At 42.0% G+C, this 144,179-nt stretch overlaps 2 protein-coding genes across 2 annotated transcripts; both read left to right on the plus strand.

The window, feature by feature from the left end:
- The first annotated feature begins 27,258 nt into the window (after positions 1-27,258).
- On the plus strand, positions 27,259-108,509 carry LOC138364756 (ribonuclease Y-like). The gene is made up of 3 exons (XM_069324725.1): positions 27,259-27,305; positions 38,318-38,591; positions 108,126-108,509. The coding sequence occupies exons 1-3, from the start codon at positions 27,259-27,261 to the stop codon at positions 108,507-108,509; spliced, it is 705 nt and encodes a 234-aa protein (XP_069180826.1).
- Positions 108,510-108,552: 43 nt separating this feature from the next.
- Positions 108,553-109,995, plus strand: LOC138364757 (putative golgin subfamily A member 6-like protein 19). The gene is made up of 2 exons (XM_069324726.1): positions 108,553-108,701; positions 109,497-109,995. The coding sequence occupies exons 1-2, from the start codon at positions 108,553-108,555 to the stop codon at positions 109,993-109,995; spliced, it is 648 nt and encodes a 215-aa protein (XP_069180827.1).
- Positions 109,996-144,179: the final 34,184 nt, after the last annotated feature.

A 144,179-nucleotide genomic window follows, 5' to 3' on the forward strand; every position in this document is an offset into this window, starting at 1 on the left:
ATGACAACCATGGGGAGTAGACCTTCAAAACCAGTCCAAATTCCCGGTGGAGGAGATTTCAGCAAATTCAACTTCAATAATAAACAGATAAACTGGGAGCAAATAAAACAGGACTTCACAGAAATAAACTGGGAAGAACAGCTAGAAAATGCAAACCTGAACCAGTGCCTGGAAAAAATAAGCTCAGTAGCACTAGAAATATGTTCAAACCGCATACCTCTAAGAAAAAAGAGGAAGAGATGCAGATTGGAACGGGAACGTCGTTCCCTATATAGGCGAAGAAAACGAATCGTGGAACAACTTGAGAGTCGCACCCTATCTCAAGAACGGCGAAGAAGGTTAGGTAGAGAAATAGAAACAATTGAACGGAAGCTACAAGAATCATACAAAACCCAGGAGAGGCAAAGAGAGCAAAAGGCCATCAGTGAAATAGAAAGAAATCCGAAATATTTTTTCTCCTATGCAAAATCAAGATCAAAAACCACATCTAGTATCGGGCCCCTGCGAAAGGGAGATGGAACTTTCACCGATGACAACAAAGAAATGAGCGAGCTACTGAGGACGCAGTACGACTCTGTTTTCAGCGAGCCATTAAACACACTAAAGATTGATAACCCAAATGAATTTTTCATGGAAACGATACCAACATCAAATCATATATCAGACGTCACCCTATCCCCACTGGATTTTGAAGAAGCCATAAACAGTATGCCTATGCACACTGCACCAGGCCCGGATTCTTCGAACTCCATATTCATAAAGAACTGTAAAAAACCATTATCGCAGGCCCTCCACATTCTGTTACCTTGAGGTTACCTTGAGGTGCTTCCGGGGCTTAGCGTCCCCGCGGCCCGGTCGTCGACCAGGCCTCCTGGTTGCCGGATTGATCAACCAGGCTGTTGGACGCGGCTGCTCGCAGCCTGACGTACGAGTCACAGCCTGGTTGATCAGGAATCCTTTGGAGGTATCTGTGGAGACAAAGCCTAGATACTGGCGTTATTCCTGATATACTAAAAACAGCAGAGATAGCACCACTTCATAAAGGAGGAAATAAGGCTGAGGCAAAAAATTACAGACCGATAGCGCTAACATCGCACATCATAAAAATTTTTGAGAGAGTGCTAAGAAGTAAAATCACAAAATACATGGAATCACAGCATCTCCATAACCCCGGACAACATGGTTTCAGAACAGGGCGCTCTTGCCTGTCGCAGTTGCTGGACCACTATGATATGGCATTAGATGCTATGGAGGACAAACATAACGCGGATGTAATTTACACAGATTTCGCAAAAGCTTTTGATAAATGTGACCATGGTGTTATTGCACATAAAATGCGTTCAAAAGGAATTACCGAAAAAATAGGCAGATGTATCTACAATTTCCTGACCAACAGAATCCAATGTGTAATAGTCAACAAAATAAAATCCAGCCCATCAACTGTGAAGAGCTCAGTCCCCCAGGGTACTGTGCTTGCTCCAGTACTTTTTCTCATCCTCATTTCGGACATAGACAAGAACACAACCTATAGCACTGTATCATCCTTTGCAGATGACACTAGGATCTTCATGAAAGTAGGCAACATAGAGGACACGGCGAACCTCCAGTCTGATGTAGATCAGGTCTTTCTATGGGCTACAGAAAATAATATGGTGTTTAACGAGGATAAGTTCCAGCTCATGCGCTATGGAAAAAATGAAAATATAAAAACGGAAACCACGTACAAAACTCAGGCAAATCATAACATAGAACGAAAAGGCAATGTAAAGGATCTGGGTATACTCATGTCGGAAGACCTTACCTTTAAAGAACACAATAAAGTAGCCGTCACAACTGCAAGAAAAATGACAGGTTGGATAACAAGAACTTTTCACACTAGAGATGCTATACCGATGATGATACTTTTCAAAACGCTTGTGCTCTCTAGAGTAGAGTACTGCTGCACAATGACAGCACCTTTCAAAGCTGGAGAAATTGCTGACCTGGAGAGCGTGCAGAGATCCTTTACTGCTAGAATCCACTCAGTAAAACATCTAAACTATTGGGACCGACTAAAGAGCCTAAAACTGTACTCCCTTGAGCACAGGCGGGAGAGGTACATAATAATTTACACGTGGAAAATATTAGAGGGGCTGGTCCCAAACCTGCACACAGAAATAACATCATATGAGACTAGAAGACATGGCAGGATGTGCAGAATACCCGCGTTGAAAAACATAGGTGCAACTGGTACTCTGAGAGAGAACTCTATCAACATCAGAGGTCCAAGACTGTTCAACACGCTTCCACTACACATAAGGGGCATAACTGGCCGACCCCTCACAGTGTTCAAGAGAGAACTGGATAAGCACCTCCAAAGGATACCTGATCAACCAGGCTGTGACTCATACGTCAGGCTGCGAGCAGCCGCGTCCAACAGCCTGGTTGATCAGTCCGGCAACCAGGAGGCCTGGTCGACGACCGGGCCGTGGGGACGCAAAGCCCCGGAAACACCTCAAGGTAACTTCAAGGTAACCAAGGTACCTACGTAATTCTAAGAGATACTGTGTAGCTGTCCTTGTTGCTCGGAAGATGCGCTGACAGTTATTGTATATATTTACTGAATTTACCCCAGGGTAACTAAATATATAGTGGCCTCGAAGAGGACAGAAAGCCGGCGGCTTGTTAAAGGGCCCGCCAATTGTCTTAATGATATTTTTTAGCTGGAATTTGGCATTTACGGCTTCAGCGGGTAGGCGGTTCCATGGGTTTATAGCTCTCTTGGTGGAAAAAAACATCTGTTTTCAGTCCTACTTGAGAGAACATACTCTCCAACACTATATCTGTGATTGCCTTGTTATCAGTGACTTCATACCAAATGGTATGAGGTATTTTGAGCTCTGTAATTACTTCATACACTCAGGAATATTGGAAGATATTCTTGTGCTGCACCCAGATTTTGCCAGTGGAGGCTAATAGATCAGCATTAAGTATTTTGTTCTCTCCTAATTCCATGTATGACTGGCCATCCTGTGAGGTAAGGATGTTGGATAAGCGTGTGGCTGGTTTTTGATCTACACTGTGTGGTCCTTTATACAGAATAGGGAAGCAGCACATTGCTGTGTATACCGAAACATGTTTAAAAATTCATTGTTTGAGAGGAGTCTTGTAGAAACTGGTAAGAGTAATTATAATATAATGTTTCCATGATTCAGTGCTTACCTCTTGTGAAAATCGCGAAGAGTTGTTTAGTCAGAGTTGATTTGTTTTTTGTATTGAGGCTGGTATTTTCTAAATTGATTCCATGTACAGTATGTCTAACCATCCTGTGAGATGGGAGTATTAGATAAACTTATAGCTAGTTTTTTATCTACACTGTGTAATATTCCATATAGAATAGGGCAGCAGCACATTGCTTTGTATACCTAATCTTCTTAATAAAAAAAATCAGTAATAAAGATTTTAAATTATAGTTTGTATTATTACAAATACAGTACTGTATTATCCTTATTAAATCATGTTGACCATGGATCATTAAGATCTCATGTTGATATGTAATAGTCATATTTCTTTTGAACTGCTAATCCATGCTAATCATTCATTAAATTGTGCATTATGTCTCAATTTTTCACTTCCTTGGATATACTGTACAGTACAAAAAGATACGATAAAAATAAACCAGTAATATTTCTTTCATTATATTTTTCATTTAAATAACTGCATCAATATTTTTACAGCTGACAGGATTTGTTTTACCATACAGGTACATTATTTGTTAAAAAAGAAAATTGGTTTATTGTTACACACAATGGTGCCTTCTTTTAATACTTGCTGATTAAAAAATAAATAATAAATACATTTTATTTAGGAAAAGTACATACAGTTGATTTACAAACATAATGTTGGATTTATAGACAGAGCTAGTACATACAATACCTAAAGCCACAAATACTCATAGCATTTCGGGCAAGGTGTTGGGGAAAAAACACAGACTAAAACTTAATAGTAATCGGGATTAGGTATAAATTGTGTTGAAAGAAGGAATAAAAAATACAAAAAGGGGGGTTAACATAGCATAAATCAGCAATTGCACATGTTGGTGAACAGCGTTGGTTAAAAAATAGCAAGACATGGGTTGACATTTAGGAGGTAAGTTAGGTTACATGGAGTTAATTAGGCAGTACTTGGTTTAACTCTTAAACTGGTTGAGAGAGGTACAGCCTTTGACATGATTCGGGAGGTCATTCCACATTCTGGGTCCCTTGATTTGTAGAGCACTTCTAGTTTGGTTACACACAGCCAAATTGTGTAACAGGAAGAGGTCTTGGACACAAATTTGTTCCATGCTAAATGTAGAGGAATCAGCTGAGTATTCCTCAAATAAAATAAGTTGCCTCAGCTTATAAGGTAAATAAAATAAGCATTTCTCAAATAAGTAGCTGCCTCACCTCACTGCTACATAGCCTTCCCGACATGGTGCCTTCTTTTGATAATTACTTGTTCCACACCCAAATTGTATAACAGGAAGAGGTCTTAGACCCCTACTTCCCTCTCTCTTTTTTAATAGTCTATATAGTCATAATTATAGCTTTAAGTATTCAATGAATTAAGTTTTTGATATTTTTACCCTTCTCCTTACCTAACATCATTTGTGCAGCATATTTTTATTTTATGTCTCACCCAGATTTAATTTCAAAATAAAACCAAACTAAATAAATTAGAAATGGGTATGTATAGCTAAGGTACACCCTTACTACTAGGTGAACAGGGGCATTTGGTGATAGTAAATGATCCCATCAGGCAAGGCTCATCACCTTCTCTCATATTTCATGTTCACCAGTGTTTATTTACTTAATAACTACGGGTATAATATCTTGCTATTATAAAACTAATTCTACTATCATAAAAGACATATTTACTTTAAGTTTCAAGCAGAGAATGCATATATAACTAACACGAAAGACTCCTCTTCACTAGATTCAATTTTTATAATCTTTTGTTTTTGTTCCAAAATCTTAAAATCGATCCCAGTGTTATGTAGTAGACAAAAATTGAGTTATATCCAGTTTACGTAAAGCTACGAGTGGTCGAAACCACACTTAGATCCCGGAATGAACTTACGAAGGTTTTTTCCACTTAGTGTAGCTACTTGAATACCGCCGTAGCCGCCACGAAGGCGCTAAGAAGGAAAACATTCGTAGCTAAGAAGAAAGACCTTCGTAAGTACCTTCCTGAATCTGGCCCCAGGTATCGACATCTACCCATGGAAGAAGCAAGATTGACACCGTCATCATCGTCGTCGACTACATTCAGCGTCCATCAGCATCGATTTTTTTTAAATACTCAATATGAACAATTGGTGAAAAAGATAAAGTTGGCTCTGAACACCTTTATAAAGCAAATCTGGACACTTTTGTTTAAATGTTGAAAAACAGCTTTGGAATCAAAACACTTGTTTGAATGTTAAAGAACAGATTTAGAATCAAAATACTTTTGTTTAAATGTTGAAAAACAGATTTAAAAAAATATTATTCTGGTATAGTGATATATGAAAATTTTATCTATAAATTGATCAGTAATTACAATCAAAGCCTCCTGTGTGATTGTCTAAGCCCAGAACAAATGGTTATGGAAAATTATGTTGTGATATTTTTTTCAGTATTTTTGAACACAGGAGAGGCGGACCAATAAAAACATTGACACTTTTAAAGTGAGTGCGGACACTTGGCTGTGCAGTCAGCTGTAACCGGTGATATAGTAATAGTAGAAATTTTTGGGGGGATTTTTTTTTAGATATATGTAATAAAAACCAGGTTTGTTTTTATTGGCAGTATGTCAAGGATGACATATTGGTTGGGGAGTGGATAGTACACGGATATGAACTTCGTAGAGTTCAGTGGTATGCTCCCGGATGACTGAAAGTTCAGTCTGTAGATAGATTTTTATTATTTTCTCTTGATGTTTAGCATTGTGTGTGTCCGGCTCTAGGGAACACAAGAGGTTGGCTAATGAAGAGCCAATGAATTTTAATAGCTAGTCTTTGCTGTTAGATTATGGATGTTTTATTTAGCTATGTCAGTTAAGTGTAGGATGTATGCTTCCAGATGTTGGATGAGTGCTGTCAGTTGACAGCCGAAAGATTGTTGAATTTGATCATGTTTATTCTGTGATGTTTTGCTGGACAATCTAATGATTGTCAATTTTCTTAGATAGGTTAGCTTTTGTTTGAGGCATGAGTTTATATTGAGGATTTGGATATTAAACCTCTTTTTATTTCGGTAATAAAAACAAGGTTTACCAAGTTACTGGTGCGGGTTTGTAACAACTGAAGCTGTTTTAAAATAAGTAATTATATGGGAGGCAGTGGGATACGCCCTTGTACAAAAGTTAGAGTCAAGCGGTAGTTGACCTGACTCGACGTCACAGGGTATCTCTCCAGGGATTAGCGGTTGAGATTACAAAATGGCAGGCGCCTTTGTCTTAAGCAATGTATAATGAATTATTTTACAGAATTCAGTAATTTAGAGAAATTCAAGTCTTCATTCAAATTGTATTCAATAGTATTCCTGTTGAAAGTATCAAGAGTATCCTCAATTGTCGGAATACTGAGCAAGTCACCATCAGTGACGTCACTAGCTAAGGACTAACCTCGGACGCTGAGCGAATTTGGCGACCCGGGGTCACAGGTCACCAAAGCCTTCCACATCTAGCAATTCTCAAAGGTCAAATAACCATTTTGTAATTGGAAATAGCCTTTCCCTAAGATGCCTGTGCAATTACCTTCAGTTTAAAAGAGTTCAACCATCTGAGTTGTTCAGTGCAACAGAAATTAGTTGTTCACCTTAAATCCTGCTAGTAAACTTAGAGAACCTGGGGTAGGAATACCCTCGAGCCTCGTGGGGAGGAGGGCTAGTCAGTCAGTGTCGACCGGTCAACAATTTGGGGAGGTCATCCATCTCCACCTCTCCCCAAGATCAGCACTACATCTAGCTGGTTGAATTAAAAGGTATAGTTTGCTACAGTTTTGTATAGCGAAATAGTCCATCTCATGCCTCGTAGGGAGAGTTAAGTACAGGGAGTGACTTTATTTAGTTTTGTTTAGATTTTTGCAGAAATAAATATTTAGTTTGTAATTGCATTTTATTATCTCTATGTTCTCATGTTTCTCATGTCCTTGTCACGTGGTCTCCACGAGTCTGAGTCTCAGTTGGGCCGCAAGCCTAACAAAGCGTAAGTGTTCAGTTATCCTTTTGTTTGCTATAATTTCCCACACTTAACGTAGATTCTTCCCTCCTTTTCCAAGTAATTGGGAATCAAGCCCAAGGTGTTAATGAGTGATTAATCGGTCCAGACCCCGGTTATTGACGCTTCATGTTAATGGTCTGGTGGTGGCAGCAGAAGGAGATCCGTGAGTTTGCTAGGAGTCTAGTATCACGTCACGAGGCTGTAGAATCTTAGCCGTTCGAATAGCAAAGACCACGTGGCGTGGGACTCAACTAGAAGTAACTCTAGGGTCCCTTGGTATATAAGCGAAGTAAATAGAATACGGGAAGTGGTAAGGTTGATTTAGGAAAAGATCAGAACCGATACCCCCTCCCCCTGTGTTACACTACTACAACACGCTACTACACCACGAAACTACACCAGGCTACTACACCACACAATACCATGCCACTACACCACACCACTATACCAGGCTACTACACCACACTACTACACCACACCACAACACCAGGCTACTACACCACACTACTACACCACGCCACTACACCACAACACTACCCCACACCACTACACCGCATCATTACACCACACTACAACATCACGCCACTACTCTACGCCATTACACCAGGCTACTACACCACACCACTACACTAGGTTACTACACCAGGTTACTACACAACACCACTACATGCCACTACCCCAGACTACTACACCACGCCACTACACAAGGCTACTACACAACACCACTACACCAGGCTATTACACTACACCAAGGTACTACACCAGGCTACTACTCCACGCCACTACAACAGACTACTACACAACGCCACTACACCAGGCTACTACACCACACCACTACACCAGGCGATTATACCACCCCATTACACCAGGCTACTACACCACGCTACTCCACCACGTTACTACACCATGCTACTACACCAGGCTACTACACATGGCTACTTATCCACGCCACTACACCAGACTTCTACACCACGCCACTACACCAGGCTACTACACCACGCTACTACACCATACCACTACACACCACAACACTACACCTTACTACTACACCACGCTACTACACCACGCTATTACACCCCACCATTACACCACACCACTACACCAGGCTACTACACCAAGCAACTACACCAGGCTACTACACAACACCACTACACCAGGCTACTACACCAGGCTACTACACCATGCCACTACACCAGGCTTCTACACCACTCCACTACACCAAGCAATTACACTACACCAATACACCACGCCACTACACTACACCATTACACTACACCACAGTACTACACAATGCTACTAAACCACGCCACTACACCAGGCTACTACACCATGCCACTACACATCGCTACTACACCAGGCTACTACACCACACCACTACACCACGCGACTACACCACGCCAATAAATCAGGCTACTACACCACGCCACTACACCAGGCAACTACACCGCACCACTTCACCAGGCTACTACACTACGTTACTACACCATGATACTACACCACGCGACTACACCACACCACTACACCACACCACTACACCAGGCTTCTACACCACACCACTACACCAGGCTACTACACACACCACTACAACAGGCTACAATACCATGCCACTACACCAGGCGACTACACCAGGTTACTACACCACGCCACTACACCAGGCTACTACACCACGCTACTACACCAGGCTACTACACCACTCCACTACACCAGGGTACTACACAAGGTTACTACACCAGGCTACTACACTATGCCACTACACCAGGCTACTACACTACATTACTACCCCAGGCTACTACACCACACAACTACACCACACCACTACACCACACCACTACTCCAGACTACTACACCACACAACTACACTGGGCTACTACACCACACCACTACACCAGGCTACAATACCATGCCACTATACCAGGCTACTAAACCACGCTACTACACCACACCACTACACCAGGCAACTTCACCAGGCTACTTCACTTCACTACACAACGCCACTACACAATGCTACTACACTACTTCAATACACCACACTACTACACCAGTCTATTACACCAGGCTATTACAACATGCCAATTCACCACGCCACTACACCAGGCTACTACACCACGCCACTACACAAAGCTACTACACCACGCCACTACACCACGCTAGTACATCATGCCACTACACCAGGCTACTACACCAGGCTACTACACCGTGCCACTACATCAGGCTACTATACGATGCCACTACACCACGCTACTACACCACGATCTACACCAGGTTACTACACCATGCCACTACACCAGGCTACTACACCAGGCTACTACACCGTGCCACTACATCAGGCTACTACACCATGCCACTACACCAGGCTACTACACCAGACTACTACACCAGGTTACTACATCAGACTACTACACCACACTGTTACACCAGGCTACCACACCACCATACCATTCCACTAAACCATTCCACTACACTACGCCACAATACCACGCTACTAAACCACGCCACTACACACCATTACAACCCGCTACTACACCACGTCATTAAACAACGCCACAACACCAGGCTACTACACCACGCCACTACACCAGGCTACTACACCATGCCACTACACTACGCTCTACACCACACCACTACACCACGCTACTACATAATGAAACTACACAAGGCTACTACACCACACTACCATACCACGCCACTACACCATGCTACTACACAACGCCATTACACCAGGCTACTATACCACACTACTACACCACACCACTACACCAGGCTACTACACCACGCCACAACACCAGGCTAATGCACCAGGATACTTTACCACACTACGTCACCACGCCACTACACCACTCTACTTCACCATGTTACTACACAACGCCATTACACCACACCACTACACCACGCCACTACACCAGGTTACTACATCACGCCACTACACCAGATTACTACAGAAGGGTACTACACTACACAACCACACCAGGCTACAACACACCACAACGCCAGGATACTATACCACCCCATTACACTACCACGCTACTACACCACCATTACACCACACCACTACACCAGGCTATTACACCATGCAACTACACCAGGCAACTACACCTCACCACTACATCAGGCTACTATACCGCGCCACTTTCCAAGGCTACTACACCACGCTTTTACACCCCGCTACTACACCAGGCTACTACACCACACCACTACACCATGCTACTACACCACTCCACTACACCATCCCACCACACCACGCCACTACACCACACCACTACACCACGCCACTACACCAGGCTACTACCCCATGTAACTACATCACGCTACTACACCACACTACTATACCACGCTATTACACCACGCTACTACACAATGCCACTACACCAAACCAATACACCAAGCTACTACACCACGCCACTACACCAGGCTACTACACCAGGCTACTACACCATGCCACTACACCAGGCTTCTACACCATGCCACTACACCAAGCAATTACAAAACATCACTACAGCACGCCACTACACTACACCATGCCACTACACCACACCACGACACCAGGCTACTACACCATGCCACAACACCACGCTACTACACCAGGCTACTACACCAGGCAACTACACTATGCCACTACACTACATTACTACACCAGGTCACTGCGCCAGGCTACTACACCACACCACTACACCACACCACTACACCAGGCTACTACATCACGCAACTACACCAGGCTACTACACCACACCACTACACCAGGCTTCAATACCATGCCTTATACTAGGCTACTACACCATGCCACTACACCACGCCACTACACTAGGCCACTACACCAGGCTACTGCACTAGACTACTACACCAGGCTTCTATACCACACCACTAAACCAGGGTACTACACTAGGCTACTTCACCAGTATACTAAACTATGCCACTACACCCAGGCTACTACACTACGTTACTACACCACACCACTACACAACACCCTTACACCAGGCTACTACACCATGCCACTTCACCAGGCTACTACACCACACCACTACACCAGGCTACAATACCATGTAACTATATCAGGCTACTACAACATGCTACTACACCACACCACTACACCAGGCTACTACACCAGGCTACTACATCAAGCAACTACACCACGCTTCTTCACCATGTCACTACACCACACCAGTACACTACGGCACAACACCACGCCACTACACCACGCCACTACACTAAGCTACTACACCACGCCACTACACCACGCTAGTACACCACGTCACTACACCAGGCCACTACACCAGGCTACTACACCACGTCACTACACCAGGCTACTACACCAAAGTACTACATCATTCAACTGAAACTCGCCACTCCACCAGGCTACTACATTATGCCACTACACCACGCCACTACACCAGGCTACTACACCACGCCACAACACTAGGCTACTTCTCCAGGCTTCTATACCAGGCTACAACACAACACCACTACACCAGACAACTACACCATGCCACTACACCAGGCTACTACACCAGACTGCTACACCAGGCTACTACACCAGGCTACTACACCACACCACTACTTAAGGCTACCACACCACAGTACCATTCCATTACACTAGGCCACTATACAACGCTACTAAACACCACCACTACACCACGCTACTACACCACACCACTACACAACGCCACTACACCACACAACTAGACCACGTCACTACATGACACTACTACACCAGGCTATTACACCAGGATACTACACTATGCCACAACACCACACCAATACACCACGTTACTGCATCACTACACTAGGCTACTACATCAAGCAACTACACAACGCCTCTACACCACGTCACTACATCACACCACTACACTACGCCACCACACCACGCCACTACACCACGTTACTACACCACACCACTACACCAAGCTACTACACCATGCCACTACACCACATTACTACACCACACCACTACACCAAGCTACTACACCATGCCACTACACCACGCTAGTACACCACGCCACTACACCAGACTACTACTCCACGCAACTACACCAATGTACTACACCATTCTACTAAAACACCCCACTCCACCAGGCTACTACATTATGCCACTACACCAGGCTACTACACGATGCCACAACACCACACCACTACACCATGCTACTGCACAACGCAACTTCACCACGCCACTACATTAGGCTACTTCTCCAGGCTAATAAAAAACGCCACTACATTAGGCTATTACACCATGCCACTACACCAGGCTACTTCACCAGGCTACTACACCAGGCTATTACACCACGCTACTAAACCCCACCACTACATCACGGTACTACACCACGCCACTTCACAACGCCACTACATAAGGCTACTACATCAGGCTACTACACCACGCCACTACACCAGGCTACTACACCAGGCTAATACTCCACGCTACTACACCACAACACTACACCACACCAATACACCAGGCTACTACACCACGCAATTACACCACGCCACTACACCAGGCTACTACACCACGCCACGACACCAGGCTACTACACCACACCACTACACCAGGCTACTACACCACACTACTACACTACTCCACTACACCATAACAGTACACCACACCACTACACCGGGCTACTACACCATGAAACTACACCATGCTGTTACACCACACCAGTATACCAGGCTACTATGCCACGCTACTACACCACACCACAACACTAGGCTAATACACCAGGTTACTGCACCACGCTACTACACCAGGCTACTACACCACGCAACTACACCAGGCTACAACACACCACTACACCAGGCTACTACACCATGCAATTACACCAGGCTACTACACCATGGTGTTGTAGCCTGGCATGGTACCAGGCTACAATACCATGCCACAATAGCATGCTACTACACCACGCCACGACACCAGGCTACTACACCAGGCTAATACTCCACGCTACTACACCACAACACTACACCACACCAATACACCAGGCTACTACACCACGCAATTACACCACGCCACTACACCAGGCTACTACACCACGCCACGACACCAGGCTACTACACCACACCACTACACCAGGCTACTACACCACACTACTACACTACTCCACTACACCATAACAGTACACCACACCACTACACCGGGCTACTACACCATGAAACTACACCATGCTGTTACACCACACCAGTATACCAGGCTACTATGCCACGCTACTACACCACACCACAACACTAGGCTAATACACCAGGTTACTGCACCACGCTACTACACCAGGCTACTACACCACGCAACTACACCAGGCTACAACACACCACTACACCAGGCTACTACACCATGCAATTACACCAGGCTACTACACCATGGTGTTGTAGCCTGGCATGGTACCAGGCTACAATACCATGCCACAATAGCATGCTACTACACCACGCCACTACACCAAGCTGCTACACTACGTTTCTACACCAGGCTACTACACCACATCACGACACCAGGCTACTACACCACGCCACTACACCAGGGTACTACACCATGCCACTACACTATGCCACTACACCACACCACTACACCAGGCTACGGCACCACGCTACTACACCACACCACTATACCAGGCTACTACACCACTCCACAACATAAGGCTAATACACCAGGCTACTGCACCACGCTACTACACCATGCCACTACACCACACCACTTCAGAACGCCACTAAACCACACCACTACACCACGCTACTACACCACGCTACTACATCACGCCACTACATCAGGCTACTACACCACGCAACTACACCAGGTTACAACACACCAGTAAACCAGGCTACTAAACCATGCCATTACTCCAGGCTACTACACAGTAGTGTAAAATGAGACAAATGATGAATTGATTTTCAGAAACGTTTGTTCACTTCCATGCCGACTCGACCCCGGCGGGCCAAATCGTGCAAAAAACTTTTCAAGCGGTCGGGTCAGGACGCTCTCGTTGGCAGGGTGGGGTGGTGGTCCCTTCCCCCTAGGGGTCCCCGGGACCCACCTCCCAGGGTGCGCCTGAGCAACTCGTGCCCTATCCTAACCTTTTTTTTTTACTTTTTGTCGCGTATGTTTATGATGAGTATTAGGCATCAAGAAGGGGGTCCCTACTTATGAAAGGTACAGAGGATGAATGTTCAATAGATTAAAACAAAAAAATACACTGGTGAAAGGCATATAAACGTTTTTCGGAGTATTTAATAGCATGAGCAAAAATTCACGATTTGTCCCGGGGTGTTACCAGAGTACTACGGTATCAGTTTGGAGGCCCCTAGTTATGAATGGATCAGAGGGTGAATGTTCAATAGATTAAAAAAAAAAAACACAGTTGAAAGCGAATATAGAAGTTTTTGGAGTACTTTAATGATGCTATGACTGAATAGTATAGGAAGCACTTGGTACAGCGCCATTTTCTGTAATGGTCAGAGGTGACTGGAGAGAACGGGGTGCAATTTTTTTACCAATCAGGAGCCGAGTAGAAAAATTCTCTTTCCGTCCCGGGTCATGGGACAATCAGGTGAAATTTTCCTTATTTGTTGTGGGGGTGTCACGTGACATGACGTCTGCAATAGGGACCCCTACCTATGATTACCCCAGTGGGGTCAAGCATACAAAGGGGGGGGGGTCAAGATTCCTTACAAAGACCAAGTTGGATATTTAGGTGTAGTAAGCCTTATCTTGAATTTGCATGATACTGTGGGGTATATTGACATGAAGGGCGAACCATAGAACAGGATCTGCATGTGAGAGGGGTCATATTAGGGTTTTAAAGAAGTTAAGATTGCTTTAAAGAGTCCTGTGTGCTTGATGGTGGGTAAATGTTCAGTCAATAATTCTCTTGTTTTTAATCTGAATGAGGGGTCCTAGTTTGCGTTCTAGTCGTAAAATGAGTGCCTTAGTATATTTGCTATGGAAAATGAGCTTTCAGTACTCTATATAATTTGAAATGAGGTCAAGAAAGACATGTTTATATGCGAGAAGAGTCAGGTTGGAAACTGTTTATTCCAGTCATCCCCCCCCCCCCTCGGTTTTGCTCCGTTTTCTGTAGCCAAAGTAAAGATTAAATTTTCTGTGAAATTCAGTTGAGTACTGGTGATTAAGGCATGCTTGCATTTGTATGGTTCTAACCTGTTTATAGATTTTATAGATATATTTGTCGGGCCTCAAATTAGATTTTAATATGAAAAATAGCATCAAATATATGTCTATCTTTTGTAATATACATTAAAACATTGACATTAGCTGCGATATTGTATAGAATACAAAAAAAATACTAAATAGTGGGGCCTTTGCCATATTGTGTTGCGTTTGACACCCCATACTGCATTTTTAACACTTATAAATATACTATGAAGGAAAATAGTTCAGTGTTTTAAGTAATTTAATATAAATTAAAAATCTGTTCATGTTCTGTATTAAATTGCATTTTTTTAACACCATAATAGCTCACAGCTATTGTAGTGGGGGGCTCCAATAACTCATGTAACGCGACTACTGTCGCTATCTGTTGCTATGCAATACTTTTTGCTATCATGCCTAAAAATTTAAAAGTCGAATCCATCAGTTTCCTTTTTTTATGTCAGTGGTGGTATATCAAGTGCAAAGGGTTTTTGTAAATGTTAGACCTCCACCTTTCAAAAAGTGAGAAGATGAATTCATTTTGGCATTACTGTCATTACTTTGGAAGTTTTAATGATAGCACATGCTTAAACAAACTCGCTCGCAAAAACAAAAATATTTTTTGGTTCAACTTACACAAATAAACCTAGGGCTTTCACATTCGCGCAAAATACTTAGTCCCCCCCTAAACTTAAAACAGTTGTACAATCTTACTTAAACACATCAGGGCAAAAATAGAGAGAAAGACCTCTGACAAGCTACTGGCCTCCTGTCCTCACCAAGGCTACTAATTCGCACATACTTAAACACACTTGCTAAACTCTTATACACAAACAAAAACTCAATTTTTAACTTACACAAATAAACATGGGCTTTGCACATTCACACAAAAAATGCTTAGTCCTCCAATTGACTTGAACACTCACAATCTTACGGTGCTTCAATTGCCAAAGCCATAAAAACCTGCACTGGGTCGTTAGTCATACATAGAATCAGAGAGAAAAATATCTGCTTCAATATATATTGTGACGATAACCTCTTTCAAGAAAGATTGAGCCTGCTCTTCCCTCCAAAGTACGTTACATCAACAGATAATATAGAAGATATATCCAACAAATATCTCCAAAACGTTTTGCCCAGAGAGCAAAACGTATCCAGCACACCGGCACACCGGCACATCTGCTCGCCCCCGCCACCGTTAACCGGCAAACTGCTTGTCCATCGCCTGCCTGTCGCTGATTGGCTGGTGCCCAGTCACACCTGCCCCACCACCCTCCGCCACGAGTTGATGTCTGGGCTGCAGTGACCCAGAGAAGGCAGAATATTCCAGTGCTCCTTGCAGGTGACATCTCTCATTGGTAGACTAAGCCTTGGCTAATGTGTACTAAGGGAGGTGGCAGCTCGAAGCCAATATTCCGGTGTCATCATTCTTATTTACTTTGCTATTACTCACTTGTCTTAACGTAACTTTTCATTTGCCAGTGTTTATTCTTATTATTTTGTTTGTTGACTTGTCTGTTATATTTTATGCTCAATTTTATTCATGTCTTGTTTTCCTAACGTAATTAAAATTTCATTGTTAAATTTACTTGTGTTTTGTGTGTCTTCCCATTACCTTACCACAGACGAAAGTTCCAGCTTTTTCTCTTTTTTTTTCTTTATGTGACGAGGCCCTGCCCCTAGCTTTTGAAACAGCCGAACACCAACGCTTTACCGTCACATAAAGTGGGGGCCTGCCCTAGGAGCTTCACTCAGGTACTGGTGCCAAGTAGTAATTTATGGTAAGCGTATTTGGCTTTGGTAACGTAGCTTTTACTATTTTTCATATTCACTTTTATTTTTATATGGTGCTGTGTGTATTGTGCATTCCGAGAGTAGCATATGGTGAAGGTGAGACAACTTTGGATTACGTGGTGACTGTAGGCCTCAGTCATTCTCTTAATTGATCATCTCTCCCTCTGTGTTATTACTCGTGTTTACCATCTTTTGTCCCTTGGATATTTCTCATATTTTCGACAGATCATCATATTGGTACCCTGGTACTGTGGTCTGCCCCCGGGTCAAGTGCACCTAATCTTCTGCAATCTGACAGTAGGAGGATAAAGAGGGCCATAGTTCCTCTAGCACGAACTTTAGTTGCTGAATTGGGACCTCAGCAGCAGTTCTCGTCACCAGTTGACACCTCACACCCCTACACGTCAGTCAGAGATGATGATACATACATTGGTAGGGAATTAGCTTTCTTTTTCAGAGCACAAAAGTTCGCTAATTCTGTAAGTATCATATTAATTTCAGTAGGAAAACTTGCTTATGTCCTATAGAGACTCGGCAAGGTATGCCTACATTCTTGGACTACCAATTTTACTTTTGAGGCAATTAACTGTTTCATTTGTTTTAGAAACTAAGTTTCACTTGTTTAGTAGGATTTTCTTGCCCTTATCCTCTTACATGAGTACCGGGTACAAGATTTCCTGCGACCTTGATTTAATTAATCATTTAACATCTTGTAATTAACTTTAATTGTTAAAGATTCCACAGGATAGGTACCAGTTGCCACGTTGTCCTGTTTCTGACATTCACTATATCACAACGGTATATTCGTTGTGCATTTATTTGCTAATTTCACCATGTTTCGTCTCCAAGCTTTCCGTGCAGATCCAGCAGGTGAAATAGGGACTTTAAGTCGTGCCAAGAGGACTGAATTACACACTTGCACATGAGTATCAACTGGAAGTTCCCTACCAAGCCAACAAAAATGAAATACACAACCTGTTACTGGATCACTTCTTAGAGCAAGGTAAGATAGACTCTGAAACTCACGAAACTTACTTTATTGCAGATAAAACTGATTTGGCAACGATGAAACTCAAACTAGAGCTGGCCAAGATTGAACGTGAGCAGCAAAGGGAAGCAGTTGCTATACGAAAGGAAGAACAAGAACGTGAGATTGCATTACTCCGTGAACGTGAACGAATACAGCTCGAAACAAAACGACGCCAGTTGGAGATGCAACACGAACATGACAAGCAACAAGCAACTCTGGCTATGGAATGTCGTCAACGAGAATTCGCGTTGGAAACTTCACACCTCGCTCAACGCCAACAAGCAACTGCCAATCTTCCCGTCAGTTTTAATATATCACATGCAAGTAAGTTAATGCCATCATTTGTAGAAACAGAAGTTGACGTGTTTTTCACCACCTTTGAAACCCTTGCTAATCAACTTAGTTGGCCTGCCGACCAATGGGCCACACTTCTCAGAGTACATCTTACAGGTAGAGCTGCAGTCACACTCAGTACTTTGGCGTCTGAGAATGACTACCAGACTCTGAAACAAGCAGTGTTGGACGCCTACCTTCTCTCCACCGAAAGTTATCGAAGGAAATTCCGTGACCACCTGAAGGCAAGTACCACTACCTTTTTCGAGTTTGCTAACACCAAAAGGAGATATTTTATGAAATGGCTGGAATCAGCACATGTCTCTACCTTTGCAGAACTCGTCAACCTGATGCTAGTTAAAGAATTCTTGAGGCGTGTGCCGCCTCCTGTCCGTCTATATTTAGCAGATAAAGAAGAAACCGACTACCTGAAGTGTGCTAAGTCGGCTGACACTTACAGCCTCATCCACCGGCTGACACCAGAACCATCTTCCAGTAAGAAGTCGTGGTACAGTTACGAGAAAGTGAGTACCGATCAAGCTGGCTCGCAATTGTACTGTAAGTATTGTAGACTCTATGGACATACCATAGATAAATGTGGTAAGTCTCAATACAAAGGAACCACCGAAAAGCAAAAACCCAAACCAACTCCTCCTAAGTCCGGTAAGCCTGTGATGAATGTTGGTGTTCATGTTAATGATCTTTCTCTTTTCAGTAACCACCTGTATACTGGAACTGTCTCTGCCAACGGTTCAAATCCGGAGGGACGTTTCAAATTGAAGATCTTGAGGGACACAGCGGCTCTTCAATCGATCATCTTGAAGTCGGCTGTGCCCAACATCGCCTACACCGGAGAAACTGTCTTCATCACTGACCTCACTGCTACCACTCCTTATCCTCTCGCCAGAGTCCACCTGGATTGTCCCTTCGTGAACGGAGAAGTCCAAGTCGCCGTCAGGGAAAAGCCTTTTCCCATGTCTGGAGTGCAACTTCTCCTGGGCAACGACTTGGCAGAAGACCTGCAACCGACCAACCTGATCGTCATGGACAAACCCCAGGTGTGTACCTCTGTGACAGATAATCCTATATTTGAGTATGTTCCATCAAAGGTTCAAGAGAGTGATGAAGTTTCTCCTCCGGTTCTAGTGACCACCCGTGCACAAGCCGCACGACCACAGCCAGCTGACTCTACTGCTACCGCTGTCCCTCAAGACCCTCAGAAACTACCCCCGAATCTGACCAAGTTGGAGTTCGGTAAGTTACTGAGGGAAGATCTTACTTTGACACCATTATTTTTCCAGGCTGAGACTCAACCCGACAGTTCAACTCAACCCTGGGTTCTTCCTAGAGAACGACTTGCTCTACCGCAGATATAGACCCCGTAAACTGAAGGAGGAGGACGATTGGGCCAACGTCGAACAACTTGTGATTCCTGCCAGCCTGCGGCCCACTATTCTACACCTGGCCCACGGAGCACTCTCCCACTACGGATTCAACAAGACTTACCATGGAATCCGTCAAGACTACTACTGGCCAGGTATGGTAAATAGCGTCAAACAGTACGTCAAACAGTGTCATACATGTCAGATGGCAGGTAAACCGAACATCTCTATTCCCAGAGCGCCACTGATTCCCATACAGGTGCCTGCGGAACCTTTCCACAGACTTATTATAGACTTTGTTGGTCCTTTACCTCGGACCAGTTCAGGTAACGCCTATATCTTAACCATCCTGTGTCCTACCACCAGATTCCTCATAGCAGTTCCAGTGAAGAACATTACGGCTGCTACGGTTGTGAAGCACTTATTGAAGATCTTCACCCAGTATGGATTTCCAAGGGAGGTTCAGAGCGACTGTGGCACCAACTTCACCAGTGATCTCTTCAAAAGGACACTGGAGGAGTTCAACATCAAACAGGTATTGTCCAGCCCCTATCATCCTGCTTCACAGGGTTCTCTTGAACGTAGTCATCAGACTATTAAAGCACTCCTGAAAAAGTTTTGTAGTGAAACCTCTAAGGATTAGGATAAGCAAATAGATCTGATAATGCATATATATAGAAGTCTTCCCAATGAGTCCCTAGGAGTATCTCCTTATGAGATGCTCTACGGACGTAAGTGCCGTACTCCCCTCAAGGCTTTCAAAGACTCTCTACGTGATGCCACCTTCAGTGAGCATCAGAATGTGCCCCAGTTTCTTCAAAACCTTCAACACATTCTAGATAGAGTCCACAGTTTTGCCCAAGATAATCTATTGAAAGCACAGGAGAGGATGAAGACTCATTACGACCAGACCAGCAAAGTAAGAAAATTTAAGCCGGGAGACTTCGTGCTTGCTTACTTCCCTATCCCAGGTTCTCCTTTACAAAACAGGTTTTCAGGACCCTACCGCATCAAGGAGTGCAGAAACAACCATAACTACGTTCTAGAGACTCCAGATAGGCGGCGGAAGACCCAGTTGTGCCACGTCAACCTCCTGAAGCTATATAATGGTACTCCTCCCACTGTCATGCTTAACTACTCTGCTTTTACAGAACCATACATCCACAGTGAGACCTTCCCTGCTTCTCCTCCCGAAAGCACTGACAAGGAGTCAGCGCTTTCTAATTCAGAAATCCTTAATGATCTTCCCAACTATTTTCAGGACAATCATAGTGCACCTCTCGTCAAGATCTTCGGAGAACATCAGGAGTTGTTCCGAGATGACCCCCAAGAGTGTAATGTTACCCAGCACGACATCCAACTGCTCCCCGACACCCGGCCGATTCGTCAACCCTTCTACCGAATCAGCCCTAGCAAGAAGGAAGTCATGCGTGCTGAGGTGCAGTACCTCTTGGATCATGGACTGGCTACACCTTGTGAGTCCCCCTGGGCCTCACCCTGTATCTTGGTGCCAAAACCCCAAGGTAAGGTGAGATTATGCACTGACTATCGTAAGTTAAATAATGTGACTGTCAAGGATGCATACCCCTTGCCAAGGATAGATGACATTCTTGACGCCATTGGTAATGCCCAGTACTTGTCCCAAGTGGACTTGCTTAAGGGGTATTACCAAGTGTGCTTAACGGAGCGAGCCAAAGAAATATCTGCCTTTATCACTCCTTTTGGACTTTTCAGATATGAACGCCTTCCTTTCGGACTATGTAATGCCCCGGCCACCTTTCAGAGAGCTGTCAACCGTGTCATCCAGGGCTTGGATAACACATACGCCTATTTGGATGATATCGTCGTAGCATCCAACACCTGGAGTGAACATCTGCTCCAGCTGCGACGACTGTTCGCCAAGCTCCTGACAGCCGGCCTCACCATCAACCTGGGCAAGTCCACCTTCGCGAAAGGTAAAGTGCGTTATCTGGGTCATGTAATTGGGAGTGGCAGCCTAGCTCCGTTAAACTCACACACTCAAGCCATCCAACATTATCCACAGCCTACCACCAGGAAGCAGCTCCTGCGCTTCCTTGGTCTTGCCTCCTACTACCGTAGGTTTGTGAGAAATTTCAGTACAGTCGCCACACCTTTAATCCTATTAACCAGTCCCAAGCAACGGTATAAGTGGACCATGCAGCAAACCGTTGCTTTCGAACTATTGAAAAGGAGCTACTATCCATCGTCCTGAATCTCCAACACTTTGCTCCATACCTACAAGGTGCCAGGTCAACCACCATCTTCTCAGACCACAACCCTCTCCGCTTCTTACATCAAGCCCAATTCACTAACCAGCGTCTTCTACGATGGGCTTTATACCTACAAGATTTCAACCTGGAGATCCGCTATATCAAGGGTTCTGACAACATCATAGCCGATGCCCTCTCCAGAGTTTATGAAGTAGAAGCAACTCCACCTATTACTCCACCACATAACGACGTACTTCTTCCAGAACCGCAGGCTTCGGGGGAGAGTTGTGATGATAATCTCTTTCAAGAGAGATTGAGCCTGCTCTTCCCTCCAAAGTACGTTACATCAACAGATAATATAGAAGATATATCCAACAAGTATCTCCAAAACGTTTTGTCCAGAGAGCAAAACGTATCCAGCACACCGGCACACCTGCTCGCCCCCGCCACCGTTAACCGGCAAACTGCTTGTCCATCGCCTGCCTGTCGCTGATTGGCTGGTGCCCAGTCACACCTGCCCCACCACCCTCTGCCACGAGTTGATGTCTGGGCTGCAGAGACCCAGAGAAGGCAGAATATTCCAGTGCTCCTTGCAGGTGACATCTCTCATTGGTAGACTAAGCCTTGGCTTGTGTGTACTAAGGGAGGTGGCAGCTCGAAGCCAATATTCCGGCATCATCATTCTTATTTACTTTGCTATTACTCACTTGTCTTAACGTAACTTTTCATTTGCCAGTGATTATTCTTATTATTTTGTTTGTTGCCTTGTCTGTTATATTTTATGCTCAATTTTATTCATGTCTTGTTTTCCTAATGTAATTAAAATTTCATTGTTAAATTTACTTGTGTTTTGTGTGTCTTCCCATTACCTTACCACAGACGAAAGTTCCAGCTTTTTCTCTTTTTTTTTTCTTTATGTGACGAGGCCATGCCCCTAGCTTTTGAAACAGCCGAACACCAACGCTTTACCGTCACAATATATATATAAAAAAAGCTCTTGAATAAATAGTCCAACCACTTGGGCTGGACGGTAGAGCGACGGCCTCACTTCATGCAGGTCAGCGTTCAATCCCCCAACCATCCAAGTGGTTGGTCCACCATTTATTTCTTCCTCCCATCCTATTCCCAAATCCTTATCCTGACTCCTTCCCAGTGCTACATGATCGTAATGGCTTGGCGCTTTCTCCTGATAGTTCCATTCCATTCCATTCTTGACTAAATAACTAGCATTAAGTTTTAAGTCAATCTAATATTCCCATCTCACCCCCACCCCCCCCCCCCCATTACTCTGCACATTCCTGCCCTCCAACAAATCCCAAAGCCTTGCAGGAGCCCACCCAATCATGCGGCAATAGACATGTTTTCGCCCAACTGTATTTATTTAAAAATAACACATCAGATAGAAAGAGTTTCGCATTGCTATTATATTTACCTTATAAAGCCTCTTTATAAAAATCATATGTCATTGCGTATTATGATTGTTTTTTAATAAATATTGCATAAATACTTACGCGATTTCATAAACAAAAAAATTATTTTAATGAGCCATGTTTGGCAGACATCGTCATTAAAATTATTACTAACTTTTAAACTAACTTTAAATATATAGCATAGAGAAAGATTTATTCTTCAGGTTATATATTATTGTTTAAGAGTTTCATTCTGAATAAAAAAAGTTGCCAATATTTACAAAACTCTGACCACAATTTTTTTAAACGTTTTCCAAGGGAGTAAATCTTTCTTCGTCTCTTTCTCCCACGTTTCCTTACTCGCACAGGAGCAGAGCATCCTTCGTGCAGGCCCTGGTTCAGTTCCCCAACATCCGAGCTAATGGACATTACAAATTTCACTAAATGATGCAGTATCTTAGCTGTCTCTCTAATTATAAAGGTGTTAATCTTTTTTTACCTTTGAGTGCTAGGTCTCAAAAGGTTCTTTACCTCAGAAAGAGAGAGAGAGAGAGATTCTATTTTTGTCCATATTCGAGCGGAATGTTGAACAACATTCGTGCGGGTCCTGGTTCAGTTCCCCAACGTCCGAGATATTGGACATAGCAAATTTCAGTAAATGAGGCAGTATCTTGCCCCCCACCCCCCTGACCAACTATTTTAGGGCAGTAACTAAGCAATTGCAATCCATCCAGCCAATGCCTGTGGAAAGAATGTGTGTTCTTAGGACCATTATGACCTCTTCGTGTATTTTCATCCCCTCACACATTTGAGTATTTGTTCACCCCCCAAAAAATACTGTTCAAGAAAATACTAGCTTATTTATACCAATATTTGGATATAAAAAGAAAAAATAAATCGACATTTGTTTAATTTTTATTTACATAAATAAATAAGTCTATGCATTTTTGTCATCTTGGGAAATAATCGGTTGAAGGACATGCGAAATGGTTCATTTGCAAATGGGGCAGTTTCTCATAGATACGAGACAACTACCGCACGTTACCATATGTCTGCAGGCAGCAGTATGACACTCAATGTATTATTAAAGCACACCTTACACAAAATATCATCGACCCAAGACGTTGGCGTAGATGTGTTTATCACGGTTTCGACATGGGATGCCGCATCAAGGTCTGTGGCCTCTTCGTCAGTTTCGATAGCAGGCCCAGAAACGTCCACATCCATTTTATAAGTGACAATAGTCGTCCAGTATACTTCTTAGAGTACAAAAATAGTCAAAGGGAATCTTTCAGCACTGTTCTTAACTAAAATTTTGTGTCGTTAAGTAAGAAAAAATAGTCAAGGACACTCTTCGAGACATCAAAGACACACTTCGGAACACCAAAGTTACTCTTCGATGGATCAAAAGACAAAATCAAAGACATTAATAATGCACTCAAAGAAACTAATGACACACTCAAACACATCAATAACACAATCAAGGACATCAATAAGACACACTCAAAGACGTCAAAATATAACTCTTGACATCAAAAGTTATTCTCAGTTATCAAAGTTAATCTCAGAGTCATCAAAGTTATTCTCAGAGCCATCAAGATTATTCTCAGTAACCAAAGGTAATCTCTAAGTCACCTTCGTTTATCAAAGTTGTTTTCTAAGATATCTTCGTTCATCAAAGTTATTTGCCAACTCCCTTTTGTTCTCAAAAGTTATTCTCAGAGTCATCAAACGTTATTCTCAAGAGTCATCAAAAGTTATTCTCAAGAGTCATCAAAAGTTATTCTCAAGAGTCATCAAAAGTTATTCTCAAAGTCATCAAAAGTTATTCTCAGAGCTATCAGAAAGTTAATCTCAGTCATCAAAGTTGTTCTCTATGACATCAAAGTTATTCTCTGAGTCATCAAAAGTTATTCGCAGAGCCATCAAAAGTCATTCTCAGGGCCATCAAAAGTTAGTCTCTCACTCATCAAAGTTGTTCTCTAAGACATTAAAGTTAGTCTCTCACTCATCAAAGTTGTTCTCTAAGACATTAAAGTTAATTTTAGAGTCATCAAAAAGTTATTCTCAGCCATCTTCGTTCATCAATGTTGTTCTTTAATACATCTTCCTTCATCAAAGCTGTTCTCTAAGACTTAAATGTTGTTCTCTAAGACATCTTCAAGCATTAAATAACACTCTCAAATGTAACTAGTTCAGCTTTTCAAATCAAACTTACACTTCTGTTAAATATATTTTCTTAGTCACTTTATCTTAAACCTGTTCTTTGAACTTCACTGCATAACCCCTACTTAATTAACATAGCTTACTCAAACCTAACCTATGCTAGCTTAACTAACCTAAGCTAACTTAACTAACCTAACCAGCTTACCCAAACCTAACCTACTTAATTTTAACCTAACCTAACCTAACATAACTTACTAACCTAACTTACCCAAACCTAACCTAACTTAATTAACCAAACCTAATCTAACTTAACTAAACGTAGCCTATCTTAACTTAACTTACCCAAACCTAACCGAACCTAACATAACTTACTTAACCAAACCTCCCTAACCTAACTTGCCCAGAAGTGACTCGAACCCATACTGCCAGTAGCAACACAACTGGTATGTGCAGGACGCCTTAATCCACTTGACCATTTCACACTTCAGGCTGAACTACTAACAGAAGCCGGGAAAAAACGAGGAACATATTCATCTACAATCTTAACCCCACGACTCAAAGAAGCAGCAAAACAACTAAAAAATCTGAAAGACGTAACAATAAGAAAAGCCGACAAGACAGCAGCATATGCATTGATTCCTACCCAAGAATACATGAACAAAATTAGCGACATCCTTAGTGATGACACCAAATTTCAACGAATCACGAGGGACCCCGTAGAAGACCTTAAACGAAAAGTAAACAAAACAATTACTGCAATCAACGCAAAGAGAGGTAGTGTGCATTTCACTAAACTCCAAGGCGACTATGGCTTAGGATATGCCTATGGCAATGTTAAGACACACAAACCAGGTAACCCACTACGCCCAATAATCAGCCAAATACCAACTCCAACCTATCACCTGGCAAAAAGACTTAACGAACTCCTAACTCCATACACTCCAAGGAAGTATAGTCAACAATCATCAGCAGATTTCCTACAATTAATCAAATCTACTCAGCCAGATGGAATCATTGCTTCCCTGGACGTTAAATCCCTATTTACCAAAGTCCCAGTCGACACAACCATAGGAATGTTACTGGACAGAGTATACAGAGACGAGAGCACCCCCAAATTAGACATACCTGAGCCACACTTGAAGTCTTCTCGAAGCATGTACAAAGGAAGCCCCTTCCATCAGTCCACAAGGAGACATGTATCTGCAAATAGACGGAGTAGCAATGGGCTCCCCCTTAGTAGTTTTATTTGCTAATTTTTATATGAGAACCATCGAAGACAGAGTCTTCAGTAGCAGACAAAAACCAACTGTATATTGCCGGTATGTAGATGACATATTCGTCATAGTAAAAGACTCAGATGAACTAATTTATCTAAAAAGCCATCTAGAGAGAGAGTCAGTACTCCGATTTACACATGAAAATAGTGAAAATAACAGTCTGCTATTCTTGGATGTACTAATAACAAAAACAGGAACCTCTTTAAGCACCAACGAATATACTAAGCCCACCAACATAGGATTATGCCTGAACGGTAGAAGTGAGTGCCCCCAAAGATACAAATCCAGCGTTCGCAATGCTTATATTCGTCGAGCGCTTACCCACTGCTCCGAATGGAGCAACGTGAGTAGAGAGTTTGAAAGAGAGTTTGAGTGGACATATATATATATATGTATGTATATATATATATATATATGTATGTATATATATATATATATATGTATGTATATATATATATATATGTTTGTATATATACATATATATATATATATATATATATATATATATATATATATATATATATATATATATATATATATATATATATATATATATATATATATATGTATATATATATATATATATATATATATATATATATATATATATATATATATATATATATATATATATATATGTCGTACCTAATAGCCAGAACGCACTTCTCAGCCTACTATTCAAGGCCCGATTTGCCTAATAAGCCAAGTTTTCATGAATTAATGTTTTTTCGTCTACCTAACCTACCTAACCTAACCTAACCTAGCTTTTTTTGGCTACCTAACCTAACCTTACCTATAAATATAGGTTAGGTTAGGTTAGGTAGGGTTGGTTAGGTTCGGTCATATATCTACGTTAATTTTAACTCCAATAAAAAAAAATTGACCTCATACATAGAGAAAAGGGTTGCTTTATCATTTCATAAGAAAAAAATTATGGTAAATATATTAATTCAGGAAAACTTGGCTTATTAGGCAAATCGGGCCTTGAATAATAGGCTGAGAAGTGAGTTCTGGCTACTAGGTACGACATATATATATATATATATATGTCGTACCTAGTAGCCAGAACTCACTTCTCAGCCTACTATTCAAGGCCCGATTTGCCTAATAAGCCAAGTTTTCCTGAATTAATTTATTTACTATAATTTTTTTCTTATGAAATGATAAAGCAACCCTTTTCTCTATGTATGAGGTCAATTTTTTTTTATTGGAGTTAAAATTAACGTAGATATATGACCGAACCTAACCAACCCTACCTAACCTAACCTAACCTATATTTATAGGTAAGGTTAGGTTAGGTAGCCAAAAAAAGCTAGGTTAGGTTAGGTTAGGTAGGTTAGGTAGACGAAAAAACATTAATTCATGAAAACTTGGCTTATTAGGCAAATCGGGCCTTGAATAGTAGGCTGAGAAGTGCGTTCTGGCTATTAGGTACGACATATATATATATATATATATATATATATATATATATATATATATATATATATATATGTCGTACCTAGTAGCCAGAACTCACTTCTGAGCCTACTATGCAAGGCCCGATTTGCCTAATAAGCCAAGTTTTCATGAATTAATTGCTTTTCGACTACCTAACCTACCTAACCTAACCTAACCTAACTTTTTCGGCTACCTAACCTATAGAGATAGGTTAGGTTAGGTTAGGTAGGGTTGGTTAGGTTCTGTCGTATATCTACGTTAATTTTAACTCCAATAAAAAAAAATTGACCTCTTACATAATGAAATGGGTTGCTTTATCATTTCATAAGAAAAAAATTAGAGAAAATATATTAATTCATGAAAACTTGGCTTATTAGGCAAATCGGGCCTTGCATTGTAGGCTGAAAAGTGAGTTCTGGCTACTAGGTACGACATATATATATATATATATATATATATATATATATATATATATATATATATATATATATATATATATATATATATATATATATATATATATATATGTCGTACCTAGTAGCCAGAACGCACTTCTTGGCCTGCTATTCAAGGCTCGATTTGCCTAATAAGCCAAGTTTTTATGAATTAATTGTTTTTCGACTACCTAACCTACCTGACCTAACCTAACCTAACTTTTTCGGCTACCTAACCTAACCTAACCTAAAAAGATAGGTTAGGTTAGGTTAGGTAGGGTTGGGTAGGTTCGGTCCTATATCTACGTTAATTTTAACTCCAATAAAATAAAATTGACCTCATACATAATGAAATGGGTAGCTTTATCATTTCACAAGAAAAAAATTAGAGAAAATATATTAATTCAGGAAAACTTGGCTTATTAGGCAAATCGGGCCTTGCATAGTAGGCTCAGAAGTGCGTTCTGGCTACTAGGTACGACATATATATATATATATGTATATATATATATATATATATATATATATATATATATATATATATATATATATATATATATATATATATATATATATATATATATATATATATATATATATTGCGATGGTAATCTCTTTCAAGAGAGATTGAGCCTGCTCTTCCCTACATAAAGTTACTTATATATATACAACACTAAGATGCTACCTTCAAGATATGTCTACCAGGAGCACAAAATGTTTTGACCAGAGGGTAAACGTATCCTAAACTCGCCCCCACTCCACACTCCCTCCATGCTGGCTTGTGTTACGAATCTCACTAGGATTCTGCATTACTCTTGATTCTCATATTACTTTATTGTCTTGTTCTTTAATATAGCATCTAGTTGTATGATATAAGATTTGTATGTTATATATATATATTATAGCATGCAGTAGTGTGCATGAGTTACATTATATTGTGTGAGGCTTTTGGTGTTAATTTCTCATGTAGTTTCTCCGTGTGGGCGGTTGACCATATTTGGATATGGCCAGTGTGGGAACATTGTTGTCAATTGAGTGTTTATAGTTTCACCTTAAATTATGCCCATATTTGGTTTCTGTATTATTGTATGGAATGTTGTACCAGTGTTTACTACTCTCTAGTTTACCAATGTTTTGAATATTAGTGCTGCGTTTTATTATTAGATTTTCCACAATGTTTTGTGTGGACGGTTAGTTGATTTTTTGGTAGACGCTTGGCCTGCGGTCCAAGGCGTGGGCAGAAGCGTGGCGGCTGAAGTCGAGTGGAGATGTGTTTTAAGTTAAGTCCTTGGTCACTGTTATTTTAGCCCATATAAATGTTAATTATCTGGTTAGATCATATTGTATATATCTCTCTAATTAATCCATGTCTTAGTGATAGTGCTCATGTCTCAATAAGGAGGTTATTCTATGATTTGCATGCTGAAGAATATTTCTGGTTATTATTGATACATTTAAGTGTTGACATATTGTGCCCCTTAGCATAAATATATTGTTCTCCATTTTTATGAAGTGATTTATATTTACCCCTAGACAGTTGTTGGCAAGGCCGATTTATTATCTTTTATTGCACTGCGGGGAGAAGAACCTTATTTAGTCTCAAGGGTGGTAACAAATGAGGGCCTGTGTCCGGGAGAATAAGCCTTAATTCCCTGTAATGTTGTACAATTAACAGTGCTAATTATTAATAGCAATTGCCTTCCTAGGTACTCTGATTATCTAGTGACACCTAATCAATCCTGTGAAATTATCTGTTCAATCTGAGCTGCTGTGAAAACTCAACGCTTCACGATTTCAGGTAAGTGTTTAGCTTGTGCCAGGGGCCAAGCATAATTTTCAGTGTTGTTTCAAGTGTAAGTTGTGATTATTGAGCCAACCATGGAGGATCAGGTTGCTGCGCTGGTAGATCTGCCAAATTTTGGGAAAATTAAAGACTTAAAGAAGTCTGGTTTGCTATTGCTGGCTGATAGATTGAACATAGCAGTTTCCAGTAAAATGTTGAAAGCGCAAGTGTTAAGAGTGATTGTCACACACTTGGTGGAGGAGGAGAGACTTGAAGAAGAGTGTTTGGGAGAGTTAGAAGAAGAGTCAAGTGACAAGGTGGCAATCTTAAAGTTGGAGTTGGAGACTCAATTAGAATTGGCTAGGCTGGAAGCAGACAAGCAGAGGTTGGAAGCAGACAAGCAGAGGTTAGAGTTGCAGAACCAGACAAAACATCTTGAGTTGGAGGCTCAGTTAAGACTAGCAGAGCAACAAACTAAGCAAACCGAGCAGCAGACTAGACAATTAGAAATTCAGCAGAGTATTGCTGAAAATAATAACAGGTTAGAACAGCAGAGAATTGCAGCAGGGCAAGGTAACACTAGTAATAATCCAGAGAGTACAAATAGTTCTAAGTACAGTAAACATGTAGAATTACCTAAGTTTAATGAAGAAGATCCAGAAATATTTTTCTTGCATTTTAAGAAACTAGCAGTCAGCATGAACTGGCCTGTCGATCAATGGGTTAGCATATTACAAGGACAATTTAAGGGTAAAGCTCAAGAGGTATTTGCATCTTTGCCGGCTGAGAATTCTTTCGATTTTAAATTTGTTCAGCAGAGTATTTTGAATGCTTACCAGCAGATCCCAGAGGCACATAGAATAAAATTTAGAAGTTTAAAAAGAGCACATGACCAGACTATTTCTGATTTTGTAAGAGTAAAATTAAATCACTTTGACAGATGGATTAAAGCACTTAATATTACAGAGTTTGAGACTTTAAGAGACCTCATAGTAACTGAGGAAGTAGTGGGATGTCTACCAGAGAAATTAGCTTTATTTATGGCTGAAAATAAACAAACCACTGATCTTATCAAATTAGCCAAGCTAGCTGATGAACATGAACTACTTACTAAAGTACCTTTCAGAGCACCAATTAACCATTTTAATGCTAGAACTAATCATTATGCTCATAAAAATCATGTTTTCCAGACTCGACCAGCCACTTCACCTTCTCCCCTTAACCCTTCTCCTGTAAAGCCTAAATCTGAGAAACCGACAGGGTTGTCACCCTTAAGTAATGTAGTGATTAAGCCTGCAGTGGGTTCGGCTGTTCCGACCACTAGCAGGTATTGCACGCATTGCAGGAGAAGAGGTCATGTGGTAAATTCATGTTATGCTTTGCACCCTGAGTTGAGACCAACTGGTCTAATTTTGAGTAGGGGTTTGCAAACCATTAATGCCAATGTTGCTCCAGTCATGCCCAAGTGGATGACTAATTTTGATCCATACCTACATTCGGGAACCCTACTATGTACTAGTGGAACCTGGAAACCAGTCCAGTTGTTAAGGGACACTGGTGCTTCCCAGTCTTTAATTTCTCGCCGTGTTCTTACTGATGTTAGCACAGAAGACACTGGAGAGGTAGTGTTATTGCAGGGACTTGGAGGGCATATCCAGCGTGTACCATTAATTAAGGTTAACCTGAATTCTTCTATTACACCAGGTTGGTGCACTGTAGCAGTCAGTGAGCAGTTGCCCATTCCTGGGATTGATATCATTGTAGGTAATGATTTTGACAAGTGTCAATTTAGTGGGACCGATTGTCCTGTTATGTATACTAAACCTAATGCAGTACTGGCTCAATCAGAGGCGGATGATGGTGTCATTTATCCAGCCTGTGTTGTGACCAGATCCATGGGTAAGCAGAATGTGGTAAGTCCTGTTACTACCAAGGTGGATGTTCTCGAGGCCAGGACCCCTTCAGACAGGGAGGTGGAGGTGGATCTTGAAGATACATTTTTAGCTCACATGGATGTCGAGAGTGAGGCCGGTGCCAAAGCCCTAATTTATTCTGACCCAGATGGTCTGGAAGATGTGGCCCAGGTACCAATTCCTTGCCCGCTCGCTCCAGTTGTAGAGTTCCAGACCTTGCGTAAGTTACAGAGTACTGATCCCAGTCTTGCTGAGTGTTATGCAGAAGCAGCCGACTCCATTGATACTTTGGAGGAGAGTACGGGTTATTATTTCAAGGATCAATGTCTGATGAGAAGATGGAGACCATCAGGAACTCCCTCATCAGATGATTGTGAGTCTAAAACCCAGCTCGTTGTGCCAACAGAGTATAGGGAGCAGGTATTGCAAGCTGCTCATGATGACCTGATGGGAGGCCATCAAGGCATTACCAGTATGTATCATAAGATCTGTAAACTTTTTTATTGGCCAAAACTTAAAAAAGATGTTGTCAGATATTGCCACAATTGTGTTGTGTGTCAAACTGTTGGTAAGCCTAATCAGACTGTGCCACGAGCACCATTATACCCTATTGTAGTGCCAGAGGAGCCTTTTACTCATGTGATACTGGATTGTGTCGGACCTTTACCCCGTACCAAATCTGGAAATATGTATATGTTTACCATACTCTGTATGACCACCAGGTTCCCTGAAGCGTATGCTTTACGTAACATTAGAGCATCTACCATTATAAGGCAGTTGGAACGATTTTTCTCACTATTTGGTATGCCCCGTATAATTCAAACTGACAATGGGAGTAATTTTTGTTCCACCACTTTTCAACAATTTTGTAAAACTTATAATATAGCGCACAATTTTTCCAGTCCTTACCATCCTCAGAGTCAGGGGGGAATCGAGCGGTTCCACCAAACTCTCAAGAAAATGTTAAAGGCAACTGGGGAAGATTCACCCAGGCATTGGGATGATAATCTGCCATTTGTTTTATTTGCGGCTAGAGATGGATTGCACAGTGCACTAGGCTGTTCACCATTTGAGCTGGTTTTCGGACATCAGGTGAGAGGACCTTTAAAGATGTTATATGAAAAATTGTTAGGAGATGTTACAGCCAGGCAGAGTGAGCGTTATCTGACGGATGTCCAGAGCAAGCTGTCCAGAACGAGGGAGTTGGCCTTACGACATCTAAGTGAACAACAACAGGTAATGAAGCAGAAACATGACCAGAGGTTCAAGGCCAAACTCAGAGTTTTTGAGCCAGGAGATTTGGTATTGGTCTTGAAGCCTCGTATGGGTACGTCTATGTCTAATAAATTTGCAGGACCGTACCAAGTATTGAAACGTCTTGGGGAAGTTACTTACAAGGTTTGCCATCCCAAGCAGAAACGACAGACCATGAGTGTGCATGTAAACCGGTTGAAGGCTTATTGTGGGCCTAGTGTTGTGGCTTGTTGTGTTGCTGAGGAGGTAATTCCTGAAGAGTCGAGTGTTGCTGAGGAAGATAGTAATATTTGTTTGTTTAATTCCAGTAGTTCCGGGGAAGAATTGTTAAGTCATTTGCAGGATGAGGAGAGAGCAGAGTTCCAGGACCTTTTGGAGGTGTCTTCTAGCTTGTTTGGGGAGGTCCCCACTCAGACTTCTCTCATTACTCACGATATCACCCTGACAAATGTGACTCCAATTCGGCTGCACCCTTATCGAGTGACACCCGAGAAACGTCGTATCATCCAGGAGGAGGTTGATTATCTTCTTCGACATGGGTTCATTAGACCCAGTCAGAGTTCCTGGAGTTCGCCATGTCTATTAGTACCAAAACCAGAAGATAAGTGGAGATTAGTAGTGGACTATAGAAAACTCTACCAGGTAACTGTAGTTGATGTTTATCCTTTACCATTATTGGAAGAATGTGTTGATACTATAGATCATGCTAAATTTGTGTCTAAATTAGACTTATCTAAGGGATATCATCAGATACCTCTTACAGATTTTGCAAGGGAAGTGACAGCATTTATCACTCCTGATGGAGCTTACGAGTTTAATGTCATGCCTTTTGGATTAAGGAATGCTCCAGCCACTTTTCAGAAATTAATGAATTCTTTGTTGAAGGATGTACCAGACTGTAGGGCATATTTGGATGACATTGTGATTTTCAGTAAGAATTGGGTAGATCATATGTCCAGTTTAAAGAAATTGTTTAATGTGTTACAACATGCTAATTTGACTGTCAATATGAAGAAATGTAGTTGGGCTAAAGGAACTATAGTGTATTTAGGACATGAGGTCGGACAAGGAAGGATAGTCCCATTGCACGACAAGATTCAGGCAATTGTGGAGTACCCAGTCCTAACAAATAAGAAGTCTGTGCAAAGATTTATTGGAATGTGTGCGTATTATAGGAGGTATTGTAAAAACTTTTCCATTGTTGCTGCACCCATAACAAATCTTTTAAAGAAACAGGTAAAATTTAAGTGGACGCAGGAGTGTCAGAACTCTTTTCAGAAGTTGAAAGGAATTCTCTCTACTTCACCTGTGCTAGCTAGTCCACAGTATGATAAACCTTTTATTCTTCACATAGACGCTTCAGATTTAGGAGCAGGTGCTGTTTTGTTCCAAGTAGGACCAGATGAGTTAGAACATCCTGTTTATTATTTCTCACGTAAGTTTGACAGGACCAAAATTAATTACTCTGTAGTTGAGAAAGAAGCACTTTGTTTAATACTGGCAGTGAAGAAATTTGAGACATATTTGTCAGGTAATCAAGTGGTAGTATATACAGACCATAATCCATTGACATTTATCAACTCTATGAAGTGTAAAAACCAGAGAATACTTAGATGGTCATGGATTCTGCAAGAATTCAATATTGTAATTCGTCATATTCCTGGGAGGCAAAATGTTATTGCTGATGCCTTATCCAGGGGATTTCCTGTTGCAGTGCCATAATATGTAGTGTTCTATTCATAAGATGTATGAAATTTTTGTATTTTTTTTACTGTGTGAGATTTCATTGCTTTGCACTTGAATTTTAGTCGAAGCATTTTCCTGTTTATTTTCATGTTATATTACATGTTATATTTCATGCAGTCAAAAAAAAAAAAAAAATGAAATCAACCTTCAGTTAATTTCATTTTTTTCTTTGGGGACGGGAGGGATGTTACGAATCTCACTAGGATTCTGCATTACTCTTGATTCTCATATTACTTTATTGTCTTGTTCTTTAATATAGCATCTAGTTGTATGATATAAGATTTGTATGTTATATATATATATATATTATAGCATGCAGTAGTGTGCATGAGTTACATTATATTGTGTGAGGCTTTTGGTGTTAATTTCTCATGTAGTTTCTCCGTGTGGGCGGTTGACCATATTTGGATATGGCCAGTGTGGGAACATTGTTGTCAATTGAGTGTTTATAGTTTCACCTTAAATTATGCCCATATTTGGTTTCTGTATTATTGTATGGAATGTTGTACCAGTGTTTACTACTCTTTAGTTTAACAATGTTTTGAATATTAGTGCTGCGTTTTATTATTAGCTTTTCCACAATGTTTTGTGTGGATGGTTAGTTGATTTTTTGGTAGACGCTTGGCCTGCGGTCCAAGGCGTGGGCAGAAGCGTGGCGGCTGAAGTCGAGTGGAGATGTGTTTTAAGTTAAGTCCTTGGTCACTGTTATTTTAGCCCATATAAATGTTAATTATCTGGTTAGATCATATTGTATATATCTCTCTAATTAATCCATGTCTTAGTGATAGTGCTCATGTCTCAATAAGGAGGTTATTCTATGATTTGCATGCTGAAGAATATTTCTGGTTATTATTGATACATTTAAGTGTTGACATATTGTCCCCCTTAGCATAAATATATTGTTCTCCATTTTTATGAAGTGATTTATATTTACCCCTAGACAGTTGTTGGCAAGGCCGATTTATTATCTTTTATTGCACTGCGGGGAGAAGAACCTTATTTAGTCTCAAGGGTGGTAACAGCTTGCCACCGTCGTCAACCAGCAAACTACCATTCCAGCCTGCCTGCTTCTGATTGGTGACCCGCCGACTGCACACCTGCACCTCTGCACCTCAGCGCCCTCTACCTAGTCGATGTCTGGGCTTGAACCAGCCATTGAAGTTAGAATATCTTGTGCTCTCAAGCAGAAAACAACTAACTGATATACGCTCTGTCTATCAGGTGGATGTTTCTCAGCTAGCACTTTATTCTCAGCACCTGTTTATTTCATTTTGTCTTTATTTTATTCCTAGAGTAACGTCATCCCTGTTCCTAATTTTTATGTTATATTTTTACTTGTTTGTTTGCACTGTACATAGCCAAGGGATCCTCTTTGTTCATAATTTGTCTTCAATTTAATTAAAGTTTCATTGTTCATACTATGTGTTTTGCATGTCTTCCCTTACTTTACCACAGACAACAGCCAAGCAGTCTTTTTTTTTTGTAAATGTGATAGGCATTGACACCAGCCATTAGGATGACTGCCGAATATCTACACTCCCTCATTTTCCCATAACATTTAATGGGGGCCTGTCCGGGAGCTTCACTCAGGTACTAGTACCAGAACATCAATTTGTGGTAAGTGTACTTGGCTTTGATACAGTTGCTTTTCAATATTTCCATTACTTTTAATATTTATATGGTGCTGGGCATTTTGTGCTTTCCGAGGGTAGCATATTGTGAGTGTCGGATAACTTTGGATTACGTGGTGACTGTAGGTCGCAGTCATTCTGTTAATTGGTCATCCCTCCCTCAGTGTTATTACTCGTGTTTTCCACCTTTTGTCCCTAGGATATTTATCAATCTTAGACAGATCCTCATTTTGGTACCCTGGTACTTTGATTTGTCTTTGGGTCAAAGCACCCTATCTTCTGCAATCCAGCCAAAGGAGGATACAGAGGGCCATAGTTCGTCTAGCACGGACTACATTGCTGAGTTGGGACCTCAACAGCAGTTCTCGTCACCAGTTGACACTCGCACCCCTACACGTTGGTCAGAGATGATGATATTTACTTAGGTAGGGAATTAGCTATCTTTTTTCAGAGCACAAAGTTCGCTAATTCTGTAAGTATCATATTTCATTTAGTGGGAAAACCCTTGCTTCTGTCCTATAGAGACTCGGCAAGGCATGCCTACATTCTTGGACTACCTTATTCACTTTTGAAACAATTGAATGTTTCATTTGTTTTAGAAACTATCAGTTTCATTTATTTAGTAGGATTTTCTTGCCCTTATTCTCTTACATTGAGTACCGGGTACAAGATTTCCTGCGCTTTTGATTGACTAATCATTTACCATACTAAAATTAACGTTAATTGTTAACGATTAAATTTCCACAGGATAGTTACCAGTTGCCACGTCATCCTGTTACTGACACTTTCAATATCACAAGTATATTCATTGTACATTTATTTGCTATTTTCACAATGTTTCGTCTCCCAGCTTTTCGTAATGATCCAGTAGGTGAAATAGGGAACTTAAGTCGTGCCAAGAGGACCGAATTACAAACTCTTGCACACGAGTATCAACTAGATGTTCCCCATGGAGCCAACAAACATGACTTGCACAATTTAATATTGGATCACCTCTTAGATGAAGGAAAGATAGACTCTGAAACTTACGAAAATTATTCTATTGCAGATAGACATGCTCTGGCAACTATGAAGCTAAAGCTCGAACTTGCGAAAATCGAGCGGGAACAACAAAGAGAAACTCTACAATAACAAAAAGAAGCTCTACAAATAAGGGAAAGAGAGGCTGCCATAAAGAAAGAAGAACAGGGACGTGAAGCCACCCTCAAGGAACGAGAGGCTGCCCTCAGGAAAGAAGAAAGGGAACAAGAGGCTGCCTTACTCCGTGAGAGGGAGAGGGAGCAGCTTGAAGCAAGAAAACGTGACCTGGAGATACAACGGGAGTACAGTAAACAGCAAGCTGATCGTGCTCTCGAATACCGTCGACAAGAACTCGCGTTGGAAACTACACACCACACTCAGCGCCAACAAGCTACAGCTAGTCTTCCCGTAAGTTTCAATGCCTCCCATGCAAGTAAGTTAATGCCACCATTCGTTGAGACAGAGATCGATGTATTTTTCACCACTTTTGAGACCCTAGCTAAAAAACTTAGCTGGCCTGCAGAGCAATGGTCTACCCTTCTCAGAGTGCATCTCACAGGTAGAGCTGCGGTTACTTACAGTACCTTAGCGTCTGAGAATGAATACCAAACCCTGAAGCAAGCAGTTTTGGACGCCTACCTTCTCTCCACCGAAAGCTACAGACGAAAATTCCGTGATTATCTAAAGGCAAGTACCACCACCTTTTTAGAATTTGCCAATACAAAGAAAAGATATTTCATGAAATGGCTGGAAGCCGCCCATGTCTCTACATTTTCAGAACTTGTCAACCTCCTTCTAGCTGAGGAATTCTTGAGACGTGTTCCCCCTTCCATCCGTTTATATTTAACAGATAAAGAAGAAACCTACTACATCAGATGTGCGAAGTCGGCTGACACCTACAGCCTCATACACCGGCTAACACCAGGTCCACCTTCCAGTAAGAAGTCTTGGTATAGTTATGATAAAGTGAGTACCAATCATGCGAGCTCTCAATTGTATTGTAAGTATTGCAAACTCTATGGACATACCATGGATAAATGTGGTAAAGCTCAATACAAAGGCAACAATGAAACTACTAAACCCAAACCGACTCCTCCTAAGTCCGGTAAGCCTGTGATGAATGTTGGTGTTCCTGTTAATGATCTTTCTCTCTTCAGCAAACACATGTATCCTGGAACCGTCTCTACCAACGGTACAGATTCGGAGGGACGTTTCAAATTGAAGATCTTGAAGGACAGCCGCTCTTCAGTCAATAATATTGAAATCGGCTGTGCCTAACATCACCTCCACCGGGGAAACCGTCCTTATCACTGACCTCACTGCTACCACTCCGTATCCACTCGCCAAAGTCCACCTGGATTGTCCTTTCGTGACCGGTGAAGTCCAAGTTGCCATCAGGGAAAAGCCTTTTCCCTGATGGCGACTAAACTAAAGTCTTTGAAAATGTAATAAGTTATTACGAAACGCGTTCAAGTGTCGCGTCAGACTAGAAATAAAAATGAATTTTGGAGAATTGATTTTTCAATTACCATCAACAGTGAAAAGAACCATAAGAAATATTGAGAAAATTCGTGTTAGAATTATTAATTTTACTTTTTTGGTCATATTTAATAATATATGTCTACAGGAAAGACTGCTACCAAAATATACTAATATAAATATATATATATATATATATATATATATATATATATATATATATATATATATATATATATATATGTATATATATATGTCGTACCTAGTAGCCAGAACTCACTTTTCAGCCTACAATGCAAGGCCCGATTTGCCTAATAAGCCAAGTTTTCATGAATTAATATATTTTCTCTAAATTTTTTCTTATGAAATGATAAAGCAACCCATTTCATTATGTAAGAGGTCAATTTTTTTTTATTGGAGGTAAAATTAACGTAGATATATGACCGAACCTAACCAACCCTACCTAACCTAACCTAACCTATCTTTATAGGTTAGGTTAGGTTAGGTAGCCGAAAAAGTTAGGTTAGGTTAGGTTAGGTAGGTTAGGTAGTCGAAAAGCAATTAATTCATGAAAACTTGGCTTATTAGGCAAATCGGGCCTTGCATAGTAGGCTGAGAAGTGCGTTCTGGCTACTAGGTACGACATATATATATATATATATATATATATATATATATGTATATATATATATATATATATATATATATATATATATATATATATATATATATATATATATACATATATATATATATATATATATATATGTATATATATATATATATATATATATATATATATATATATATATATATATATATATATATATATATACATATATATATATATATATATATATATATATATATATATATATATGTCGTACCTAGTAGCCAGAACGCACTTCTCAGCCTACTATGCAAGGCTCGATTTGCCTAATAAGCCAAGTTTTCATGAATTAATGTTTTTTCGACTACCTAACCTACCTAACCTAACCTAACCTAACTTTTTCGGCTACCTAACCGAACCTAACCTATAGAGATAGGTTAGGTTAGGTTAGGTAGGGTTGGTTAGGTTCGGTCATATATCTACGTTAATTGTAACTCCAATAAAAAAAAAATTACCTCATACATAATGAAATGGGTAGCTTTATCATTTCATAAGAACAAAATTAGAGAAAATATATTAATTCAGGAAAACTTGGCTTATTAGGCAAATCGGGCCGTGCATAGTAGGCTCAAAAGTGCGTTCTGGCTACTAGGTACGACATATATATATATATATATATATATATATATATATATATATATATATCAACAAGCTGGTGTTGACTTCTTAATGTGTAGTGCCTCGCAGATATCAAGCCGCCTGCTATCGCTGTATCTATCAATGATTTCCGTGTTTTTTGTTAAGACTTCTCTGGTGATGGAAGAGAAGTCTTCTTCTTCCTTAATGGAGCCCTGTTGCTTATGCATCGTTAATCGCCTGGAAAGAGATGTTGTTGTCTTGCCTATATACTGAGTTCTTTGAGGCTTACAGTCCCCAAGTGGGCATTTGAAGGCATAGACGACATTGGTGTCTTTCAAAGCGTTCTGCTTTGTGTCTGGAGAGTTTCTCATGAGTAGGTTGGCAGTTTTCTTGGTTTTATAGTAAATTGTCAATTGTATCTTCTGATTTTTGTCTGTAGGGATAGATACAGCGATAGCAGGCGGCTTGATATCTGCGAGGCATTACACATTAAGAGGTCAACACCAGCAATCAACAGCCAATTAATGCAGAACTATATTCTACCCATTTCAAGACTCCGCACCAATATAGAAGCATCAAGAAATATGGGCCAATGGGCCCTTTGCATTTACTTCCATTCTTTTCCTTTAACTTTACCCAATATTACCCAATATTTTGTGTTCTATCTTGTGTTGAATGTTTGTTTTCGCCTCATCCAAAACTGTTGTAACATATCACCTCACCCAAATGCAGGTATATAAAATGAAAAGCCGTTTGAATTATAGCATAGTAAGAAATCTGTATAGTGTTTGCAGGTTATAGTTGTGTGTGTGTAAACTAAAGTCTTTGAAAATGTAATAAGTTATTACGAAACGCATTCAAGTGTCGCGTCAGACTAGAAATAAAAATGAATGTTGGAGAACTGATTTTTCAATTACCATCGACAGTAAAAAGTAACATAAGAAATATTGAGAAAATTCGTGTTAGAATTATTAATCTTACTTTTTCGGTCATATTTAATAATATATGTCTACAGGAAAGACTGCTACCAAAATATACTAATATTAAAACGCATGACCCAGCAGCAAGGAATCAAGCCTTCACGATAAAATATCGCCAAGATCTGATTCGAAATCAGATACACAAGCAGAAAATGAAATCAAAGACAACAAAACACAACTACTTCATGCTACAAACCAATGGAGAAACAGCAACATCGACGAAAGTCTCCGTACTAGCATCGAGCAATACCTCGACATCCTCACAGATCGACATCACCTCAGCACCGAAACCAGGATAATCAAGAAACTAACATTATATGGAGGACCTTTGGCAATTCCACGACCGAACGACGGCTTCCTGAACCTTGCAGGAATCAACCTCACTGAGGACCAAGTCACTCTCCTAAATCTGGGTATAAACTGTCATGTTATGTCCAGACCAAGTGAGATAGCTCGGAAAGTGGAGTTGGAAATACTGTTGGACGACATATTCGACCTCGAGACACAAAAGAAGGTCACCACCAAGGACACCTTACAAGCAGAACTTATCGCAGAAGGAGGAAAGAATCGAGGCAACTACAGAAGCACCATGCTGTTCCCCGAGCTCAAAGCGGCAGCTAAGAGCCTTCATGAGAACAAGGAGATAGTCGTCAGGAGAGGTGACAAGTCGCCAATATACGTCATTCTTAAAAAAGACGAATATCCGGCGAAAATGAACCTCATACTCTCTGACCAAACTAAATTCCAAAGGGTAACGAAGGACACTACAGCCGAATTGAAAGCAAAGGTCAACAAATTGATCGAAACTGTGAACGCCAAGAAATCCGGACTCCACCTGCCAAAGATTATTGGGAAATACAAACCTGGATAAGTGTATGGAAATGTCAGGACACACAAGCGTGGAAACCCACTTCTGCCAATCATCAGCCAGATACCCACACCTACGTACAGACTGGCAAAGCGACTCAACGGCTTGCTGACTCCTTATGTCCCTTGCGCCTTCAGCCTGAAGTCTCCAAAGGAATTTGTTGACTTACTGCGGGGAACACGGGCCACAGGGATAAGAGCCTCGTTGGACATTGAATCACTGTTTACCAATGTACCTGTGGATGAAACAATCGGGATGATAGCGGACAGAGTGTATCGTGATCCGGCCTGTACTCCTCTTGACATACCAGAAAACATTCTAAGGAAACTACTCCAAGCTTGTACTAAAGAGGCACTCTTCTTGAGCCCGGATGGGCACATGTATAAGCAAGTAGATGGGGTCGCTATGGGTTCTCCCCTAGGTGTCCTGTTTGCGAACTTCTACATGGGCACCATCGAACAAAAGGTCTTAGTCGACATGAACTTGAAACACGCCATATACTGCAGGTATGTTGACGACATTTTTACACAGGTACCTGATGTCAGACATCTGCAGGAGCTGAAGGAGGCACTTGAGCGGAATTCTGTGTTGCGTTTCACTTACGAGATGGAGAAGGATGGGAAGCTGCCCTTTCTAGATGTAACAGTCATGGAAAGGAGCGGAGGTTTCCACACTGCAGTCTACAATAAGGAAACAAACATAGGAATGTGCTTCAATGCCAACAGTGACTGCCCAGACAGGTAAAAGAGGAGTGTTGTTAACGCTTATGTCGACTGTGCTCTCAGCCACAGCTCAGGATGGAAGCAAGTCGATGAAGAACTCTGTAGGGTAGGGCAGGTCCTAGTCAACAACGGCTTCTCCAATGGTTTCGTTGAAGACATCATAAGAAGGAAGGTGAAACGCCATGCAACCTCTGAAGAGACAACTAACACAATACCTGTACCCTCTATTAGACTATTTTACAGGAACTTCTTTTCCACAGCTCATAAAACGGAGGAAAGGGTTCTGATAGATATTGTTAATAGAAACGTTATCCCTACAGACAAAAATCAGAAGATACAATGGACGATTTACTATAAAACCAAGTAAACTGCCAACCTACTCATGAGGAACTCTCCAGACACAAAGCAGAACGCTTTGAAAGAGACCAATGTCGTCTATGCTTTCAAATGCCCACTTGGGGACTGTAAGCCTCAAAGAACTCAGTATATAGGCAAGACGACAACATCTCTTTTCAGGCGATTAACGATGCATAAGCAACAGGGCTCCATTAAGAACATATAATCTCTTCCCGCAACCAGACCATCACCAGAGAAGTCTTAACAAAAAACACGGAAATCATCGATAGATACAGCGATAGCAGGCGGCTTGATATCTGCGAGGCACTACACATTAAGAAGTCAACACCAGCAATCAACAGCCAATTAATGCAGAACTATATTCTACCCACTACAAGACTCCGCACCAATATAGAAGCATCAAGAAATATGGGCCCGATTTGCCTAATAGGCCGAGTGATTTGCTTTATTTTCAATAAATTGTTTCCAATTAGTATATTTGAATTATTATTATATTATATTAAGAACATAAATTATTTACTTAATTTTGATAGTTTAGGTTAGGTAAGATAGGTTCGGTCATATATCTACGTTAGTTTTAACTTAAATTAAAAAAAAACTTAACTCATACATAATGAAATGATTGCCTTTATGATTTCATAAGAAAACAATATGAAAAATATATAAATTCAGGAAAACTTGGCTTATTAGGTAAATCGGGCCTTGCATAGTAGGCCAAGTACTGCGGTCTGGCTACTAAGTACAACATATATATATATATATATATATATATATATATATATATATATATATAAATATATATATATATATATATATATATATATATATATATATATATAAATATATATATATATATATATATATGTGTGTGTATATCACAAAAATAAACAAATATATATATATATATATATATATATATATATATATATATATATATATATATATATATATATATGTCGTACCTAGTAGCCAGAACTCACTTCTGAGCCTACTATGCAAGGCCCGATTTGCCTAATAAGCCAAGTTTTCATGAATTAATTGCTTTTCGACTACCTAACCTACCTAACCTAACCTAACCTAACTTTTTCGGCTACCTAACCTAACCTAACCTATAGAGATAGGTTAGGTTAGGTTAGGTAGGGTTGGTTAGGTTCTGTCATATATCTACGTTAATTTTAACTCCAATAAAAAAAAATTGACCTTTTACATAATGAAATGGGTTGCTTTATCATTTCATAAGAAAAAAATTAGAGAAAAAATATTAATTCATGAAAACTTGGCTTATTAGGCAAATCGGGCCTTGCATTGTAGGCTGAAAAGTGAGTTCTGGCTACTAGGTACGACATATATATATATATATATATATATATATATATATATATATATATATATATATATATATATATATATATATATATATATATATATATATATATATATATGTCGTACCTAGTAGCCAGAACGCACTTCTCAGCCTACTATGCAAGGCCCGATTTGCCTAATAAGCCAAGTTTTCATGAATTAATTGTTTTTCGACCACCTAACCTACCTAACCTAACCTAACCTAACTTTTTCTGCTACCTAACCCAACCTAAACTATAAAGATAGGTTAGGTTAGGTTAGGTAGGGTTGGTTAGGTTCGGTCATATATGTACGTTAATTTTAACTATAATAAAAAAAAATTGACCTCATACATAATGAAATGGTTAGCTTTATCACTTCATAAGAAAAAAATTAGAGAAAATATATTAATTCAGGAAAACTTGGCTTATTAGGCAAAACGGGCCTTGCATAGTAGGCCGAGAAGTGCGTTCTGGCTACTAGGTACGACATATATATATATATATATATATATATATATATATATATATATATATATATATATATATATATATATATATATATGTCGTACCTAATAGCCAGAACACACTTCTCAGCCTACTATGCAAGGCCCGATTTGCCTAATAAGCCAAGTTTTCATGAATTAATGCTTTTTCGACTACCTAACCTACCTAACCCAACCTAACCTAACTTTTCCGGCTACCTAACCTAACCTAACCTATAAAGATAGGTTAGGTTAGGTTAGGTAGGGTTGGTTAGGTTCGGTCGTATATCTGCGTTAATTTTAACTCCAATAAAAAAAAATTGACCTCATACATAATGAAATGGGTAGCTTTATCATTTCATAAGAAAAAAATTAGAAAAAATATATTAATTCAGGAAAACTTGGCTTATTAGGCAAATCGGGCCTTGAATAGTAGGCCAAAAAGTGAGTTCTGGCTACTAGGTACGACATATATATATATATATATATATATATATATATATATATATATATATATATATATATATATATATATATATATATATATATATATATATATATATAAAAGCCAAGTTTTCCTGAATTAATATATTTTTTCTAATTTTTTTCTTATGAAATGATAAAGCTACCCATTTCATTATGTATGAGGTCAATTTTTTTTTATTGGAGTTAAAATTAACGCAGATATACGACCGAACCTATAGGTACCTAATAGCCAGAACGACCTTCTCAGCTTACTATGCAAGGCTCGATTTGCCTAATAAGCCAAGTTTTCATGAATTAATTGTTTTTCGACTACCTAACCTAACCTAACTTAACTTTTTCGGCTACCTAACCTAACCTAACCTAAAAAGATTGGTTGGGTTAGGTTAGGTAGGGTTGGTTAGGTTCGGTCATATATCTACGCTAATTTTAACTCCAATAAAAAAAAATTGACCTCATACATAATGAAATGGGTAGCTTTATCATTTCATATGGAAAAAATTAGAGAAAATATATTAATTCAGGAAAACTTGGCTTATTAGGCAAATCGGGCCTTGCAAAGTAGGCAGAGAAGTACGTTCTGGCTATTAGGTACGACATATATATATATATATATATATATATATATATATATATATATATATATATATATATATATATATATATATATATATATATATATATTTATATATATATATATATATTGTCGGGATTACTCTAAATCTCGGACTTAAATCTTGGCAATATCGCCAATGTCGAGGTGTCTCTTCCTCTCACCAGTCACCACCAAGTACTAGTAATGGTAACTTTTACTTACTGTAGCCCTGCGGGTCTTCACTCCATCCTCGAGGTGCCACTGTTCACCTGTAGAGTTTCCCAGTCTAACTCCGGCCGGCCTTATAGCCTGAAGACGAGTTGGAACACGATCACTTCTCTCTAGAACGTGTGCCCGCCCCGACAAAGGGCTCTACTGCTAACTGAAAGGTCGCCAACTGGTGTTCTCCGTGTCCAGTAACACGTCAGTGGTATTGTGGAATTGTGGTAGTAGTGGCAGAGAGCACACTAAATAAAACTGGTAAAGGCAGGTATATATCTCAATCACTCTCTCTCTTTCAATGGACTCAATAGCAACAAGTAATGGAGGGATAACACAAACACGAAGGTGGTTTTGAATTTTACTTAAAATATTAAAGTATTATCGCTCTGGATCAACAACAAGGCAACAAAGTACATGACAGCAAATCGCTCCCTCTTCATAATCTGAAACACTACGCGACGGCAACACTCCCCCACCACCGAACATTCCCAGCTGCCACGTCCCCTCACTGTATATTCTCTCTGTACTTGTTGTCCTGGCGTTAAGCGCTTATTTCTTCAAATTCACATTATCCAAAATATTGGCAATCAACACAGTAATCACGACAATGGTAGTAAACACCATAAATTACTATACTGCCAATAAACACAGTAAATCACTGTACTGCCAATAAACACAGTAACTCGCTGTACTGACATTAAACACAGTAGATCATTTCAATGGCAATAAACATAGTAACTCACTGTAATGGCATTAAACACAGTAGATCACAATATGGGCCCCAAACACAGTAAATTCTTTCAATGGCAATAAACACAGTAAATCACTGTACACATGAATATACTATTCAATACTCCAGCACATATATATATATATATATATATATATATATATATATATATATATATATATATATATATATATATATATATATATATATATATATATATATATAGATCATTTCATCAATATTAGTAATAATGAGTCAATACAGGCACACAGCCTTACACCAATAACTGGTACATTTATATATATATATATATATATATATATATATATATATATATATATATATATATATATATATATATATATATATATATATATATATATATATATATATTCTCTGACACAAACTTATAATATTAATGTCACATGAATGTAAATGTCCTCGACACAGCAAACTCTTCGATAAATCACAGGTGCACTCACACACCACATATATATTTCGCGAGAGCTCTCTACAGCATCTCTCTGCACAACTGTGCCTTACTATGACATAGACATTGGTGAGCCTTGCTCACGACATAGAAGATACTCTGGCTAAATAGCTGACTAAAGGGGAATGAGGAGGGAAAACTGAATTACCTACTTCCACCTCAATGATGTGGACTTGTCCTCTGTTGAGAGTTGAATTGTAGCTCCTGGTCCCAGCTCTCGACTCCTTGTAGGGCCCCCCCCCCCACACACACACTGATGCTCTCTCCAGGAACCCAATCAACACTCGAAAACGTGTCTTCACCGTGCTCTATCCTCTGCAGGTTTGTGCTCCTCCACAACCTCTTGAAGGGCTGGAGTCGGTCTCCTGGCCGTCGACTTCTCCTCACAACTACGTCTGCAGTCCTTTCTCTCGGCTGCCGTCGTTCTGATTCCCAGTAAGGATCGTTCTTCTCCTGCCTCTCGGTGGATTGGCCCAGCCGCTACGTCGTCACCTAAACTGGTGAAAGTGCACAGTCGTCCCGGACGTCACTGCTCAGACTTCACTTCTTGCAACACACCTGTCATTGGAGCACTTGCTCATTTCTCGTCAATTCCTTCTTCGGTCCAACACATGGAATAAAGGAAGACCTCACAGGGTGCTTACAGACTACAGGATGATGCATAAAATCCACCAGAGCGGGGCAAAACTGTCAGACTGACAGGACCCCAGATCGCACGTCCAACCTCCTTGACGTGTCATGTCAAACTCCTGGGCGCCACGGCCCGCGCCGTCCGGACCCCCCCGGCACTCGTGACGTCATACTTGCCAGGGGCCTTTCTCATTGGCTCCCCGTGCCACGTCACTGTTCTTGACCAGTCTGGTGCCACTGACGTCATAACGTTTTGGCGGTAAAATGTAGGGGCTGGCGCCATCTTGCGTCCTACAGGGCCTAAACCACTGGCCAAAACACTCTTCTTTTGCCAATTTCTCGCCAACACGAGAACACTCCATGCTCCCACATATGTAAAATTGTCCCCTGGAACGTAGAGAACGTTCGGGTAAAGTGGATATGACTCTTATAGCTGGCATGGGGGAAATATAAGGGGGGGGGGGACACCGTCACAATATATATATATATATATATATATATATATATATATATATATATATATATATATATATATATATATATATATATATATATATATATACATATATGTCGTACCTAGTAGCCAGAACGCACTTCTCAGCCTACTATGCAAGGAGTCACTTATGTCCCCTTATGTCCCTTGCGCCTTCAGCCTGAAGTCTCTAAAGGAATTTGTTGACTTACTGCGGGGAACACGGGCCACATGGATAAGAGCCTCGTTGGACGTAGCATCTCTGTTTACCAACGTACCTGTGGATGAAACAATCGGGATGATAGCCGACAGAGTGTACCGTGATCCGGCCTGTACTCCTCTTGACATACCAGAAAACAGTCTAAGGAAATTACTCCAAGCTTGTACTAAAGAGGCACCCTTCTTGAGCCTGGATGGACATATGTATAAGCAAGTAGATGGGGTCGCCATGGGTTCTCCCCTTGGTGTCCTGTTTGCAAACTTCTACATGGGTACCATCGAGCAAAAAGTCTTAGTCGACATGAACTTGAAACCGACCATATACTGCAGGTATGTTGACCACATTTTTACACAGGTACCTGATGTCAGACATCTGCAGGAGCTGAAGGAGGCATTTGAGCAGAATTCTGTGTGCGTTTCACTTACGAGATGGAGAAGGATGGGAAGCTGCCCTTTCTAGATGTAACAGTCATGGAGAGGAGCGGAGTTTTCCACACTGCAGTCTACACTAAGGAAACAAACATAGGAATGTGCCTGAATGCCAACAGTGACTGCCCGGACAGGTACAAGAGGAGTGTTGTGAACGCTTATGTCGACCGTGCCCTCAGCCACAGCTTAGAATGGAAGCAAGTCGACGAAGAACTCTGTAGGGTAAGGCAGGTCCTAGTCAACAACGGCTTCTCCAATGGTTTCGTGGAAGACATCATAAGAAGGAAAGTGAAATGCCATGCAACCTCTGAAGAGACAACTAACACAACACCTATACCCCCTATTAAACTATTTTACAGGAACCTCTTTTCCACAGCCCATAAAACGGAGGAAAGGGTCCTGAAAGATATTGTCAGTAGAAACGTTATCCCTACAGACAAAAATCAGAAGATACAACTGACGATTTACTATAAAACCAGAAAAACGGCCAGCCTACTCATGAGAAACTCTCCAGACACAAAGCAGAACGCTTTAAAAGAGACCAACGTCGTCTATGCCTTTAAATGCCCTCTTGGGGATTGTAAGCCTCAAAAAAACCAGTATATAGGCAAGACAACAACATCTCTTTCCAGGCGTTTAACGATGCATAAGCAACAGGGCTCCATTTAGGAACATATAATCTCTTCCCACAAACAAACCATCACCAGAGAAATCTTAGCAAACAACACAGAAATCATCGATAGATACAGCGATAGCAGGCGGCTTGACATCTGCGAGGCACTACACATCAAGAAGTCAACACCAGCAATCAATAGCCAATTAATGCACAACTATATTCTACCCACTTCAAGACTCCGCTCCAATATAGAAGCATCAAGAAATATGGACCAATAGGCTTTCTACAATTACTTCTATTCAATACCCATTGTTTCGTGTTCTGTCTTGTGTTTGAATTTAATACCCATTCAATACCCATTGTTGAAAGTTTGTTTTCACCTCATCCACCTCACCCAAATGTAGATATAAAATCGAAGATGTGTAAGCTCTATTCAGTTTCAGTTGTGTGTTTGTAAACTAAAGTCTTTGAAAATGTAATAAGTTTTACGAAACGCGCTCAAGTGTCGCGTCAGACTAGAAATAAAAATGAATTTTGGAGAAATGATCTTTGAATTACCATCAACAGTGAAAAGAAACGTAAGAAAGATCGAGGAAATTCGTGTTAGAATTATTAATCTTACTTTTTCGGTCATATTTAATAATATATGTCTACAGGAAAGACGCCTCCCCAGAATGCAAACCACAACAATTGCCTAACTCCCGAGGTACCTGTTTTCGTTCTAGGGAAACGTGCCTAATCGTTTCTGTTTTGGGCAGGGATTGAGCCCGGATCTCGCGTCTTTTATTTTATATTTCCCTTCATATCAGGCATACCAAACTTGAGTGGACGGGTGAACCAACACTGCTTACCGTAAGATATATATTCTGCTTCTCGATATATGTATATGTATACACTGAGTTTACTCTAGTTCAAGACTAGCTTCAGGACTAAAGTATACATTCTGGTTGGTCAATAAGTGGTTGTGGTGGCCTTAGTATTTGTCTCGTGGTTAAAATAGGCTGTTTTAACCCTTCAGCGATAGTACGGCCTTAGTAACCCTCCTGCTGTTGATAGTCCTTAAAGCTCTACACTAAACAGAAATTTTGTTCGTAAACTCAAAACACATTTAGTCGTCGTTTAACGTACGCATTTACGCACAAATATTACATGCGGTCTCTACTTATGTTGCTTATGACTTTCATTGAAACCTTTCTCGATATGTCCAACACCACAACAATTTCTCACATAATGTGTTGGAGAATTGCAGTTAAACTTGGCATTTAGGCTCACCGCGACTTTATCAGCACCAAGCGGTACTGAAAAATGTTGGAAAGAGATTGAAAACCAAATTCACGAAATATGGCGCCCGTCACCAGGACAGATTAATCCTAAAAATGTAGTCTATATGAATAGACCATTTTTTTGGCCCTTGCTATAGTAGTTAAGGCTTTGCGATTATTAACGGCCATCCCCGACGAGGACACTAAACAATGAATACAAATAGGGTTAAGTACAGTTTCTGTAGAGAAATTGGTATGTGTTGAATGGTTCGCTGAATTCTGGCTGTCGTTGAACGAGGCGATCACTCTCGTTAAGCAAAATACTCGGGGTTACGGTGTTTCCCCTGCTGGAGCTAGAACAAGAAGAGAACCCCAGACCTAAGGTCAACCTTAGCTATGACACCTTGATGTCATAACTGAGGTTGACATGCCAGATTCAGTCAGAGAGTCAGTCTTGCTATAACAACAAGATTCTGTTTGATTTGGTCGTCAGTTGCGTCTCATTTCAACCAAGATAGAGATTTTCGTTAACGATGGATTTGAATATCAAATATGTATTCAAATGAAGGCATGTATTAGTATATATGTTTCTAATAACTGACTTCAGTTATTAGATAAAATAACTGCATTTCTAATATATGCATATCATAAGTACATACAGAATAACGGTAGCAGTAAGGCGCTGAATAAGATTTTTGTGGGACGGGTAAAGTCAGGTGTAGGTTGATAGGACATGTTTTGTCAACATTTCAGATTATATATGTAAGCATAATAAATGAAAAGAGGTTTTCTTTATGCAGGAAAAAATCACAAAATATACTGAATTAAATATAGCTCTTTTTAAAAATTAAACTAAAACCTCAAAAGCAATATTTATTTTCAGATTTAACCTGAGAAGATGATCTAGCATTATTCTGTTAAAAGATATATATACACGAACAATAAGAAATGAGCAAATTTGTTATTTTTTGTGGAATTAGCTGTAATGAAATATATTATCATGCAAACAAGGGGGGGGGGGTATTCGTTATATAAAAGACCCCAAGAGCAAACATAAAGCCAAAACGCTCTTTTCCTTTCATCACATCAAGCCGTGTCCAGGATATCAGCAGCAGCTACAGCTAATGAAATTTTTGTGTGGGCTAATGGCAATGAAAATACCGTAATATTAAATCCTTGAACACTAACCCAAGACACCACCTTGTCTGTCACCAGGGTAAGTGCCTCGGTGATGAGAATGACGGTGAACACAAAAATAACCCAACTGCAATGTAAACATAGGAGATTGGTCGCATAGTGAAGTGCTTCACCTTCACCTCGTATTTGGCTATATATATCTGGCAGAACAAGCACTTGTTCTGCCAGATATATTGGAGATTGGAACTCATGCCTTTGGTAATGTTGACAAGGGTCAACGAAACGCACTTCTTTGCGTCATTCCTCGATAAAATTGTAAAATGAAGTTTGAGGGTTAATTTTTCAACTTCCATCTCAATTGAAGAAAAATTTGAAAAGATTCGTGCTAGAATCATTGATTTCACCCATGCTGTTATATTCAATAATATACTGAACAAACACACACACACACACACACACACACACACACACACACACACACACACACACACACACACACACACACACACACACACACACACACACACACACACCGAATGATAAAGGTGGTTTTCATGAGCGAAATCGCGAAAGAGGAACTGCTAGCAAGGAAGTGTTGTCTAAAAGGTGTAGAGAAGTTCAAGAAAATATTCCTGCAGAGGGATATGACAAGGGAAGAGAGAATACGGACAGCAGACGCGAGGAAGGAGCGCAGGGAGAGAGAAGGAAATCAGAGTACCACAACCCAGAACCCTACAATCCCAGAGGGAAGTGGAGAACCCTCCTCAAACAGTGCAACAGCCACAGGGATTGGGGCACCACCCCCAAATTCTACCCAACAGACACCCAACCTGCCCCATCCCCTGTCAGCCCCCCACTAAGTACCCACCTAGGGCACCCTCCCCCCACCCACCCCCCTCCCCCCACTCACCCCCCTTCTCCCCCTCACCCCTCTCCCCAGGACCTCCCTTCTCCCCCATCCCCCATGCCCTCCCTTCTCCCACATGCCTTCCCGTCTCTCCCACCCCCATGCCCTCCCTTCTCCCCCTCCCCCCTAAGCCCCCCACTCTCCCCCACCCCACCTAAGTCTTCCCCTCTCCCCCACTCCCCTAAACCCTCCCCTCTTCCTCACCCACCTCAGCCCTCCCTTTTCCCCCACGCCCCCCAAGCCCTCCACCCTTTTCTCTCCCCCCAAGCCCCCCCATCTCCCCTATCCCCCACAGCCTCTCCTCCCCCCATGCTTCCCCAACCCTCCCTCTCTTACCCACCCCCTGTACCCTCCCCCTCTTATCCACCCCCTGTACCCTCCCCCTCTTATCCACCCCCTGTACCCTCCCCCTCTTATCCACCCCCTGTACCCTCCCCCTCTCCCCCACCACCCCAAGCCCTCCCTCCTCCACCAATCCCCCCGTGCCAGGTCCCCCCAGCTCCCACTCACCCCAGATCCCAAAGGTCCCCCCCAGAAAAGAAGCAGAAGAGAGTCAGTTTCAGGGTGATGTACTCGAACATAGATGGGATCACAAGCAAGACAAGTGAACTAAGGGAAAGAGCACAAGAAGTTAACCCAGATGTAATCGGACTCACTGAAACAAAACTCTCTGGAATCATAACGAATGCCGTGTTTCCCCAGGAGTATACAGTAATAAGGAAAGAGAGGGAAGGTAGAGGAGGAGGCGGAGTGGCCCTACTCATGAGAAGGGAATGGAGTTTTAAGGAGATGGCCATCCCGGGCTGTGAGGAGTTCAGAGACTACATAGCAGGCACCATAACAATGGGAGGACCAAGAATAGTAGTAGCAGTAATATACAACCCTCCACCAAATGACAGGAGACCCAGTCAAGAGTATGAAAACAACAACAAGGCAGTTAACACTATAATTGAGAGGGCAGCCTCTGCTGCCTGTAGAAATAGATCCCACCTGCTCATCATGGGCGACTTCAATCACGGAAAGATTGACTGGGAGAACAAGGAACCGCATGGAGGCGAGGATACGTGGAGAGCCAAACTATTGGAGGTGGTGACAAGCAACTTTTTAACGCAGCATGTCGGAGAACCCACAAGGATGAGAGGCAATGACGAACCAGCGAGACTCGACCTAGTCTTCACTCTGAACGACTCCGACATAAGAGAAATCGGTTTTGAGGACCCAGTAGGAATGAGCGACCACAGTGTACTGGTGTTTGAGTACTTGATTGAAGAAGGGTTATTGAACTCGAGGAGGGATACCGAAACCAAAAGGTTAGCATACCGAAAGGGAAACTATGAGGGGATAAGAAAATTCCTAACAGATATAGCATGGGAAACAGAGCTCAGGGGAAAGACGGCCCAAGATATGATGGATTACATCACGCAGAAGTGCAAGGACGCAGCAAACAAGTTTGTCCCAGTCCAAAAGGAAAACAGAGAAATGAAGATGAGAAACCCATGGTTTAATCAAAGATGTAGGCTAGCTAAGCAGCAAAGTAAAAGGGCATGGAGAAACTATAGGAATAACAGGACACTGGAGAGCAGAGAAAGATACCAGAATGCCAGGAATGAATATGTCAGGATGAGAAGAGAGGCAGAAAGACAATACGAAAATGACATCGCAAGCAAGGCAAAGACTCAGCCTAAATTGTTGCATAGCCACATTAGGAGAAAAACAACAGTAAAGGAACAGGTTATGAGATTAAGGATAGGGGCGGAAGGATTCACTACAAATGACAATGGAAGTGTGTGAGGAATTGAATAAGAAATTCCAGGAGGTCTTCACCTTAGAACAAGGAGAAATTCCAGAGGTAAGTGAGGGAATAGCTAACCAGGAACCACTGGAAGAGTTTGAGATTACCAGTGGGGAAGTAAGGAAGTGTTTACTAGAGTTGGACGTGACGAAGGCTATAGGCCCAGATGGAATCTCCCCTTGGGTTCTAAAGGAAGGAGCAAGAGAACTGAGCCTACCACTCTCCATAGTGTATAACAAATCACTGGCAACAGGGGAACTGCCAGATACTTGGAAAGCAGCTAACGTAGTCCCGATATACAAGAAAGGGGATAGACAGGAGGCACTGAACTACAGGCCAGTGTCCCTAACCTGCATACCATGCAAGCTGATGGAGAAGATTGTGCGAAAAAAACTAGTGGAGCATCTGGAGCGAAGGAACTTTGTAACACAGCATCAACATGGGTTCAGGGATGGCAGGTCCTGCCTCACAGGGTTACTTGAATTCTACGACCAGGCAACAAAAATAAGGCAAGAAAGAGAAGGGTGGGCAGACTGCATATTTTTGGATTGTCAGAAAGCCTTTGATACAGTGCCACACAAGAGGCTAGTGCGAAAGTTGGAGATGCAGGCTGGAGTGAGAGGGAAGGTACTCCGGTGGATAGAGGAATACCTAAGCAACAGGAGACAACGAGTCTGTGTGAGGGGTGAAGTCTCAGATTGGCGAGACGTCACAAGTGGAGTCCCGCAGGGGTCAGTCCTCGGACCTATACTGTTTCTGGTATATGTAAATGATCTCCCAGAGGGTATAGATTCGTTCCTCTCAATGTTTGCCGACGATGCAAAAATTATGAGGAGGATTGAAACAGAGGATGATAGTAGGAGGCTACAAGATGACCTGGATAGACTGAGTGAATGGTCCAACAAATGGCTGTTGAAGTTCAACCCGAGTAAATGCAAAGTAATGAAACTAGGCAGTGGAAACAGGAGGCCAGGCACAGGATACAGAATAGGAGATGAAGTACTTAATGAAACAGACAGAGAGAAAGATCTAGGAGTTGATATCACACCAAACCTGTCTCCTGAAGCCCACATAAAGAGAATAACGTCTGCGGCATATGCGAGGCTGGCTAACATCAGAACGGCGTTCAGGAACCTGTGTAAGGAATCATTCAGAATCTTGTACACCACATATGTAAGACCAATCCTGGAGTATGCGGCCCCAGCATGGAGCCCGTACCTTGTCAAGCACAAGACGAAGCTGGAAAAAGTCCAAAGGTATGCTACTAGACTAGTCCCAGAACTAAGAGGCATGAGTTATGAGGAAAGGCTGCGGGAAATGCACCTCACGACACTGGAAGACAGAAGAGTAAGGGGGGACATGATCACAACCTACAAAATCCTCAGGGGAATCGACCGGGTAAACAAGGACGAACTTTTCAACACTGGTGGGACGCGAACAAGGGGACACAGGTGGAAGCTGAGTACCCAAATGAGCCACAGAGACGTTAGAAAGAACTTTTTCAGTGTCAGAGTAGTTAGCAAATGGAATGCATTAGGAAGTGATGTGGTGGAGGCTGACTCCATTCACAGTTTCAAATGTAGATATGATAGAGCCCAATAGGCTCAGGAATCTGTACACCAGTTGATTGACGGTTGAGAGGCGGGACCAAAGAGCCAGAGCTCAACCCCCGCAAGCACAATTAGGTGAGTACAATTAGGTGAGTACACACACACGAGAAGCCGGTGGCCGAGCGGACAGCACGCTAGACACGTGATCCTGTGGTTCCGGGTTCGATCCCGGGCGCCGGCGAGAAACGATGGGCAGAGTTTCTCTCACCCTATGCCCCTGTTACCTAGCAGTAAATAGGTACCTGGGAGTTAGTCAGCTGTCACAGGCTGCTTTCTGGTGTGTGTGTGTGTGTGCGTGTGGTGTGGAAAAAAGTAGTAGTAGTAGAAACAGTTGATTGACAGTTGAGAGGCGGGCCGAAAGAGCAGAGCTCAACCCCCTCAAGCACAACTAGGTGAATACACACAAACACACAAACAGACTAAATGAGGTCTCCATTTCCCTTCTCTCTCTGCCTCCCACCCCACTTTTCCCTTCCACCCCTTCTTCCTTTTTCTTCCACCCATCCCTCTCCCTATCTCTCTCAAGCTCGAAGTCAAGACAAAGCCAAGTTTGAAGGGAATATCAATAATTAACTATACTCTGGAGGAATAACAAACCAAACAACTAAAACTACCCATGACAAAAAAAAAGTATACTAATGTTTTACTTCTGTTTTCGACAAAATGCCAATTATTTTCGATTATTTAATTAATCAGTACATGCAGGAAGTGAACCCGATGTGATCTGAAACTTAAGAGTCAACATGCAGAGGAGAGATTAGAAAGAGACGGTAGCACTAAAACGTTGACTTTGTGCTGAGGGGGGGGGGGGAGGGAAAGCGTATACAGCTCTCTATGTTCTTTGGAACATAGAGAGGAACAAGAACAGGAATGTTCTTTGTGTGACGGAATGTCCAATGTGAGACGGAATGTTCCTGTGTGACGGAATGTACCCTGTGTGACGGAATGTTCCCTGAGTGACGGAATGTTCCCTGAGTGACGGAATGTTCCCTGAGTGACGGAATGTTCCCTGTGTGACGGAATGTTCTCTGGGTGACGGAATGTTCCCTGTGTGACGGAATGTTCCCTGTGTGACGGAAAGTTCCCTGTGTGACGGAATGTTCCCTGTGTGACGGAATGTTCTCTGGGTGACGGAATGTTCCCTGTGTGACGGAATGTTCCCTGTGTGACGGAAAGTTCCCTGTGTGACGGAATGTTCCCTGTGTGACGGAATGTTCCCTGCATGACGGAATGTTCCCTGTGTGACGGAAAGTTCCCTGTGTGACGGAATGTTCCCTGTGTGACGGAATGTTCCTGTGTGACGGAATGTACCCTGTGTGACGGAATGTTCCCTGAGTGACGAAATGTTCCCTGTGTGACGGAATGTTCCCTGTGTGACGGAATGTTCCCGGTGTGACGGAATGTTCCCAGTGTGACGGGATGTTCCCTGTGAGACGGAATGTTCCCTGCGAGACGTAATGTTCTCTATGTGACGTAATATTTCAAGTGTGACGGAATATTCTCTGTGTGACGGAATATTTCCTGTGTGACGGGATGTTCTCTGTGACATGGAATGTTCTCTGTGAGACGGAATGTTCCCTGTGTGACGGAATGTTCCCTGTGTGACGGAATGTTCACTGTGAGACGGAATGTTCACTGTGTGACGAAATGTTCTCAGGGAGACTGAATGTTCTTTGTGTGACGGAATATTCTCTGTGAGACGGAATGTTCTCTGTGTGACGGAATGTTTCCTGTGTGGCGGAATGTTTCCTGTGTGGCGGAATGTTTCCTGTGTGGCTGAATGTTCTCTGTGTGACGGAATGTTCCCTGTGTGACGGAATGTTCCCTGTGAGAAGGAATGTTCCCTGTGTGACAGAATGTTCCCTGGGTGACGGAATGTTCCCTGTGAGACGGAATGCTCTCTGTGTGACGGAATGTTCCCTGTGACACGGAATGTTCTCTGTGAGACGGAATGTTCCCTGTAAGACGGAATGTTCCCAGTGCGACGGAATGTTCCCTGTGAGACGGAATGTTCGCTGTGTGACGAAATGATCACTGTGTGGCGGAATGTTCTCTGAGAGACGGAATGTTCCCTGTGTTACGGAATGATCCCTGTGTGACGGAATGTTCCCTGTGAGACGGAATGTTCTCTGTATGACGGAATGTTTCCTGGGTGACGGAATGTTTTCTGTGTGACGGAATGTTCCCTGTGAGACGGAATGTTCCCTGCGTGACGGCACGTGTCCTGTTTGGCAGAATGTTCCCTGTGGGACGGAATGTTGTCTGTGAAATGGAATGTTCACTGTGACACGGAATGTTCCCTGTGAGACGGAATGTTCTCTGTAAGGCAGAATGTTCCATGTGAGACGGAATGTTCTCTGTGAGACGGAATGTTCTCTGTGAGACGGAATGCTGCCTGTGTATCGGAATGTTCCCTGTGAGACGGAATGTTGTCTGTGAAATGGAATGTTCCCTGTGAGACAGAATGTTCCCTGTGAGACGGAATGTTCCCTGTGACACGGAATGTTCCCTGTGAGACGGAATGTTCCCTGTGAGACGGAATGTTCTCTGTGAGACGGAATGCTGCCTGTGTATCGGAATGTTCCCTGTGAGACGGAATGTTGTCTGTGAAATGGAATGTTCCCTGTGAGACGGAATGTTCCCTGTGACACGGAATGTTCCCTGTGACACGGAATGTTCCCTGTGACACGGAATGTTCTCTGTGTGACGGAATGTTCTCTGTGTGATGGAATGTTTTCTGTGACACGTAATGTACCTTGTGTGACGGAATGTTCCCTGTGTGACGGAATGTTCCCTGTATGACGGAATGTTCTTTGTGAGACGGAATGTTCTCTGTGAGACGGAATGTTCTCTGTGTGACGGAATGTTTCCTGTGTGGCGGAATGTTTCCTGTGTGACGGAAATTTCTATGTGAGATGAAATGTTCTATGTGCGACGGAATGTTTCCTGTGTGGCAGAATGTTCTCTTTGAGACGGAATGTTCCCTGTGTGACGGAATGTTCCCTGTGTGACGGAATGTTCCTTGTAAGACGGAATGTTCTCTGTGTGACGGAATGTTCCCTGTTTGACGGAATGTTCTCTGTGTGACGGAATGTTTCCTGTGAGACGGAATGATCCGTGTGAGACGGAATATTCTCGGTGAGACGGAATGTTCTCTGTGAGGCGGAATGTTCTATGTGAACCAGAATTTTCTTTTTAAGCCAGAATGTTCCCTGTGAACGGAATGTTCTCTGTGACACGGAATGTTCCCTGTGGGACAAAATGTTCCCTGTGAGACGGAATGTTCCCTATGAGACGGAATGTTCTCTGTGACACGGAATGTTCCCTGTGAGACGGAATGTTCTCTGTGAGACGGAATGCTCCCTGTGAATCGGAATGTTCCCTGTTTAACGGAATGTTCTCTGTGAGACGGAATGTTCCCTGAGTGACGGAATGTTCCCTGTGTGACGGAATGTTTCCTGTGTGGCAGAATGTTCTTTGTGTGCCGGAATGTTTCCTGTGTAGCGGAATGTTTCCTGTGTGACGGAATGTTCTCTGTGTGACGGAACGAGTCCTGTGTGTCGGAATGTTCTCTGTGACACGGAATGTTCTCTGTGAGACGGAATGTTTTATGTGAGCCAGAATGTTCTCTGTAAGCCAGAATGTTCCCTGTGAAACGGATTGTTCTCTGTGACACAGAATGTTCCCTGTGAGACGGAATGTTCCCTGTGAGAGGGAATGTTCTCTGTGACACGGAATGTTCTATGTGAGCCAGAATGTTCCCTGAGAAACGGAATGTTCTCTGTGACACGGAATGTTCCCTGTGAGACAGAATGTTCCCTGCGAGACGGAATGTTCCCTGTGTGACGGAATGTTCCCTGTGACACGGAATGTTCCCTGTGTAACGGAATTTTCTCTGTGAGACAGAATGTTCTCTGTGTGACGGAATTTTTTCTGTGTGACGGAATGTTTCCTGTGTGGCGGAATGTTCTCTGTGAGATGGAATTTTCCCTGTGTGACGTAATCTTTCCTGTGTGACAGAATGTTCCCTCTGTGACGGAATATGTCCTGTGGGGCGGAATGTTTCGTGTGTGACGGAGTGTTCTCTGAGAAACGGAATGTTCCCTGTGAGACGGAATGTTCTCTGTGAGACGGAATGTTCTATGTGAGCCAGAATGTTCTCAGTAAGCCAGAATGTTCTCTGTGAGATGGAATGTTCTCTGTGAGACGGAATGTTCTATGTGAGCCAGAATGTTGTCTGTAAGCCAGAATGTTCTCTGTGAAACGGAATGTTCTCTGTGTCACTGAATGTTTCCTGTGAGCCAGAATGTTCTCTGTAAGTCAGAATGTTCCCTGTGAAACGGAATGTTCTCTGACACGGAATGCTCCCTGTGAGACATAATGTTCCCTGTAAGACGGAATGTTCCCTGTGTGTTGCAATGTTCTCTGTGACACGGAATGTTCTCTTTGTGAAGGAATGTTCTTTGTGAGACGGAACGTTCTCAATATGAAGAAATGCTCGCTGTGTGACGGAATGTTTCCTGTGTGACGGAATGTTCCCTGTGTGACGGAATGTTCCATGTGAGACTGAATGTTCTCTCTGTAACGGAATGTTCCCTGTGAGACGGAATGTTCTCTGAGTAATGGAATGTTCTCTGTGAAACGGAATGTTCCCTGTGTGACGGAATGTTCCTTGTGTAACTAAATGTTCTCTGTGAAACGGAATGTTCCCTGTGAGACGGAATGTTCTCTGAGTAATGGAATGTTCTCTATGAAACGGAATGTTCCCTGTGTGACGGAATGTTCTCTGTGACACGAAATGTTCCCTGTAAGACGGAATGTTCCCTGTGTGTTGGAATGTTCTCTTTGACACGGAATGTTCTCTGTGACACGGAATGTTCTCTGTGTGACGGAATGTTTTCTGTGAGACGGAACGTTCTCTATGTGAAGGAATGTTCTCTGTGTGACGGAATGTTCTCTGTGACACGGAATGTTTCCTGTGATACGGAATGTTCCCTGTGTGACGGAATGTTCCCTGTGTGACGGAATATTCCCTGTAAGACTGAATGTTCTCTGTGAAACGGAATGTTCCCTGTGAGACGGAATGATCCCTGTGTGTGTCGGAATGTTTCCTGTGTGTCGGAATGTTCTCTGTGACACGGAATGTTCTCTGTGAGACGGAATGTTTTATGTGAGCCAGAATGTTCTCTGTAAGCCAGAATGTTCCCTGTGAAACGGATTGTTGTCTGTGACACAGAATGTTCCCTGTGAGACGGAATGTTCCCTGTGAGAGGGAATGTTCTCTGTGACACGGAATGTTCCCTGTGAGAAGGAATGTTCTCTGTGAGACAGAATGCTCCCTGTGAATCGGAATGATGTTTGTGACACGGAATGTTCTCTGTGTGACGGAATGTTCTCTGTGTGACGGAATGTTTCCTGTGTGACGGAATGTTTTCTGTGTGGCGGAATGTTCCCTGTGTGGCGGAATGTTCCCTGTGAGACTAAATGTTCTCTGTGAAACAGAATGTTCCCTGTGAGATGGAATGTTCCCTGTGAGACGGAATGTTCTCTGTGAGACGGAATGTTCTATGTGAGCCAGAATGTTCTCTGTAAGCCAAAATGTTCTCTGTGAGACGGAATGTTCCCTGTGAGACGGAATGTTCTCTGTGTGTTGGAATGTTCTTTGTGACACGGAATGTTCTCTGTGTGACGGAATGTTCTCTGTGTGACGGAATGTTCTCTGTGAGACGGAACGTTCTCTGTGTGACGGAATGTTCCCTGTGTGACGGAACTTTCTCTGTGACACGGAATGTTATCTGTGAGACGGAATGTTCTCTGTGAGACGGAATATTCTCTGGGTGACGGAATGTTCCTTGTGTGATGGAATGTTCTGTGAGAGACGAAATGTTCTCTGTGAGACGGAATGTTCCCTGTGTGACGGAAGGTTCTCTGTTAGACGGAATGTTCTCTGTGAGACGGAATGTTCCCTATCTGACGGAATGTTCTCTGTGATACGGAATGTTCTCTTTATGACGGAATATTCTCTGTGTGTTGGAATGTTCTCTGTGATACGGAATGTTCTCTGTGAGACGGAACGTTCTCTATGTGAAGGAATGTTCGCTGTGTGACGGAATGTTCTCTGTGACACGGAATGTTTCCTGTGTGACGGAATGTTCTCTGTGTGACGGAATGTTCCCTGTGTGACGGAATGTTCTCAATGAGACGGAATGTTCTCTGTGTAACGGAATGTTTCCTTTGTGGCGGAATGTTTCCTGTGTGACGGAATGTTCTCTGTGAGACGGAATGTTCCCTGTGTGACTGAATGTTCCATGTGTGATGGAATGTTCTCTGTGTGGCGGAATGTTTCCTGTGTGGCGGAATGTTCTCTGTGAGACGGAATGTTCCCTGTGTGACGGAATGTTCCCTGTGTGACGGAATGTTCTCAATGAGACGGAATGTTCTCTGTGTAACGGAATGTTTCCTTTGTGGCGGAATGTTTCCTGTGTGACGGAATGTTCTCTGTGAGACGGAATGTTCCCTGTGTGACTGAATGTTCCCTGTGTGATGGAATGTTCTCTGTGTGGCGGAATGTTTCCTGTGTGGCGGAATGTTCTCTGTGAGACGGAATGTTCTCTGTGTGACGGACTGTGTTCTGTGTGGCGGAATGTTCCCTGTGAGACTAAATGTTCTCTGTGAAACAGAATGTTCCCTGTGAGATGGAATGTTCCCTGTGTGGCGGAATGTTCCCTGTGAGACTAAATGTTCTCTGTGAAACAGAATGTTCCCTGTGAGATGGAATGTTCCCTGTGAGACGGAATGTTCTCTGTGAGACGGAATGTTCTATGTGAGCCAGAATGTTCTCTGTAAGCCAGAATGTTGTCTGTGAGACGGAATGTTCCCTGTGAGACGGAATGTTCTCTGTGTGTTGGAATGTTCTTTGTGACACGGAATGTTCTCTGTGTGACGGAATGTTCTCTGTGTGACGGAATGTTCTCTGTGAGACGGAACGTTCTCTGTGTGACGGAATGTTCCCTGTGTGACGGAACTTTCTCTGTGACACGGAATGTTATCTGTGAGACGGAATGTTCTCTGTGAGACGGAATATTCTCTGGGTGACGGAATGTTCCTTGTGTGATGGAATGTTCTGTGAGAGACGAAATGTTCTCTGTGAGACGGAATGTTCCCTGTGTGACGGAAGGTTCTCTGTTAGACGGAATGTTCTCTGTGAGACGGAATGTTCCCTATCTGACGGAATGTTCTCTGTGATACGGAATGTTCTCTTTATGACGGAATATTCTCTGTGTGTTGGAATGTTCTCTGTGATACGGAATGTTCTCTGTGAGACGGAACGTTCTCTATGTGAAGGAATGTTCGCTGTGTGACGGAATGTTCTCTGTGACACGGAATGTTTCCTGTGTGACGGAATGTTCTCTGTGTGACGGAATGTTCCCTGTGTGACGGAATGTTCCCTGTGTGATGGAATGTTCTCAATGAGACGGAATGTTCTCTGTGTAACGGAATGTTTCCTTTGTGGCGGAATGTTCCCTGTGTGACGGAATGTTCTCAATGAGACGGAATGTTCTCTGTGACACGGAATGTTTCCTGTGTGATGGAATGTTCCCTGTGAGACGGAATGTTCCCTGTGTGACGGAATATTCCCTGTAAGACTGAATGTTCTCTGTGAAACGGAATGTTCCCTGTGAGACGGAATGATCCCTGTGTGTGGCGGAATGTTCTCTGTGACACGGAATTTTCTCTGTGAGACGGAATGTTTTATGTGAGCCAGAATGTTCTCTGTAAGCCAAAATGTTTCCTGTGAAACGGATTGATCTCTGTGACACAGAATGTTCCCTGTAAGACGGAATGTTCCCTGTGAGAGGGAATGTTCTCTGTGACACGGAATGTTCCCTGTGAGACGGAATGTTCTCTGTGAGACGGAATGCTCCTTGTGGATCGGAATGATATTTGTGACACGGAATGTTCTCTGTGTGACGGAATGTTCTCTGTGTGATGGAAAGTTCTTTGTGAAACGGAATGTTCCCTTTGTGACGGAATGTTCCCTTTGAGACGGAATGTTTCCTGTGTTGCGGAATGTTCTCTGTGAGCCGGAATGTTGAATGTGTGACGGAATGTTGAATGTATGACGGAATGTTCCCTGTGATACGGTATGTTCTCTGTGTGTCGGAACGTTCCTTGTGAGATGAAATGTTCTCTGTGTGATGGAATGTTTCCTGTGTCACGGAATGTTCTCTGTATGACGGAATGTTTCCTGTGTGACGGAATGTTCTCTGTGTGACGGAATGTTTCCTGTGTGACGGAATGTTCCCTGTGTGACGGAATGTGTTCTGTGTGGCGGAATGTTCCCTGTGAGACTGAATGTTCTCTGTAAGCCAAAATGTTTCCTGTGAAACGGATTGTTCTCTGTGACACAGAATGTTCCCTGTAAGACGGAATGTTCCCTGTGAGAGGGAATGTTCTCTGTGACACGGATTGTTCCCTGTGAGAAGGAATGTTCTCTGTGAGACGGAATGCTCCCTGTGAATCGGAATGATGTTTGTGACACGGAATGTTCTCTGTGTGACGGAATGTTCTCTGTGTGACGGAATGTTTCCTGTGTGACGGAATGTTTTCTGTGTGGCGGAATGTTCCCTGTGTAGCGGAATGTTCCCTGTGAGACTAAATGTTCTCTGTGAACCAGAATGTTCCCTATGAGATGGAATGTTCCCTGTGAGACGGAATGTTCTCTGTGTGACGGAATGTTCCTTGTGTAACTAAATGTTCTCTGTGAAACGGAATGTTCCCTGTGAGACGGAATGTTCTCTGAGTAATGGAATGTTCTCTATGAAACGGAATGTTCCCTGTGTGACGGAATGTTCTCTGTGACACGAAATGTTCCCTGTAAGACGGAATGTTCCCTGTGTGTTGGAATGTTCTCTTTGACACGGAATGTTCTCCGTGACACGGAATGTTCTCTGTGTGACGGAATGTTTTCTGTGAGACGGAACGTTCTCTATGTGAAGGAATGTTCTCTGTGTGACGGAATGTTCTCTGTGACATGGAATGTTTCCTGTGATACGGAATGTTCCCTGTGTGACGGAATGTTCCCTGTGTGACGGAATATTCCCTGTAAGACTGAATGTTCTCTGTGAAACGGAATGTTCCCTGTGAGACGGAATGATCCCTGTGTGTGTCGGAATGTTTCCTGTGTGTCGGAATGTTCTATGTGACACGGAATGTTCTCTGTGAGACGGAATGTTTTATGTGAGCCAGAATGTTCTCTGTAAGCCAGAATGTTCCCTGTGAAACGGATTGTTCTCTGTGACACAGAATGTTCCCTGTGAGACGGAATGTTCCCTGTGAGAGGGAATGTTCTCTGTGACACGGAATGTTCCCTGTGAGAAGGAATGTTCTCTGTGAGACGGAATGCTCCCTGTGAATCGGAATGATGTTTGTGACACGGAATGTTCTCTGTGTGACGGAATGTTCTCTGTGTGACGGAATGTTTCCTGTGTGACGGAATGTTTTCTGTGTGGCGGAATGTTCCCTGTGTGGCGGAATGTTCCCTGTGAGACTAAATGTTCTCTGTGAAACAGAATGTTCCCTGTGAGATGGAATGTTCCCTGTGAGACGGAATGTTCTCTGTGAGACGGAATGTTCTATGTGAGCCAGAATGTTCTCTGTAAGCCAAAATGTTCTCTGTGAGACGGAATGTTCCCTGTGAGACGGAATGTTCTCTGTGTGTTGGAATGTTCTTTGTGACACAGAATGTTCTCTGTGTGACGGAATGTTCTCTGTGTGACGGAATGTTCTCTGTGAGACGGAACGTTCTCTGTGTGACGGAATGTTCCCTGTGTGACGGAACTTTCTCTGTGACACGGAATGTTATCTGTGAGACGGAATGTTCTCTGTGAGACGGAATATTCTCTGGGTGACGGAATGTTCCTTGTGTGATGGAATGTTCTGTGAGAGACGTAATGTTCTCTGTGAGACGGAATGTTCCCTGTGTGACGGAAGGTTCTCTGTTAGACGGAATGTTCTCTGTGAGACGGAATGTTCCCTATCTGACGGAATGTTCTCTGTGATACGGAATGTTCTCTTTATGACGGAATATTCTCTGTGTGTTGGAATGTTCTCTGTGATACGGAATGTTCTCTGTGAGACGGAACGTTCTCTATGTGAAGGAATGTTCGCTGTGTGACGGAATGTTCTCTGTGACACGGAATGTTTCCTGTGTGACGGAATGTTCTCTGTGTGACGGAATGTTCTCAATGAGACGGAATGTTCTCTGTGTAACGGAATGTTTCCTTTGTGGCGGAATGTTTCCAGTGTGACGGAATGTTCTCTGTGAGACGGAATGTTCCCTGTGTGACTGAATGTTCCCTGTGTGATGGAATGTTCTCTGTGTGGCGGAATGTTTCCTGTGTGGCGGAATGTTCTCTGTGAGACGGAATGTTCCCTGTGTGACGGAATGTTGAATGCGTGACGGAATGTTCCCTGTGAGACGGAATGTTCTCTGTGTGACGGACTGTGTTCTGTGTGGCGGAATGTTCCCTGTGAGACTAAATGTTCTCTGTGAAACAGAATGTTCCCTGTGAGATGGAATGTTCCCTGTGTGGCGGAATGTTCCCTGTGAGACTAAATGTTCTCTGTGAAACAGAATGTTCCCTGTGAGATGGAATGTTCCCTGTGTGGCGGAATGTTCCCTGTGAGACTAAATGTTCTCTGTGAAACAGAATGTTCCCTGTGAGATGGAATGTTCCCTGTGAGACGGAATGTTCTCTGTGAGACGGAATGTTCTATGTGAGCCAGAATGTTCTCCGTAAGCCAGAATGTTCTCTGTGTGACGGAATGTTTCCTGTGTGACGGAATGTTTTCTGTGTGGCGGAATGTTCCCTGTGTGGCGGAATGTTCCCTGTGAGACTAAATGTTCTCTGTGAAACAGAATGTTCCCTGTGAGATGGAATGTTCCCTGTGAGACGGAATGTTCTCTGTGAGACGGAATGTTCTATGTGAGCCAGAATGTTCTCTGTAAGCCAAAATGTTCTCTGTGAGACGGAATGTTCCCTGTGAGACGGAATGTTCTCTGTGTGTTGGAATGTTCTTTGTGACACGGAATGTTCTCTGTGTGACGGAATGTTCTCTGTGTGACGGAATGTTCTCTGTGAGACGGAACGTTCTCTGTGTGACGGAATGTTCCCTGTGTGACGGAACTTTCTCTGTGACACGGAATGTTATCTGTGAGACGGAATGTTCTCTGTGAGACGGAATATTCTCTGGGTGACGGAATGTTCCTTGTGTGATGGAATGTTCTGTGAGAGACGAAATGTTCTCTGTGAGACGGAATGTTCCCTGTGTGACGGAAGGTTCTCTGTTAGACGGAATGTTCTCTGTGAGACGGAATGTTCCCTATCTGACGGAATGTTCTCTGTGATACGGAATGTTCTCTTTATGACGGAATATTCTTTGTGTGTTGGAATGTTCTCTGTGATACGGAATGTTCTCTGTGAGACGGAACGTTCTCTATGTGAAGGAATGTTCGCTGTGTGACGGAATGTTCTCTGTGACACGGAATGTTTCCTGTGTGACGGAATGTTCTCTGTGTGACGGAATGTTCTCAATGAGACGGAATGTTCTCTGTGTAACGGAATGTTTCCTTTGTGGCGGAATGTTTCCTGTGTGACGGAATGTTCTCTGTGAGACGGAATGTTCCCTGTGTGACTGAATGTTCCCTGTGTGATGGAATGTTCACTGTGTGGCGGAATGTTTCCTGTGTGGCGGAATGTTCTCTGTGAGACGGAATGTTCCCTGTGTGACGGAATGTTGAATGCGTGACGGAATGTTCCCTGTGAGACGGAATGTTCTCTGTGTGACGGACTGTGTTCTGTGTGACGGAATGTTCTCTGTGACATGGAATGTTTCCTGTGATACGGAATGTTCCCTGTGTGACGGAATGTTCCCTGTGTGACGGAATATTCCCTGTAAGACTGAATGTTCTCTGTGAAACGGAATGTTCCCTGTGAGACGGAATGATCCCTGTGTGTGTCGGAATGTTTCCTGTGTGTCGGAATGTTCTCTGTGACACGGAGTGTTCTCTGTGAGACGGAATGTTTTATGTGAGCCAGAATGTTCTCTGTAAGCCAGAATGTTCCCTGTGAAACGGATTGTTCTCTGTGACACAGAATGTTCCCTGTGAGACGGAATGTTCCCTGTGAGAGGGAATGTTCTCTGTGACACGGAATGTTCCCTGTGAGAAGGAATGTTCTCTGTGAGACGGAATGCTCCCTGTGAATCGGAATGATGTTTGTGACACGGAATGTTCTCTGTGTGACGGAATGTTCTCTGTGTGACGGAATGTTTCCTGTGTGACGGAATGTTTTCTGTGTGGCGGAATGTTCCCTGTGTGGCGGAATGTTCCCTGTGAGACTAAATGTTCTCTGTGAAACAGAATGTTCCCTGTGAGATGGAATGTTCCCTGTGAGACGGAATGTTCTCTGTGAGACGGAATGTTCTATGTGAGCCAGAATGTTCTCTGTAAGCCAAAATGTTCTCTGTGAGACGGAATGTTCCCTGTGAGACGGAATGTTCTCTGTGTGTTGGAATGTTCTTTGTGACACGGAATGTTCTCTGTGTGACGGAATGTTCTCTGTGTGACGGAATGTTCTCTGTGAGACGGAACGTTCTCTGTGTGACGGAATGTTCCCTGTGTGACGGAACTTTCTCTGTGACACGGAATGTTATCTGTGAGACGGAATGTTCTCTGTGAGACGGAATATTCTCTGGGTGACGGAATGTTCCTTGTGTGATGGAATGTTCTGTGAGAGACGTAATGTTCTCTGTGAGACGGAATGTTCCCTGTGTGACGGAAGGTTCTCTGTTAGACGGAATGTTCTCTGTGAGACGGAATGTTCCCTATCTGACGGAATGTTCTCTGTGATACGGAATGTTCTCTTTATGACGGAATATTCTCTGTGTGTTGGAATGTTCTCTGTGATACGGAATGTTCTCTGTGAGACGGAACGTTCTCTATGTGAAGGAATGTTCGCTGTGTGACGGAATGTTCTCTGTGACACAGAATGTTTCCTGTGTGACGGAATGTTCTCTGTGTGACGGAATGTTCTCAATGAGACGGAATGTTCTCTGTGTAACGGAATGTTTCCTTTGTGGCGGAATGTTTCCAGTGAGACGGAATGTTCTCTGTGAGACGGAATGTTCCCTGTGTGACTGAATGTTCCCTGTGTGATGGAATGTTCTCTGTGTGGCGGAATGTTTCCTGTGTGGCGGAATGTTCTCTGTGAGACGGAATGTTCCCTGTGTGACGGAATGTTGAATGCGTGACGGAATGTTCCCTGTGAGACGGAATGTTCTCTGTGTGACGGACTGTGTTCTGTGTGGCGGAATGTTCCCTGTGAGACTAAATGTTCTCTGTGAAACAGAATGTTCCCTGTGAGATGGAATGTTCCCTGTGTGGCGGAATGTTCCCTGTGAGACTAAATGTTCTCTGTGAAACAGAATGTTCCCTGTGAGATGGAATGTTCCCTGTGAGACGGAATGTTCTCTGTGAGACGGAATGTTCTATGTGAGCCAGAATGTTCTCTGTAAGCCAGAATGTTCTCTGTGTGACGGAATGTTTCCTGTGTGACGGAATGTTTTCTGTGTGGCGGAATGTTCCCTGTGTGGCGGAATGTTCCCTGTGAGACTAAATGTTCTCTGTGAAACAGAATGTTCCCTGTGAGATGGAATGTTCCCTGTGAGACGGAATGTTCTCTGTGAGACGGAATGTTCTATGTGAGCCAGAATGTTCTCTGTAAGCCAAAATGTTCTCTGTGAGACGGAATGTTCCCTGTGAGACGGAATGTTCTCTGTGTGTTGGAATGTTCTTTGTGACACGGAATGTTCTCTGTGTGACGGAATGTTCTCTGTGTGACGGAATGTTCTCTGTGAGACGGAACGTTCTCTGTGTGACGGAATGTTCCCTGTGTGACGGAACTTTCTCTGTGACACGGAATGTTATCTGTGAGACGGAATGTTCTCTGTGAGACGGAATATTCTCTGGGTGACGGAATGTTCCTTGTGTGATGGAATGTTCTGTGAGAGACGAAATGTTCTCTGTGAGACGGAATGTTCCCTGTGTGACGGAAGGTTCTCTGTTAGACGGAATGTTCTCTGTGAGACGGAATGTTCCCTATCTGACGGAATGTTCTCTGTGATACGGAATGTTCTCTTTATGACGGAATATTCTCTGTGTGTTGGAATGTTCTCTGTGATACGGAATGTTCTCTGTGAGACGGAACGTTCTCTATGTGAAGGAATGTTCGCTGTGTGACGGAATGTTCTCTGTGACACGGAATGTTTCCTGTGTGACGGAATGTTCTCTGTGTGACGGAATGTTCTCAATGAGACGGAATGTTCTCTGTGTAACGGAATGTTTCCTTTGTGGCGGAATGTTTCCTGTGTGACGGAATGTTCTCTGTGAGACGGAATGTTCCCTGTGTGACTGAATGTTCCCTGTGTGATGGAATGTTCTCTGTGTGGCGGAATGTTTCCTGTGTGGCGGAATGTTCTCTGTGAGACGGAATGTTCCCTGTGTGACGGAATGTTGAATGCGTGACGGAATGTTCCCTGTGAGACGGAATGTTCTCTGTGTGACGGACTGTGTTCTGTGTGGCGGAATGTTCCCTGTGAGACTAAATGTTCTCTGTGAAACAGAATGTTCCCTGTGAGATGGAATGTTCCCTGTGTGGCGGAATGTTCCCTGTGAGACTAAATGTTCTCTGTGAAACAGAATGTTCCCTGTGAGATGGAATGTTCCCTGTGAGACGGAATGTTCTCTGTGAGACTGAATGTTCTATGTGAGCCAGAATGTTCTCTGTAAGCCAGAATGTTCTCTGTGAGACGGAATGTTCCCTGTGAGACGGAATGTTCTCTGTGTGTTGGAATGTTCTTTGTGACACGGAATGTTCTCTGTGTGACGGAATGTTCTCTGTGTGACGGAATGTTCTCTGTGAGACGGAACGTTCTCTGTGTGACGGAATGTTCCCTGTGTGACGGAACTTTCTCTGTGACACGGAATGTTATCTGTGAGACGGAATGTTCTCTGTGAGACGGAATATTCTCTGGGTGACGGAATGTTCCTTGTGTGATGGAATGTTCTGTGAGAGACGAAGTGTTCTCTGTGAGACGGAATGTTCCCTGTGTGACGGAAGGTTCTCTGTTAGACGGAATGTTCTCTGTGAGACGGAATGTTCCCTGTCTGACGGAATGTTCTCTGTGATACGGAATGTTCTCTTTATGACGGAATATTCTCTGTGTGTTGGAATGTTCTCTGTAATACGGAATGTTCTCTGTGAGACGGAACGTTCTCTATGTGAAGGAATGTTCGCTGTGTGACGGAATGTTCTCTGTGACACGGAATGTTTCCTGTGTGACGGAATGTTCTCTGTGTGACGGAATGTTTCCTTTGTGGCGGAATGTTCCCTGTGTGACGGAATGTTCTCAATGAGACGGAATGTTCTCTGTGACACGGAATGTTTCCTGTGTGACGGAATGTTCCCTGTGAGACGGAATGTTCCCTGTGTGACGGAATATTCCCTGTAAGACTGAATGTTCTCTGTGAAACGGAATGTTCCCTGTGAGACGGAATGATCCCTGTGTGTGGCGGAATGTTCTCTGTGACACGGAATGTTCTCTGTGAGACGGAATGTTTTATGTGAGCCAGAATGTTCTCTGTAAGCCAAAATGTTTCCTGTGAAACGGATTGTTCTCTGTGACACAGAATGTTCCCTGTAAGACGGAATGTTCCCTGTGAGAGGGAATGTTCTCTGTGACACGGAATGTTCCCTGTGAGACGGAATGTTCTCTGTGAGACGGAATGCTCCTTGTGGATCGGAATGATATTTGTGACACGGAATGTTCTCTGTGTGACGGAATGTTCTCTGTGTGATGGAAAGTTCTTTGTGAAACGGAATGTTCCCTTTGTGACGGAATGTTCCCTTTGAGACGGAATGTTTCCTGTGTTGCGGAATGTTCTCTGTGAGCCGGAATGTTGAATGTGTGACGGAATGTTGAATGTATGACGGAATGTTCCCTGTGATACGGTATGTTCTCTGTGTGTCGGAACGTTCCCTGTGAGATGAAATGTTCTCTGTGTGATGGAATGTTTCCTGTGTCACGGAATGTTCTCTGTATGACGGAATGTTTCCTGTGTGACGGAATGTTCTCTGTGTGACGGAATGTTTCCTGTGTGACGGAATGTTTTCTGTGTGGCGGAATGTTCCCTGTGTAGCGGAATGTTCCCTGTGAGACTAAATGTTCTCTGTGAACCAGAATGTTCCCTGTGAGATGGAATGTTCCCTGTGAGACGGAATGTTCTCTGTGAGACGGAATGTTCTATGTGAGCCAGAATGTTCTCTGTAAGCCAGAATGTTCTCTGTGAGACGGAATGTTCCCTGTGAGACGGAATGTTCTCTGTGTGTTGGAATGTTCTTTGTGACACGGAATGTTCTCTGTGTGACGGAATGTTCTCTGTGTGACGGAATGTTCTCTGTGAGACGGAACGTTCTCTGTGTGACGGAATGTTCCCTGTGTGACGGAACTTTCTCTGTGACACGGAATGTTATCTGTGAGACGGAATGTTCTCTGTGAGACGGAATATTCTCTTGGTGACGGAATGTTCCTTGTGTGATGGAATGTTCTGTGAGAGACGAAATGTTCTCTGTGAGACGGAATGTTCCCTGTGTGACGGAAGTTCTCTGTTAGACGGAATGCTCTCTGTGAGACGGAATGTTCCCTGTCTGACGGAATGTTCTCTGTGATACGGAATGTTCTCTTTATGACGGAATATTCTCTGTGTGTTGGAATGTTCTCTGTGATACGGAATGTTCTCTGTGAGACGGAACGTTCTCTATGTGAAGGAATGTTCGCTGCGTGACGGAATGTTCTCTGTGACACGGAATGTTTCCTGTGTGACGGAATGTTCTCTGTGTGACGGAATGTTCCCTGTGTGACGGAATGTTCCCTGTGTGACTGAATGTTCCCTGTGTGATGGAATGTTCTCTGTGTGACTGAATGTTCCCTGTGTGATGGAATGTTCTCTGTGAGACGGAATGTTCCCTGTGTGACGGAATGTTCCCTGTGTGACTGAATGTTCCCTGTGTGATGGAATGTTCTCTGTGTGACTGAATGTTCCCTGTGTGATGGAATGTTCTCTGTGAGACGGAATGTTCCCTGTGTGGCGGAATGTTTCCTGTGTGGCGGAATGTTCTCTGTGAGACGGAATGTTCCCTGTGTGACGGAATGTTTAATGCGTGACGGAATGTTCCCTGTGAGACGGAATGTTCTCTGTGTAACGGACTGTGTTCTGTGTGGCGGAATGTTCCCTGTGTGGCGGAATGTTCTCTGTGAGCCTGAATGTTCCATGTGAAGCGGAATGTTCTCTGTGACACAGAATGTTCCGTGTGAGATGGAATGTTCCCTGTGAGAGGGGATGTTCTCTGTGACACGGAATGTTCTCTGTGTGCCGGAATGTTCTCTGTGTGATGGAATGTTCTCTGTGAAACGGAATGTTCCGTTTGTGACGGAATGTTACTTGTGTGACGGAATGTTCCCTGTGTGACGGAATGTTCCCTGTGAGACGGAATGTTCCCTGTGTCACGGAATGTTCTCTGTGGGACGGAATGTTCTCTATGTGACGGAATGTTTCCTGTGTGGCGGAATGTTCTCTGTGAGACGGAATGTTCTCTGTGTGACGGAATGTTCTATGTGAGCCAGAATGTTCACTGTAAGCCATAATGTTCCCTGCGAAACAGAATGTTTCGTGTGAGACGGAATGTTCTCAGTGAGACGGAATGTTCTATGTGAGCTAGAATGTTCTCTGTAAGCCAGAATGTTCTCTGAGAGACGGAATGTTCTCTCTGAGACGGAATGTTCTATGTGAGACAGAATGTTCTCTGTAAGCCAAAATGTTCCCTGCGAAACGGAATGTTCTCTGTGACACGGAATGTTCCCTGTGAGACAGAATGTTCCCTGTGAGACGGAATGTTCCCTGTGAGACGGAATGTTCTCTGTGAGACGGAATGCTCCCTGTGAATCGGAATGTTCTCTGTGACACGGAATGTTCTCTGTGTGACGGAATGTTCCCTGTGGGACGGAATGTTCTCTGTGAATCGGAATGTTCTCTGTGACACGGAATGTTCTCTGTGTGACGGAATGTTCTCTGAGTAATGGAATGTTCCCTGTGAGACGGAATGTTCCCTGTGTGTTGGAATGTTCTCTGTGACACGGAATGTTCTCTGTGTGACTTAATGTTCTCTGTGTGACGGAATGTTCCCTGTGTGTCAGAATGTTCCCTGTGAGACGGAATGTTCTCTGTGTGACGGAATGTTCCTGTGTGTCAGAATGTTCCCTGTGAGACGGAATGTTGTCTGTGTGATGGAATGTTTCCTGTGTGATGGAATGTTCTTTGTGTGAGGGAATGTTTCCTGTGTGATGGAATGTTTCCTGTGTGACGGAATGTTCTCTGTGAGACGGAGTGTTCCTTGTGTGACGTAATGTTCCCTGTGTGATGGAATGTTTCTTGTGTGGCGGAATGTTTCCTGTGTGTATCGGAATGTTCTCTGTGAGACGGAATGTTCCCTTTGTGACGGAAGGTTGAATGTGTGCTCTCAGCCACAGCTCAGAATGGAAGCAAGTCGACGAAGAACTCTGTAGGGTAAGGCAGGTCCTAGTCAACAACGGCTTCTCCAATGGTTTCGTCGAAGACATCAAAGAAGGAAAGTGAAACGCCAGGCAACCTCTGAAGAGACAACTAACACAACACCTATACCCCCTATTAGACTATTTTACAGGAACTTCTTTTCCACAGCTCATAAAACGGAGGAAAGGGTCCTGAAAGATATTGTTAATAGAAACGCTATCCCTACAGACAAAAATCAGAGGATACAACTGACGATTTACTATAAAACCAGAAAAACGGCCAGCCTACTCATGAGAAACTCTCCAGACACAAAACAGTACGCTTTAAAAGAGACTAACGTCGTGTATGCCTTCAAATGCCCTCTTGGGGACTGTAAGCTCCAAAAAACCCAGTATATAGGCAAGACAACAACATCTCTTTCTAGGCGTTTAACGATGCATAAGCAACAGGCCTCCATTAAGGAACATATAATCTCTTCCCACAACCAAACCATCGCCAGAGAAATCCTAGTAAACAACACAGAAATCATCGATAGATACAGCGATAGCAGGCGGCTTGACGTTTGCGAGGCATTACACATCAAGAAGTCAACACCAGCAATCAACAGCCAATTAATGCACAACTATATTCTGCCCACCTCAAGACTCCGCTCCAATATAGAAGCATCAAGAAATATGGACCAATAGGCTTTCTACAATCACTTCTATTCAATACCCATTGTTTCATGTTCTGGCTTGTGTTGATGAAATTAATACCTTATTAAATACCACCTCACCCCATCCACCTCACTCAAATGTAGATATAAACAAAATCGGAGATGTGTAAGTTCTATTCAGTTGTGTATGTGTTAACTAAAGTCTTTGAAAATGTAATAAGTTTTACGAAACGCGCTCAAGTGTCGCGTCAGACTAGAAATAAAAATGAATTTTGGAGAATTGATTTTTGAATTACCTCCAACAGTGAAAAGAAATGTACGAAAGATTGAGAAAATTCGTGTTAGAATTATTAATCTTACTTTTTCGGTCATATTTAATAATATATGTCTACAGGAAAGACTGCTACCAAAATATACATATATATATATATATATATATATATATATATATATATATATATATATATATATATTTATATATATATATATATATATATATATATATATATATATATATATATATATATATATATATATATATATATATATTAATATATATATATTAATATGTGTGTGTGTGTGTTCTCCTTCATTTGGTTCAACGTTAAATACGGGGAAAAAGTGGTTTTGTTATGAGGATTTATTCGAGTGGAATGGGGCGGTACTCAACCTGTGAGCAGTAGTTTCTTGTGCACATTATGCTCATCCTGTACGCGATACTCTATTGGGCTTCTCTATACTCATCCTGTAAGAGGTAGTATATTGTGCACTTCATACTCATCCTGTGAGAGGTAGTATATTGTGCACTTCATACTCATCCTGTGAGAGGTAGTATATTGTGCACTTCATACTCATCCTGTGAGCAGTAGCGCATAAACATATTAGAGACTATACGAGCTCTTAATCAGACCTCCTTGGAGATTTTAACACGAACAATTATATCTAGCCTGTAACACTATAATTATAATGATAACTTATTACAAACTCTATCACTGTAACATCTATGTATTTACAATAAATTAGTATTCATTGCTGGTTATCTTTTGTAAAGAAGGATCTGGTGACCTGACACCTTGTGACATGTGATGTCCACTTTATTATTTACGTTGATCTGTGAGGTCCGCTGGATTTGTCACTTACATGTGAAGTCCGATTTAGTGTTGCGTTGATATATTAGGTCCGGTTTATTGTTACGTGTATATATGAAGTCCAGTATATCCATTGAGTAGCAACGTAACATCACTTTAGTGTCACGTTGATATATATGAGGTTCAGTTTAGTGTTACGTTGATATATGTGAGGTCCGATTTAGTGTTACGTTGATATATATGAGGTCCAGTTTAGTGTTATGGTGATATATATGAGGCCCAGTCTAGTGTTACGTTGATGTATATGAGGGCCAGTTAAGTGTTATGGTGATGTATTTGAGGTCCAGTTTAGTGCTATGGTGATGTATATGAGGTCCAGTTTAGTGTTACGTTGATATATATGAAGTCATGTTTAGTGTTACGTTGATATATTTGAAGTCCAGTTCAGTGTTACGTTGATATATAAGGTCCAGTTTATTGTTTTGTTAAGGTCCGGTTTATTGTTGAAACAAATAATGATGATAATTTATAGAAAACTTCAAGTAGAAAATGTCATTATACAGAGGTTAAAAGCAGAGCCAAAAACAATCAAATACCGAAATAAAAAACGAATCTAAAAGAAAGCTAAAAAGCACAAATAACAAAAACAATAAAAAACAGGCCTATTACAGTACATAAGAAGCAGGCTTATTTTTTTAAACGTGAAAAAGATTCTCTTTTTCACACGAAGATTAGGCCTACCACTAAACATGACAAAAAATAAACTTACCGTTTTACATGAATAGGAGGCCTACTTATAAACTGGAAGCGTAGGCCTATGTTTAAAGATATTCCTGGTTTGCTTTAGGCCAGTATTGAGGACTAAAAATGAAAATCGAGAAAGAAATGCGACAAGGAGAGCAATGTACCAAGATAATCTCCTTTCGACGCGCGTCTGGAATCTTTGGCATCTGTGATTAAAGGAAGGGGGAGAGGGAGAGAGAGGGAGAGGTCAGTAATATACTCTCCCACAGACAGAATACCAGGGAGGCTAATGCTGTGTGAGGGTTCCAGCACTCACTCCTACCAGAGTGCTTTGACAAACAATATATATATATATATATATATATATATATATATATATATATATATATATATATATATATATATATATATATATATATATATATATATATATATATATATATATATACCAGTTGCGTTGCTCCTGGCGGTATGGGTTCGAGTCACTTCTGGGGTGTGAGTTTTCAGTTGTATATAGTCCTGGGGACCATTCAGGCTTGTTTGCATTTGTGTTCCTCACGTGTGCCCCAAAGAATGAGGTGATTTGATAAAATGCTATGTCCAAGATTACCATCCGAGCGCCGGCGGGGAAGTGGTTCAAATAGCTTCGGCTATCACTTCCTTATTGTCTGGTCGTGATGGTCAAGCGGATTAAGGCGTCCCTGTACATACCAGTTGCGTTGCTCCTGGAAGTATGGGTTCGAGTCACTTCTGGGGTGTGAGTTTTCAGTTGTATATAATCCTGGGGACCATTCAGGCTTGTTTGCATATATATATATATATATATATATGTCGTACCTAGTAGCCAGAACGCACTTCTCAGCCTACTATGCAAGGCCCAATTTGCCTAATAAGCCAAGTTTTCATGAATTAATTGTTTTTCGACAACCTAACCTACCTAACCTAACCTAACCTAACTTTTTCGGCTACCTAACCTAATCTAACCTATAAAGATAGGTTAGGTTAGGTTAGGTAGGGTTGGTTAGGTTCGGTCATATATCTATGTTAATTTTATCTCCAATAAAAAACAATTGACCTCATACATAATGAAATGGGTAGCTTTATCATTTCATAAGATAAAAATTAGAGAAAATATATTAATTCGGGAAAACTTCGCTTATTAGGCAAATCGGGCCTTGCATAGTAGGCTGATAAGTGAGTTCTGGCTACTAGGTACGACATATATATATATATATATATATATATATATATATATATATATATATATATATATATATATATATATATATATATATATATATATGTCGTACCTAATAGCCAGAACGCACTTCTCAGCCTACTATTCAAGGCCCGATTTGCCTAATAAGCCAAGTTTTCATGAATTAATGTTTTTTCGTCTACCTAACCTACCTAACCTAACCTAACCTAGCTTTTTTTGGCTACCTAACCTAACCTTACCTATAAATATAGGTTAGGTAGGGTTGGTTAGGTTCGGTCATATATCTACGTTAATTTTAACTCCAATAAAAAAAAATTGACCTCATACATAGAGAAAAGGGTTGCTTTATCATTTCATAACAAAAAAATTATAGTAAATATATTAATTCAGGAAAACTTGGCTTATTAGGCAAATCGGGCCTTGAATAGTAGGCTGAGAAGTGAGTTCTGGCTACTAGGTACGACATATATATATATATATATATATATATATATATATATATATATATATATATATGTCGTACCTAATAGCCAGAACGCACTTCTCAGCCTACTATGCAAGGCCCGGTTTGCCTAATAAGCCAAGTTTTCTTGAATTAATATATTTTCTATAATTTTTCTCTTATGAAATGATAAAGCTACCCATTTCATTATGTATGAGGTCAATTTTTTGTTATTGAAGTTAAAATTAACGTAGATATATGACCGAACCTAACTAACCCTACCTAACCTAACCTAACCTATCTTTATAGGTTAGGTTAGGTTAGGTAGCTGAAAAAGTTAGGTTAGGTTAGGTTAGGTAGGTTAGGTAGTCGAAAAACAATTAATTCATGAAAACTTGGCTTATTAGGCAAATCGGGCCTTGGATAGTAGGCTGAGAAGTGCGTTCTGGCTACTAGGTACGACATATATATATATATATATATATATATATATATATATATATATATATATATATGTCGTACCTAGTAGCCAGAACGCACTTTTTGGCCTACTATGCAAGGCCCGATTTGCCTAATAAGCGAAGTTTATTAGGCAAATAATATATATGTGTGTGTGTGTGGGTGTGTGTGTGTGGGTGTGTGTGTGTGTGTGTGTGTGTGTGTGTGTGTGTGTGTGTGTGTGTGTGTGTGTCAGTGTTTGTGTGAATGTATATGAATGAATGTATGTATTAGTTTGTGTATGTGAGCGAGTGTGTGTTACTGAATTTGACAGCAAGGTTTAGGTTGAAAAATTAATTCTCCACCATCAGGATCACAACCTGCTTGATGCTAAGAGATGCATTTCGATGAGATTGTTACAATTCTCGAAGGAGCCGGGAAATGGCCACAAGTTTACTAAATGAACTGAAAATTAACCAGAAAAAATGAGGTTTAAGTTCGGTGTTGCCCAGTCAATGGTGGGTGGGGCAGTGTGAGCTGGTCATTCTGCCTTGGTGTTGCTCAATGGTAGAATATGTACCTGTTACCTAGATGTTGATTGGGTGGGGTGATTGTTTAATAGGTGATATGAGGTAATTTGCCAGTATTATATGACACTTTGTTGACTCAGAAGAAGGAGTTTCTTCATGTTTAGTTTTTTTGTTTTAAGTAACATGATTAATTCTGCTACATTCTGCTCATTGTTGTTTCCGATTAACAAGTGTTTAATTCTAGGCATCATTTTTATGGAAGTAGTCCAAAATTTTTGTTTCCTGGTTTTTGTAATCTATTTCATAGTGACATTTGTACATTTTTTATTATTTATACACACTCCTAAATATCTTCTATGCTTCGCCCGTCATATGTTTTTCAGTAATATAAATCAAAATTTTTATATGAATTTGTTTTCGTATTTTAGTAAAATTAGCATTTTTGAATTCTTAATTTATCACAATTGTTATTTGTATTATTAATATTTGTTTTATTAAATGTAAGCTAATTGTGATCGCTTGAATTAAACTTTTAAACCACTGATTCCTTATTAAAATATTATTATTAGTTTAACAAAATCAAGGTCGTTTGTCTCCTGCAAAGCCATATCATATATTTCGAAAATCTCAATTTTCTCAAAGTTATTATATAAACCATGTCCAGAATTTGTTACCTGTCACTCCATTTTCGTTTTTGCAAATTAAAACCGTCATATACCATACATTTTAAATTTATTGCAAATTCCTGCTTATGTTTTGCGTGTGTTTTTGTTAACGAATAATTAAACAGTTGATCATTACTTATGATGGTGATTACTTTGTTGTGTTGATTGTGTTTGACTTTTGTTTATTCTTTGATAAACTGTAGGTTTTAGTCATGATTTAATTAACAACATTACCAACTCCAGCTATTTTTCCTTTCACAGGTGAAAAATATGTGTCATGGAATTACATATTTTCCCTGATAGGTATTATTGTCCCTATCTAACTAGGCATTTTTTAGTGCTATTATACATAATTGATTAGTGGAGATTTGAGGACAGAGAATTTGCGTGTTGGTATTGAAACCTTTCCTTGACGTATCAATAAATTCATTTACAAATTTACGTTTTACAAAACCGTTTTCAGGTTTAAGTTTTTTTTACTATTTATTAAAACCCCTTTGCAATTTCAATTTCAATTTCCTTTGCAAAACTCGAAATTTAGAGATTAATTATGAAGATAGTATAAGAACCAACTTTGCAGAGGTAACCTGGTTAAAGAGTCAACAAGGAGAAATATGGGACTGGGATCGAGCGCCTCCAAGGACAGCAACGAGCTCCTACTACGTCAATATGGAGTGTGTTTAGGGGTAGTCAGGATCTGGGAATATGTAGAGGGAATGTGGTAGATGTTTGTGTGTGGGAATTTCCGAGTCCCAGGTAAAACCAAGTCACGTGACCTTGGTTAATTTACGTAATCCTAACATAAACAAAAACATTCCTTGAGAGTTGTTCACTCAGGCTGTTGGTGGCTGTGGCTCACCGCGAGGTTGAGTATAGTGCTATAATGGGCGGTGATAACTTGACAGAACGTCCTCAACTTGATTATTTAAGTTGAGGAAGTTTCATGTGCTTTGTTCAAACATATGCTTTGATAAATGGCTCTGTAGCACAGTGGTTTGCGACCTCGGCTCACAAGTGAGAAACTTGGGTTTAACAACTAAGCAAGATAGAAGCAGTTGGGCAGGTTTCCTTTCACCTGATTTGTCTATTCATCTAGCTTTTAGACAGCATTCTGTGAATTAGATAATTATTGACAGATGCATCTAGGAAAAGGTCAATAGATGGCTTAGGGGGACAGGGGGTGGGGGAGGGGGTGACCTCAATGATTCAAAGCGCAGTCTTCCTGTCCCCAATAAAAATCTCAATTTCCTCACCAGCTCGATACCTTTTTACTGCATTTCAGCGCTCCGTTGCTTGACTAATAAATGCACTCCATGTACCGCGATCCGAAACGAGACTGTTAACAGCTCCGCGCATGAAAGCCACTTTGCCAGATGTTAAATTATGCAAATCACCACCAGCCAGCGACGGAAATGATCGTTAAGATTCTCCTTGTACCAGGCGGCCTCCTTGTTATTGTGGCCAAGATCTATAACTACAGAAATATATTTATTTTATCCTCTGCTCGTGGTTGTTGTGAGTCGTAAACGGTGTGTAGTGTTATTCTTTTTAGTTGTCGTAGACGATTTGTAGTGAGGTGGTTAGAGTCGTAGACGACGTTGTGGGAACCGACCTGTTTGATTTATATTTATTTAATTTATATGAATTTATAAAGAAGTTATATTTACGTTAATTTATACATTTCGATAGCAATTTGTATGATGGTTAGTGGACTGTATTTCTGAAATATTCTCACAAATCGATCCTTACACATTAGGGGGGTTTATATTAAATTTATATATATGCAGTCAATCAAACTACAGTATAAAACTACATATATTAGTAAATAAATTTTGGAGGTACCTTATCTTATTGTATGGTAGGCTTAGTCCACCAAATATAACTAAGATGTAGACACCAAATTATCCTCGTGAGAGGCTAGCTTCCATCACCCAAGTAACTGATGTACCAAGATTAATTCTTGCTTCCTCCTCTTGTTCCTGTCAAAGGGCACTAGCTGTAAGCCGGAATCCTAATATATGACAGCTATATCAGATGAAACATTTATATATTATTAGATAAGATCCAAGGCTTAATTACCTGGGTTGAGTCGTTCATTCGTGTCCTAACCGGAATTAATTATAACTAGCTAACATTACTGGCCAATAATGAGCGTGTTGATGATGGTAGAACACTAATTTGATCTCCATAACACTTCGTCCAAGAGAATTATAGGAGCGGAATTTGCTCCAACGACTCGGTCTTTTTTAACAATGGCTGGCCTCCCTCACCACTGACGCCTGGCTCTCCTTGTCCAGATGTCAATAAGTGATAGAAGGGTCACATTTACTCTATTTTGATACTGATAATTAAGTTAATTCAAATGAGATGTTTTTATGATATTAAAAGTCCAAAGACTACGGTATTTAAGAATAATTCCCAACATAATAGCTGGTGAATTTATAACACTATGTGGCAATGATATTCCGTTTTCTATTGATGGAAAATTCCACTACAAGCTACATTTTCTATGGGTTAACTTGTATATACAACAACAACAATATTATCTGCATATTGTATTTAATATTAGTAAATAGTGTCGGGTTTTCCGACAGACGTGCAGGGAGCTGGGTCTTGTCATGGGCGACGTGTAGTGAACTGGTTCGAATGCTAGATGACGTGTATTGAGCTAGTTAGTCATAGACAAGTAGTGAGCTAGGTAAGAGTCTGAGGCCACGCATGATAAGTTGTTTAGTTCTAATTAACTCAACAACACATCACAACACTCATCGCATTGAATAGATTCAAGAAACAAATCAGTCTTTCTCAAACTATCTTTATAATCAACAATTATTAGACTGGGAATATAAATTTACTTGTGGTTTGAGGATTTACTTCATAGAAAATAATCAGTTATGTTAAAATATAAATACTAGATGGTACCGGTAACTAGTAAAGTTGAAGCGTGTTAAGATCATGTCTTAAGGCTGACCTCGTGAGCTTCTCAGTCTTGATGATATTTTCTCCTCCTGTGGACGTAAATGATGAATAACTTAAGCAGTGTTAAGCGTTGCTAAACACAACGATGAGACGCTGCAGTAATAATCAGTTCCCTTTATTAGGATCTTTTATTCATTCAGTAATAACTATGCTAACAACCCATTTGTATTTACGTATTTTATAATTAAAATAAACTCTATTTTTTATAATATTTAGCCCCGTATATTTACCTATTCATTTCATTGGGGTCTAGCATGTGAAACAATATGGTATTTCATTAAAATTTCACTTATATACTTAATTAAATTGTTACCAAATTAGTGTACTATCTCTTTCAGTAGACCAATATTCTCGAATTATTAAGACTGTTAAATCATAAAATAAACACATTATGGTGAATTAGTTAAAGGAAAGTTATCGTGAAGCGGTAAAACAAAAGAAAACCACAAATACATTTCATAGTAACTGACAACTACTCAAAAAATAATCAGAGGAACAACTGAAGAAAGTAAACACAGTAACTGCTGAGAAAAGTAATCAAAGCAACTATTGAAAATAATAATCACATGAACTACTGAGTACAGTAATGACAGGAACTATTGACAAAAGTATTCACAGGAACTATCAAAAAAATAATCAGAGGAACTATCAATAAAAGTAATCACAGGAACTACTGAAAAAATAATCACAGGAACTAATAAAAAAATAATCACACGAACTAATAAAAAAAATAATCTATGGAACTACTGAAAAAATAGTCTATAGATCTACTGAAAAATAAGTAATCACCGCACAAAAAATGAAATTGAAATAACACAATGATTATCAACAAGACACTTTAAAATAACTATGTGCAATACACACTTATAACATTTAAAAATAGCTACTAACTTCACGACCAAAATTATCGTAATTACATTGCCAGATAACTCATTAGGCTAAATATATACCCAACAAATGTCAAATAAACTCATAGTTACACACACACACGAGCACCATAACCTCATTCTACATGAGCTGCCAGTTATGTGACAAAGTTATCATTACTACACACGATAACAATTGCAAAGTTCAAAACAAAATAACCACAACTTGTTAAAACAACTGTCAACTACCCTACAACACCATTCCAAATTAACAGTCAATTAAAATACAATATTACTTTAAAACAACTCAACTATTCTACACCAACAGTTGAAAATAACTGTTAACTATTCTACAACCACATAAGAAAACACCTGTCAAACATGTAGTCTAATACACACAGAAATCACAATAGCGTATGCATCCGATGAACAAATCCACAAGGGTTCGAACCCTCAAAACGGCCCTTGTGAATTTGTTCATGTAGTCTAACCCCGCTGCAAGTACCACATTCATGAAATAAGATCTAATTGGTTCTCACCGCATATTACATAAGTTCTACTTATAAGTTCGTAAACTAAAAAAAAAATTCTTTCGAGATAATGAAATTGCGTTCCGGAAGACAGACGGCCGAGAGCGTCAGCAGGAAGAGGAAGATAGAGACTATCGTTGAAGATTAGATGCTTCAGGCTCCCAACCCACCCAACAAGAGACGCAGAGCATTAAACTAGACCTGTGACCGCCTCATCGGAAAGAGAATGTTAGAGGCAAGTAACATTGACGGTAAGATTCCTCCACCTTCCAGCGCACCAAGCAAGAAACGTAAAGTCTAAACGAATGACGGTAACGAGCCTCGTCCATCGGACAAGCCAGTCACTCGTCAACAGCTCCGTCAGAAGAAGCAGCGTATATTAAACGGGGAGAATAGTTTGTACCTCGGCCGTTGGAGGAACTTTGATCCGCATATTACTAATAGGGAGGTGTCTCTGTACCTTTGCCCGGCGGCTGTACCGTGCAAAAAGCCCCAGGTGTGTCGGTATCCGTCTGTGCGTACCGACAGACAACAGCCTAATTACCTTCCAGGCCAAGCTCAACGGCGAGAGCTGTTCAATCGGAGTTGACTCCCGGGTCTTAAAATTTCTTATAACTTAATCAGAAGCCGATCACTCAGATCTGAGTGATCACGCAGATCACTCAGCAGGCCTGGGCCTGCTGAGTGAGCCTCTTTAAAAACTAATTAAAGAAACAGTGATAACACTTGAAAATGGGTATCAGTTTGTCGTAGCATTCTTGGTTGTTAGGCAGCAAAAGTTGTAGCACAGCAAATTGGTTTGTAATATTATTTTGGGCTTGTAGACTCTCCCGAATAACAACGTCATGTAGCGATTCTTGATGACGTGATCCACGCTTCACTTCAGACCAGCGAAGGGTGGGAAAACACCCACAAACTTACCCTAGAAATAATCAGTAGTGGGTATCGACCTGATGCTGAGACTCAAGCTAGAGCTGGACGTACCACATCTCAAAGCTGGTCTCAAAACCACCTTAAACGAAATCTTTTTCTCTGAATAGCTTTACAAACGCCTGAAGACCAAATTGGGGTATTTTTAATGGGTCAATAAAGTTAATCTACACATCAATGTGGGCCACAGCCTTATTATTCCTGGAGTTTCCTTCATGCGACCTAATGGTTTTAACGTGTATTTCGGCCATTCATTTCTCTAGAGAATAAGTGCTCAAGTAAATAACAGATAACAATGCCTGTTTTTTAAAGTGAATAACCTTTTCTATCGTTACGACTTCTAATTCGCCTCAAGAATGAGAGATAGAAACTAAAATAGAGGAAAAAGCTGAAAGATCGCCATCATTGAGAGAATAAATGACTGGAGAGATTCCTTTGACCATCTAGACTCGTTTGGTACAGGTCTAGGGCCTATATACCTTACCATGTCCACACACCCAAGGGGGAATATTGACTCCGCCCCTCCCCCTACAATTAAAAATAAAATTACAATGGTAATAGTAATGGTAATCACACAATTACCATTGCCCTGCACCTTTTCTCACCAGAGGTGCAGCGAAACCTATTCTGACTCGCGGTGCTAAATTTCAGGGTTGAAGTGGGTGATTCTTGGTTACAGAAAATGAGGACTAGAGCTGAAGTATACATGAGCTGGAGGATACATGAGCTGAAGTATATATGAACTGGAGGATACATGAGCTGAAGTATACACGAGCCTCCATTTATCGTTGTACCCATCTACACTATACAATATCTTCGTGGCTGTAACTATCTGTACATGGTGGTAGAGCGCGGAACTTGATCCTTGCAAGGTCGGCGTTCGATCCCCGATAGTCCAATTGGTTGGATACTGTTCCTTTACTGCTGGTGCTTCTACTGTTACTGCGTTCAAAGGGAACAACAACTCACTGTCTGGATGAACATCCCAGTGTTCAGAATCATAAATTCGTCCGCGTAATAGTGTTGGCTGCAGATAACGAAAACTAAATGACAAAATCACTCAGTGTCCGCCGGCTTGGAATATTGGGTGGGGGGAGGGGACCGCTGTTTCCAGACTGGTATGTATCACTATACTCGAGCTCTCAGTATCAATGTGGAAATTTAAAATCAAAACAAAAATCGGTTATCTTAAGGGAGTGAATTTGTGAAGGTGGGTGAGTACAGTTTCTGGTGAGGTGTGGGTATGGTTGAGTGTGTGTGTGGGAATATGAATGTGTAGATGTGTGTGTACTTACCTATTTGTACTCACCTATTTGTGCTTGCGGGGGTTAAGATTTGGCTCTTTGGTCCCTCCTCTCAACTGTCAATCAACTGGTGTACAGATTCCTGAGCCTACTGGGCTCTATCATATCTACATTTAAAACTGTGTATGGAGTCTGCCTTCACCACATCACTTCCTAATGCATTCCATCCGTTAACTACGCTGACACTGAAAAAGTTCCTTCTAACGTCTTTGTGGCTCATGTGGGTACTCAGTTTCCACCTGTGTCCCCTTGTTCGCGCCCCACCAGTGTTGAATAGTTTATCCTTACCTGGTTGATACCTGGTTGATGGGGTTCTGGGAGTTCTTCTACTCCCCAAGCCCGGCCCGAGGCCAGGCTCGACTTGTGAGAGTTTGGTCCACCAGGCTGTTGCTTGGAGCGGCCCGCAGGCCCACATACCCACCACAGCCCGGTTGGTCCGGCACTCCTTGGAGGAATAAATCTAGTTTCCTCTTGAAAATGTCCACGGTTGTTCCGGCAATATTTCTTATGCTTGCTGGGAGGACGTTGAACAACCGCGGACCTCTGATGTTTATACAGTGTTCTCTGATTGTGCCTATGGCACCTCTGCTCTTCATTGGTTCTATTCTACATTTTCTTCCATGTCGTTCACTCCAGTACGTTGTTATTTTACTGTGTAGATTTGGTACTTGGCCCTCCAGTATCTTCCAGGTGTATATTATTTGATATCTCTCTCGTCTTCTTTCTAGTGAGTACATTTGGAGGGCTTTGAGACGATCCCAATAATTTAGGTGCTTTATTGCGTCTATGCGTGCCGTATATGTTCTCTGTATTCCCTCTATTTCAGCAATCTCTCCTGCTTTGAAGGGGAAGTGAGTACTGAGCAGTACTCAAGACGGGACAACACAAGTGCCTTGAAGAGTACAACCATTGTGATGGGATCCCTGGATTTGAAAGTTCTCGTAATCCATCCTATCATTTTTCTGGCTGTCGCAATATTTGCTTGGTTATGCTCCTTAAACGTTAGGTCGTCAGACATTATTATTCCCAAATCCTTTACATGCTGTTTTCCTACTATGGGTACATTTGATTGTGGTTTGTACTCTGTATTATGTTTAAGGTCCTCATTTTTACCGTACCTGAGTACCTGGAATTTATCACTGTTAAACATCATGTTATTTTCTGATGCCCAGTCGAAAACTTTATTAATATCAGCTTGAAGTTTTTCAATGTCCTCAGCCGAGGTAATTTTCATACTGATTTTTGTGTCATCTGCAAAGGATGATACGAAGCTGTGACTTGTATTTTTGTCTATATCTGATATGAGAATAAGGAAAAGCAGCGGTGCAAGGACTGTACCCTGAGGTACAGAGCTTTACACTGCACTTGGACTAGATTTTATATGGTTGACAGTTACTCGCTGAGTCCTGTTTGACAGAAAACTGAGTATCCAGCGTCCTACTTTACCGGTTATTCCCATTGACTTCATTTTGTGTGCTATCACGCCATGGTCACATTTATCGAAGGCCTTTGCGAAGTCCGTGTATATCACATCAGCATTCTGTTTCTCTTCTAATGCCTCAGTGACTTTGTCGTAGTGCTCAAGTAGCTGTGAGAGGCACGATCTTCCCGCTCGAAATCCATGTTGGCCTGGGTTATGAAGGTCATTGGTCTCCATGAAATTGGTGACCTGACTCCTAATCACTCTCTCAAATACTTTTATGATGTGCGATGTTAGTGCAACTGGTCTATAATTTTTTGCCAATGCTTTGCTCCCTCCCTTGTGTAGAGGGGCTATGTCTGCTACTTTAAGTGCATCTGGTATCTCCCCCGTGTCCAAGCTCTTCCTCCACACTATACTGAGTGCCTGTGCTACTGGCACTTTGCATTTCTTTATAAATATTGAATTCCATGAGTCTGGACCTGGGGCCGAGTGCATGGGCATGTTTTCAATTTCTTTTTCAAAATTTAGTGCGCTCGTGTTTATATCAGTTATATTTACCGGGGTTTGAATATCCCGCATAAAGAAATTGTCTGGATCTTCCACCTTCATGTTGTTTATTGGAGTGCTAAACATGTCCTCATACTGCTTTTTTAGGATTTCACTAATTTCTTTGTCATCCTCCGTGTATGAACCTTCACTTGTACGAATAGGTCCAATACTGGCAGTGGTTTTTGCTTTTGATTTCGCATATGAGAAGAAATATTTTGGATTTTTCTTTATTTCCTGAATTGCTTTTTGTTCTAACTGCCTTTCTTCAGTTTCATATGAGTGTTTCAATTTCCGCTCGATTTCTTCAATCTCCCTATTTAAATTATTCCTTCTTTGACGACTTTCCTTGTTTACCCGGTCGATTCCTCTGAGGATTTTGTAGGTTGTGATCATGTCTCCCCTTACTCTTCTGTCTTCCAGTGTCATAAGGTGCATTTCCCGCAGCCTTTCCTCGTAACTCATGCCTCTTAGTTCTGGGACTAGTCTAGTGGCATACCTTTGGACTTTTTCCAGCTTCATCTTGTGGTTGACAAGGTACGGGCTCCATGCTGGGGCCGCATACTCCAGGATTGGTCTTACATATGTGGTGTACAAGATTCTGAATGATTCCTTACACAGGTCCCTGAACGCTGTTCTGATATTAGCCAGCCTCGCATATGCCGCAGACGTTATTCTTTTTATGTGGGCTTCAGGAGACAGGTTTGGTGTTATCAACTCCTAGATCTTTCTCTCTGTCCGTTTCATTAAGTACTTCATCTCCTATTCTGTATCCTGTGTCTGGCCTCCTGTTTCCACTGCCTAGTTTCATTACTTTGCATTTACTCGGATTGAACTTCAACAGCCATTTGTTGGACCATTCACTCAGTTTGTCTAGGTACAGAGTACTGGAGTACTGGAGTACCATGAGTACTGGAACACTTGATGATATATTGGACTTGTATCCAAGATTGACCATGTAATATATCAATCATACAATGTATATATATGATGTAACTATATAACCTGAGCTTGTAAAAGCACCTTCATCACCTTCAGTGATTAAGTGCTTAATTGCACACTAGTTTCTTTATCAGCTACCTCACCTTGTCAGAGTAAATGAGACAAATGTATGTGAATGCATGTGTGTGTGTATATATGTATGTATATGTGTGTGTGTGTTTGTATATGTATGGATATAAAGTATATATGAAAGCTGATCAGAATTACATTTCACCTTTGTGAATGTACATTAATGACACTATGTAAAAGACACATCTAACACTTTATGTAGGGCATACTTAAATCTGTATATCTATGTATTTACGTATGTAGGTTAGCTTAGCATTTTAAAAGCACCGAATCACCTTCTGTGGTTGAGTGTTCAATAAACCCTTGAACTATATGTTTAACACTTCTCTAACCCGGACCATGGAGGACAGAAGAAAATGTATATATGCTGGTTAGCATTGTAAATGTGTGGCCACGTCTGTAGTAGAAAAAAAAAAAAAAAAAAAAAAAAAAAAAAAAAAAATGTCTAGGTCATCTTGAAGCCTCCTACTATCGTCCTCAGTTTCAATCCTCCTCATAATTTTTGCATCATCGGCAAACATTGAGAGAAACGATTCTATACCCTCTGGGAGATCATTTACATATATCAGAAACAGTATAGGTCCAAGGACTGACCCCTGCGGGACTCCACTCGTAACGTCTTGCCAATCTGAGACCTCACCCCTCACACAGACTCGTTGTCTCCAGTTGCTTAGGAACTCCTTTATCCAACGGAGTACCTTCCCATTCACTCCAGCCTGCATCTCCAGCTTTTTCACTAGCCTCTTGTGTGGCACTTCACTAGCCCCTTGTGTGTGTGTGTGTGTGTGTTTGTGTGTGTGTGTGTGTGAGTGTGTGTGTGTGTACTCAACTAATTGTGCTTGCGGGGGTTGAGCTTTGGCTCTTTGGTCCCGCCTCTCAACTGTCAATCAACTGGTGTACAGATTCCTGAGACTACTGAGCTCTATCATATCTACATTTGAAACTGTGTATGGAGTCAGCCTCCACCACATCACTTCCTAGTGCATTCCATTTATTAACTACTCTGACACTGAAAAAATTCTTTCTAACGTCTCTGTGGCTCATCTGGGTACTAAGTTTCCACCTGTGTCCCCTTGTTCGTGTTCCACCCGTGCTGAAGAGTTTGTCTTTGTCCACCCTGTCAATTCCCCTGAGAATTTTGTAGGTGGTTATCATGTCTCCCCTTACTCTTCTGTTTTCCAGGGATGTGAGGTTCAGCTCCTTTAGCCTTTCCTCGTAGCTCAATCCTCTCAGTTCCGGGACGAGCCTGGTGGCATACCGCTAAATCTTCTCTAACTTTGTCTTGTGTTTAACTAGGTATGGACTCCAGAATGGAGCTGCATACTCCAGGATTGGTCTTACATAAGTGGTATACAGGGTTCTGAAAGATTCCTTACACAAGTTTCTGAAGGCAGTTCTTATGTTGGCCAGTCTAGCATATGCCGCTGATGATATTCTTTTGATGTGGGCCTCTGGGGACAGGTTCGGTGTGATATCAACCCCCAGATCCTTCTCTCTATTTGACTCTTGCAGGATTTCCCCTCCCAGATGATACCTTGTGTTTAGCCTCCTGCTCCCTTCGCCTAATTTCATCACCTTACACTTTCCCGAGTTGAACTTTAGCAGCCATTTTCTAGACCATTCCTCCAGTTTATCCAGGTCATCCTGTAGTCTCTGTCTATCTTCATCCGTCTTGATTCTTCTCATAATTTTTGCATCATCAGCAAACATCGAGAGGAATGAGTCTATACCCTCTGGAAGATCATTCACATATATTAGAAACAGGACGGGTACCAAGTACTGAGCCCTGTGGGACTCCGCTGGTGACATCTCGCCACTCTGATGTCTCCCCTGAAGTTTGTACTCACCTAATTGTACTCACCTAATTGTGCTTGTGGGGGTTGAGCTCTGGCTCTTTGGTCCCGCCTGTGTGTGTGTGTGTGTGTGTGTGTGTGTGTGTGTGTGTGTGTGTGTGTGTACTCACCTATATGTACTCACCTATATGTGCTTGCAGGATCGAGCATTGACTCTTGGATCCCGCCTTTCTAGCTATCGGTTGTTTACAGCAATGACTCCTGTCCCATTTCCCTATCATACCTAGTTTTAAAAGTATGAATAGTATTTGCTTCCACAACCTGTTCCCCAAGTGCATTCCATTTTTCTACTACTCTCACGCTAAAAGAAAACTTCCTAACATCTCTGTGACTCATCTGAGTTTCCAGTTTCCACCCATGTCCCCTCGTTCTGTTATTATTACGTGTGAACATTTCATCTATTTCCACTTTGTCAATTCCCCTGAGTATTTTATATGTCCCTATCATATCTCCTCTCTCCCTTCTTTTCTCTAGTGTCGTAAGGTTCAGATCCTTCAGCCGCTCTTCATATCCCATCCCTCGTAGCTCTGGGACAAGCCTCGTCGCAAACCTCTGAACCTTCTCCAGTTTCTTTATGTGTTTCTTCAGGTGGGGGCTCCATGATGGCGCGGCATACTCTAAGACGGGTCTCACGTAGGCAGTGTAAAGCGCCCTAAAAGCTTCCTCATTTAGGTTTCTGAATGAAGTTCTAATTTTCGCCAGTGTAGAGTACGCTGCTGTCGTTATCCTATTTATATGTGCCTCAGGAGTTAGATTAGGTGTCACATCCACTCCCAGGTCTCTTTCTCGAATCGTTACAGGTAGGCTGTTCCCCTTCATTGTGTACTGTCCCTTTGGTCTCCTGTCACCTGATCCCATTTCCATAACTTTACATTTATTGGTGTTAAACTCCAGTAGCCATTTCCCTGACCATCTCTGCAGCCTGTTAAGTGTGTGTGTGTGTGTGTGTGTGTGTGTGTGTGTGTGTGTGTACTCACCTAGTTGTACTCACCTAGTTGTGTCTGCAGGATCGAGCATTGACTCTTGGATCCCGCCTTTCGAGCATCGGTTGTTTACAGCAATGACTCCTGTCCCATTTCCCTATCATACCTGGTTTTAAAATTATGAATAGTATTTGCTTCCACAACCTGTTCCTGAAGTGCATTCCATTTTCCCACTACTCTCACGCTAAAAGAAAACTTCCTAACATCTCTGTGACTCATCTGAGTTTCAAGCTTCCATCCATGTCCCCTCGTTCTGTTACTATTCCGTGTGAACATTTCGTCTATGTCCACTCTGTCAATCCCTCTGAGTATCTTATACGTTCCTATCATGTCCCCCCTCTCCCTTCTTCTTTCTAGTGTCGTAAGGCACAGTTCCCTCAGGCGCTCCTCATACCCCATCCCTCGTAGCTCTGGGACGAGTCTCGTTGCAAACCTCTTAACCTTTTCCAGTTTCATTATATGCTTCTTCAGATGGGGACTCCATGATGAGGCGGTATACTCTAAGACTGGCCTTACGTAGGCAGTGTAAAGCGCCCTAAATGCCTCCTTACTTAGGTTTCTGAATGATGTTCTAACTTTTGCCAGTGTAGAGTACGCTGCTGTCGTTATCCTATTTATATGTGCCTCAGGAGATAGATTAGGTGTTACGTCCACCCCCAGGTCTCTTTCACACATCGTTACAGGTAGGCTGTTTGTGTGTGTGTGTGTGTGTGTGTGTGTGTGTGTGTGTGTGTGTGTGTGTGTGTGTGTGTGTGGGTGTATGTACACTCACCTAGTTGTACTCACCTAGTTGTGCTTGCGGGGGTTGAGCTCTGGCTCTTTGGTCCCGCCTCTCAACCGTCAATCAACAGGTGTACAGGTTCCAGAGCCTATTGGGCTCTATCATATCTACACTTGAAACTGTGTATGGAGTCAGCCTCCACCACATCACTTCCTAATGCATTCCATTTGTCAACCACTCTGACACTAAAAAAGTTCTTTCTAATATCTCTGTGGCTCATTTGGGCACTCAGTTTCCACATGTGTCCCCTAGTGCGTGTGCCCATTGTGTTAAATAGCCTGTCTTTATCAACCCTGTCGATTCCCTTGAGAATCTTGAATGTGGTGATCATGTCCCCCCTGACTCTTCTGTCTTCCAACGAAGTGAGATTTAATTCCCATAGTCTCTCCTCGTAGCTCATACCTCTCAGCTCGGGTACTAGTCTTGTGGCAAACCTTTGAACCTTTTCCAGTTTAGTCTTATGCTTGACTAGATATGGACTCCATGCTGGAGCCGCATACTCCAGGATTGGTCTGACATATGTGGTATATAATGTTCTGAAAGATTCCTTACACAAGTTTCTAAAGGCCGTTCTTATGTTACCCAACCTGGCATATGCTGCTGATGTTATCCTCTTGATATGAGCTTCAGGGGACAGGGCTGGCATGATATCAACCCCCAGGTCTTTCTCTCTCTGACTCTTGAAGTATTTCATCACCCAAATGATACCTTGTATCTGGTCTCCTGCTTCCTACCCCTGTTTTCATTACATTACATTTGCTTGGGTTAAACTCTAACAGCCATTTGTTCGACCATTCCTGCAGATTGTCCAGGTCTTCTTGAAGCCTCAAGGTGTCCTCCTCTGTCTTAATCCTTCTCATAATTTTGGCGTCGTTAGCAGACATTGAGAGGAATGAGTCTATACCCTCTGGGAGATCATTTACGTATATCAGAAACAGGATAGGTCCAAGTACAGAGCCCTGTGAGACTCCATTGGTGACTTCACGCCATTCTGAGGTCTCACCCCTCACTGTAACTCTCTGCTTCCTATTGCTTAGGTACTCCCTTATCCACTGGAGCGCCCTACCAGTTACTCCTGCCTTTTTCTCCAGCTTATGCATCAACCTTTTATGGGGTACTGTGTCAAAGGCTTTCCGACAGTCCAAAAAAATGCAGTCCGCCCATCCTTCTCTTTCTTGCTTAATCTTTGTCACCTGATCGTGGAATTCTATCAAGCCTGTAAGGCAAGATTTACCCTCCCTGAACCCATGTTGATGGGTTGTCACGAAGTCTCTTTTCTCCAGATGTGTTACTAGGTTTTTTCTCACAATCTTCTCCATCACCTTGCATGGTATACAAGTTAAGGACACTGGCCTGTAGTTCAGTGCCTCTTGTCTGTCACCCTTTTTGTATATTGGTACTACATTAGCAGTCTTCCATATTTATCCATTAGCAGTCTTCCATATTTGTATATTGGTACTACATTAGCAGTCTTCCATATCCACTATGGAGAGTGGCAAGCAAAGTGCTCCTGCATACTCTTTCAATACCCATGGTGAGATTCCGTCAGGCCCAACAGCTTTTCTCACATCCAGCTCCAATTGGTGCTTCTTGACCTCATCTCTTGTAATTTCGAACCTGTCCAAGGTCACCTGGTTTGCTGCCACCTCTCCTAGCGCCGTGACTTCTCCCTGTTCTATTGTAAAGACCTCCTGGAACCTTTTGTTGAGTTCTTCACACACCTCTTTGTCATTCTCTGTGTACCTGTCCTCGCCCATCCTAAGTTTCATCACCTGTTCCTTCACTGTTGTCTTCCTCCTGATGTGACTGTGTAGTAGCTTTGGTTCGGTCTTGGCTTTATTAGCTATATCATTTTTATACCTTTTCTCAGCTGCTCTTCTCACACTAACATACTCGTCCCTGGTTCTCTGGTATCTCTCGCTACTTTCTGGTGTTCTGTTATTACGGCAGTTCCTCCATGCCCTTTTGTTCAGCTCCTTTGCTTTTATACATTCCCTATTAAACCACTGATTCTTCCTTTGCTTCTCTGTTTTTTCCAGTCGGGCTGGGACAAAGCTGCTTACAGCCTCCTGACATTTTTGGGTGACATAGTCCATCATGTCTTGTACGGACTTGGTTCCGAGTTCTGTGTCCCAATGTATATCCCATAGGAATTTATTCATCTCCTCATAGTTTCCCTATCGGTAAGCCAGCCCTTTGTTTCCCAGTTCTTTTTTGGGGGTGATAATTCCTAGCTCAACCAGGTACTCAAAGCTCAATACACTAAGATCACTCATTCCCAAGGGGACTTCCAACTTAACTTCCCTTATATCCGACTCATTTAGGGTAAATATCAGATCAAGCAAGGCTGGTTCATCCCCTCCTCTCATTCTTGTCGGTCCCTTGACGTGTTGACTTAGAAAATTTCTTGTTGCCACATCCAGCAGCTTAGCTCTCCATGTGTCTGGGCCTCCATGTGGGTCTTTGTTCCCCCAATCTATCTTCCCATGGTTGAAGTCTCCCATGATTAGTAGTCTGGATCCATTCCTGCTAGCCACAGAAGCTGCTCTCTCTATTATATTGATGGTGGACAAGTTGTTTCTATCATATTCCTGTCTGGTTTTCTGTCATTCGGTGGGGGGTTTTATATGACTACTATTATAATTTTCTGTCCTCCAGTTGCTATGGTGCCTGATATGTAGTCACTGAAACCTTCACAGTTCTGAATTACCATCTCTTCGAAACTCCAACCTTCTCTTAGTAGCAAAGCTACACCACCTCCTCCTCTCCCTTCTCTCTCTTTCCTCACTACATAGTAGCCCTGTGGAAACACTGCGTTTGTTATGATTTTCGTTAGCTTTGTTTCTGTGAGTGCTATTATGTCTGGGTTTTCTTCTGGGGCCTATTCTCTGTGTTCACTTTTTTATTTGTAATCCCATCTATGTTAGTGTACATCGCCTTGAAGCTCACTTTCTTCTGTTCATTTTCTTGTCCCTTTCTTGGCGAGCATTCTGCTGGTGTGGGAAGCTGTTCCGTGGGTGAGAAGATCTGTGAGGTGGCTTGCAGGGTCTCAGAGGATTTTGGGATGGGGGGGGGGGGGGGGGTTTAAGGGAAGGGGGGACAGGTAGGGTTTGGGTTAAGGAGAAAGGGGGGACATGGAGGATACGGGGTGAGGAAGGAGGAGGGATAGGGAGGGTATGGGATGAAGGGGGAGGGGGGACATGATGGGAATGGGGAAGGGGTGACAGGGTCAGAATGGGGTGGGGGGGAGGGGGGGTTGGGTGGGGGCAGGTTGGGTGAGGGGAAGGGAGGGTTTCTATGCAGAGAGAGGTGGTGGTGTTGCCTTCCCCTCTTGTGTTGCTGGGATGCTGGTTTTGGGTTCCCCTCTTGTCTCTGGGACTGTTGTGTTGGGGGCTGTGATTTCCTGGTTTGCTCCTCTCTCCCTGCGCTTCCTCCTTGCCTCTGCTGCCCTGGCTGTCTCCTCCTTCGTCCTGTCCCTCTGCAGGAATACTTTTTTGTATCCCTCCACATGCTGCAGACGACTCTTCCTTTCGAGAATATCCTCCTTCGTGGTTTCATTTGTAAACACCACCTTTACAAGTCGGTTTCTGTCCTTGTTGTACCAGCCCAACATGAAAACCTTCTCAATGTTTTGTTCAGCACCTTCCATCTGTAACACCTTCTGTAGCCCATGTACTGCCTCTCTATCCTTGCTATTCCATTCTTGCCTGTTGGATCCTTCCTGTTCTTTGATGCCTACAACTACCACTGATCTTTTTCTCTCCAGCAGCTGAGTGGAGCACCTTGCTGCTTCCTGTGATGTAGCTGCTTGCATCGCTACCTCCCTCACTGTGTCCATTGCTTCTGAGCTCTTTTTCAGTCTTTCCGCAAATGTTTCAGGTACAGAGGTATTTCCTTCCAATGTAACATTCCCACCTTCCCTTTGGATGATAATCTGATGCTCTGTCTCTTTATTTTTCTCTGTGAGGGATTTGATCTCCTCCCTTGTTGATGTCAGCTCACTTTGCAGATTGTTAATTGTAATCCTCATTTCATGCATCTCCCTCCTGAATTCCTCCAGAACTTGGGTTAACATTTCCTTCGTTTGGTCACTCTGGCTGTTTCCTGTGTCCCTGTTGCGTCCTCCTGCCATTTTGCCTCTTGTCAAGAGAGAGAGTAAGAGAGAGAGAGAGCAAGAGAGAGAGAGAGCAAGAGAGAGAGAGAGCAAGAGAGAGAGAGAGCAAGAGAGAGAGAGAGAGAGAGAGAGAGAGAGAGAGAGAGAGAGAGAGAGAGAGAGAGAGAGAGAGAGAGAGAGAGAGAGAGAGAGAGAGAGAGAGAGAGAGAGAGAGAGAGAGAGAGAGAGAGAGCGCTAGAGAGAGAACAGAGAGAACGTGTGCGTGTGCTTGGGATGGGGGTTAAGAGGAGGAGAGGTGTTGTCTGCAGCTTATGGCAGGTAAGAGAGGGGGGGTAAGAGAGGGGGTGGATTATGAGTGAGGTTTTATCCCCTTTCCACGAAAGGTGTTAATCCCTTCTAGCCTGACTGGACGTATGCGTGTGTGCGTGTTTTTGTTTTTGCGTGTGCGTGCGTGTGTGCTTGCAAACGTACGTGTGCGTGCATATGCATGTGTGTGTGTGTGTGTGTTGCGGCGTTGGAGTGTGTGAATGGGTCAGAATGCTGCCTATTTAGGCTGGAAGTTGGTCAGGGAACCAACGCAAGGCGCCTATTGCCCCCAGCCGGCTAGGTTCAGAGTGTGACAGTGTGAACATGACTAAGTGTGAGTCGGTATGAGTATGAGGATCTGAATATTCCCGAGTGTGACGAGAGGTGTGAGTTAGCTGGCTGTTAGCTGGAGTGCGTATGACATGAACATGTTAAAGCCATTATAATAAGCCATTACGATTATGTGGCTTCGGGGAGGGTTCAGGATAATGATTTGGGATGGGAGGGGGGGATGGAATGATGTCCAACCACTTGGACGGTCGAGGATTGAACTCCGACATGCATAAAGCTAGACCTTGAACAAACTCCTTGAAGGCTGGGTGAACAAACTCAAATTTTAAGGAAGTATCAGCCTTTTAAGCAAAGTAAATTGCCATTCTTCTCTAATATTTCCAATGTTCTTTACCCGAGATGGAACTTGAAAAGTTAAAACTCTCCGTACTTCTTTTTACAAAGTTCATTTTCAGCCAGTCCTCGACTCAAGTTCATTCTATCCAGCGGTCGACCCCACAGACGCATTCATAAACTTTTACATGCTGCTCAGTCAAAACGGGAATTTTTTCAAATATAAATTAATATTATAATATATTGTGCATATATAGGCATAGGTTAGGTTAGGTTAGGTGTTTAGGTTCTGTTGGCGATTATTTGTATATGTAGTACGTGGGTGAAGCATTTACAGCGTTGTAGTTCGAAGAAAATTCATCAGTGAAGCACTTGTTTCAAAAGTGTTCGAACGTTCTCAGTTGTGAGTCTTGTGTAAACTTTTTTTCATTCATAAACAGCTGGGGTTTGGCGGGTGCATGGGATGGACTTTGGGTCTTTGTTTATGAGGACGGGCTGCTTCATGCATGTTGTTTATGAGGACGGGCTGCTTCATGCATGTTGTTTATGAGGACGGGCTGCTTCATGCATGTTGTTTATGAGGACGGGCTGCTTCATGCATGTTGTTTATGAGGACGGGCTGCTTCATGCATGTTGTTTATGAGGACGGGCTGCTTCATGCATGTTGTTTATGAGGACGGGCTGCTTCATGCATGTTGTTTATGAGGACGGGCTGCTTCATGCATGTTGTTTATGAGGACGGGCTGCTTCATGCATGTTGACGTGGCATGCAACCAAACACGTTGGGGAGGTGAACGCAATAATTACTTCGCTGAATACTCAAGTGACGGGGGGATCAGGGTGCTATAAGTGAGAGTGAGAGGAGAGAGGGAGGGAAGTATCAGGAGGGAGGGAAATATCAGGAGAGATGGAGGGAAGTATCAGGAGAGAGGGAAATATCAGGAGAGAGGGAGAGAAGTATCAGGAGAGAGGGAGAGAAGTATCAGGAGAGAGGGAGGGAAGTATCAGGAGAGAGTGAGAGAAGTATCAGGAGATAGGGAGGGAAGTATCAGGAAAGAGAGAGAGAAATATCAGGAGAGAGGGAGGGAAGTATCAGGAGAGAGGGAGGGAAATATCAGGAGAGAGGGAGAGAAGTATCAGGAGAGAGGGAGAGAAGTATCAGGAGAGAGGGAGAGAAGTATCAGGATAGAGTGAGAGAAGTATCAGGAGATAGGGAGGGAAATATCAGGAGAGAGGGAGAGAAGTATCAGGAAAGAGGGAGAGAAGTATCAGGAGAGAGGGAGAGAAGTATCAGGAGAGAGGGAGGGAAGTATCAGGAGAGAGGGAGGGAAGTATCAGGAGAGAGGGAGGGAAGTATCAGGAGAGAGGGAGGGAAGTATCAGGAGAGAGGGAGGGAAGTATCAGGAGAGAGGGAGAGAAGTATCAGGAGAGAGGGAGGGAAGTATCAGGAGAGAGGGAGGGAAGTATCAGGAGAGAGGGAGTGAAGTATCAGGAGAGAGGGAGGGAAGTATCAGGAGAGAGGGAGGGAAGTATCAGGAGAGAGGGAGGGAAGTATCAGGAGAGAGGGAGAGAAGTATCAGGAGAGAGGGAAGGAAGTATCAGGAGAGAGGGAGAGAAGTATCAGGAGAGAGGGAGGGAAGTATCAGGAGAGAGGGAGAGAAGTATCAGGAGAGAGGGAAGGAAGTATCAGGAGAGAGGGAGAGAAGTATCAGGAGAGAGGGAGGGAAGTATCAGGAGAGAGGGAGAGAAGTATCAGGAGAGAGGGAGAGAAGTATCAGGAGAGAGGGAAGGAAGTATCAGGAGAGAGGGAGAGAAGTATCAGGAGAGAGGGAGAGAAGTATCAGGAGAGAGGGAGAGAAGTATCAGGAGAAAAGGAGGGAAGTATCAGGAGAGAGGGAGGAAAGTATCAGGAGAGAGGGAGAGAAGTATCAGGAGAGAGGGAGGGAAGTATCAGCAGAGAGGGAGGGAAGTATCAGGAGATAGGGAGGGAAATATCAGGAGAGAGGGAGGGAAGTATCAGGAGAAAAGGAGGGAAGTATCAGGAGAGAGGGAGGGAAGTATCAGGAGAAAGCAATAAGCCATTACGATTATGTGGCTTCGGGGAGGGTTCAGGATAATGATTTGGGATGGGAGGGGGGGATGGAATGATGTCCAACCACTTGGACGGTCGAGGATTGAACTCCGACATGCATAAAGCTAGACCTTGAACAAACTCCTTGAAGGCTGGGTGAACAAACTCAAATTTTAAGGAAGTATCAGCCTTTTAAGCAAAGTAAATTGCCATTCTTTTTTTAGTCTTGGCGTACGATCCAAGGCCAAAGTAACTATTTTTTAATACCTGTCGATTTTTAATGAGGCTGAAACACTCAATCAAACTTTGTCAATTTCAAAGTTTAAAACACAGAACTGTCACGTGTGAGTTAGTGAGGACAAAATCCTGAGAGCCCCCACCCCCCCCAAAAAAAAACAATTCTTGGACACCATCATTTATTATTTTTCTGGTGATTTCCAGTCTTTTCAGTCATATATTTCTTAAGTTGGCGGGTGATTTGATATTCGATCTATATTGACCAAAACTAGAAAAATGTAGAACAAAATCTGCAAATTTTGTTTAGCTTATGGCATCATTTCCATGAAAATCTCGTCTTTTTATGTTAAACTAGCAGTACCCGGCCCCGCGTTGCTGTGGCTCAGCAACGCATGTGCGTTGCTGAGCCACAGCAACCTTCCCTGTCCCCCAGTCCTCCCCACCATTTCCCCCTCCCCATCCCCTCGTCCTCCCAACCATTCCCCACTCCTCTGTTCCCTCGTCCTCCAAATCATTCTCCTCTCCTTTATCCCCTCGTCCTCCTCATCATTCTCCTACTCCCCCGTCCCCTCGTCCTCCCCACCATTCCCCACTCCCTTCTCTGATGCATTCCCAAATGATCTGGTATTCCCTTAAGAAAATTGGGAACATCAAATGATCTGATGTTCCCATCACTGAAAAATAAGAAGAACAGTTAAAAACCAAATGAAAAATTAAACAAATAAACTATACTCATGAAATGAACTGTATGGTAAACAACACAGCTCAATTCCAAGGCAATGTCACACAAAATAATGAAATCAAATTGAAAATAAATCGATATCGATTAAATTTCAATGTATCAATGCAATCGGAAACACTGAAATGAAATCGTAAAATATATAGTAGAGGCAGAATTCAGCCATGCGTTGCTGTGGCCTAGCACTGCACATGCATTACTGAGCCACAGCAACCTATCCTGTCCCCCAGTCCTCTTCACCATTCTCCCCTCACCCGTCTCCTTGGCCTCCCAACCATTCCCCACTTCACCGTTACCTCGTCCTCCCCACCATTCCCCACTCCACCATCCCCTCTTCCTTCCCACCGTTCCCCACACCCCCTGTTCATTTGTCCTCCCAATCATTCTCCATTCCCCCATCCCCTAGTTCCCACCATCCCAAATTCCCCCATCCCCTCGTCCTTCCCCACCATGACCCCCCTCCCTTGTCCCCTCGTCCTCCACACCATCTCTCACTTCCGTCCCCTCGTCATCCCCACCATTCCCCACTCTCTCGTCCGATGCCTTCCCAAATGGTCTGATGTTCCCATCAGAAAATTGGGAACATCAAGTGATCTGATGTTCTCATCACTGAAATATAAGAAAAACAGTTAAAAAAAATGAAAGGAAAATAAGAAAAAAATAAACTATACTCACGAAATGGTAAACAACAATTCCATGGCAATTCACACAAAATAATTAAATTAAAATGAAAATAAATCAAAATCTATGAAAATTCAATTTATCAACGCAATCAGAAATATTGAAATGGAATTGTAACATATTTAGTATAGCATGTGTGTTGCTCTTACATGCAACAGATGGTATTGTTTTTCAAGAAAAGCATAGTTTTACCTGTCACAGGTATGGCATCTATTTGTATACTTATGAAATGAACAGTATGGTAAACAACACCGCTCAATTCCAACACAATGTCACACAATGTTTTATTTTTTTAATAAAATAAATCGAAATCTATGAAAATAAAATTTATCAATGCAATCAGAAACATTGAAATGGAATTCATGACATATTTAATGTAGCGTGCATGTAGCTATTATGTTCAACAGATGGCGCAGTTTTTCAAAAACTCTTGTTTTTACCTATCAGAGGGGTGGCATCGATATAGTAGGTATATAAAATGACGCGCGTATTCGAATGCAACGTTGTGTCAAAAATTTAAAGCAATTGGTGAAGAACTTTTGGAGATTACAGCGTGTGTTGCTCTTACGTCCAACAGATGGCACCGTTTTTCAAAAACGCATGTTTTCCCTGTCATAGGTGAGGCATGTATATAGTAGATATATAAAAAGACGCGCCTATTCGAATGGAACTTTGTGTCAAAATTTCAAAGCAATCGGTAAAGAGGTTTCGAAGATTTCCTTCACATGAAAAACACATGTGTTTTTCAGAAAAAAACATGTTTCTTTACCGTCACAGACGTGACATCTATATAGTATGTATAAAAACCACCGCTCGGATGCGAATCAGAACGAATACCATTTCGTATGTCATACCATATGTCACGAATACCATTTCAATGTTTCCGATTGCATTGATATATTTTATTTTCATAGATTTCGATATATTTTATTTTTTACTAGCAGTACCCGGCCACGCGTAGCTGTGGCTCAGCAACGCATGTGCGTTGCTGAGCCACAGCAACCTTCCCTGTCCCCCAGTCCTCCCCGCCATTCCCCTCTCACCCGTCTTTTCGGCCTCAAAACTATTCCCCACTCCACCGTCCCCTCGTCCTCCCCGCCATTCCCCACTCCACCATCCCCTCTTCCTTCCCACCACTTCCCTGTCCCTTTATTCTCCAACACCTTTCTCCATTTCCCCATCCCCTTGTCCCCACCACCCCAAACTACTCCGTCCCCTCGTCCTTCCCTACTCCAGCATCCCCTCTTCCTTCCCACCATGCCCCACTTCCCTGTCCCTTTGTCCTCCCACCCTTCTGCATTCCTCCATACCCCTCGTCCCCACCATCCCAAACTCCCCCCCCCCCCCCGTCCCCTTGTCCTTCCCCATCATTACCCCCTCCCTTGTCCCCTCGTCCTCCACACCATCTCTCACTTCCGTCCCCTCGTCATCCCCACTATTCCCCCACTCCCTCGTCCGATGCCTTCCCAAATGGTCTGATGTTCCCATCAGAAATTTGGGAACATCAAGTGATCTGATGTTCCCATCACATCTATCCTGAAATATAAAAAAAAAAAACAGAAAATGAAATGAAAATATGAAAAAAAAAAAAAAAAAAACTATACTCACAAAATGAACGGTATGGAAACAACAGAGCTCAATTCCAATGCAATTCACACAAAAACATTAAATCAAAATGAAAATAAATCAAAATCTATGAAAATTCAATTTATCAATGCAATCAGAAACGCTGAAATGGAATTGTAACATATTTAGTACAGCATGTGTGTTGCTCTTACATGCAACAGATGGCGCTGTTTTTTCAAGAAAAACAGTTTTACCTGTCACAGGTGTGGCATCTATACTTATACTTACGAAATGAATGGTATGGTAAACATACACATAATAATTCAATAAACAAATAAAATATATCGAAATCTATGAAAATAAAATATATCAATGCAATCGGAAACATTGAAATGGAATTCGTGACATATTTAGTATACCGTGCATGTTGCTATTATGTGCAACAGATGGCGCTGTTTTTCAAAAACGCATGTTTTTATCTGTCACAGGGGTGGCATCGATATAGTAGGTATATGAAAAGATGTGCCTATTTGAATGCAACGTTGTATCAAAATTTCAAAGCAATCGGTGAAGAACTTTTTGAGATTACAGCATGTGTTGCCCTTACGTCCAACAGATGGCCCTGTTTTTTAAAAAAATATGTTGTTTCCTGTCACAGGTGAGGCATGTATATAGTAAATATTTAAAAAGACGCGCCTATTCGAATACAACGTTGTGTAAAAATTTCAAAACAATCGGTAAAGAGGGTTCAAAGATTTCCTTCACTTGGAAAAACACATGAAAAACACAATTTTTCAGAAAAAGCATGTTTTTTATCCGTCACAGACGTGACATCTATATAGTATGTATATAAAAACCTGGCCAGATGCGAATGGAACGTTGTGTGAAAATGTCGAAGCAATCGGTGAAGAACTTTCGGAGATTAGTGATTTTGAACAAACGAACATTTCCATTTTTATTTATATAGATAATAATTTGTTAAAGATTAATCAACTACCTCACACTATCAAGTTCTCGCTCTATTGACACTTTCTTGTCCCAGACATGAACAAAAGTTATTGTTTCTATATGCGACACTGTTGGGTACAGGAGTAGACGACTTCCGACTCCCCTTAACAGGCCTAACTTTTCCTTTACTAAGTTCATGGTAAGCCATACCTTACGTTGAAATAAAATCACTGAAGAAGAACGGGAAATCGAACCTGGGTAACCCCAGACACGCCCCTTAATCTATGAATCATGAAATATTAAAGATTATATAGACAGGAATCCACTCGAAGCCTGGAATCACCGAACTGCGTGGTTACCAACCTACAATTTACATATAAACCAAATATGCTCTTGACCGGCTACCATCGCGTGTCTGGGAACACCCCGTACGATAATTCGATCCTCCCGTCAAGCCCTGATCATTTTCTATAAGATACATCAGGTTATTGTGTCTTCTTTGTGAATCTTACCATACTAGTAGGCATTCGTCAGTCTCAGGAGATTATGGAGTTGCGCTCTGGTTATCGGTCTGGTGTGACCTTTCCAGGGCGTAAAGCCAGGGCAGGATCATACTGGGGAGAAGCTGTTACCCAAGCAGCAGGTCCAACGTATTTTTCTAAATAGTTAATTATTTCCTAGCAGAACAAGACCAGCCAAAAATATATATAAACCACCATTGCAATTTTGCACAACATTCATTTCAATAGCTAATGTAACCTAAGAATTTGAATCTCTGAATTATCTCCCAAAATTTAATTAAATTGAAACGATTGTATTAAATTGAAAAGTCTTTATCGTGTCTTTATTTGCTGAGGTGAAAATATCGCCTGACGAACGAGGCTCATCTCGGACAATTAATGAACACCGTAAATATTATGCAATTATGAAATTTTATTTTTGCCTCGGCAAAGTAATTATGTATTCTGTGAATGATGTCAATGTTGTAATTGTGCAATCAGCTGTGTTATTGTTGTGTCAGCTGTGTTATTGTTGTGTCAGCTGTGTTATTGTTGTGTCAGCTGTGTTATTGTTGTGTCAGCTGTGTTATTGTTGTGTCAGCTGTGTTATTGTTGTGTCTGCTGTGTTATTGTTGTGTCAGCTGTGTTATTGTTGTGTCAGCTGTGTTATTGTTGTGTCAGCTGTGTTATTGTTGTGTCTGCTGTGTTATTGTTGTGTCAGCTGTGTTATTGTTGTGTCAGCTGTGTTATTGTTGTGTCAGCTGTGTTATTGTTGTGTCAGCTGTGTTATTGTTGTGTCAGCTGTGTTATTGTTGTGTCAGCTGTGTTATTGTTGTGTCAGCTGTGTTATTGTTGTGTCAGCTGTGTTATTGTTGTGTCAGCTGTGTTATTGTTGTGTCAGCCGTGACTGCCTCCCGTGTGTCAGCCGTCAGTCCTGGTGTTCTCAGCTGTCATCAGCAGACCCTCGAAGCTTTCAGCATCACATTTGTGGCTCATAAATATCTTATGTCTCATCCAAGGGTTCAGGGTTCGATTCTAGCGGTAAAAAATTAACTGCTGGGCACGTTTTCTTTTCCCCGATGCATCTGTTCACCCTAAACAGTCCGACGTGTGTGTGTGTTACATCACTAGGAAAAGGCCAAGTGATGTAACCAGGTATACTTAGGCCTGGGGAGACGTAAGTATACAGGCTACCTGTCCCTGACAACCGTCAAGAATATGGTAAAAAAAAGCTGACTTGTGGCTGCCGCGAGGCACAACCGTTCCTCCCAGCCGCCGGAAGATGAAATTTGCTGAGAAGCTAAGCTTGTCTGCTGAGGAGCTAAGGTTGTGTACTGAAGAGCTTAAAGATTGTCTGTTGAGGAGCCAAGATTGTCTGCTGAGGAGCTACGATTGTCTGCTGAGGAGCTAAGATTCTCTGCTGATGAGCTAAGATCCTCTGCTGATGAGCTAAGATTGTCTGCTGATGAGCTAAAATTGTCTGCTGAGGAGCTAAGATTGTCTGGTGAGGAGCTAAGATTGTCTGCTGAAGAGCTAAATTTGTCTGGTGAGAAAGTACAATTATCTGCGGAGAAGCTAAGATTCTCTGCTGATGAGCTAAGATTCTCTGCTGATGAACTAAGATTGTCTGCTGAGGAGCTAATATTGTCTGCTGAGAAGCCAAGATTGTCTGATGAGAAGCTACGATTGTCTGCTGAGGAGCTAAGGTTGTCTCTGGAGGGGTTAAGATTGTCTGCAGAGAAGCTATGATTGTCTGATGAGAGGGTTAAGATTGTCTGTTGAAGAGCTATGAATGTCTGCTGAGAATCTACGATTGTCTGCTGAGGAGCTAAGACTGGATGTCGAGGAGCTAAGATTGTCTGCTGAGGAACTAAGATTGTCTGATGAGGAGCTAAGATTGTCTGCTGAGGAGCCAAGATTGTCTGCTGAGGAGCCAAGATTGTCTGCTGAGGAACCATGATTGTCTGCTGAGGAACCAAGATTGTCTGCTAAGGAGCTAAGATTGTTTGCTGAGGAGCTTAGATTGCCTGCTGAGGAATCAAGATTGTCTGCTGAGGAGCCAAGATTGTCTGCTGAGGAACCATGATTGTCTGCTGAGGAACCAAGATTTTCTGCTAAGGAGCTAAGATTGTCTGCTGAGGAGCTTAGATTGCCTGCTGAGGAATCAAGATTGTCTGCTGAGGAGTAAAGATTGTCTGATGAGGATCTAGTATTGTCTGCTGAGGAGCCAAGATTGTCTGCTGAGTAGCTAAGATTGTCTGCTGAGGAGCTAAGATTGTCTGCTGAGAAACTAAGATTGTCTGATGAGGAGCTAAGATTGTCTGCTGAGGAGCTAAGATTATCTCCTAAGGGGTTAAGATTGTCTGCTGAGGAGCTAAGATTGTCTGATGAGGAGCTAAGATTGTCTGCTGAGGAGCCAAAATTGGCTGCTGAGGAGCTAAGATTGTCTGTTGAGGAACCATGATTGTCTGCTGAGGAACCAAGATTGTCTGCTAAGGAGCTAAGATTGTCTGCTGAGGAGCTTAGATTGCCTGCTGAGGAATCAAGATTGTCTGCTGAGGATCTAAGATTGTCTGCTGAGGAGCCAAGATTGTCTGCTGAGGAGCTAAGATTGTCTGCTGAGGAGCTAAGATTGTCTGCTGAGGAGCTTAGATTGTCTGCTTAGGAGCTAAGAATTTCTGGCGAGGAGCTAAGATTCTCTGCTGATGAGCTAAGATTCTCTGCTGATGAGCTAAGATTCTCTGCTGATGAGCTAAGATTGTCTGCTGAAGAGCTAAATTTGTTTGGTGACAAACTGCGATTGTCTGCTGAGACACTACGATTGTCTGTTGAGAAGCTAAGATTGTCTGCTGAGGAGCTAATATTGTCTGCTGAGAAGCCAAGATTGTCTGATGAGAAGCTACGATTGTCTGCCGAGGAGCTAAGATTGTCTCTGGAGGGGTTAAGCTTGTCTGCTGAGAATCTAAGAATGTCTGCTGTGGTGCTAAGATTGGATGTTGAGGAGCTAAGATTGTCTGCTGAGAATCTAAGATTGTCTGCTGAGGAGCTAAGATTGGATGTTGAGGAGCTAAGATTGTCTGCTGAGGAGCAAAGATTGTCTACTAAGGAGCCAAGATTGTATGCTGTGGAGCTAAGATTGTCTGCTGAGGAGCCAAGATTGTCTGCTGAGGAGCCAAGATTGTCTGCTGAGGAGCCAAGATTGTCTGCTGAGGAGCCAAGATTGTCTGCCGAGTAGCTAAGATTGTCTGCTGAGGAGCCAAGATTGTCTGCTGAGGAGCTAAGATTGTCTGCTTAAGAGCTAAATTTGTTTGGTGAGAAACTACGATTGTCTGCTGAGAAACTACGATTGTCTGCTGAGGAGCTAAGATTGTCTGCTGAGGAGCTAAGATTGTGTTTCCGGGAACTACGTTAAGGGGATTTGCAAGATGGCGCAGGTAAGATGAACTGAATCTCATTTGTGAAAGTTTGGGGCCTCGATCTCTGGTCGGCCGCTTTGGCAACTATGACGATGGGGGTTGGTGTTTAGTTCGACATTCTTGGTTTATGTGTGTGAGTATGTGTTGTGTTTATATGTGACGTTCGTACTGCTGCTGCTTGTGCATACCGGTTGTTTGTTGCTACATTTGCTGCATCTTCTTGTATTGCAATGATTACTACTGTTACTATTATTAGTTCTGCTAGTACATGTACTGTTACTATTTCTACCTCTGCTAGTACAACTACTGTTTCTACCACCACCATCACAACTATTACTACAACAGCTGCCTCTACCACCACCACAATTACCCTTTATTACAACTATTAGTACCACCAGCACTACCATAACCCCCACCACTAGACCCAGTACACATAAGCCAGTTAGCACAAGTGCCAGAGCACATCACAGGCGTATGTACACCTGAAGTGTCCAGAGACACACAACTGTGGTCCACTGTGTGTGTCCTTCCCCCACCCCAGTCTACAACCGCCCCCCATATTACCTTGTCTCCCCTACAACACCCTACACACTATACGACATAGTAGGCATCCATCAGTCTCAGGAGACTATATCGCACATTATATCACACTAATGATCACTATTTTTTGTGATCATTGTTGCACATCGCACTATATTTATACCACACCACACTTCACAACCCCACACTGTAGCGGGGGGTGTTGTTGTTACAAGGTATTGAACTCTCTAGTTCAACACCTTGTAACCTAGGCATTTGATTACCTAGGTATCACGACTACAAGGCGTAGTAACTTGGTAAGGTACCCACAAACTCTAGAAAACTCTAGAACATTTTACTGCCACGAATACATAAAAGAAACGAAAGGAAACATATGAATAATGAAGTAATGAGTGAGGGTTTGGGGTACGAGAGGAGGGAGGTTTAGGTGGGAGGAGTAACATAGTGTGGTCAGGTGAAAGGGAGAGTGGGAAAGAGGCGGAGGAAGAGGAGAAGGAAGTGGGCAGTTAGTAGGAAGTAGTGGTAGAGGTAGATGGGTAGATAAGTACAAGTAGAAAAAGGCTGCCACCATCCATTCTAACTCAGTGCATACAAGACAAGGAATGAAACATGTCTGTATCACAAAACTGTCCAAGGAGTTCATGCACCAACTCTAACCATATACTCAAAAAAATCCGTAAACTCAGAGGCTCTTTCGACTAAACTCACAAAGCTCTAGGGAACAAAATTAAAGACCATTTAAACAAGTTAATTAAACATATATTTAACATGATATATCTCATAATTCAGGCAATTGAACTTAAGGTTCATAATGTCCTAATTAAAATACAATGTGAGTCATCACACGATGAGAATTTGAGAACAATACGGCTGTCTGCCCCTAAATATCACACACCTGAGTTTGAGGAAACACAAATACGTCACCTTACGTTCAACTCACCAAGTGTCTAAGTTGAATAGAGAGAGGGGGGGGGAGCTCGTTAGACAGACATTAGTACCCCACCCAGCCACAGCCTGGGCCGGCTGTGGAGGGTGGGGGGGGGGGGTGGGAGCTCGTTAGACAGACAAGAGTACCCCACCCAGCCACAGCCTGGGCTGGCTGTGGCTGGGTGGGGTACTTATGTCTGGGCTCGCTTCTTGAACGACCTTCGAACCTCAAGTCTCTGTCTGATGTCGAAACCTTATGAATCTACAGTTCCCTCAGTATATATATGGGAAATCTTGAAGCTAAACCCTGCCTACCAGTAAGGTAGCCTCAGGCTCTCTATCTAAAACAATAGGCGGCGGTGTGTCTGAGGGACACGCCACAGCCAGCCGTCTGCAATTATCGACTTTGCAGAAGGCAAGGTTATCTGACTTGACCTGACCCTTGGTCAACCTGTGGTCATTACTCCAAAAGGTGAGATCCCCCAATTACTACGGTCAGCACACCTGGTGTTCTCAAATTTCTGTCTGACTGACTGTTGTTTGTGAATATCATTCTAACACATTTAATGTGTTACAACACCATGTAAATCTTTGACATTTTTCGAAAAGATATTTACAATTTTAAGAGCAATGGGGAATTCTTTGAGTGATATGTAAGATATCAAATATATCTAAATATATATATATATATATAAATATATGTATATAAATATATATATATATATATATATATATATATATATATATATATATATATATATATATATATATATATATATATATATATATATATATATATATATATGTCGTACCTAGTAGCCAGAACGCACTTCTCAGCCTACTATGCAAGGCCCGATTTGCCTAATAAGCCAAGTTTTACTGAATTAATATATTTTCTCAAATTTTTTTCTTACGAAATGATAGAGCTACCCATTTCATTATGTATGTGGTCAAGTTTTTTTATTGGAGTTAAAATTAACGTAGATATATGACCGAACCTAACCAACCCTACCTAACCTAACCTATCTTTATAGGTTAGGTAGCCGAAAAAGTTAGGTTAGGTTAGGTTAGGTAGGTTAGGAAGTCGAAAACACATTAATTCATGAAAACTTGGCTAATTAGGCAAATCGGGCCTTGCATAGTAGGCTGAGAAGTGCGTTTTGGCTACTAGGTACGACATATATATATATATATACTGTGACGGTAAAGCGTTGGTGTTCGGCTGTTTCAAAAGCTGGGGGCAGGGCCTCGTCACATCACAAAAAAAAGATAAAAGTTTGTCCTTTCGTCTGTGGTAAGGTAATGGGAAGACACACAAAACACAAGTATATAAACAATGAAATTTTAATTACTCTAGAAAACAAGACATGAATAAAGGCAATCTCATAAAATGCAGGACAAGTCAACAAACAAAATAACATGAATAATCACTGGCAAATGAAAAGTTACGCTAAGACAAGTAAGTTACAGTGATAGCAAAATAAAATAATAATGGGTGTTGGAATACTGGCTTCAAGCTGCCACCTCCCTTAGTACACGAAAGCCAAGGCTTAGTCTACTAGCGAGAGATGTCAACTCCAAGGAGCACTGAGATATTCTGACGAGTCTGGCGTGCTGCTGCCCAGACGACGACTCGTGGCGGTGGCGGAGTGCCGGTGCGACGAGACACCAGTCAATCAGCAACAGGCAGGCAGAGGATGAGCAGTTTGCTGGTTACGGCGGGCTGTGGCAGGTGTCGGGGTGTGCATGGTACGATTTGCTTCCTGGGCAAAACGTTTGGTGATACTGGTGGACGTATCTTCTATATAGTATCTTGTATGTTACGACGTAATGATGTAGGGAAGAGCAGGCTCAATCTCTCTTGCAAGAGATTATCTTCACAACTCTCCCCCGAAGCCTGCGGTTCTGGAAGAAGTTACGTCTTCATGTGGTGGAGTGATAGTTGGAGTTGCTTCTATTTCATAGACTCTGGAGAGGGCGTCGGCTATGATGTTGTCAGAACCCTTGATATAGCGGATCTCCAGGTTGAAATCTTGCAGATATAAAGCCCATCGTAGAAGACGCTGGTTATGGAATTGGGCTTGATGTAAGAAGCGCAGAGGATTGTGGTCTGAGAAGATGGTGGTAGACCTGGCACCTTGTAGGTATGGAGCAAAGTGCTGGAGATTCAGGACGATGGAGAGTAGCTCCTTTTCAATAGTGCTGTAGTTCCTCTGGTGGGGTTTCAACTTGTAGCTGACAGGTAGAACCTCCTCGCCTCGTTGCTGCATCAAGACACCACCGATGCCGGTACCACTGGCGTCGACATGAAGGACGAAAGGCTTGGTGATATCTGGCGAGGCGAGAATGGGATTAGAACAGAGGAGGAATTTGAGTTGTTCGAAAGCAACGGTTTGCTGCATGGTCCAATTATACCGTTGCTTGGGACTGGTTAAAATGATTAATGGTGTGGCTACTGTACTAAAATTTCTCACAAACCTACGGTAGTAGGAGGCAAGACCAAGGAAGCGCAGGAGCTGCTTCCTGGTGGTAGGCTCTGGATAATGCTGGATGGCTTGAGTGTGTGTGTCTAACGGAGCTAGGCTGCCACTCCCAATTACATGACCCAGATAACGCACTTTACCTTTGGCGAAGGTGGACTTGCCCAGGTTTATGGTGAGGCCGGCTGTCAGGAGCTTGGCGAACAGTCGTTGCAGCTGGAGCAGATGTTCGCTCCAGGTGTTGGATGCTACGACGATATCATCCAAATAGGCGTAGGTGTTATCCAAGCCCTGGATGACGCGGTTGACAGCTCTCTGAAAGGTGGCCGGGGCATTACATAGTCCGAAAGGAAGGCGTTCATATCTGAAAAGTCCAAAGGGAGTGATAAAGGCAGATATTTCTTTGGCTCGCTCTGGTAGACACACTTGCTAATATCCCTTAAGCAAGTCCACTTGGGACAAGTACTGGGCATTACCAATGGCGTCAAGAATGTCATCTATCCTTGGCAAGGGGTATGCATCCTTGACAGTCACATTATTTAATTTACGGTAATCCGTACAAAGTCTCACCTTACCTTGGGGTTTTGGCACCAACATACAGGGTGAGGCCCAGGGGGACTCACAAGGTGTAGCCAGTCCATGATCCTAGAGGTACTGCACCTCAGCACGCATGACTTCCTTCTTGCTAGGGCTGATTCGGTAGAAGGGTTGACGAATCGGCCGGGTGTCAGGGAGCAGTTGGATGTCGTGCTGGGTAACATTACACTCTTGGGGATCATCTCGGAACAACTCTTGATGTGATGTTCTTTGAAGATCTTGATGAGAAGTGCACAATGATTGTCCTGAAAATAATTGGGAAGATCAGTTAGGATTTCCGAATTAGAAAGCGCTGACTCCTTGTCAGTGCTTTCGGGAGAAGAAGCAGGGAAGGTCTCACTGTGGATGTATGGTTCTTTAAAGGAAGAGTAATTTATCATGACAGTGGGAGGAGTACCGTTATATCGCTTCAGGAGGTTGACGTGGCACAACTGGGTCTTCCGCCGCCTATCTGGAGTCTCTAGAACGTAGTTGTGGTTGTTTCTGCACTCCGTGATGCGGTAGGGTCCTGAAAACCTGTTTTGTAAAGGAGAACCTGGGATAGGGAAATAAGCAAGTACGAAGTCTCCCGGTTTAAATTTCCTTACTTTGCTGGTCTGGTCGTAATGAGTCTTCATCCTCTCCTGTGCTTTCAATAGATTATCTTGGGCAAAACTGTGGACCCTCTCTAGAATGTGTTGTAGGTTTTGAAGAAACTGGGGCACATTCTGATGCTCACTGAAGGTGGCATCACGTAGAGAGTCTTTGAAAGCCTTGAGAGGAGTACGGCACGTGCGTCCGTAGAGCATCTCATAAGGAGATACTCCTAGAGACTCATTGGGAAGACTTCTAAAGATACACATTATCAGGTCAATTTGCATATCCCAATCCTTAGAGGTTTCATTACAAAACTTCTTCAGGAGTGCTTTAATAGTCTGATGACTACGCTCAAGAGAACCCTGTGAAGCAGGATGATAGGGGCTGGACAATACATGTTTGATGTTGAACTCTTCCCGTGTCCTCTTAAAGAGATCACTGGTGAAGTTGGTGCCACAGTCGCTCTGAACCTCCCTTGGAAATCCATACTGGGTGAAGATCTTCAATAAGTGTTTCACAACCGTAGCAGCCGTAATGTTCTTTACTGGAACTGCTATGGGGAATCTGGTGGTAGGACACAGGATGGTTAAGATATAGGCGTTACCTGAACTGGTCCGAGGTAAAGGACCAACACAGTCTATAATAAGTCTGTGGAAAGGTTCCGCAGGCACCTGCATGGGAGTCAGTGGTGCTCTGGGAATAGAGATGTTCGGTTTACCTGCCATCTGACATGTATGACACTGTTTGACGTACTGCTTGACACTATTTACCATACCTGGCCAGTAGTAGTCTTGACGGATTCCGTGGTAGGTCTTGTTAAATCTGTAGTGGGAGAGTGCTCCGTGGGCCAGGTGTAGAATAGTGGGCCGCAGGCTGGCAGGAATCACTAGTTGTTCGACGTTGGCCCAATCGTCCTCCTCCTTCAGTTTACTGGGTCTATATCTGCGGTAGAGCAACTCGTTCTCTAGGAAGAACCCAGGAATACTGTCAGGTTGAGTCTCAGCCTGGAAAAATAATGGTGTCAAGGTAAGATCTTCCCTCTGTAACTTACGGAACTCCAACTTGGTCAGATTCGGGGGTAGTTTCTGAGGGTCTTGAGGGACAGCGGTAGCAGTAGAGTCAGCTGGCTGTGGTCGTGCAGCTTGTGCACGGGTGGTCACTAAAACCGGAGGAGAAACTTCATCACTCTCTTGAACCTTTGCTGTAACATACTCAAAGATGGGATTATCCATTACAGAGTTACACACCTGGGGTTTGTCCATGACGATGAGGTTGGTCGGTTGTAGGTCTTCTGCCAAGTCGTTGCCCAGGAGAAGTTGCACTCCAGGCATGGGAAAAGGCTTTTCCCTGATGGCGACTTGGACTTCTCCGGTCACGAAGGGACAATCCAGGTGGACTCTGGCGAGAGGATAAGGAGTGGTAGCAGTGAGGTCAGTGATGAAGACAGTTTGTCCGGTGTAGGCGATATTGGGCACAGCCGACTTCAAAATAATCGATTGAAGAGCCGCTGTGTCCCTCAAGATCTTCAGTTTGAAACGTCCCTCCGGATTTGAGCCGTTGGTAGAGACATTTCCAGTATACAGGTGTTTACTGAAAAGAGAAAGATCATTACCATGAACACCAACATTCATCATAGGCTTACCGGAGTCTGTTTGGGTTTAGGTGATTCGGTGTTTCCTTTGTATTGAGACTTACCACATTTATCTATGATATGTCCATGGAGTCTACAATACTTACAGTACAATTGCGAGTCAGCTTGATCGGTACTCACTTTCTCGTAACTGTACCACGACTTCTTACTGGAAGATGGTTCTGGTGTCAGCCGGTGGATGAGGCTGTAAGTGTCAGCCGACTTAGCACACTTTAGGTAGTCGGTTTCTTCTTTATCTGCTAAATATAGACGGACAGGAGGCGGCACACGCCTCAAGAATTCTTCAACTAGCATGAGGTTGACGAGTTCTGAAAAGGTAGAGACATGTGCTGCTTCCAGCCATTTCATAAAATATCTCCTTTTGGTATTAGCAAATTCGAGAAAGGTAGTGGTACTTGCCTTCAGGTGGTCACGGAATTTCCTTCGATAACTTTCGGTGGAGAGAATGTAGGCGTCCAACACTGCTTGTTTCAGAGTCTGGTAGTCATTCTCAGACGCCAAAGTACTGAGTGTAACTGCAGCTCTACCTGTAAGATGTACTCTGAGAAGGGTTGCCCATTGGTCGGCAGGCCAACTAAGTTGATTAGCAAGGGTTTCAAAGGTGGTAAAAAACACATCAACTTTTGTCTCTACGAATGGTGGCATTAACCTACTTGCATGTGATATATTGAAACTGACGGGAAGATTGGCGGTAGCTTGCTGGCGTTGAGCGAGGTGTGAAGTTTCCAACGCGAATTCTCGTTGACGACATTCCATAGCCAGAGTTGCTTGTTGTTTGTCATGTTCGTGTTGCATTTCCAATTGGCGTTGTTTTGTTTCAAGCTGTACTCGTTCCCGCTCACGGAGTATTGCAATCTCACGTTCCTTGAGGGCGATTTCACGTTCTTGTTCTTCCTTCCTCAAGGCAGCCTCTCGTTCCTTTTCTTCCTTTCGTATGGCAGCTGCTTCCCTTTGTTGCTCGAGGGCTTCTCTTTGCATGGCAGCTGCTTCCCTTTGCTGCTCGCGTTCGATCTTTGCCAGCTCTAGTTTGAGTTTCATCGTTGTCAAATCAGTTTTATCTGCAATAAAGTAAGTTTCGTGAGTTTCAGAGTCTATCTTACCTTTCTCTAAGAGATGATCCAGTAACAGGTTATGTATTTCATTTTTGTTGGCTTGGTAGGGAACTTCTAGTTGATACTCATGTGCAAGAGTTTGTAATTCAGTCCTCTTGGCACGACTTAAGTTCCCTATTTCACCTGCTGGATCTGCACGGAAAGCTTGGAGACGAAACATGGTGAAATTAGCAAATAAATGCACAACGAATATACTGTTGTGATATGGTGAATGTCAGAAACAGGACAACGTGGCACCTGGTACCTATCCTGTGGAATCTTTAACAATTAATATTAATTTCAAGATGATAAATGATTAATAAATCAAGGTCGCAGGAAATCTTGTACCCGGTACTCATGTAAGAGGATAAGGGCAAGAAAATCCTACTAAACAAGCGAAACTGAGTTTCTAAAACAAATGAAACAGTTAATTGCCTCAAAAGTAAAATTGGTAGTCCAAGAATGTAGGCATACAGGGAGCCGGTCGGCCGAGCAGACAGCACGCTGGACTGTGATCCTGTGGTCCCGGGTTCGATCCCGGGCGCCGGCGAGAAACAATGGGCAGAGTTTCTTTCACCCTATGCCCCTGTTACCTAGCAGTAAAATAGGTACCTGGGTGTTAGTCAGCTGTCACGGGCTGCTTCCTGGGGGTGGAGGCCTGGTCGAGGACCGGGCCGCGGGGACACTAAAGCCCCGAAATCATCTCAAGATATCCTCAAGAAGATACCTTGCCGAGTCTCTATAGGACATAAGCAAGTTTTTCCCACTGAAATTAATATGATACTTACAGAATTAGCGAACTTTTGTGCTCTGAAAAAGAAGGCTAATTCCCTACCAATGTAAATATCATCATCTCTGAACGACGAGTAGGGGTGCGAGGTGTCAACTGGTGACAAGAACTGCTGCTGAAGTCCCAATTCAGCAACTGAAGTTCGTGCGAGAGGAACTATGGCCCTCTTTATCCTCCTACTGTCAGATTGCAGAAGATTAGGTGCACTTGACCCGGGGACAGACCACAGTACAGGGTACCAATATGACGATCTGCCGAAAATATGAGAAATATCCTAGGGACAAAAGATGGTAAACACGAGTAATAACACGGAGGGAGAGATGACCAATTAAGAGAATGACTGAGGCCTGCAGTCACCACGTAATCCAAAGTTGTCTCACCTTCACCATATGCTACTCTCGGAATGCACAATACACACAGCACCATATGAAAATGAAATTGAATATTAAAAATAGTGAAAAGCTACGTTACCAAAGCCAAATACACTTACCACAAATTTACTATTTGGCACCAGTACCTGAGTGAAGCTCCCGGACAGGCCCCCCACGTAATGTGATGGTAAAGCGTTGGTGTTCGGCTGTTTCAAAAGCTGGGGGCAGGGCCTCGTCACATCACAAAAAAAAAGATAAAAGTTTGTCCTTTTGTCTGTGGTAAGGTAATGGGAAGACACACAAAACACAAGTATATAAACAATGAAATTTTAATTACTCTAGAAAACAAGACATGAATAAAGGCAATCTCATAAAATGCAGGACAAGTCAACAAACAAAATAACATGAATAATCACTGGCAAATGAAAAGTTACGCTAAGACAAGTAAGTTACAGTGATAGCAAAATAAAATAATAAAGGGTGTTGGAATACTGGCTTCAAGCTGCCACCTCCCTTAGTACACGAAAGACAAGGCTTAGTCTACTAGCGAGAGATGTCAACTCCAAGGAGCACTGAGATATTCTGACGAGTCTGGCGTGCTGCTGCCCAGACGACGACTCGTGGTGGTGGCGGAGTGCAGGTGCGACGAGACACCAGCCAATCAGCAACAGGCAGACAGAGGATGAGCAGTTTGCTGGTTACGGCGGGCTGTGGCAGGTGTTGGGGTGTGCATGGTATGATTTGCTTCCTGGGCAAAACGTTTGGTGATACTGGTGGACGTATCTTCTATATAGTATCTTGTATGTTACGACGTAATGATGTAGGGAAGAGCAGGCTCAATCTCTCTTGAAAGAGATTATCGTCACAATACATATATATATATACATATATATATATATATATATATATATATATATATATATATATATATATATATATATATATATATATATATATATATATGTATATATATATGTATTGTGACGATAATCTCTTTCAAGAGAGATTGAGCCTGCTCTTCCCTACATCATTACGTCGTAACATACAAGATACTATATAGAAGATACGTCCACCAGTATCACCAAACATTTTGCCCAGGAAGCAAATCATACCATGCACACCCCGACACCTATATATATATATATATTTATATATATATATATATATATATATATATATATATATATATATATATATATATATATATATATATATATATATATATATATATATAAATATAAATATATATATATATATATATATATATACATATATATATATATATATATATATATATATATATATATATATATATTTATATATATATATATATATATATATATATATATATATATATATATATATATATATATATATATATATATACATATTAGTATATTTTGGTAGCAGTCTTATATAGACATATATTATTAAATATGACCGAAAAAGTAAGATTAATAATTCTCACACGAATTTTCTCGATCTTTCTTACGTTTCTTTTCACTGTTGATGGTAATTCAAAGATCAATTCTCCAAAATTCATTTTTATTTTTAGTCTGACGCGACACTTGAGCGCGTTTCTGTAAAACTTATTACATTTTCAAAGACTTTAGTTTACACAAACACACACAACTTTAACTGAATAGAGCTTAAACATCTTTCGAGTTTTTATACCTACTTTTGGGTGAAGTGACATGTTATAATACTTTTGGATGAGGTGAAAATAAACTTTTAACACCTATATATATATATATATATATATATATATATATATATATATATATATATATATATATATATATATATAAATATATATATATATATATATATATATATATATATATATATATATATTAGTATATTTTGGTAGCAGTCTTTCCTGTAGACATATATTATTAAATATGACCGAAAAAGTAAGATTAATAATTCTAACACGAATTTTCTTAATCTTTCGTACATTACGCTTCACTGTTGGAGGTAAATCAAAAATCAATTCTCCAAAATTCATTTTTATTTCTAGTCTGACGCGACACGGGCGCGTTTCGTAAAACTTATTACATTTTCAAAGACTTTAGTTCACAAATACACAACTGATTAGAACTTACGTATCTCCGATTTTATATCTACATTTGAGTGAGGTGGGAGGGGTGATGTGGCATTAACACAAGACAGAACAAGAGGGGATATTAATAGGGTATTAAAAGTATCAACACAAGACAGAACACAAACAATGGGTATTGAATAGAAGTGTTTGTAGAAAGCCTATTGGTCCATATTTCTTGATGCTTCTATATTGGAGCGGAGTCTTGAGGTGGGTAGAATATAGTTGTGCAATAATTGGCTGTTGATTGCTGGTGTTGACTTCTTGATGTGTAGTGCCTCGCAAACGTCAAGCCGCCTGCTATCGCTGTATCTATCGATGATTTCTGTGTTGTTTACTAGGATTTCTCTGGCGATGGTTTGGTTGTGGGAAGAGATTATATGTTCCTTAATGGAGCCCTGTTGCTTATGCATCGTTAAACGCCTAGAAAGAGATGTTGTTGTCTTGCCTATATACTGGGTTTTTTGGAGCTTACAGTCCCCAAGTGGGCATTTGAAGGCATAGACGACGTTAGTATCTTTTAAAGCGTTCTGTTTTGTGTCTGGAGAGTTTCTCATGAGTAGGCTGGCCGTTTTTCTGGTTTTATAGTAAATCGTCAGTTGTATCCTCTGATTTTTGTCTGTAGGGATAACGTTTCTATTAACAATATAGGAAAAAAAAAACAAAAAAAAAAAACAAAAAAAAAAAAAAAGTAGTTAGTAAACAGTTGATTGACAGTTGAGAGGCGGGCCGAAAGAGCAAAGCTCAACCCCCGCAAAACACAACTAGTAAACACAACTAGTAAACACACACACACACACACACACACACACACACACACACACACACACACACACACACACACACACACACACACACACACACACACACACAAACACACACACACACACACACACACACAGAAGAAAAGAAGAGAGGCAGAAAGACAATACGAAAATGACATCGCAAGCAAGGCAAAGACTCAGCCTAAATTGCTGCATAGCCACATCAGGAGAAAAACAACAGTAAAGGAACAGGTTATGAAATTAAGGACAGGGGTAGAAGGATTCACTACAAACGACAAGGAGGTGTGTGAAGAACTGAATAAGAAATTCCAAGAGGTCTTCACCTTAGAACAAGGAGAAATCCCAGAGATAAGAGAGGGAATAGCTAACCAGGAACCACTGGAAGAGTTTGAGATTTCCAGCGGGGAAGTAAGGAAGTGTTTACTAGAGTTGGATGTAACAAAGGCTATAGGCCCAGATGGAATCTCCCCTTGGATACTAAAGGAAGGAGCAGAAGAACTGTGCCTCCCACTCTCCATAGTGTATAACAAACCTCTGGCAACAGGGGAACTGCCAGAAATTTGGAAAGCAGCTAACGTAGTCCCGATATATAAAGAAAGGGGATAGACAGGAGGCACTGAATTACAGGCCAGTGTCCCTAACCTGCATACCATGCAAGCTGATGGAGAAGATTGTGCGAAGAAAGCTAGTGGAGCACCTGGAGCGAAAGAACTTTGTAACACAGCACCAACATGGATTCAGGGATGGCAGGTCCTGCCTCACAGGGTTACTTGAATTCTACGACCAGGCAAGAAAGAGAAGGGTGGGCAGACTGCATATTTTTGGATTGTCAGAAAGCCTTTGATACAGTGCCACACAAGAGGCTTGTGAAAAAGCTGGAGATGCAGGCTGGAGTGAAAGGGAAGGTACTCCGTTGGATACAGGAGTACCTAAGCAACAGGAGACAACGAGTCAGTGTGAATGGTGAGGTCTCAGATTGGCGAGACGTTACGAGTGGAGTCCCGCAGGGGTCAGTCCTTGGACCTATACTGTTTCTGATATATGTAAATGATCTCCCAGAGGGTATAGAATCGTTTCTCTCAATGTTTGCCGATGATGGAAAAATTATGAGGAGGATTGAAACTGAGGACGATAGTAGGAGGCTACAAGATGACCTAGACAGACTGATTGAACGGTCCAAGAAATGGCTGTTGAAGTTCAACCCGAGTAAATGCAAAGTAATGAAACTAGGCAGTGGATACAGGAGGCCAGACACAGGATACAGAATAGGAGATGAAGTACTTAATGAAACGGACAGAGAGAAAGATCTAGGAGTTGATATCACACCAAACCTATCTCCTGAAGCCCACATAAAAAGAATAACGTCTGCGGCATATGCGAGGCTGGCTAACATCAGAACAGCGTTCAGGAACCTGTGTAAGGAATCATTCAGAATCTTGTACACCACATGTGTAAGACCAATCCTGGAGTATGCGGCCCCAGCATGGAGCCCGTACCTTGTCAAGCGCAAGACGAAGCTGGAAAAAGTCCAAAGGTATGCCACTAGACTAGTCTCAGAACTAAGAGGCATGAGTTACGAGGAAAGGCTACGGGAAATGCGCCTTACGACACTGGAAGACAGAAGAGTAAGGGGAGACATAATCACAACCTACAAAATCCTCAGAGGAATCGACCGGGTAAACAAGGATAAACTATTCAATACTGGTGGGACGCGGACAAGGGGACACAGGTGGAAACTGAGTACCCACATGAGCCACAGAGACGTTAGAAGGAACTTTTTCAGTGTCAGAGTAGTTAACGGATGGAATGCATTAGGCAGTGATGTGGTGGAGGCTGACGCCATACATAGCTTCATAAGTAAATAAGATAGAGCCCAGTAGGCTCAGGAATCTGTACACCAGTTGATTTACAGTTGAGAGGCGGGACCAAAGAGCCAAAGCTCAACCCCCGCAAGCACAAATAGGTGAGTACACACACACACATTTTATATATATATATATATATATATATATATATATATAATGTATATAATGTATATATATATATATATATATATATATATATATATATATATATATATATATATATATATATATATATATATATATATATATATATATATTTATATTTTTATTCATTAACAGCTGGTGAAGGATATAGCTCCTGGCATGTTATCTTGGCTGTCTAGTGATAACAAATGTCCAATATCCGAGCAAAATCTCTCTCTCCGTTAGCCTTTGATGGGCCAATCAGCGTTGCTTCCTGCAACATGAGAAACGAAGGGGATTATTGATCACTGTTGACGCTTAGGGTAATGGCCAGTCCCTGTCAGTATTTTCCTGGTTTACCCCTTGTGTGTGGCGCCTCCAGGTGGTTCACCCCCTGGTGTGTGGCGCCTCCAGGTGGTTCACCCCCTTGTGTGTGGCGCCTCCAAGTGGTTCACCCCCTGGTGTGTGGCGCCTCCAGGTGGTTCAACCCTGGTGTGTGGCGCCTCCAGGTGGTTCACCCCCTTGTGTGTGGCGCCTCCAGGTGGTTCACCCCTGGTGTGTGGCGCCTCCAGGTGGTTCACCCCTGGTGTGTGGCGCCTCCCGGTGGTTCACCCCTGGTGTGTGGCGCCTCCAGGTGGTTCACCCCCTTGTGTGTGGCGCCTCCAGGTGGTTCACCCCTGGTGTGTGGCGCCTCCAGGTGGTTCACCCCTGGTGTGTGGCGCCTCCAGGTTGTTCACCCCTGGTGTGTGGCGCCTCCAGGTGGTTCACCCCCTGGTGTGTGGCACCTCCAGGTGGTTCACCCCTTGTGTGTGGCGCCTCCAGGTGGTTCACCCCCTTGTGTGTGGCGCCTCCAGGTGGTTCACCCCCTTGTGTGTGGCGCCTCCAGGTGGTTCACCCCTGGTGTGTGGCGCCTCCAGGTGGTTCACCCCCTGGTGTGTGGCGCCTCCAGGTGGTTCACTCCTGGTGTGTGGCGCCTCCAGGTGGTTCACCCCCTGGTGTGTGGCGCCTCCAGGTGGTTCACCCCTGGTGTGTGGCGCCTCCAGGTGGTTCACCCCCTTGTGTGTGGCGCCTCCAGGTGGTTCACCCCTGGTGTGTGGCGCCTCCAGGTGGTTCACCCCTGGTGTGTGGCGCCTCCAGGTGGTTCACCCCCTGGTGTGTGGCGCCTCCAGGTGGTTCACCCCTTGTGTGTGGCGCCTCCAGGTGGTTCACCCCCTTGTGTGTGGCGCCTCCAGGTGGTTCACCCCCTGGTGTGTGGCGCCTCCAGGTGGTTCACCCCTGGTGTGTGGCGCCTCCAGGTGGTTCACCCCTGGTGTGTGGCGCCTCCAGGTTGTTCATCCCTGGTGTGTGGCGCCTCCAGGTGGTTCACCACTGGTGTGTGGCGCCTCCAGGTGGTTCACCCCTGGTGTGTGGCGCCTCCAGGTGGTTCACCCCTGGTGTGTGGCGCCTCCAGGTGGTTCACCCCTGGTGTGTGGCGCCTCCAGGTGGTTCACCCCCTTGTGTGTGGCGCCTCCAGGTGGTTCACCCCTGGTGTGTGGCGCCTCCAGGTGGTTCACCCCTGGTGTGTGGCGCCTCCAGGTGGTTCACCCCCTGGTGTGTGGCGCCTCCAGGTGGTTCACCCCTTGTGTGTGGCGCCTCCAGGTGGTTCACCCCCTTGTGTGTGGCGCCTCCAGGTGGTTCACCCCCTGGTGTGTGGCGCCTCCAGGTGGTTCACCCCCTGGTGTGTGGCGCCTCCAGGTGGTTCACCCCTTGTGTGTGGCGCCTCCAGGTGGTTAAACCCTGGTGTGTGGCGCCTCCAGGTGGTTCACCCCTGGTGTGTGGCGCCTCCAGGTGGTTCACCCCTGGTGTGTGGCGCCTCCAGGTGGTTCACCCCTGGTGTGTGGCGCCTCCAGGTTGTTCATCCCTGGTGTGTGGCGCCTCCAGGTGGTTCACCACTGGTGTGTGGCGCCTCCAGGTGGTTCACCCCTGGTGTGTGGCGCCTCCAGGTGGTTCACCCCTGGTGTGTGGCGCCTCCAGCTGGTTCACCCCTGGTGTGTGGCGCCTCCAGGTGGTTCACCCCTTGTGTGTGGCGCCTCCAGGTGGTTCACCCCTGGTGTGTGGCGCCTCCAGGTGGTTCACCCCCTGGTGTGTGGCGCCTCCAGGTGGTTCACCCCTGGTGTGTGGCGCCTCCAGGTGGTTCACCCCCTGGTGTGTGGCGCCTCCAGGTGGTTCACCCCCTGGTGTGTGGCGCCTCCAGGTGGTTCACCCCTGGTGTGTGGCGCCTCCAGGTGGTTCACCCCTGGTGTGTGGCGCCTCCAGGTGGTTCACCCCTGGTGTGTGGCGCCTCCAGGTGGTTCACCCCCTTGTGTGTGGCGCCTCCAGGTGGTTCACCCCTGGTGTGTGGCGCCTCCAGGTGGTTCACCCCTGGTGTGTGGCGCCTCCAGGTGGTTCACCCCTGGTGTGTGGCGCCTCCAGGTGGTTCACCCCCTGGTGTGTGGCGCCTCCAGGTGGTTCACCCCTGGTGTGTGGCGCCTCCAGGTGGTTCACCCCCTGGTGTGTGGGGCCTCCAGGTGGTTCACCCCTGGTGTGTGGCGCCTCCAGGTGGTTCACCCCCTGGTGTGTGGCGCCTCCAGGTGGTTCACCCCCTGGTGTGTGGCGCCTCCAGGTGGTTCACCCCTGGTGTGTGGCGCCTCCAGGTGGTTCACCCCTGGTGTGTGGCGCCTCCAGGTGGTTCACCCCTGGTGTGTGGCGCCTCCAGGTGGTTCACCCCCTTGTGTGTGGCGCCTCCAGGTGGTTCACCCCTGGTGTGTGGCGCCTCCAGGTGGTTCACCCCTGGTGTGTGGCGCCTCCAGGTGGTTCACCCCCTGGTGTGTGGCGCCTCCAGGTGGTTCACCCCTGGTGTGTGGCGCCTCCAGGTGGTTCACCCCCTGGTGTGTGGCGCCTCCAGGTGGTTCACCCCTGGTGTGAAAACCCTCTAGGTTCTTCGTCATTCTTCGTCGTCATACCGGTGACACCACCCATGCTGGTGTCACCGGTATAACGCATAATTCTTCCAAGACATGCTCAACCGCATGAACTGGACGGTAGAGCGACGGTCTCGCTTGATGCAGGACGACGTTCAATCCCCGACCGTCAACCAAGTAGTTGGGCACCATTCCTGCCCCCGGTCCCATCCTAAATTATTATCCTGGCCCCTTCACAGTGCTACATAGTTGTAATGGCTTTTCCCTGATAGTTCCCTCTTCACCCTAGTTTACTCCTCACTTTCCTTCTTGCTTCATTACGACTTGTGTAATGCACTTCTCTTATGTGTTTACTTGTTGGTCCTCCTTCCTTCCTTCTCAGTTCTATTGATCTTCATCTACGCCATTCCTTTCCTGCCTATCTATTACTTTCTTCCTCTTCCTACGAGGTTTACCGAAGTCTGACCTCGTGGCGTTGTTAGTTGCATGCACCAGTTTATATTGGACTCTCTGACCTGGCTCACGCACGCTTACAACAGCTTAAACACTTACTTTTTACGACTCTTACCTAGGGCATGTACCCTTACAGTTACTTAAACTAAGGTCTCTCAACAAATAACATTTCTACAGCGTGAAGGACTGGGGACGCGGGTGTATGCTGCTCCTTGACAACCCACGCGAGGCGTATTAAACGTCACTGAGGCGTGTTACACTCTTGAAATTGCCGAACTTCGAACCCGAACATGTAAACGTAGCGTCCTGATCACATTTAGTGTGAATTCGGCCAAAACAAAGTCTGGAAAATAAACGTAACAGCCCAGGAGGAGTGTGGCAACCAGTGGCAGCGTGTGTAATAGTCTTCCCCTGGCGCCCATTCGCCAGGACTGGTCGGTATAGAGCGACGACCTTCGCTACTTGCAGGTCCTAGTTCAATCCCCGATGGTCCATGTAGTTAAAAGCACCGTTCCTTCATCCTGTCCTCATAACCCAGCTCCTATCCTTTCTTCGTGGAGGGTAGAAAAATGCCTGAGAAACTCCAGCCTTTTGGGAAGTCAAATCAATCGAATCTAAATCTTTATTCATCATTATTTATCAGTAAGAAAGTTATTAAGTTGTATTTCCTAACAATTAAGTTTATAATTCAGGAAAACGTATGAGTAGTCAGTGAAACATGCTTCTGTTATTTAATATCCCACCCCCCCCCCCAAAAAAAAAAATTACTTGAACTTGAAATTCCCTCAAATCCCAGTTCATATCCAGTCCACCCATTCCTTATCCCAAATCCTTATCCTGACCCCTTCCTAGTGCTATATAGTCGTAATTACTTGGCGCCTTACCCCCTGATAGTTCCCTTCCCTTCTAAGCGCCATATAGTTAAATTAGCTAAGCTCTTTCACCTGATAGTTTTCTAACTTTAGCTCACATGGTTGGCTGCTTGAACGTTGAATAATGGTATAGTTTATCAACGTCAAACACTTGCCTCTGAAATTAATAAACTTCTTTATAAATTCCATTCCCCTGGACTGGTCTCGAACCGTGGACCCCACGCGTGCAAGGCCGACACTCTATTGACTCGGCTATGAGCAGTGGATTTAGCTTTATGAATGTACTAAATGGACAAGTAGTACCTGTGTGTTGACGCTATAGTGAGGGAGCAACGATATAATGGTACAAGTGCCACAAACTAATATTTTGGTGACATGATGTCACATTAGAGTATCATTGAGGTAATATACTGTAAATGACGTTAGATTAGGTTAGGTTAGTTGTTGAAGAGGTTAAATTAGAGTAGGTTTGATTAGGCTAAGTATGTTTAGTTAAGGTTAGGGATTAGGTTTGTGGGAACTGACCTGTGAGATTTATATTTATTTAATTTATATAGAATTTATATTTACGTTAATTTATATATTTCGATACCAATTTGTATGATGTTTAGTGGACTGTATTTCTGCAAATTCTCAAAAATCGATCCTTACACATTAGGGGGGGATTTATATTAATTAAATTTATATATATGTAGCCAATCAAACTACAGTATTAAACTACATATATTAGTTAATATAATTGGAGGTGCCTTATCTTATTGTATGGTAGGCTTAGTCCACCAGGTATAACTAGAATGTAGACACCAAACTATTCTCGTGAGAGGCTAGCTTCCATCACCCAAGTAACTGATGTACCAAGATTAATTCTTGCTTCCTCTTCTTGTTCCTGTCAAAGGGCACTAGCTGTAAAGCCAGAATCCTAATATATGACAGCTATATCAGAAAAAACATTTATATATTACTAGATAAGGACCAAGGACTAATTACCCGTGTTTAGTGGCTTGTCTAGCGTGGCTTCGCCCTTTATCTACTTAACATTAACTGGGCCAGAAATGATTAGATAAACGGGTTTCGGTAAGACACTTCCCTTGTTTATGTTGACTGCGTGTTGCTGATGGTAGAGCACTAATTTGATCTCCATAACAATTCGTCCAAGAGAATTATAGGAGCTGAATTTGCTCCTGCCACTATGGTCTTAACAATGGCTGACCTCCCTCACCACTGACGCCTTGGCTCTCTTTGTCCAGATGTCAATAAGTGATAGATGGGTCACATTTACTTTATTTTGATACTGATAATTAAGTTAACTCAAAAAAGATGTTTTTATGATGCAAAAAGTCCAAAGACTACTGTATTTAAGAATAATTCCCAACAGAGTAGCTGGTGAATTTATAGTATTATCTGGCAATGATATCCCGTTTTCTACTGACGGAAAATTCCACTACAAGCTACATTTTCTATGGGTTAACTTGTGTATATAATAGCAGCAATATTATCTACATATTGCATGTAATATTATTAAATGGTGTCGGGTTTTCCGACAAGGTTGAGATAGATAACATCTGAGTATGTTAGGTTAGGTTACGTTACGTTTGGTGCGTTTTCATAGGAAGGAAAGGGAACTACCAGGGGGAAGTGCCAAACCCAATAACCTGCATATGAAATTTTCATTTCAAGTAATAAATATGTGTATACATCAAAATATGAAGTATGAAGTTTTTTTCATATGAAGTAATAAATATATATATTGAGAGGTGGTTCAAATAGCCTCGGCTATCATTTCTTTTTTACGGTCACTGATGGTCGAGTGGTTAAGGCCTCCTGTACACCAGTTGCATAGGGAGCAGTATGGGTTCGAATCACTTGTGGTGTGTGGAGTTTTCAATTGAATACCCGCCTGGGGACCATTCAGGCTTGTTTGCATTTATGTTGCTCACGTGGACCCACAAAAAGGAGGAGATTTGATAAAGCAACCATGCCCATGATAACCATCAAAGTGCCGTTGGGGAGGGGGTTCAAATAGCCTCGGCTATCACCTCTTTTTTTCGGTCACTGATGGTCGAGTGGTTAAGGCCTCCTGTACACCAGTTGCATAGTGCTCTTGGCAGTATGGGTTCGAGTCCTTTCTGGGTGTGTGGAGTTTTCAGTTGAATATATGTCTGGGGACCATTCAGGCTTGTTCGCATATTATATATATATAAATATATATATATATATAAATATATATATATATATATATATATATATATATATATATATATATATATATATATATATATATGTCGTACCTAGTAGACAGAATGCATTTCTCGGCCTAATATGCAAGGCCCGATTTGCCTAATAGGTCGAGTGATTTTCTTTATTTTCAACAAATTGTTTCCAATTGATTTATTTGAATTATTATTATTATATTATATTAGGAACATAAATTATTGACGAAGTTATGTTAGATAACTTAGGTTAAGATAGGTTAGGTAAGGTTAGGTAGGGTTGGTTAGGATAGTACATATGTCTACCTTAATTTTAAGTAAAATTAAAAAATATGAACTCATACATAATGAAATGGATAGTTTTATCATTTCATAAGAAAAAAATTAGAAAAATGCATAAATTCAGGAAAACTTGGCTTATTAGGCAAATCGGTCCTTACATAGTAGGCCGAGCACGGCATTTTGGCAACTAAGTGGAATATATATATATATATATATATATATATATATATATATATATATATATATATATATATATATATATATATATATATATATATATATATATATATATATGTTTTCATGATATATATATATATATATATATATGTCGTACCTAGTAGCCAGAACGCACTTCTCTGCCTACTATGCAAGGCCCGATTTACCTAATAAGCCAAGTTTTCATGAATTAATTATTTTTCGACTACCTAACCTACCTAACCTAACCTAACCTAACTTTTTAGGCTACCTAACCTAACATAACCTATAAAGATAGGTTAGGTTAGGTTAGGTTAGGTAGGGTTGGTTAGGTTCGGTCATATATCTACGTTAATTTTAACTCCAAAAAAAAAAATTGACCTCATACATAATGAAATGGGTAGCTTTATCATTTCATAAGAAAAAAATTAGAGAAAATATATTAATTCATGAAAACTTGGCTTATTAGGCAAATCGGGCCTTGCATAGTAGGCTGAGAAGTGCGTTCTGGCTATTAGGTACGACATATAAATATATATATATATATATATATATATATATATATATATATATATATATATATATATATATATATATATATATATATATATATATATATATTATTAAATATGACCGAAAAAGTAAGATTAATAATTCTAACACGAATTTTCTCAATCTTTCGTACATTACGCTTCACTGTTGGAGGTAAATCAAAAATCACTTCTCCAAAATTCATTTTTATTTCTAGTCTGACGCGACACGGGCGCGTTTCGTAAAACTTATTACATTTTCAAAGACTTCACAAATACACAACTGATTAGAACTTACGTCTCTCTGATATTATATCTACATTTGAGTGAGGTGGGAAGGATGATGTGGCATTAACACAAGACAGAACAGGGGATATTAATAGGGTATTAAAAGTATCAACACAAGACAGAACAGAAAACAATGGGTATTGAATAGAAGTGTTTGTAGAAAGCCTATTGGTCCATATTTCTTGATGCTTCTATATTGGAGCGGAGTCTTGAGGTGGGTAGAATATAGTTGTGCAATAATTGGCTGTTGATTGCTGGTGTTGACTTCTTGATGTGTAGTGCCTCGCAAACGTCAAGCCGCCTGCTATCGCTGTATCTATCGATGATTTCTGTGTTGTTTACTAGGATTTCTCTGGCGATGGTTTGGTTATGGGAAGAGATTATATGTTCCTTAATGGAGCCCTGTTGCTTATGCATCGTTAAACGCCTAGAAAGAGATGTTGTTGTCTTGCCTATATACTGGGTTTTTTGGAGCTTACAGTCCCCAAGTGGGCATTTGAAGGCATAGACGACGTTAGTCTCTTTTAAAGCGTTCTGTTTTGTGTCTGGAGAGTTTCTCATGAGTAGGCTGGCCGTTTTTCTGGTTTTATAGTAAATCGTCAGTTGTATCCTCTGATTTTTGTCTGTAGGGATAACGTTTCTATTAACAATATCTTTCAGGACCCTTTCCTCCGTTTTATGAGCTGTGGAAAAGAAGTTCCTGTAAAATAGTCTAATAGGGGGTATAGGTGTTGTACAGACTAGAAATAAAAATGAATTTTGGAGAAGTGATTTTTGATTTACCTCCAACAGTGAAGCGTAATGTACGAAAGATTGAGAAAATTCGTGTTAGAATTATTAATCTTACTTTTTCGGTCATATTTAATAATATATGTCTACAGGAAAGACTGCTACCAAAATATACTAATATATATATATATATATATATATATATATATATATATATATATATATATATATATATATATATATATATATATATATATATATATATATATATATATATATATATATATATATATATATATATACTCTACCCACCATGAGAGTAAGGACAAGACAAGAACATATCGATGCCAACACAGAAGACAATGTCCAACATAACAGGCCAATTACACTGGATTAATCTTTGTGTTTAGATAGGAGATGCCTCGTATGGGCCAATAAGCCTTCTGCAGCCCCTATGTTTATCCCTTATGTATCCCCCCATGTTTTCACCTTCATTGTATTATCACCTGACCTAATGCGGGTATAAAATCAACTAGTATATATATATATATATATATATATATATATATATATATATATATATATATATATAATATATATAATATATATATATATATATATATATATATATATATATATATATATATATATATATATATATATATATATATATATATATATATATATATATATATATATATATATATATATATATATATTATTAAATATGACCGAAAAAATAAGATTAATAATTCTAACACGAATTTTCTCGATCTTTCTTATGTTTCTTTTCACTGTTGATGGTAATTGAAAAATCAATTCTCCAAAATTCATTTTTATTTCTAGTCTGACGCGACACTTGAGCGCGTTTCGTAAAACTTATTACATTTTCAAAGACTTTAGTTTACACACACACATAACTATAACTGAATAGAGCTTAAACATCTTCGAGTTTTTATACCTGCATTTGGGTGAGGTGAGGTGATGTTACAACAGTTTTGGATGAGGTGAAAACAAACTTTCAACACAAGCCAGGACACGAAACAATGGGTATTGAAGGTAAGAATGGAAGTAATTGCAGAGGGCCTATTGGCCCATATTTCTTGATGCTTCTATATTGGAGTGGAGTCTTGAAGTGGGTAGAATATAGTTGTGCATTAACTGGCTGTTGATTGCTGGTGTTGACTTCTTGATGTGTAGTGCCTCGCAGATGTCAAGCCGACTGCTATCGCTGCATCTATCGATGATTTCTGTGTTGTTTGCTAAGATTTCTCTGGTGATGGTTTGGTTGTGGGAAGAGATTATATGTTCCTTAATGGAGCCCTGTTGCTAATGCATCGTTAAACGCCTGGAAAGAGATGATGTTGTCTTGCCTATATACTGAGTTTTTTGAGGCTTACAGTCCCCAAGAGGGCATTTGAAGGCATAGACGACGTTGGTCTCTTTTAAAGCGTTCTGCTTTATGTCTGGAGAGTTTCTCATGAGTAGGCTGGCCGTTTTCTTGGTTTTATAGTAAATCGTCAGTTGTATCTTCTTATTTTTGTCTGTAGGGATAACGTTTCTATTAACAATATCTTTCAGGACCCTTTCCTCCGTTTTATGAGCTGTGGAAAAGAAGTTCCAGTAAAATAGTCTATTAAGGGGTATAGGTGTTGTGTTAGTTGTCTCTTCAGAGGTTGAATGGCGTTTCACTTTCCTTCTTATGATGTCTTCGACGAAACCATTGGAGAAGCCGTTGTTGACTAGGACCTGCCTTACCCTACAGAGTTCTTCGTCGACTTGCTTTCATTCTGAGCTGTTGCTGAGAGCACGGTCGACATAAGCGTTAACAACACTCCTCTTGTACCTGTCTGGGCAGTCACTGTTGGCATTTAGGCACATTCCTATGTTTGTTTCCCTAGTGTAGACTGCAGTGTGGAAACCTCCGCTCCTTTCCATGACTGTTATATCTAGAAAGGGCAGCTTCCCATCCTTCTCCATCTCGTAAGTGAAACGTAACATAGAATTCTGCTCAAATGCCTCCTTCAGCTCCTGCAGATGTCTGACATCAGGTACCTGTGTAAAAATGTTGTCAACATACCTGCAGAATATGGCCGGTTTCAAGTTCATGTCGACTAAGACTTTTTGCTCGATGGTACCCATGTAGAAGTTCGCAAACAGGACACCTAGGGGAGAACCCATGGCGACCCCATCTACTTGCATATACATATGCGCATCCGGGCTCCAGAAGGGTGCCTCTTTAGTACAAGCTTGGAGTAGGTACGACACATATATATATATATATATATATATATATATATATATATATATATATATATATATATATATATATATATATATATATATATATATATATATATATATATATATATATATATATATATATAAGTATATATATATATATATATATATATATATATATATAAATATATATATATATATACATATATATATATATATATATATATATATATATATATATGTATATATATATATATATATATATATATATATATATATATATATATATATATATATATATATATATATATATAAGTATATATTGGTAGCAGTCTTTCTTGTAAACATATGTTATTAAATATGACTGAAAAAGTAAGATTAATAATTCTAACACGAATTTTCTTAATATTTCTTATGTTTCTTTTTACTCTCGATGGTAATTGAAAAATCATTTCTCCAAAATTCCTTTTTATTTCTAGTCTGACCCGACGCTTGAACACGTTTCGTAATAACTTATTACAGTTTTAAAAACTTTAAGAACATAAGAACATAAGAACAAAGGTAACTGCAGAAGGCCTATTGGCCCATACGAGGCAGCTCCTATGCTATAACCACCCAATCCCACTCATATACTTGTCCAACCCGCGCTTGAAACAATCGAGGGACACCACCTCCACCACGTTACGCGGCAATTGGTTCTACAAATCAACAACCCTGTTACTGAACCAGTATTTACCCAAGTCTTTCCTAAATCTAAACTTATCCAATTTATACCCATTGTTTCGTGTTCTGTCGTGTGTTGATATTTTTAATACCCTATTAATATCCCCCCTGTTATGTCCATTCATCCATTTGTAAACCTCTATCATGTCACCCCTAACTCTTCGCCTTTCCAGTGAATGCAACTTAAGCTTTGTTAATCTTTCTTCATATGAAAGATTTCTAATTTGTATAATTAACTTAGTCATCCTACGTTGGACACGTTCAAGTGAATTTATATCCATTCTATAATACGGCGACCAAAACTGAACTGCATAATCTAAATGGGGCCTAACCAGAGCAAGATATAGCTTAAGAACCACACCAGGTGTCTTGTTACTAACGCTTCGATTAATAAATCCCAGTGTTCTATTCGCCTTATTACGAACATTCATGCATTGCTCCTTTTGTTTTAAATTCTTACTAATCATAACTCCCAGATCCCTTTCGCAATCCGACTTCGCAATCTCAACACCATCTAGCTCGTATCTTGTAACTCTATCATCATTTCCTAACCTCAGAACTTTACATTTATCAGCATTAAACTGCATTTGCCAATCATTTGACCATTTCAAAACCCTATCTTGATCAACTTGAAGTGATAGTGAGTCCTCCTCAGAATTAATTTCCCTACCGATTTTCGTATCATCGGCAAATTTGCAAATGTTGCTACTCAAACCTGAATCTAAATCATTTATATATATTATAAACAACAGAAGTCCTAGGACAGAGCCCTGAGGTACTCCACTAACAACAATATCCCACTCTGACTTAACCCCATTTATACTAACTCTCTGTTTTCTTTGGAATAGCCATGCCCTAATCCAAGTTAATATAGCATCCCCAATACCATGAGCTTCTATTTTTTTAATTAGTCTTTCATGTGGCACTGTATCAAAAGCTTTGCTAAAGTCAAGGTACACAACGTCACAATCCTTACCACTATCAACTGCCTCAACTATGCTGGAATAAAAAGTTAGCAAATTTGTTAAACATGAACGGCCATTTGTAAAACCATGTTGCGACTCATTTATTAATTTATGTTTTTCAAGATGGAGACGAATTGCATTTCCAATTATTGATTCAAGTAACTTTCCCACAATAGACGTTAGGCTAATTGGCCGATAGTTTGACGCAAGTGATCTATCTCCTTTCTTAAAAATTGGTACCACATTAGCTACCTTCCATGACTGGCACTCTGCCTGACTCTATTGATTTATTAAATATGGTAGACAGTGGCTCGGAAAGCTCCTCTTTGCATTCTTTAAGCACCCTGGCAAACACTTCATCCGGCCCTGGGGATTTGTTTGGTTTTAGTTTTTCTAATTGTTTAATTACATCCTCCCTGGTAACTACTAAACTAGTCAACCTGTCCTCATCCCCACCCACATAGACTTGTTCGGCTGAAGGCATATTGTTAAGTTCTTCTTTAGTAAATACAGATATAAAATATTTGTTAAAAATACTACTCATCTCCTTGTCATTATCCGTTATTTGACCTGTCTCAGATTTTAATGGACCTATCCTTTCCCTAGTCTTAGTTCGATATAACTGAAAAAACCCTTTAGGATTTGACTTTGCTTGCTCTGCTATGCGAACTTCATAGTTTCTTTTTGCTTTCCTTATCTCTTTTTTAACATTTCTAACCAGTTGTACGAATTCCTGTTCTAAAGTGACTTCCCCATTCTTAATCCTTTTGTACCAAGCTCTCTTTTTACCTATAAGGTTCTTTAAATTATTTGTTATCCACTTTGGGTCATTAGTATTCGACCTATTCAATTTGTATGGTATACTACGTTCCTGTGCTTTGTTTAGAATATTCTTAAATAAGTTATATATTAAATCCACATCGAAATCCCCTTTTACGTCACCTATCGCTGGGTTCATGTCTCGCTCTAAGACCGGCCCACACCCCATACCCAAGAGTTTCCAATCTATTTGACCCCAAAAAAATTTAGGCTATTAAAATCAGCTTTTCGAAAATCAGGCACTTTAACAGAATTTTCTCCTACAGGTCTATTCCATTCTATGCTAAATCTGATTACTTTGTGATCACTGTTCCCTAGCTAACTCCCTATTTCGATGTCATTAATTTGTGTTTCTCTGTTAGTTAACACTAAATCTAAAATATTATTTTCCCGTGTTGGTTCCTTAATGTGTTGCGTAAGAAAGCAATCGTCAATTAATTCTAGAAAATCTTCTGCTTCACTATTCCCTGTTTTGTTCAACCAGTTTATTCCACTAAAATTAAAGTCACCCATGACATAAATACTGTTAGATCTAGATGCTTTAGATATTTCATCCCATAGATGCTTTGCTTCCATTCTGTCTAAATTTGGTGGCCTATATATAACTCCTATTATAATATTATTAGCTTTTTCGTTTAATTCTATCCAAATAGTTTCTGTGTGTGGCTCAGTTTTGATTCCCTCTTTGAGACTACATTTCAAATTGTCCCTAACATATATGGCTACTCCCCCTCCTCGTCTAATATATCTATCTGTGTGAAATAGTTTAAATCCATTTATCTGATTTTCATCTAATAGTTCTCTATTTTCTACGTTCATCCACGTTTCGGTAAGTGCAATAATATCTATTTTTTCTGTGCAGACAAGAGCATTTAATTCATTAATTTTATTTCTTAGACTTCTACGGTTAGTGTAATATATCCTAAGTGAATTGTTATTTTGAGGCCCTTTTCTTTCCCTGATCATTTTGCCAATTCTTTTCTCCCACGAACACATACTTTTATTACATCCTTCCTCCAAATCAATTCCCATACCACTATCTACTAACAGTTTAAACCCAAACAAATGCCTCTTACCACTGGTTCCAACGAGTTCGCAACAGCAACAACCCCAGCCCTCGATAGATGCACCCCATCACGAGCATACATTTCATTTCTTCCATAGAAGCGTTCCCAGATGTCTATGAAAGATATTGCATTTGATTTGCAATATCTTTCCAGCTGGCAATTGACACCAAGTGCCCTCGACATCCATTCATTTCCCACTCCCTTTCTTGGAAGAATGCCACATATGATCGGGATTCCTCCCTTGCTCCTAACTAATTCAATGGCTGTCCTAAATCTCTGTATTAGTTCCTCACTCCTAACTCGCCCAACATCATTACCCCCTGCACTAATACAAATAATGGGTTTGTTCCCATTTCCCGTCATAATATCATTCATGTTTTTCAACAATATCACCAATTCCAGCTCCCGGATAGCAAACCCTTAATCTGTTCCCCCTATCTCTGGCACAAAACGTTCTGTCTAAATACCTCACCTGGGAATCTCCCACAACCAAAATTCGCTTCAGTACCGCCCTAACTTTCTGAGCAGCCTGAGGGGCCTGCGCTCCGCCGTTCCTCGCTGATTTCCTCGCTGCAGGCGCACTACAGCACTCGTCCTCCAACACAGCAAATGAATTTGCCGTCCTTAGGGCGTCTGTAGGCGGCCTTGTCAAGGTCTTCTTAAGACCCCTGTCTTTCACTACTCTCCACGATGAGGTCTCGTCAACACTGGTCTCCTCCTTCGTTTCCTCTCGAAGTCTCAGCCGCCGTACCTCCTCCCGCAGGGAATCCATCTCTGCTCTCAGAGCTCCAACCAAACTCACCAAATCATTAACTAATCCTTCCATTATTGCAATAATAATGTTACTCCAGAGCTCCAGCTAACACAACCTCTCACTGTGACAGCACCTGACTGACTGTGTAAACTGTGTTAAAGTTCTATGTGTAAACTTTAGTTTACACATAGAACTGTAACCTGAAAACACTAAACAGAGTTTTTCTTATGCTAACACTAAACAGCTTATTCGTCTTATATACTCACACTTGGGTGAGGTGATATGTTGCAACAGTTTTGGATGATGTGAACAAACTTTTGACCAACACAAGACAGAACACGGAAATATGGGTATTAATTGGATATATAAGAGCATAAGAATGGAAGTAACTGCAAAGGGCCTTTTGGCCCATACTTCCTCTTGATTCTTGTATATTGGTCTCCAAGACTCCGTACCAATATTAGTGACCAATATTAGTGACTCCGTACCAGTTAGTGACCCTCGATACGACTCAATACTCACCGCCATGCAATAGAAGGAATACAGGAACATATATATCAAGCATAGATACAATTAAACACTAAAATTACAGAGTGTGAATGAACTTTCCTAATAAACACAAACATATAACTGCTTACTGGAGCCAGATATAATAAACTGTAAATGAAGAACAGGCCCCCTGAGGAGTCGAGGTGCCATAGACGGACTCAAGGAACACTTGTGTGAACATCAGTGGCCCTCAGATATCCAATTTCCTCCGTCCAAGTGGTTAGGCACCATTCCTTCCCCCCGATCCATCCCAAATCCTCATTCTGACCCCTTCCCAGTGACATAGTCGTAATAGCTTGGCTCTCTCTCCTGATAGTTCCCTTCATAAAGCAACTTGACAAATTCCTTCTGGAAATGGTGTTGTTTGTGGGCATGCGAACCGCTGCAAACAACATTCTATCTAAACAAGTTATCTCCAAACAAGCCTGGCCTCAGGCTGGGCAGGAGGAGTAGAAAACTTCTCGAATCTGGTCACAGGTATCTCTTCTTTAGGTTATCTTTAGCTGATTTCGGGGCTTTAGTGTCCCCGCGGCCCGGTCCTCGACCAGGCCTCCACCCCCAGGAAGCAGCCCATGACAACTAACACCCAGGTACCTATTTTACTGCTAGGTAACAGGGGCATAGGGTAAAAGAAACTCTGCCTATTGTTTCTCGCCGGCGCATGGGATCGAACCCAGGACCACAGGATCACAAGTCCAGCGTGCTGTCCGCTCGGCCGACCGGCTCCCTATTTGCATATCATTCACCATTCTGTCAAACTGTAAATTGCAGCCTCCACCATCCTGTCACTGGAGCCTTCACCATCCTATAGCTATCACACTGGAACCTCCACCATCCTATCACCATCGCACTGCAGACTCAATACTGTGTACCGATGGCAGACACCTAGACCATCTGGGGCAAGGTTCCCCGATAATAATCAAAGCCATCAGGGCCATGGACATCGGTGTTTATGGCCTCCATGGCATACCGATCGACCCATTCGCATGCCAGGGTTCGCTACCCGTACCATGCTGCGTCACGCAAATAAACCGTACTGTCCAGGCGGTTTTGCCGCTTGAAGAAAAGAGAGAAAATATATGAACATATAAACAGATCTCTATTGACTATTTTTCAAAAATTTCTCAAGAGGAGGAACATTTATGCACGGAATAAGGCGGAGAATGAAACAGATATCAAGTGGAAAATTAAATGAAATTTTGTTCATGGCGGTAATGTTTGAGAGAACGAAGTTTTTATGTAATATGTAACTTTGTTTATTGGCGAGTTATTTATTTCTGTTTTTGATAAATATCCTGTGTTTTTGTTCATATAGCACCTTCTCGTTTCTTGATAGCACCCTTCACGTCTCTCAAACAATCACTCGTTCGGTACCTGTTCTGTGGCTGAAGTTCGTCATGGTTCAGTAGGTGATGCGTGAGTGCTTGTCGACGCCATAGAAGCCTCGTCTTTCCTATCTCATTACCACATTATGTTTTGATCTAGATATTTTACGTAAGTCGGCATTGCATTGTTCTCAATAAGTCTTACTGTCCTAAATCCTTATCCTTATGTCCTTTCCGAGTGCTATATAGTCGTAAGTTCTTAGCGCTTTCTTCTGATAATTACCTTACCTTAAGAAAAATCCTCTTGTGGTGATTGTCAGTATCAGACTTTATAACATGATTGTGATCAATTAACTGATTATAACACAATGGACAAACGACGTCAATATTCACAAATGGGTGTTAGACACTCCAACAATGTTGGTATTGGTGTTCTCTGCGATTGTAATGTAACTTGATTAAAAGCAGATTGTTAGGATTGGAGCTGATGATTGTAGGCTATTGTATGGAACTGATGAGACTTTAAGATTCTTCAGACATGTATAGCTGTTTAGATCGTTCACGGAAGCCAGTCTTAATTCCATTTAAATCCACACACAGATATTTGTAACCAATGGGCCTGACAGCTGAATTGATAACGCGCAGGATTCGTAGTCCTGAGGTTCCGGGTTCGATCCCCGGTGAAGGCGGAAACAAATGGGTAAAGTTCCTTTCACCCTGATGCACCTATTCACCTAGCAGTAAATAGGTACCTGGGAGTTAGACAGCTGCTACGGGCTGCTTCCAGGGGATGTGTAAGAAAAAGGAGGCCTGGTCGAGGACCGGACTGTGGGGACGCTCAGCCCTGAAATCATCTGAAGATAACGTCAAGATAACCGTGTACTGACTATAGGACCTGACAGTGAAAGCCCCCCCCCCCAACCACTCTTCTCTTACTTCATCTTTGCTTCTCACTAAAGTTATAATTATTTATTTCACTGTACAGGAATACCTTTTTTTCCACTGGCTATTTTCCCAATTTTTATTTATTTCTTAAATTCGGTTCCTCTGCTTTTTCTAAAAAAAAAAATACTTTTCCATTGCATTTTATGGGATTATTTGTCTTCTATTCGATTAGCATTCATGGCTTCGCTGACCCAGTCTAGGGGTCTCCCCAAAGGCACCAAGTGTAAGTATTTTGGCTCTGTCCGAGGCACTGAGTGCCTGTATTTGGATAAATGTTTGCTCTATACTGTTGAATTCATATAGTTATTTTTACTTTAAATGTTGAATGTTACAGCAAATGGCACTCGTTGGGGCTGTAGACACAGCACGAGGACCTTGTGTTAGTCATTTGTGTGATGAACGACGGAGAATTACCACATCGGAACACCCGCTGACACTCAGTGTGTGTGTGTTTGTATATTCACCTAGTTGTGCTTGCGGAGTTGGGCTCTGCTCTATCGGCCCGCCTCTAAACTGTCAATCTATCAATTGTTACTAACTACTATTATTTTTTATCCACACACACACACACCACACACACACACGCACAAACACACACACACACACACACACACACACACACACACACACACACACACACACACACACACACACACACACACACACACACACACACACACACACACACACACACACACACACACACGTATGAGCTACGAGGAGAGACTACGGGAATTAAACCTCACTTCGCTGGAAGACAGAAGAGTTAGGGGGGACATGATCACCACATTCAAGATTCTGAAGGCGATTGATAGGGTAGATAAAGACAGTCTATTTAACACAAGGGAAACACGCACAAGGGGACACAGGTGGAAACTGAGTGCCCAAATGAGCCACAGAGATATTAGAAAGAACTTTTTTAGTGTCAGAGTGGTTGACAAATGGAATGCATTAGGGGGTGATGTGGTGGAGGCTGACTCCATACACAGTTTCAAGTGTAGATATGACAGAGCCCGATAGGCTCAGGAATCTGTACACCTGTTGATTGACGGTTGAGAGGCGGGACCAAAGAGCCAGAGCTCAACTCCCGCAAACACAACTAGGTGAGTACAACTAGGTGAGTACACACACACACACACACACACACACACACACACACACACACACACACACACACACACACACACACACACACACACACACATACACACACACACACACACACACACACACACACACACTCACACCAGGAAGCAGCCCGTAACAGCTGTCTAACTCACTGGTACCTATTTGTACATATCCTCACAATACAAGTTTATCGATTACCTAGTACAATCAGTACAAATTGATAATAGGCTATTGCACTTAACAGCAATGAAACAGATATATCATAGTACATACGCTAATAATACATCAGGCATATCTATCTATATATATATATATATATATGTAGTAATATATATATATATATATATATATATATATATATATATATATATATATATATATATATATATATATATATATATATATATATATATATATATAGAGATTGTACACTGATTGTACATTGTATAGAACATTGTCATATATATATATATATATATATATATATATATATATATATATATATATATATATATATATATATATATATATTTATATATATATATATAAATATATATATATATATATATATATATATATATATATATATATATATACATATATATATATATATTAAATTATATATTTAATATATATATTAAATATGACCGAAAAAGTAGGATTAATAATTCTAACACGAATTTTCTCTATTTCTTATATTTCTTTTCACTGTTGATGGTAACTGAAAAATCAATTCTCCAAAATTCATTTTTATTTCTAGTCTGACGCGACACTTGAACGCGTTTCGTAATAACTTTTTACATTTTCAAAGACTTTAGTTTACACACACACACAACTATAACTAAACAGAGTTTAAACAGCTTCGATTTAATACCTGCATTTGGGTGAGGTGAGGTGATGTTACAACAGCTTTGGATGAGGTGAAAACAAACTTTCAACACAAGACAGAACACGAAACAATGGGTATAATATTTTGTAAGTTAAAGGGAAGAATGGACGTAACTGAAGAGGGCCTATTGGCCCATATTTCTTGATGCTTCTATATTGGTGCGGAGTCTTGAAGTGGGTAGAATATAGTTGTGCATTAATTGG

This window comes from Procambarus clarkii, chromosome 14 (assembly GCF_040958095.1).
Source record: "Procambarus clarkii isolate CNS0578487 chromosome 14, FALCON_Pclarkii_2.0, whole genome shotgun sequence".
Classification (NCBI taxonomy): domain Eukaryota; kingdom Metazoa; phylum Arthropoda; class Malacostraca; order Decapoda; family Cambaridae; genus Procambarus; species Procambarus clarkii.

Excerpts from the sequence above, each read along its gene's own strand:
- LOC138364756 (XM_069324725.1), top strand. The coding sequence starts at position 27,259 with ATGCTTATATTCGTCGAGCGCTTACCCACTGCTCCGAATGGAGCAAC. Across the intron at positions 27,306-38,317 it reads ACTGCTCCGAATGGAGCAAC|GGAAAGAGAGGCTGCCATAA; the intron begins GTGAGTAGAGAG and ends TCTACAAATAAG. Across the intron at positions 38,592-108,125 it reads AAGCTACAGCTAGTCTTCCC|CCAAGATTGTCTGCTGAGGA; the intron begins GTAAGTTTCAAT and ends TCTGTTGAGGAG.
- LOC138364757 (XM_069324726.1), top strand. The coding sequence starts at position 108,553 with ATGTCTGCTGAGAATCTACGATTGTCTGCTGAGGAGCTAAGACTGGAT. Across the intron at positions 108,702-109,496 it reads TCTGCTGAGGAGCCAAGATT|ATTCTCTGCTGATGAGCTAA; the intron begins GTCTGCTGAGGA and ends TGATGAGCTAAG.